The sequence below is a fragment of the Mus musculus genome, chromosome 6, assembly GCF_000001635.26.
Source record: "Mus musculus strain C57BL/6J chromosome 6, GRCm38.p6 C57BL/6J".
NCBI lineage: Eukaryota > Metazoa > Chordata > Mammalia > Rodentia > Muridae > Mus > Mus musculus.
Window position 1 is genome coordinate 14,525,239 of NC_000072.6, and position 144,179 is coordinate 14,669,417.

General features: G+C 38.0%; 1 long non-coding RNA gene across 1 annotated transcript; it reads left to right on the plus strand.

Annotated features, from left to right (window-relative positions):
• Positions 1-83,212: 83,212 nt before the first annotated feature.
• On the plus strand, positions 83,213-86,406 carry Gm38768. The gene is made up of 3 exons (XR_868804.1): positions 83,213-83,334; positions 84,215-84,311; positions 86,334-86,406. It is a non-coding gene; the product is annotated as a predicted gene, 38768 (long non-coding RNA).
• The last annotated feature ends 57,773 nt before the right edge of the window (positions 86,407-144,179 follow it).

A 144,179-nucleotide genomic window follows, 5' to 3' on the forward strand; every position in this document is an offset into this window, starting at 1 on the left:
CCATCTATAAATTTGAGTATGTGTGTTTCTATAACATAGATATATAACATATATATGCATATATATATTTCCAATGATATGCATTATATTTATTTATTATTTAAAATACTTTACATAGTTATTTAAAATACCTAATTTATGGCACTGAGTGATTTATTACATGCAGATTTGAGGGAATGGAGCCAAATCTCTTGGTTGCTGGCCTTTCTAATTTTTTCCATGATGTTATACTGTTAATGGCAGTGAGGCTACCTATGTACATATTTAAGTTTTAAGTGCTGAAGTTGTATTCAGGGTCCTGCTCTTGGAGGCTTTGACATTTCTCTGGTTCTAGAGTAATGGTCTCACTCTCGTTCACTTTCTGAGCACTGCCTTCTATGCTCTTATACTGCTCATTCACTCTAATGGATAATACTGATGATCAAGTTGAAAACCCACATAATCACCTAGGAAAAAAACCTACTCATGTCTGCAAGGAAATTTATAGATTGAGATTATTGAAGTTGGAAGACATAACCTAGATGTTGTCAACATTTTTTAATGGGTTTGTGTCCTTGGCTGCATAAATAGAAGAAAACCAGAGTGGTAGCATCTATCTCTGTCTGCTTTTGGCTTGTGCATTCATCGCCTCATGGTCTCATTGGCATGAGGTCCTTGTCATGATGACACATGTGTCATGACTTCACACAGTGAGTCAAATAGCCTTTAAAGTGCCTTTTGTCTGGTGCTTCATTAAATTAACAAGAAATCTATGTAGTAAGACCAGTATGTATGTATGTATGTGTATATATGTGTATGTGTGTGTGTGTGTGTGTATGTATATATAACACATTTGCATTACCTTCTTATAAAGGATTTTTATTTGATATTTGTTGTCTGGGTTCATAATTATACTATATTATATATAACTAAAATTATTTGAAAACACATATTATTCCATCACTTTTAATGAACGCAAACACACACACACACACACACACACACACACACACACACACACACGAAGAAAACATAGTACCAAAGCACACAATACTCACCCATCAAAATAAATACCCATTCTACTATAACGTGAGTGTCAAAGCAAATCTCTTTTATTCTGCCTTTACCAAGCAAATCACTTGTGAAAAGACTTCATTTAGGTTCTGAATGGGTATTTATAGAAAGTAATATTTCATCTTCTGACTTGGATAGTTGGTGACTGAAATATGTAAGTAGAGAAACCTGAATGTTTATGGAATTTCTAAGTCCTTGACATTTTAAATTTTAATTTTAAATTTGGCACAATAAAAAAAAAGTTTTCTTTTCTAAGTCCACAGAGAAAACCATCATCCATATATAGAAATGCCTGATCAGAGAAAAGAGTATGAAATGGTCACTAACCAGACACCAAGTGCAAACTTGGGGGACACTGCAGTCCAGGACGATTTTAGTGCTTGGGTCTGTTGTTGGATTCCAGGAAGTTTTCGAGTTTTTGAGCACTTGTGTAAGAAGCATTTCTTTAAAGTAGATTAACACTATTTTTATTTGATAATTTGATGGGACTCCTATTTTTAGGGTTTAAATAAAACTTTAATTCATTTTTCTCATATTCTTTAATATCCACATGTACTGCAATCCTCACTAAGTGGTATAAATTTAGCCATCAAACACTAGAGAGCCTAGAGTGTGCTCCATACTGGAACATTCATTGTTTAAGTCACCTGCCAGGCTCGCCTGCTTGCTCTCTCATTCATTTTCTCTCTCTCCCTCTGTCTCTCTCTGTCTCTCTCTCTCTCTCTCTCTCTCTCTCTCTCTCTCTCTCTCTCTCTCTCCCACCCTCTCTCTCTCTCCTTCTCCCCCCCCCTCTCTCTCCCTCTCTCTCTCTGTGTGTGTGTGTGTTGGTATGCTCACATATGTGCACTTCTGCATGTGTATATATACTAGTCTTGACCCCATGATTTTTATCGAATAGTTTTCCACAGCAGTAACTCTTTTACTATTTGGATATCCTTGTGGGATCATGAAAGGTACTCTGGTTCCCAATTGAGCAAAGGTTAGAAGCCCCGGAGACCCTGAAGGGACAGTAAGAACTTTGCCTGCTCCTGGGCACCAGGCCTCTGCCACTAGCCATAGGCCCCGTAGATTTGTGGCCATCAGTCACATAAGGGGACCTCCTCAAACCCCTCTGCATGTAAAGGATGTGACCACCTTATCTCAACAGGGAACCAGGCTATCTTTCACAGTCCCACACACCCCTTCTGAATAGTTGGTGTCATCACTAAATCAGTGATCAAATTACTTAGTAGTTGAATATTTCAATATACATGTGAGAGTGAGTAGACAAATGGGTTAACACTTGTTGCATAGATACAGGTGATATAGTTAATCTACATGTAGCTGCACATTAGTGGCTTCTGAGCAATAAGTACATTTTTAAAAATATTCAGACTTTGACATTAAAAATAAGCATGTATATAGACCCTGTTATATAGTCTCACTTGTAGAGAACTTGAATTATTTTATTTTATAAATTTATAGCCTAACTATTTTAATTTATCATAAGAAATAAGTATAACTTTAATCAAAAGCATAATCTAACTATTGCAAATTTAATGGTTGGTCAATTACAAATGGTCAGTAAATTTTTTTCTCTTTCTTTCTTTTATGTTTTTTTTTCCTCTTAGACTCATAAATAGTCATCTGGCATTAAATATTTGTGATCTAGGCCAGTAACCTTTTTCAATCTCACAGGACCCTTTTTAATTAAACTATATCTTTGTCCCATGTCTGTAATCCGCTCACTGACATTTTATATACAAGACACCTTGCTGAAAAAGGTCAAGCAGTACAGTTATAAATGGAAAAGAGATTAAAAGAATTCTCAAGCCATGGGGTGATCTAACAGTGAGTTAAATATGGAGCAGTTCTTAGTAGGGTAGGCATGCTCAATAGACCAGGCGGAATCCTCTGGGTAGATTTTAATGATTGGGGAAACAAAGCAAATGAAAATTATTTTAATGGCAAAAATGGAAAATACAGCACTTTCTTTTTAAAGAGGCCACAGCAATTATTATGAATGACCACCATGAGGCTGTCACAGACACAGAATGTGAAGGGAAATAATCTCAAAATGCATGGTGTTTGTCCAATTCTTGCCTACAAAGACACTTTTGTTGCTCCAGTAAACCTCGCAAATGTCAGGTGAAGGTTAATTAGCTATAAGTAAAAGGAAGGCATTGGAAGTTACGTGCATCAATGAAGAGTAAGAAGGGAATGTGAAACTGAATAAGAAAGAGTGAATACCAAATGACCACATTCCTGGAAATTCTATTTTAGCTCCTATACACTGAGCAGTCGTCCTACCACTTAGAGGGTAAATATCTTCACAGATGTGACTAGGATTATTTTCACCAGAACATTAAGCAGAAATTGAAAACGGATTTTCCCCCTTAATATTCTCCAGCTGGCATGTTATGACTAAAACTTGCTGAATCTGTGCCACACTGTGATGCATTTAATGGTGAACGTGGGTGCAACTAAACAACACATTACTTGTCACGTCTGAAATAACCCAACAATGCATGGTGTTCAAGTATTGAAGTACACTGTCTGATTCTCAGGGGTCATTTAGTTATACCCGAGAGGCCACCCATTTCTGAAAAGCCTTTACTGCTAATTTCTTCTTGTCGCTTTTATACGGCCAGTCATAAAAGGGTCCCTTTTCATCCCCAAGTCATCAGATTGCCATTGCTTAGATTTTAGGCAGGTGACAAAACAGTTGACTGGGTGTTTTAAACTTAGGATTGTTCACGGTTATTAGTGATTGTAAACAATGGGCTTGCTGTAGTCAGCTACTTCTTCAGATTTTTAAAAAACACAATAGTTAATACATTTAAATAAACCCGAACTAAATCTTGGACCTATGGGAAACCCTTTTTGATGTTTCCCAAGCTTTGGGTTTCAGGCAGTCTTTTTCAATGCTAAATAAAAAGGTTACTGTTTGAATCCTTTAGCTATTATAAGATTGCTGGCAGTGATGGAGCTGTCAACATCCAACAGGCCATTCCCTGCCCAGAGTAACCTGATGCTGCACTGGAGAAATGTGATAGTTGACAGGAGAATACTATGATGTTTCTGACCCAGCCACATCAAAAGCCTCAAACAAGCTAGCAATCCAGAGCCCGAGAACTGCTTCTACATTAAAAGAGAAATTGTTTGTTTGTTTGTTTGTTTGTTTGTGATTTTGCTTTGTGGGGAAATCCATTGGCTGAATTAGGTTGATTACATTTCCAAACCACAGGCAACTCAAATTCATCAAATTTATCTGGATATTTGACCATGTACTGTTTGAATTCAGTTTTTTTTCTTCTTAATATAGTTTGTTCTAGATACTATTGTCGACTTAGTAAATTGAAAAAGAAAAATCCGGTTAATAAGGTACAGGGACAGAAATGATTATTTTATCATTGATTATGCTAGAGTACTGAAATGCAAAAGTGTGATTATTTTTTTTGTCAGAAATCAGACAATATGAACGAAATCAGTCTCTACCAATTGGGTGTTTTTAAAATGTTATCTTCAGTTTATTCTTGAAATGTTTACATGTCAGAAGGAAAACAAATTGAGTGACAAATAGATTATGAAAAATTATTTATTAAATTATATTCTGAGCTAACATATCTGCTTAATGACCCTGGTGCTGTTGTTGTCATTGCTGACATGTTGATGCCCAGGAAACTAAGACTCAGGGACATTATATAATTTTCCTAGAGTTATAAATATAGTACATTGGTTTATCTCCAAACTCAAGTTTCTCTGCGTACAATGCTCTCTTCCATTTAATAAGCTGTCTGCCCTGCCATCAGAAATAGTGTTATAGAATAAGAAGTTGCCAGACATGGTGGCATGTGCCTGTAAACCTATCACTCAAGAGAATGCAGAAAGCATGCAAATTTGGTGTCAGCTTAAGCCACATAATAAAATTCTATCTGAAAATAAAAACTAATTAGACAGTAATTAAAAAGTTGGTTCATTAATTTCAAATTTTACCACAATGCCTACAAATAGGACACATGACTCTAAACTTTATCCATAAACCAGTAAAATGGAAGCAAATGGTAATATCAAATGCTAATACACAATTTTAAAATGCTTCTCAAGGAGTTTTGTTAAAAATAAAAAAACATGCATACTTTCTGTTAATGCATAGTGATATAAAAATAAGCTGTATTTAATAGTATGAATGTGCCATTATCTCTTATTAGTTATCTTCAAGAGTTTTTCCCTGCATTCTAAACTGTAATTTCCATGACTGAATAAATTTTGCAAAACCTATTAACTACCTGATACGGAAATAAACTATCTGTGATGTAAATACACTAGGCTTTTGCTAGATGGTGCTGCAACATACTTTTGAAAAGCTCTTTTGACTGTGTTTTTCTAATAGAAAATTTTCTTACATTTAGGAATATTCAGATCTGCCTTGACGTAAGAAGGAGATGTCTGATATATGTATTATTTTTAAAAAGTAATGTTATTGCAGGTCCTATGCCTTTATCTAGATTCCATCTAACTTCTTTGATTTGGCCTATATTATGAAATATAACTGCTTTCTTAAGAATTGCAGGCATTATAAGGCATTTCTCTAATGAAGATATTGACACTCTAGCTATCATGTGAAGAAAATGCCCAGCATCATTAATCATCAAAGAAATAGAAGTCAAAACTGTGCTGAGTTAACTGCTCCAGTTCAAAGGACTATCATCAAAAAATACCAAAAGCAAAAATGTGCCAGTGAGATATAGAAAACCAGAAATCACACACCAACTAAATTACTACACCCCATAGAAAATAGTACACAGTGCTTTTTAAAAATTAAGAACATTTCTCGTCACAGCTCCAAATTTTGTCTCTGTAACTCTTTCCATGGGTTTTTTGTTCCCATTTCTAAGAAGGGGCAAAGTGTCCACACTTTGGTGTTCGTTCTTCTTGAGTTTCATGCGTTTAGCAAATTGTATCTTATATCTTGGGTATCCTAAGTTTCTGAGCTAATATCCACTTATCAGTGAGTACATATTGTGTGAGTTCTTTTGTGATTGGGTTACCTCACTCAGGATGATGCCCTCCAGGTCCATCCATTTGCCTAGGAATTTCATAAATTCATTCTTTTTAATAGCTGAGTAGTACTCCATTGTGTAAATATACCACATTTTCTGTATCCATTCCTCTGTTGAACGGCATCTGGGTTCTTTCCAGCTTCTGGCTATTATAAATAAGGCTGCTATGAACAAAGTGGAGCATGTGTCCTTCTTACTGGTTGGAACATCTGGATATATATATGGATATATATCAGGAGAGGTATTGCGGGATCCTCCGGTAGTACTATGTCCAATTTTCTGAGGAACCACCAGACTGATTTCCAGAGTGGTTGTACAAGCTTGCAATCCCACCAACAATGGAGGAGTGTTCCTCTTTCTCCACATCCTCGCCAGCATCTGCTGTCACCTGAATTTTTGATCTTAGCCATTCTGATTGGAGTGAAGTGGAATCTCAGGGTTGTTTTGATTTGCATTTCCCTGATGAGTAAGGATGTTGAACATTTTTTCAGGTGCTTCTCTGCCATTCGGTATTCCTCAGGTGATTGCCATATCCAGGGATACATCCCATAATCAGCTTCCAGGACCCATAATCTAGCTGAAAGGACCCAGATATATCTGTCTCTTGTGAGACTATGCCGGGGCCTAGCAAACACAGAAGTGGATGATCACAGTCAGCTATTAGATGGGTCACATGGCCCCCAATGGAGGAGCTAGAGAAAGTACCCAATGAGCTAAAGGGAACTGCAACCCTATAGATGGAACAACAATATGAACTAACCAGTACCCCGGAGCTTTTGTCTCTAGCTGCATATGTATTAAAACAAGGCCTAGTCAGACATCACTGCAAAGAGAGGCCCATTGGACTTGCAAACTTTATATGCCCCAGTACATGGGGAATGCCAGGGTGAAAAAGGGGGAGTGGGTGTGTAGGGGGTTGTGGGGGTGAGTATGGGGGACTTTTGGGATAGCATTGGAAATGTAAACGAGGAAAATACCTATAATAAAATGTCTGGATGAATAGGGGGCTGACAAAGACACACTATAAGACTATCACCCATTTGTAAATTCACAAGCAGAAATTGATGTCATAGAAGTTACAATAGCAGTAGTTACCAAAGGCTAGTGGAGAGCAGGAATATAAAAGTGAAAAAACTTGATTGACAGGTATTGATTACAACTAGATATGAAAATTGAGATCTGGTCTTCTTATTCATTCTAGAGTAACTATGTACATTAACAATATGCTATGAGTTTTATTAAAGTAGAAGGAAGAATTTTACTGTTTCTACCACCAAGATTTAAGAAATGGAAATGGGAATATAAAAACCTATATTTCTTTTAGTTTTAATAAACATCAATATGACCTAAAGAAGAAATGATTTTTGGATGTGATATTTTTACTTACTTGCAAGTGTTATAATAAAATCTCTAAAATTAAAAATTAAAAAGAAAGATGACATTTGAAGATGATACATATGCATAATATCTTCAGTTGACCATTATCCAATACATTATGGATTAAGCCATCACATTGTACCAAAAATACATATAGATATTATAGCAAATAAAAGTTAATTCATGGAAATAAGATTGATTATTTATGATTCTGGAGAACCAGCACAAGGTTTACAAATATTAGGTAGCTCTCTCTCTCTCAATCAAAAATCCAAATCTATGATGACTGAATTTTTAACATGGTAATTCAGAGTCTGGTCTAACAACTTTGATAGTAACTTGAAAAGCAAAATTATTCATTATTTATCAGTTTTCTCCCTTTGCAAAACAAGTGTCTTATTATTGTTTTAAAAGCCCAAATTTGCTGGGAGTGGTGGCACACGCCTTTAATCCCAGCATTCGGGAGGCAGAGGCAGGCGGATTTCTGAGATCAAGGCCAGCCTGGTCTACAAAGTGAGTTTCAAGACAGCCAGGGCTATACAGAGAAACACTGTCTGGACAAACCAAAAAAAAAAAAAAGAAAGCCCAAATATTCAGAATAGCAATAACATGTGTGACACAGTAATTAGCTTTACTCATACATTTGTGATGCTTAGACTATGTCTTAGCCAAAGTTCTGCAAAATTGTATTTTCATAGAGAAAAAGATACCATATATAAGTAAAGAAATTAGTGATAGTATATATTTGTTAACCCAAATTAATGTAGATATAAAAATTATAACTTTTTAGAACTTCAAAACACTTGGGATCTATCTGACCTAAAAATAAGAAATTGTGAAGTAATGAATTCCTTCAGGCTGTTATATTCATCACTCAGAAAATCTTTCCAATCAGCATAACCTCTCATACTCTCTCTCAGTCTCGGGGCTTCATTTTCTATAAGGACAATTAGCTCAGTCCTTAAAATACTACGTGGATGCATGTGACTTCAGGGCTGACCACTTAATATTAAATAACCAACTGGGGAAGAGATCTCTTCTCTGGGAGAGACCCTTTTTCTTATTTTTAGCATTCCTTATCTCCCCGTATTCTTGGTCTAACACTGAGGCCTAATGAGCTTTGTCCCTTTCTTGGTAATGTGTCTATTGGTGTAATCTTTGTTCACTTCTTATTTAGACAAGTTATTGAAGCTGCCCTCCTGAAATTTCTAGGAATACAATCTGGAAGCAGGTTTTCTGATTCTCTAGGTCATGGAATCTTTTTGCCTCCTCTGCTGTTACGTTCCCTGAGACTTCAATGCATGTTTTGTGTGGTATAAATATACCAGCTAAGACTGAAATCCAACAATCACCTTTCCTCTACATTTTGATTGTTTGTAGTTTTTTGAACTAGTTTCCCTTTGTTCCAATGAGAGGAGTCTTCATGAGGTGTGAGAACTTTAATTCCTTGGAAGCTTACATGTCACCTTATTGTACCATGAAAGCTAGTCCTCAAGGAAGATGTTTTGAAGTCAAATGTTGCTTAATTCTTCTAAGTCCTGTGCCCTTTGTCAAAAAACTCAATCAGGAGAGTCTCATGCCTGATATAAGGGTTTTTGTTGGATACTCTATGACTCTTGTCTTGAGAAGATTATCAACAATGGATGGAAATTTTCATTTAAACTACACACACACACACACACACACACACACACAAACACATACACCCAGACACATGTACACAGGGTGGAGAGAGAGAGAGGGAGGGAGGGAGGGAGGGAGAGAGAGAGAGGGAGAGAGAGAGAGGGAGAGAGAGAGAGAGAGAGAGAGAGAGAGAGAGAGAGAGAGAGAGACTAATGTATTGTGTTTACTTTCAGATAAATAGCTAGTAAAAGTATTCCTTATCACCTCTTCAGCTTCCTTATTTAACCTTCTCTGCTTCTGTGAAACTGGCATTCTTTTAATGTTTGTGCTGGTCTAAAACTGTTGAAACTATGAATGTTTATTACATATTTGCAATATGCGAAATATTGGGACAAATAGCGATGCGGTGGTGAGAAATGGGTTATTGAGATCAAGGTTTTAATTTCTTGCCTATTCTGACAAGTGGAAACAATTTATACCAGAAACAAAATCTCAAGAGAATTCTCTAGAATAGCCACTTAAAGGAGACCAAAAATGAAGTAGGTTTGTGTTTTCTCCTACTATGATGCAATAAAAATTCTGATAGTTTCAAAGTATGAAATGAAAAAATAATTGGTTTAAAGCAACAGAAGTCAAATCCATAGTCATATGAAGACAAATTATAAAACCATCCTTACTAATTGAGAAAAATGACAAATACAACACCAAACATGATAAACCACAGATACTGATGAACCAGTAGAGATCAAAGAATATAGTTGCAGAATGCCTTAGAAAATGTAAGAATTACATGGAACTCTATTTCCCCTTCCCACAGAAGTCCATGCATCCCTCCTAACATCTTTGGGTCTACAGATTGTAGCATGGTTATCATTTACTTAATGGGTAATATCTACTTATATATGATTACATACCATATTTGTTCTGCGAGGTCTGAGTTACCTCCCTCAAGATACTGCTTTGCTTTGTTTTTTGCTGTTGCATCCATTTCCTTGCGTATTTCATGATGTCATTTTTTTTTAACAGTTGAGTAAGACTTCATTGTGTGTATATATACCACATTTTCTTTCTCCATTTTTCAGTTGTGGGACATCTAGGTTATTTCCACTTTCTATCTATTATGAATAAAGCTGCAATGAACATAGTTGAGCAAGTGTCCTTCTGGTAAGATATGGTGTCCTTTGGGTATATGCCTAAGAGTGGTATAGCTAAATCTTGAGGTAGGTTGATCCCCAGCTTTCTGAGGAATCATCATATTGAATAGAGGCTCTTCAAGTTTTCATTTCCACTAGATATGGAGCAGTATCGCCATTATTCCACATTCTCATCAGCATAAGCTGTCACTGTGTCATTGAGCTTAACCATTCTGACAGGTGTGAGGTGGACTGGCAGCAGGTGGGGAAAGGAGTGAGAAGAATGGGGAGAGGATAGTGGAAGAGCATTCAAGGATAGGCAGCTGGAATTGTTGAGCATTGTAGAGGTGTGTGGAACCCTAGTACAGTGGAAACCCCCTCGATCTTTACCAGTTACTCTAGTGAGGACTCCTTATAATGGAAGATGAGGAATCTTTGGTACCCAGGCAAGGATTTGGTGGTGGAAATGAGGTGCATTGCTTTGAGTTGTTGGTCAAGGGAGTCTCAGGAATCCCTAAAACATTAGACTAATGCTAGGACAGATGTTAGTCTCTTAAAACTGACAGTGTGAACTCCATTGTTGAGGACAACACCCACACCCCTCACTGAGGGGTGAGAGGTGGAACTGATGTGGGCATGGAACCTTGTCTCTATATTCTAATCTCTTTGGCACAGGAAGGTACTCTGAGATGACAGGAAAAGACACCCAAACATCAGCCTAGTCATAAAACTCTCCACAATTTGTCCTACATATAAGGTGTGCTGGAACAATGGTGGCTCAACATTTGTGGGAATGACCAACCATTGTTTGGCTTAACTTGAGACCTACACCACAAGAAATCTATGTCTTAGACTGCCTGGATGGCCAGGAACTAGAAATTTGAAAGCTGAAGAACTAGAGTAGAACAAAAAGTATCAGTGAAGTGATTACTATTGATATTCTGCTATACTCATAGATCAGTGAGTGCTTTCCCCAGTCATCAGCTGAGACCTAAAGCCAGACACTGTGCAGAGAGTCTCACTGAGTTCTCCACTAGGTGTCTCCCCTTGGAGACTAAGGAACTGCATGGAAAAAAGGCAGGAAAGAGAAGTCAGAGGCAATAGAGGAAACCAAGAGAACATGGCCTACCAAATGAACTAATTAGGGCCCATAATCTCTCAGAGACTGAAACAGCAAGCATGGATATGCATGGGTCTGTATCAGGTCCTTTGTGTATGTGATGGCTGTTAGCTTGGTGTTTTTGTGGGACTCCTAATAGTGGGAATGGATGTTTCTCTGACGCTTTTGCCTAATCTGAGAGTCTTTTCTTTCTCTTGGGTTGCCTTGCCCAGTCTCAGTAAGGGGTTTTTTACCCTGTCTTATTATATTTTGTTTTGTGCTGTTTGGCTTTGATCTCTTGAAGGCCCTCTCCTACGTGAGAAGGAAACTGAAGAGGCCATATCTAGGGAAAGAAATGTAGAGTGAGGCGGAAAGGAGTAGATGGAACGGAAACTCATCAATCAATCAAAACTAATTGAATGGTAAAAATTACCTTATTCTGAATATTAACTCTAACATACTAAGAACTAAATCACACAGTGAAATAAAATTGAATAATTAATAACCAAAACAATAAAAATAAAAAAGAAAGTAATCACTAGATAAAAAAAATATATTGGAAGATAGGAAATGCTTTACTGAATAATAACATAAACATAATACATTATATTTATGGGTTATTTTTAAAATGACAATTGGTAAATATTTATATTAATAAATGCAGCAGTTGCAAAGAAAGAACTTTTGAAGCATAAAATTTATGAAAACTAAGAGAAAAAAGATAGGAAATATAAACAGTTCAACACCAAATTTTAATTTTTTGAGGTTTTAATATCATTATATCAGTCCTCCCACTGCTTTCTCTATACCACCCTTACAATATATCCATTCTTGCTCTTTTTCAAATTGATCATTTCATTTTTTATTAATTTTTATTACATTGATACATATTATAATATACAAATGTTTAAATATAACCTGCTAAGTCTATATAATGTTATATGAATATTCTCAGGACTCAAAATTTGCCACTGGACAACTGATTGGTCCGTCCTTTCCTAGCAAAGACCACCCATCCTGTTTCCAGATTTTCTCAGTTGCTTATAATTCTTTCTGTGGGGTTGAGGCCTTGTGGGCTTTCCCCCACAAAGTCTGGTATATTCCTTCGTGTTGGCCTTGTTCAGCTCAGGTCCCTACTGTCACGATGGTGAGACTCTGACGTTAGAAGGAGACACAATCTGCCAGCAAACTTCCTGATCCTTTGGTTCATATCATACTCTTTCTTACACTAACTTCTAAAATGGTCTCTATGGCTTATTGTTGGCATGTTCTGTAGATCTATCCGTGGATGCCACTGCTCTGAATTTTTATTGGTTTTGTTGTTCTCTAGTGTTTTCTGTTCCAAAAAGAAGTTTGTTTTTGTTTTTGTTTTTCCCTGAGGGATGAAGACTATACTCAATTGTGGATCAAGATTAAATATTTAAATTTTTGTTAGGACTATGCTATACCCAACTTTTTAAAATGTGTGATTAAAAGTCTTTCTTAAAATATAACTTAATCACTGAACCATTTCTCCAGTCCCAGGTTATGATTTTCTGTCCTTTAGAATGTAACTACCTTTCTGTTGAGATAATTAAACTATTAGCAAAAAGTTGAAAGCTAATATAAAATATCTGTTGCTCTCCTATAAATGGATGAAGCTTAAGTTCATTTTAAAATTTTAGTGTTCATGGATAGGAAACTTTATGTTAATGGATAGGAAATGTAAATATTCTAAAAATGTCAGTTTTAACAATGTGATCTCAATATTTCACCTCATTAACATCAGCATTCTGTAGTCATTTTGTTGACATTTAAAATCTAATTCTGAAGTTTGTAACAACTTGGAAAAGAACTGGAAGTGAACCAACACAAACTCAGTCATAACTTTTTGGCACAATAGTGATGGCAATACAAGGTTGAAAATATTGTTCAAAGTAGTGCAAGAAGAAGTAGATATTGGTATTCCTCAAAAAAGAAAATAGAAATTAGAGCTATGTCTCTTCTGTGTATAGCCTTGTACAAACTCATATTAGTAAATGCAGACAAATGCAATTCCAGTACCTTTCTGTCTGTTTAATTTCTTGCAACCTTAAATGTAAGACTACATGTCTTTAGTCAGAGCTGATATTTCTGATGCAAGGTAAAGAGCTTCCATAACTCATTTAAAATATTAGCAGCCCATGCTATTTTCACTGTTCCAATTCCCACAGCAAATGTAAAGCCCCTTTAGAGGATTAGGTTGAAGCTGGTTGCCTTGTGCAGTGCACTAGGTTGGCACAGTGAGATGATGGCAGAAAGGGAGGGGCTGAGATTCATTTCAAAGTTCCCAAAGAAGTGAGAAATCCATGTTTCAGTTTGTAAACTCAGTCTTAAAGTAAAAACAGGCAACTGTGGACTTCTGGATCTCTTTTCCATGGTTTTCTGAAGCCAACTCCATGCTTCTTCCTGATCCCATATATATATATATATTCTGGTCCTATTCTTTACTCTCTTGTATATTATTACTGTCCCTCCCCCCACCTCCACTCACTATCTACCCAACTTCATTATTTCTCTTTCTTTATTCAAATAAAAATATGAAAAAGAAAGCACCCAAAATCAAACCAAACAACTCAGTAAGACAATAAAATGAAAAATGTGAAAATGAAACACACACACACAATGTAGTCTTCCTTGTATTGGTCAACTCCCCCTGGGAATAGGGCCAGCCTTGAAGGGTGGTTAGTATACCCAGTGTCAATCCACTGTGGGGGCAAAGTTTCCTTACTGAAACTTTGTCTGATTTGAACCTGTGCAAATCTTGCATGCTTACTTCATAAGTGCATCAGTCCTATTGTGTCTAGAAGAGGCTGTTTACTTGGAGACATCTGCTACCTTGGCTCTTGCCATCTTCTCACCCTTTTCTCTGCTCAGGTTCCTAAGTCTTGAGAGATGGGGTTTGGAGATGAGTACTCCAAAGCCTCTGACTGTACACTTTCCAGTAGGGTGTCTATCTTAGTTACTTACACTGCTATTGCTGTAAAGAAACACATGAGCAAGGCAACTTGTAAGGAAAGCATTTAATTGGTAGCTTGCTTATAGTTTCTGAGGGTGAGTCCACGAGGATCATGGCAGAGAGCAAAGCAGCAGGGAATCAGGGAGCTCCTGGAGCTGTAGGGGGTGCAAGAGCATTAATTGGGAGTGGTATGGGATTTTGGAACTCCAATGCCCAGAGCATTTTGAGGATACCCACGTCCATCATTGAATCCATATGTCCTAATCCTTCCCTAAACAGTTCTACCATCTGGGACCAACCAAAAATTCAAACATTTGAACCTGTTGAAACATTCTCTTTTAATCCACCACAGAATATCTGTGTTAATTACCATGTACCACAATAAGAACCTTTGTCTGGCTTGGTGGTAGGCATGTTGACCTACTGAGTCATCTTGCCAAACCAATAACATCAGGTTTTTAAATGTCATTCTTCAAAGGATTTAATTATCATAAAATTAAATTAGTAACTGGGAATCATAATTTCTGGTCTTATAGTTGAAAGTTCTCAGAGAGACTGGTTTGTGGTCACTAGAAAATAAGCACTGTGTACCATGTGTACTCATATTTTTACCACAGATGAGGAAACTGGAACGTCCTTATGTCATTGTATAATGCTGTAACTGTAAAGCTGAGAATCCTGCCTTACTGCTGCAATTCTTCAAGTGTTATATTGCTGTGAACAAGAATCATTCATTTCCCCCTTGTGTTGGCCAAGTGCACATTTCACTGTTCAGCTGAGCTGACAGAACAGGTGACGGCGAAAGAGGCAATACTCAGGAGCACAGTTACTGATAAATAATTACAACAAGGGCATTATAATTATTTAATTAAAGTCTGCGCATGGGGGGAGATTATGAGTCTTTCAAGTTGCTACCCCATTTAGATGATACTACTCATTAACCAGTTTAGCTGGAGTCAGCACTGAACTGTCCACACGCTCCATTTTATCTTTGAAACCTGTGCAGTCAGCAGCAAGGCTACATGCTCTGTGGCCCACTACAAGTGAACACAGGCACACTCGCTAATAGCTTTGGGAGACTTGTAAGTATCTTAACTACCTATAACCCTTTCATAAACCTTCCTTGACTGTGGAAGCTTTCCTGTGAAACATAATGTCCAGAGATTGCACTTGGATTTATTCTTATTAAGGCATGAAAAAGCCTGTTTAATTGACATACAGTAGTATACAATGCATATATGTCAAAACATCTCTTAGAAGCCCATGGATATATATAATGTTGTCATGTATATATTATTATTTAAAATAAATTTAAATTTAAAGTAACCTGAAATCTCAGCCAAAAAATATGAATCAGAAGAATTAGTTTTGTCTGAAAGTTTTCTTTTCTAATGCATTGAAACATATGCTTTTTCAGTTTGATATTTAGTTATGCCAGTTCTATGCCCACCAATGCCAAAGCAGACCACATAGCACAATTTCAGGATATCCCTATTTAATCGTAAATGTAAATTAAATTGTCATATCTTCAAATTTTTCTATTCAAACATATGCAAATATATGCATGAGTACACAGAGGAGGGGGAGGGGGGAGGGGGAGGGGGAGAGGGAGAGAGGGAGAATTAAGAGTCTTACCACTCATGCCTAAAGAGAAATTTGAAATTGACAGCCATTATTTTAATTTGTGACTTGGTCTCACTTTCCTTTTACTTTGGCGTTCTATTGATGAATCATTTTGTTTTATTCTGCTCTGGCCCAATTTTCTAATTTACCTAGTTTCTAAAAATATATGAAATTACTTTACTTCTAAAATCAGCTTGAAATAGGACATCAATAAATTCCCATTGGCACAGTACCTGTGAAAAATAAGACAATTAGAACCGTGGGCAAGCAGTATATTAATAACAATTTAATCATATTTCCTTGACTCTGGGACAGTTTTTCTTCATTTAAATTGTTTCCATTTTATTATATTCTGTTTTTAAATTTTATTTACTAGCACAGTTTGATTGCATAAGACAATGGATTTTCTTATGACATTTTTATACATACATGTGCACTTTGTCACCATTTAATAAATTTTCAGGCAGCTCAGGGATCTCATGTATCCCCTTTGGGAATAATATATGTGCCACATTGCCTCATTCCTATATTTCAATAATTTGGTTCTTTATTAGCTAATGTTAATTGTACTGGTTAAATTTTTTCAGAGTGATATTTCAAAAAATTCCTATACTTTGTAGTGAACAAATATACCCCACTCTCCCTGTTTCTATGACCTTCTCATCTCACCATTACCTTCTTTTAATAAACACATTTTTTCATCTGTTATTTATGTTAGAGTATGACATATCTCCCATAGACTGGGGATATGATTTGGGAAGCCTGTGAAAACTATAGGAAGTGAAACCTCACAAGAGAGGTGAACTTCTTAAGGAGAATCTTGGGGAATTTATAGCCTGCCCACACTTCATTCTCTGCTCCCTGGCTGCAGACAAAATATGATGAGAGAGCATCTAGTCTCCATTGTGTGCCTTCCTCTACCCTAGTATCCTAAGTCTTTTGCTCCTCTACTTCAATCTATTTGGGGTTCTATAGACTACTTGTATGTTTATGGCCATCTCTTTCTTTAGGTTCTGGAAATTTTCTTCCATATTTTTTTCTTTTCTTTATTTTTAAATTTTTTTAAAATTAGGTATTTTCTTTATTTACATTTCGAATATTATCCCCTTTCCTGGTTTCCACTCTGAAAATCCCCTATCTCCTCCCTGCTTCTCCTGCTCCCCAACCCTCCCACTCCCATTCCTGGTCCTGGCATTCCCCTATACTGGCGCATATGTCCTTCACAGGACCTAGGGCCTCTCCTTCCATTGATGACTGACTAGGCCATCCTCTGCTACATGTACAGCTAGACCCACAAGTTCCATCACGTGTTTTCCTTGATTGGTGGTTTAGTTCCAAGGAGCTCTGGGGGTACTGGTTAGTCCATATTGATGTTCCTCCTATGGGGTTTGAGACCCCTTCAGCTCCTTGGGTACTTTCTCTGGCTCCTTCACTGGGGACCCTGTGGTCTATTCAATGGATGATTGTAAGCATCCACTTCTGTATTTGCCAGGCAATGGCAGAGCCTCTCAGGAGACAGCTATATCAGTCTCCTGTCCGCAAGCTCTTGTTGACATCTGCCATAGTGTCTGGGTTTGGTGATTGTTATGGCATGGATCCCCAAGTGGGGCAGTCTCTGGATGGTCATTCCTTCAGTATCTGCTCTGAACTTTGTCTCTGTAACTCTTTCCATGGGTATTTTATTTCCTCTTCTAAGAAGGATTCTGAGTTTCTGGGCTAATAACCACTTACCAGTGAGTACATATTATGTGTGTTCTTTTGTGATTGGGTTACCTTCACTTAGGATGATATCCTCCAGATTCATTCATTTATCTAAGAATTTCATAAATTCATTATTTTTAATAGCTGTGTAATACTCCATTGTGTAAATACATGTTCTGTATCCATTTTTTCTGTTGAGGGACATCTGGGTTCTTTCCAGCTTCTGGATAATATAAATAAGGCTGCCATGAACATAATGGAGCATGTATCCTTATTACATGTTGGAGCATCTTCAGGGTATATGTCCAGAAGTGGTATTGCTGGATCTTCCAGTAGAACTATGTCCAATTTTCTGAGGAACCACTGTTGAAGATGTTTACTGGTCTTTTGAGTTAGGAATTTTGCTCTCTTCTATACCTATGATCCTTAGGTTTGGTCTTCTCATTCTGTCCTGGATTTTCTCAATGTTTTGGGTTAGGAGATTTTTGAATTTTGCATTTTCTTTGACTGTTGTGTCAATGTTTTTTATGGTAGTCTTTTGCACCTGAGAGTCTCTCTTCTATCTCTTGTATTCTGTTGGTGATGTTTGCATCTGTGACTCCTGACCTCTTTTGTAGGTTTTCTATCTTCAGTGTTCTCTCCCTTTGTGATTTCTTTATTGATGCTATTTGCATTTTTAGTTTCTGGATAGTTTTGTTCAATCCCTTCACCTGTTTGTGTTTTCCTGTATTCATTTAAGAAATGTACCTGTTTCCTCTGTAAGGACTTCTCCCTGTTTATTTGTGTTCTCCTGTACTTTTTAAAGGGAGTTATTTATATCCTTCTTAAAGTCCTCTATCATATCATGAGATGTGATTTTAAATCATAATTTTGCTTTTTTTGTATGTTGGTATATACAGGGCTTGCTGTGGTGGGACAACTGTGTTCTGATGAAGCCAAGTAGCCTTGGTTTCTGTTGCTTAGGTTCTTGCCCTTGCCTCTCACCATCGGGTTATCTCTGGTGTTAGCTGGTCTTGCTGTTTCTGACTGGAGCTTGTCCCTCTTGTGAGCCAATGAGTCTGTGACCTTAGTTGTGCCAGTACTCCTGGAGACAAGCTCTTTCTGGGTGGGATTTGGGTGCTGAGAACTGTGGCACAGGGTTAGCTCCCAGGTGCAGATGGAAACCGGAAGGGTTCTGTACTCAGCAGCTCCACAGTTCCTGCACTCCAGATATTAGAGCAATAGTGGTGGTCTCACCTGTGAACGTGGGTGTGACAGAACTCCTGGGAGACTAGCTCTCTCCAGGCAGGATTTGGGTATGGAGAGCTGTGGCACAGGGTTAGATCTGGGGCAGAGATGGAAACCAGAGCCATCCTTTGCTCTCCTCATCTTCCTTTACAAATACCATCCTGTTGGCTTCTACTTATTTTCATTACACACACACACACACACACACACACACACACACACTGAAGCTAATTGAAAGAAAAAAGGACAAATTTCTCTCTCTCTCTCTCTCTCTCTCTCTCTCTCTCTCTCTCTCTGGATGTGGGTGCATGTTCACACATGTATGTGGGGAGAGAGTGAGGGAGACACAGACAGAGCTACAGACAGACACACACACAGACATATATATATATATATATATATATATATATATATATATATATATATAGAGAGAGAGAGAGAGAGAGAGAGAGAGAGAGGGAGAGAGAGGGAGAGAGAGAGATGGATACTTTACATTTAAACACAGATTCTGCATACAAGAGAAAGTATATAGTGTTTGTTCTTCTGAATCTGACTTGTTTCCCTTAATATGACGTACTCAGCTCCATATATTTTCCTACAACCTCATAGTTTCCTTCTTCTTTATACCTGAATAAAGCCTTAAGTGTATATGAATCACAACTTCTGTATTCTTCTGTTCAAAGGCATCAAGTCTGTTTCGATAACTTGGCTATAATAAGTAGTGCAGCATAAGCATGGACTGAAGATATCTTTGTTCTATGTTGACTTAGAATCTCTCGAATACATGCCCACCAGGATTGTTATTCTTTTAGAAATCAGCATATTGATTTCCATTATTGCTATGTCAGTTCATGTTGCTCAAAACAGTGCACAAGCCTATCTTTTTTTAAAAAAAATTATTGATTATTTTATTTATTTACATTTCAAATATTCTTCCCCTTCCCAGTTTCCCCTCTGCCAATCCCCTATCCCCACTCCTGCCTCACTGCCCTAGCATCCCCCTATGGTGGAACATCAAGCCTTGACTGGATCAAGGACCTTGCCTCTCACTGATGCCAGATAAGGCCATCCTCTGCTACATATGCCGCTGTAGCCATGGGTCTCTCCATGTATGCTCTTTGGTTGGTGGTTTATATCATTGACAGAGTGTTTTCTTCATGATGGACTTTTTGACTGGAATAAGTTGGCATCTAAAAGCAGTTTCCATTTTTCATTTCTCTGTTGGCTAAGGATGCTTAAAATTTTTCTGCACATTCATCAGTCTTTTATATTACTTCTTTTTGATGATGCTTATTTGGTTCACCAATACTTTATAAATAGTTCTCAGTCAGGGATATTCATCCAATCTGTAAACTGGCTTTTCACTCTGTGGTATTCCCTTTACTATGCCAAAACTTCTTAACATCATGCATTTCTATCTATTATAACTTGTTTCCTAGCTATCAGTATCCTTTGCACAAAGTCCTTGTTATGTTCACCTACATATTTAAATGCTTGTTTCTGTGTTTTCCTGTAGAATTTTTAAATTGTTCTGTTTATATTAAGATGATTTTCTGCACTTTGAATGGAATGCTTCCTTGAAAGTGTACTATTGAACTGACATCTGGACTGGTGATTCATCTCTGAGAAATATGAGGGTGACTATAAATTGTTATATATTATGTAACTTGAATGATTTACAAAAATTAGGTTGGGCTCAGCAGTTAGGAGCACTTTCTGGGCTTGAAGAGGACCAAGATTGAATTCTTGGCTCTCATGTGGCAGCTTGTATCTGTCTATACCTCTGATTCCAGGACATCTGATACCTTCTTCTGGCATCCACAGGTTCTAGAAATACAAATGATGAAAAGACGTACATGCAGGCAAATTACCTTTACACATAAAAGATGGTAAAATAAAATTGAAATGGTTGAAATACATTTCTTAATTAGAAAAAAAATTAAGAATGGGATGTCTTTGTCACCTACTAGGGCCATTCTTCCTGAGAAGTATCCCACTTGTAAGTTGTAAATGCTCCAGTGGATACACCTACACCCATGCACATATTGGCAGTGTTAATTAGATTCAGTATTTTTGTTTGTTTTTGTAAGATAAAGAGGGCATGAAGTTGTCAGAGGGTCTGGAAAAAATTGAAGGGGGAAATGGGAGTGAATATGATTCTATTTCATCTATACATATAGGAAATTTCAAAGAACAGGATTTTCTAAAAAGAGATAGAACTCTGATCTTTCAATTCCTTTCTAAAACATCAGATTTTAGGAGTGCTGGGTGTTTCTGCCATGGTGGAAGACACAGAAATCCAAACATACTAATAGTATCTTAAGATATTTCTGCTGTTTAAAGCCAAACCATATTATAGAAGAGTACTACTTACTCCAGCCCAGGGCTTCCTGGCCAGCGGAGTTGCCTGACACCCGCAAGGGCCCACACAGGATTCCCCACGGGATCCTAAGACCTCTGGTGAGTGGAACACAGCGCTGGCCCCAATCCAATCACGCGGAACCTGAGACTGCGGTACATAGGGAAGCAGACTGTCCGGGCCTGACCCGGGACAAAAGCCCCTTCCTCTCCACTCGAGCCCCGGGCTTCCTGGCCAGCGGAGTTGCCTGACACCCGCAAGGGCCCACACAGGATTCCCCACGGGATCCTAAGACCTCTGGTGAGTGGAACACAGCGCCAGCCCCAATCCAATCGCGCGGAACCTGAGACTGCGGTACATAGGGAAGCAGACTGCCCGGGCCTGACCCGGGACAAAAGCCCCTTCTGCTCCACTCCAGCCCAGGTCTTCCTGGCCAGCGGAGTTGCCTGACACCCGCAAGGGCCCACACAGGATTCCCCACGGGATCCTAAGACCTCTAGTGAGTGGAACACAACTTCTGCCAGGAGTCCGGTTGGAACACCAGATATCTGGGTACCTTCCCTGCAAGAAGAGAGCTTTCCTGCAGAGAATACTCTACCCACTGAAACCAAGGAGAGTGCTACCCTCCCAGGTCTGCTTATAGAGGCTAACAGAGTCACCTGAAGTACAAGCTCTTAACAGAGACAACTATAACAGCTAGCTTCAGAGATTACCAGATGGCGAAAGGCAAACGTAAGAATCCTACTAACAGAAATCAAGACCACTCACCATCATCAGAACGCAGCACTCCCACCCCACCTAGTCCTGGGCACCCCAACACAACCGAAAATCTAGACCCAGATTTAAAAGCATTTTTCATGATGATGATAGAGGACATCAAGAAGGACTTTCATAAGTCACTTAAAGAATTACAGGAGAGCACTGCTAAAGAGTTACAAGCCCTTAAAGAAAAGCAGGAAAACACAGCCAAACAGGTAGAAGTCCTTAAAGAAAAACAGGAAAACACATCCAAACAGGTAATGGAAATGAACAAAACCATACTAGAACTAAAAAGGGAAGTAGACACAGTAAAGAAAACCCAAAGCGAGGCAACGCTGGAGATAGAAACCCTAGGAAAGAGATCTGGAACCATAGATGCGAGCATCAGCAACAGAATACAAGAAATGGAAGAGAGAATCTCAGGTGCAGAAGATTCCATAGAGAACATCGACACAACAGTCAAAGAAAATACAAAATGCAAAAGGATCCTAACTCAAAACATCCAGGAAATCCAGGACACAATGAGAAGACCAAACCTACGCATAATAGGAGTGGCTGAGAATGAAGATTTTCAACTCAAAGGACCAGCAAACATCTTCAACAAAATAATTGAAGAAAACTTCCCAAACATAAAGAAAGAGATGCCCATGAGCATACAAGAAGCCTACAGAACTCCAAATAGACTGGACCAGAAAAGAAATTCCTCCCGACACATAATAATCAGAACAACAAATGCACTAAATAAAGATAGAATATTAAAAGCAGTAAGGGAGAAAGGTCAAGTAACATATAAAGGAAGGCCTATCAGAATTACACCAGACTTTTCACCAGAGACTATGAAAGCCAGAAGAGCCTGGACAGATGTTATACAGACACTAAGAGAACACAAATGCCAGCCCAGACTACTATACACGGCCAAAGTCTCAATTACCATAGATGGAGAAACCAAAGTATTCCACGACAAAACCAAATTCACACAATATCTTTCCACGAATCCAGCCCTTCAAAGGATAATAACAGAAAAGAAGCAATACAAGGACGGAAATCACGCCCTAGAACAAACAAGAAAATAATCCCTCAACAAACCAAAAAGAAGACAGCCACAAGAACAGAATGCCAACTCTAACAACAAAAATAAAAGGAAGCAATAATTACTTTTCCTTAATATCTCTTAATATCAATGGACTCAATTCCTCAATAAAAAGACATAGACTAACAGACTGGCTACACAAACAGGACCCAACATTCTGCTGCTTACAGGAAACCCATCTCAGGGAAAAACACAGACACTACCTCAGAGTGAAAGGCTGGAAAACAATTTTCCAAGCAAATGGTCTGAAGAAACAAGCTGGAGTAGCCATTCTAATATCGGATAAAATCGACTTCCAACCAAAAGTTATCAAAAAAGACAAGGAGGGACACTTCATACTCATCAAAGGTAAAATCCTCCAAGAGGAACTCTCAATTCTGAATATCTACGCTCCAAATGCAAGGGCAGTCACATTCATTAAAGACATTTTAGTAAAGCTCAAAGCACACATTGCACCTCACACAATAATAGTAGGAGACTTCAACACACCACTTTCATCAAGGGACAGATCATGGAAACAGAAACTAAACAGGGACACAGTGAAACTAACAGAAGTTATGAAACAAATGGACCTAACAGATATCTACAAAACATTTTATCCTAAAACAAAAGGATATACCTTCTTCTCAGCACCTCACGGGACCTTCTCCAAAATTGACCATATAATTGGTCACAAAATAGGCCTCAACAGATACAAAAATATTGAAATTGTCCCATGTATCCTATCAGACCACCATGGCCTAAGACTGATCTTCAATAACAACATAAATAATGGAAAGCCAACATTCACGTGGAAACTGAACAACACTCTTCTCAATGATACCTTGGTCAAGGAAGGAATAAAGAAAGAAATTAAAGACTTTTTAGAGTTTAATGAAAATGAAGCCACAACGTACCCAAACCTTTGGGACACAATGAAAGCATTTCTAAGAGGGAAACTCATAGCTCTGAGTGCCTCCAAGAAGAAACGGGAGAGAGCACATACTAGCAGCTTGACAACACATCTAAAAGCTCTAGAAAAAAAGGAAGCAAATTCACCCAAGAGGAGTAGATGGCAGGAAATAATCAAACTCAGGGGTGAAATCAACCAAGTGGAAACAAGAAGAACTATTCAAAGAATTAACCAAACGAGGAGTTGGTTCTTTGAGAAAATCAACAAGATAGATAAACCCTTAGCTAGACTCACTAAAGGGCACAGGGACAAAATCCTAATTAACAAAATCAGAAATGAAAAGGGAGACATAACAACAGATCCTGAAGAAATCCAAAACACCATCAGATCCTTCTACAAAAGGTTATACTCAACAAAACTGGAAAACCTGGACGAAATGGACAAATTTCTGGACAGATACCAGGTACCAAAGTTGAGTCAGGATCAAGTTGACCATCTAAACAGTCCCATATCACCTAAAGAAATAGAAGCAGTTATTAATAGTCTCCCAGCCAAAAAAAAGCCCAGGACCAGACAGGTTTAGTGCAGAGTTCTATCAGACCTTCAAAGAAGATCTAATTCCAGTTCTGCACAAACTATTTCACAAAATAGAAGTAGAAGGTACTCTACCCAACTCATTTTATGAAGCCACTATTACTCTGATACCTAAACCACAGAAAGATTCAACAAAGATAGAGAACTTCAGACCAATTTCTCTTATGAATATCGATGCAAAAATCCTCAATAAAATTCTTGCTAACCGAATCCAAGAACATATTAAAGCAATCATCCATCCTGACAAAGTAGGTTTTATTCCAGGAATGCAGGGATGGTTTAGTATATGAAAATCCATCAATGTAATCCATTATATAAACAAACTCAAAGACAAAAACCACATGATCATCTCGTTAGATGCAGAAAAAGCATTTGACAAGATTCAACACCCATTCATGATAAAAGTTTTGGAAAGATCAGGAATTCAAGGCCCATACCTAAACATGATAAAAACAATCTACAGCAAACCAGTAGCCAACATCAAAGTAAATGGAGAGAAGCTGGAAGCAATCCCACTAAAATCAGGGACTAGAAAAGGCTGCCCACTTTCTCCCTACCTTTTCAACATAGTACTTGAAGTATTAGCCAGAGCAATTCGACAACAAAAGGAGATCAAGGGGATACAAATTGGAAAAGAGGAAGTCAAAATATCACTTTTTGCAGATGATATGATAGTATATATAAGTGACCCTAAAAATTCTACCAGAGAACTCCTAAACCTGATAAGCAGCTTCGGTGAAGTAGCTGGATATAAAATAAACTCAAACAAATCAATGGCCTTTCTCTATACAAAGAATAAACAGGCTGAGAAAGAAATTAGGGAAACAACACCCTTCTCAATAGTCACAAATAGTATAAAATATCTTGGCGTAACTCTAACTAAGGAGGTGAAAGATCTGTATGATAAAAACTTCAAATCTCTGAAGAAAGAAATTAAAGAAGATCTCAGAAGATGGAAAGATCTCCCATGCTCATGGATTGGCAGGATCAACATTGTAAAAATGGCTATCTTGCCAAAAGCAATCTACAGATTCAATGCAATCCCCATCAAAATTTCAACTCAATTCTTCAACGAATTAGAAGGAGCAATTTGCAAATTCATCTGGAATAAGAAAAAACCTAGGATAGCAAAAAGTCTTCTCAAGGATAAAAGAAACTCTGGTGGAATCACCATGCCTGACCTAAAGCTTTACTACAGAGCAATTGTGATAAAAACTGCATGGTACTGGTATAGAAACAGACAAGTAGACCAATGGAATAGAATTGAAGACCCAGAAATGAACCCACACACCTATGGTCACTTGATCTTCGACAAGGGAGCTAAAACCATCCAGTGGAAGAAAGACAGCATTTTCAACAAGTGGTGCTGGCACAACTGGTTGTTATCATGTAAGAATGCGAATCGATCCATACTTATCTCCTTGTACTAAGGTCAAATCTAAGTGGATCAAAGAACTTCACATAAAACCAGAGACACTGAAACTTATAGAGGAGAAAGTGGGGAAAAGCCTTGAAGATATGGGCACAGGGAAATAATTCCTGAACAGAACAGCAATGGCATGTGCTGTAAGATCGAGAATTGACAAATGGGACCTAATGAAACTCCAAAGTTTCTGCAAGGCAAAAGACACCGTCAACAAGACAAAAAGACCACCAACAGATTGGGAAAGGATCTTTACCTATCCTAAATCAGATAGGGGGCTAATATCCAACATATATAAAGAACTCAAGAAGGTGGACTTCAGAAAATCGAACAACCCCATTAAAAAATGGGGCTCAGAACTGAACAAAGAATTCTCACCTGAGGAATACCGAATGGCAGAGAAGCACCTGAAAAAAATGTTCAACATCCTTAATCATCAGGGAAATGCAAATCAAAACAACCCTGAGATTCCACCTCACACCAGTCAGAATGGCTAAGATCAAAAATTCAGGTGACAGCAGATGCTGGTGTGGATGTGGAGAAAGAGGAACACTCCTCCATTGTTGGTGGGATTGCAGGCTTGTACAACCACTCTGGAAATCAGTCTGGCGGTTCCTCAGAAAATTGGACATAGTACTACCGGAGGATCCAGCAATACCTCTCCTGGGCATTTATCCAGAAGATGCCCCAACTGGTAAGAAGGACACATGCTCCACTATGTTCATAGCCGCCTTATTTATAATAGCCAGAAGCTGGAAAGAACCCAGATGCCCCTCAACAGGGGAATGGATACAGAAAATGTGGTACATCTACACAATGGAGTACTACTCAGCTATTAAAAAGAATGAATTTATGAAATTCCTAGCCAAATGGATGGACCTGGAGGGCATCATCCTGAGTGAGGTATCACATTCACAAAGGAACTCACACAATATGTACTCACTGATAAGTGGATATTATCCCCAAACCTAGGATTCCCAAGATATAAGGTACAATTTGCTAAACACATGAAACTCAAGAAGAATGAAGACTGAAGTGTGGACACTATGCCCCTCCTTAGAATTGGGAACAAAACACCCATGGAAGGAGTTACAGAGACAAAGTTTGGAGCTGAGATGAAAGGATGGACCATGTAGAGACTGCCTTATCCAGGGATCCACCCCATAATCAGCATCCAAACGCTGACACCATTGCATACCCTAGCAAGATTTTATTGAAAGGACCCAGATGTAGCTATCTCTTGTGAGACTATGCTGGGGCCTAGCAAACACAGAAGTGGATGCTTACAGTCAGCTAATGGATGGATCACAGGGCTCCCAATGGAGGAGCTAGAGAAAGAACCCAAGGAGCTAAAGGGATCTGCAACCCTATAGGTGGAACAACATTATGAACTAACCAGTACCCCGGAACTCTTGACTCTAGCTGCATATGTAACAAAAGATGGCCTAATCGGCCATCACTGGAAAGAGAGGCCCATTGGACACGTAAACATTGTATGCCCCAGTACAGGGGAATGCCAGGGCCAAAAAGGGGGAGTGGGTGGGTAGGGGAGTGGGGGTGGGTGTGTATGGGGGACTTTTGGTATAGCATTGGAAATGTTAATGAGCTAAATACCTAATTAAAAATGGAAAAAAAAACATTAACTAAAAACTAATAAAAAAAAAAAGAAGAGTACTACTTAATTCACATGGAAGGAATTATATATGGGTTAAGTAGGAAATAAACATATTGATAATATGTCCTTATTTTGATAATTATCTTTTGGTATATAATGCCATTAGTCTTTTCCAATCAACTCATTCATATTAATATGAGTACCTCTTCCTCTGTGAATAAATTTATACAGCAACTCTCCTTCCTCCTGGGGCTTTGTACATTTTGAGGGGGTGATTTTGAACTTTTTCTTCTCTCACCTGACATTCTCTCTTTTTACAAATCTCTGTATACTCCATTCTTTACAATTCTAGCTCCATGTCTGTTATGATATCACAAAGAGGCTTTTTCTTATCCCATCTTAAAGTATCTGTTATTCTCTCTTGTTATACATTGTTTGTTACCTGCAGATTTCTGCTACTCACTGACTATTCTTGGGTTAACTACTTCCTTCTGTAGTATTTAAGCTCCAGGAACAGAGGAACTATTTCTGTCTTATCTACTACTACAGTCCCATCATCTGGAAAAGTGTGGGAACAAACAAGAGACTCAACCTGATGGGACATTTAAAAGGTTTCCCACATATAACTTGGCTCTCCCTAGTATTTTCTTTTTTTTTTTTTTTCTTCTTCTCAACAGCCTTTATTGCAGGAACACCTCGATGCTGCTGCTACAGGGATCCCGGGAGTTTGATAAACTACCGAGGGCGAAATAGTTAAGTTAACTGGGAGAGGTATTAAGTGTATGTAAAATCCTAAGAACTCAGTATTTTAATATGGCTTTATTATTTTGCTTATGATTTCATCATTCTTGAAGCACATATGAAATGGCAATTAATACACAACAACAGAAACTCTTCTGTAGCAAAATAGAAATGGTTCTTATTTGTGCATTTCTCTTAGACAGGGTTTCTATTCCTGCACAGACATCATGACCAAGAAGCAGTTGGGGAGGAAAGGGTTTATTCAGCTTACATTTCCACATTACTGTTCATCACTGAAAGAAGTCAGGACTGGAACTCAAGCAGGTCAGGGAGCAGTAGCTGATGCAGAGGCCATGGAGGGATGTTCTTTACTGGCTTGCTTAGCCTGCTCTTTTATACAACCAAGACTACCAGCCCAGAGGTGGTCCCACCCACAAAGGGCCTGAAACCCTTGATCACTAATTGAGAAAATGCCTTACAGTTGTATCTCACGGAGGCATTTCCTCAAATGAAGCTCCTTTCTCTGTGGTAACTCCAACTGTGTCAAGTTGACACAAAACTAGCCAGTACAGCATTATTTTGAATTGCTTATATAATTCTCTCTGGGCAGAGATACGAACAATTGTGTTTGCTTAAACATTTTATTTTGTACCTCTGAAAATGTATTAAATGAAAATCAACAAGCTCACTAGGAAATAGTAAAGCAAATAAAATATTAGAAGATCAAATAGTGAAATTTGGTTATAGGTACATCAACATTATCTTTGTGCCCTGCCTCTGAAAGTGGTGACTATTTTAAAATAAACAATTTTCTCACTTGTATTTACATCTTTGAGGTTATTCTACATGACCTTGGTGCTAATCACTTGATTAATAGTTTTTCAAAGTAATAGAACCAAAATTTCTTGCATTATGAATGAAGTACTATACAAAAATTATAATTAAACATATTGAAATATTTTTGGATTTTTAAAAATTAATATTTTTATGCTCCATATTTTAACCCTCTCCCCATCCACTCTCCAACTGTTCCCCAGCCCATACCTCTTCTCCATGCCCCTGTCTCAACATGGATATCTCTACTCCAATCCCCCACCCTACCTGACCTCTAAATTCCCTGGGCCTTCCAGTCTCTTGAGGGTTAGGTACATCATCTGTGATTAAACACAGACCTGAAAGTCCTCTACTCTATGTGTGTTCAGGGCCTCATATCAGCTGGTGTATGCTGTCTGTTTGGTGGTGCTGTGTTTGAGAAATCTTGGGGGGGGGGTCCAGGTTAATTGAAACTGCTTGTCTTCCTACAGGGTCATCCTCCTCCTCAGCTTCTTTCACCCTAATTCAACCACAAAGCTCAGCTGCGTCTGTCCATTGGTTGGGTGCAAATATCTGCATCTGACTATTTTAGCTGCTTGTTGGATCTTCCAGAGTGCAGTCATGCTAGGTCCCTATTTGTGAGTGCTCGATAGTCCCAGTAATAGTGTCAAGCCTTGGGACCTCCCCTTGAGCTGGATCCAACCTTATACAAATTAACATTTTTTAATATCAATCTCATTGAAGAACTTAGGAGTCTAAAATATGAAAAAATACATATATATGTAAAATTTGTTATAAAAACATCTATGGTTGTGTGCATAAAATCTGACCCAACTGCATAAAAAGAGAGGCTTTCCTCTCCAGACAACACTATCAGAACCTGACTTAAAGAGCACAAATGTGAAAATCTGTTAGAACTAATAAAATCTAAGGTATTAAATGAGCTAGAAAGAGCTCACAGTATTTTAAAACCACTTTAAGGCTAATAAACACTGTAAAAATTGTGGCTCATAGCAAAGGAAATTTCTTACATAAGGATCTGGAGTTGCAGCTTCTGAAATGTCTCTGCTTTGGGTTGACTCTTTATAAATGCACCCCAGAATGGCATTATTACATCATCTTCTACGTGCAGATATGCACACAGTTGTTAAAGACCTTTAAATCTGATGTTCACTGACCTCTTGCACATTTCCTCTTGTTGTCGGTTTCCAATTTCTTCTGTGTCAAGTGGTGACCTTAACATTCTATCTCAGGAATTCAACTATTAGAATAGAGCCAACATGATGAATGACTTCTTCTATAATCCTGGCCCATGGTTTGTATCTTTGAGATGCTCAGTTGATATTTTAGCCCTTTCAGTTTGCTTTTTTTTTTTTAATTCTCTTCATGAATGATCATTTCGTTTTTACTTTTGATTCCTCCATAGGAAAATAAGCATGCAAATAATTTAATGAGTACATGCAACTTCTGTGATTTGATTCCATCCTACTGACAACTTCTTTGGTAGCTTTCAAATTTAATTTAAGAAAAACACATGAGCTGGATCCTACTTTGGGCCTGTCGCTGGACCTTCTTCTCCCCAAGCTCCTCTCCATTTCCATCCCTGTAATTGTTTCAGACAGAAACAATTATGGGTCAGAGGTGTAACTGTGGGATGGCAACCCCACAAATATCCTGTCTTCCTGCTAGAGGTAGGCTCCACAAGTTCCCTCTCCTCACTGTCATGCACATCATCAAAGGTCCCTCCCTATGAGTCCTGGGAGTCTCTCAACTGGTGCATTCTGGGGAATCCCCACAACCCCCTATTTCTTGAGCTTGCCTGTTGGCCCCAGGGCCTGACACTATTACTGAGGCTATGGAATGCTCATAAAAAGGGATTTATCATGACTGTGCTCCAAGGGACCCAACAAGCAGCTGAAAGGGTCAGATGCAGTTATTTCCACCCAACCATTATACAGAAGCAGCTGACCCCTGTTGTTGCATTGGAGAAGGCTGAAAGAGGCTGAGGGGAAGGGTGATTCTGTAGGAAGACCAGCAGTTTGGGTTAATCTGAACCCCCAAGATCTTTCAAATACTGGACCACGAAACAGACAGCATACACCACCTGATATGAGGCCCCCAAACATACTTAGAGTAGAGGACTTCCAGGTCTATGTTCATTCAGAAATGATGCACCTAACCCTCAAGAGACTGGAGGCCCTAGGGAGTTTACAGGTCAGGTGGGGTGCGGGGTGGGGGCATCCACGTGGAGATGGGGTGGGGTGGGGAGGATGTGTGGGATGTGTAGCTGTCGGAACGTAGATGGTGTGGGGCGGGCAATGGAATATGGAGTGTAAAAAAGAATTTCAAATAAAATTAAATTAAAAAAAAGAAAGCACATGGTCTTCTTTCTCCTCTTATAATGTGAAATTTTCTCAACTTATACAATGAGATATTTATAGTTCAAACTTCAGAGGCAATTTTCAACTAGTCCTAATTGTTTAAAAAGTGATTTTATATTTAGGTGACTGAATCTCTCTCCTAACTTTAGCTATAGGTTGGCTTCCCAAGTTCATGGTTACTTTCCTAGCATCAGCTATTATGGATGAAACCAAGGGGTTTTCTTCCAGCATTGCTAACCTCAAACTGACCTTGACTATTAGCTATCACAGACCAAACTGGACAAACCTCGTATCATTAAAAATACTGAGGATCATGCTTATATTTTGTTTACATAAATTTTATACATGACTAAATGATCATTTTTATTTACTAAGATTTTAACAGTTTTAACATTTGCAATTTGTTCTTATACATCAAAAGGCTTTGTGAAGTTATATGTTTACCTAAAGAAATTTGATATGCAGCTGGAAGATACTCAAATAAGAATTTCTCATGTTAGTGAGAATGTATTTCATGGACACTAAACTTTGTTATTTATGTACTAAATGGCTAAGCACTATAGTCAAAATATAAGCTAGGCTTTCTCCTAGATTATTAATATGTATCTATTTAGGTGTCCTCTCTAGAATATTTGAGAAACAAAAACAACTGGGAATGTCACATATTCATTAAATTTTAATAAATTAAAGTGCTGTCTGTTTCTAATACTTATCTGAAAAGTAGTTTGTTCAATATAACAGTCATCTAAGCAATTTGGAAAATAATGGGAAAATTCTATTAAGCGATGTTTTCTCTTGTGAGGCGTGGTTAATAGAAATTCAGGGCAGGTGAGAATGAAGCAATTTAACAATTCCCTTGTGAGAACTTTGACCTACTATCTTGGAGGTCTTGCAACATCCTTGATAAAAGTAACAGTTTGTTAAGACTTCCAAAAAGGTTCTACATTACTCTAAGTGTATACCTTCATCTCTTTTCAGCTATTTATTTTTATAATATTCCTATCTCCCAGAAAAGGCAAAAAATAGAGACAGGTGGATAGATTGGTGTACATTTACATGAGTTTCTATTTTAAAAGATGTCACAGAAGCTCCCAGCTTAAGGTGAGACTGCTTTAGACGTTCTCTTGGGTAACCTAGTTTGACAGATCTTCATGTCTTGTAATGAAAGACTATATTGTCTTTGTTTTAAAGTGTCTATCCACGCTTTCATTCACCATTATGAGATAACTCACACAATTAAATCCATTCTGTTGTCTATTACCTGGATGATTACATGTACTCACATAAGTAAACTTTTTAACAAATCAATTAGCTATCTACTATAAGTAGATTCTGGATTCATTGCTGCTCTAGATTTACGTTTGTACATTTTCATGATTCCGAGCCAAAACTAAATAAGTACAGTCCAATAAACGTTGCTCCCAGTTAGAATCAGCCAACACAGTGGACAATTTTAGCTCTAGGACTCCCTAACTGGGAATTTGTATAATTCCTGGGATTTACTGGATTTCAATTTCCTTATCTGTGTAGTGACAGGTGACTTTATTAGACTAGGGTATTAAAGAATGTCTTCCCATCCTAGAAGCCCAATGATTGAAAACATTCTCACCTGGACTGAGAAAAATTATTTGACATCAGGAAATTTCCATTCCCAGTTTTACTCTTTCCTAGAATTTCAGGTGAATTCATGCTATCCAAGGCTAATAAGACACATAAATAATGAACACTATTCCTGACAAGGGTGACCTGCTGGGCACTGAGCTGGGGCAATGAGTGCTTTCACTTGAAATAATCATGATTGTCATTAAGTGCAACCTTAACATCATCTTCTGGCATCTATTCTTCCTTATTGTCCTCTTAGATATCCATCATTACTTTTAGTGTTATAGGTAAAGTAGTGGATATACGTGACCAACACTCTGAAGTCAGAGGCAGGAAGATTGTGAGTTGGAGGCCAGTCTAGACTACACAGGGAGACTTTCTGGAAGAACAGAGAGAAATCTGTAATTGTAATGATACAAATAAAAATTTACATTAAAAATGCTCATTTTATATTTTTCAATTAGATGTCACTCTATTACTACCCCTTTTAAGTGTTTACAAACAAAACTAGCCTATGTCTTCTCCATACAGATATAGGAGCAGAATGTTTAGAACACAGTTTAAAAAGCATCAGCTTCAGTACTTATGTTCATAATGTTTGGCAAAATGGTCATAACAATGCCTACCTTCTTTTTTTTATTAGGTATTTACTTCATTTACATTTCCAATGCTATCCCAAAAGTCCCCCACATGCTCCCCCACCCACCCACTCCTACTTCTTGGCCCTGGCATTCCCCTGTACTGAGGCATATAAAGTTTGCACTACCAATGGGCCTCTCTTTCCAGTGATGGCCCACTAGGCCATCTTCTGATACATATGCAGCTAGAGACATGAGCTCCGGGGGTTGGGGAGGTACTGGTTAGTTGATATTGATGTTCCACCTATAGGGTTGCAGATCCCTCCAGCTCCTTGGGTACTTTCTAGCTCCTCCATTGGGGGCCCTGTGATCCATCCAATAGCTGACTGTGAGCATCCACTTCTGTGTTTGCTAGGCCCCGGCATAGTCTCACAAGAGACAGCTCTATCTGGGTCCTTTCAGCAAAATCTTGCTAGTGTATGCAATGGTATCAGCATTTGGAAGCTGATTATGGGATGGATCTCGGGATATGGCAGTCTTAGATGGTCCATCCTTTGTCTCAGCTCCAAACTTTGTCTCTGTAACTCCTTCCATGGGTGTTTTGTTCCCAATTCTAAGAAGGGGCAAAGTGTCCACACTTTGGTCTTCATTCTTCTTGAGTTTTATGTGTTTAGCAAATTGTATCTTATATCTTGGGTATTCTAAGTTTCTGGGCTAATATCCACTTATCAGTGAGTACATATTGTGTGAGTTCTTTTGTGATTGTGTTAACTCACTCAGGATGGTGCCCTCCAGGTCCATCCATTTGCCTAGGAATTTCATAAATTCATTCTTTTTAATAGCTGAGCCTACTTTCATGACAAATGCATGACTACTTCAGATTTTTGCTGTGTCTACAAATGTTAGATGTTTAATTTCTAACAATCTTTGAGTGTGCAAATCTGCCATTTAAATATTTGCCTTCCTCTGAATAGTGGTAGCTGAGTGTATTTAAATAGCATCCACCTTTCCCAGTTCTTCCTTTGTAACATGCCTTTGTGACACGTCCCAATCTTAATCCTCTTGCTTGCATTTTTCTTAGTGATAACAGACATTCTTTAGCTACTAAGGATAGCAACTGTCTTTTTTTTTTTAAATAGTCTTTACTGTTTATTTCCTTAGAAGTTCATAAGAAAACAGATATAATCATATTATAACAGATTTGATATTTTAATTTACTTTATTAATTTCTTCAATACACAATATTTATATGTTTAGATAAATTGTAAGGTACAATATGACATTCAGTAAAGCACCTCCTACCACATGCATGATCTTTCTCTGAACCATATCTTCCTGTCTCTGGGTTCCCTTTACTGCTCTTTTTATGTGCCCTTTCATAGACTAATCTCATAAATTGTAAGTATAAGGGAAAAACCCATGTTTGTACTCCTCCCCATTCCCCAGTATTTTAAAAAGCTCTTTCAGCTTAAAATTTTGGCGAAATAATTCAATGAATACTCATATTCTTGTTGCTTAGACTTAGTTGCATTAACACATAGGCACATTTATTTGATTTCATTATCACTACTATATTAATCTACACATGCTCTTTTTCCTGACGTTTTACAGTGAGTTGCAGACATTATGTTACATCACTAGAAGGTACATCAGCACATAACTTTTGAAGAGGGGACTTTACCTTATATAACCTTAGTGCTACAATGGCAACCTTCTTCTTTTTTTTTTTTTTAATTAGGTATTTTCCTCGTTTACATTTTCAATGCTATCCCAAAAGTCCGCCATACCCACCCCCAACCCCCTACCCACCCACTTCCCCTTTTGGCCCTGGGGTTCCGCTGTACTGGGGCATATAAAGTTTGCAAGTCCAATGGGCCTCTCTTTGCAGTGATGGCCGACTAGGCCATCTTTTGATACATATGCAGCTAGAGTCAAGAGCTCCGGGGTACTGGTTAGTTCATATTGTTGTTCCACCTATAGGGTTGCAGTTCCCTTTAGCTCCTTGGGTAATTTCTCTAGCTCCTCCATTGGGGGCCGTGTGACCCATCCAATAGCTGACTGTGATCATCCACTTCTGTGTTTGCTAGGCCCCGGCATATTCTCACAAGAGACAGCTATATCTGGGTCCTTCTTGTGCTTTTACTCTGTTTTTTGTTAATACAACTATCTTCTTAATTTTAATGTTGTCCAATTACTTGTATTTCCTGTTGTAGTCTGCACTGTAGAGATGTTCTCAAGGAAACTGGCCCCTCTATTCTCTCTGAAATGGAAACAGTGCAGCATTAAAGTTTCAGATTGACTGAGTATGAATCATAGCTTTTGTGATCAGTGGTTCTGTGATCTGAGATGATGTGACTGATGTTTTAACCTTAGATACTCTGTCTGTAAGCTGGGGAATGTACTTAAAAGTCCATATTTCATGGGGTTCTTATGAACACTGAACTGGGTAGCATGCAGAAGTCTAACATGGTAATTTCCATATACTACACAAGTTATCTTTTGGGGCTGGAAGACAGAGATTGTTTAATCTGCTATGGCTCAAGGGTCATGAGCTATTTTTAATGGTTTGGAAACAAGAATGCTGAAAACCACCCTACCAGTGGAAGCCTGTGTCGTGAAATTTCAGAACAAATGTGGACTGTATGGGAACATAATTAGAGGTCATTTGTGTTGTTGCAAATATTCTCAATGTGTTCTACTCACGTACTTGAAAGTTTGACTACTGAGGCTGAAGTAAAAAGTCATAGACTAAGTTGTTTGATGGAGGAGATTTCAAGGCAGTGCATCATCCAGGCTGCAACGTGGCTGCTGATCACTGCTCTTTATTAACTTTATTGTGAGAGATAAGAGAAACATGCAAAAACATGCAGTATTGTGAGTAAAGAAATGTATACATACATATGTGTTTGTTCAGAGAAAGATGTCACCGTTTGTAAAGGGATCAGCTCCACTAAAGAGAAAACCGTGCTCTGCACAAGGACAATACGAAAGGTGACATGAAAGAATGATTAAACCCATTAAAAGCTCCCAGTTGTGAAATAATGAGATGGCTTCTGAAGAGGTTCTGTGCTGAAAAGCAACCATCCAGGATGCTATTTCCCTTGGTTCAGGTAAAGTATGCAGAAGCCACTAAAAATGTGGTAGAAGGGACACAGACCACATTTGTGGATGGCAGCAGGAGTTGACAACACTATCCACACAGAATGCAAAAATGGACTTTGGGGTTGTGAGGCTGTGGGTGCTTACACTGTGGATGCAGAAAGCTACCGAGGCCAACGAATGTATGACTGGATGAAATGCCTTGAAATAGCCTCTTGTTTGGTGGTTTAGCCCCTGGGAGCTCTGGGGGTACTGATTGGTTCATATTGTTGTTCCTCTTATGGGGCTGCCAAATCCCTGAGTTCCTTGGGTGCTTTTTCTAGCTCCTTCATTGGGGACCCTGCGCTTAGTCCAATGGTTGACTGAGAGCATCTATCTCTGTATTTGTCAGGCACTGGCAGAGCCCCTCAGGAAACAGCTATATCAGGCTCCTGTTAGAAAGCACTTGTTGGCATCCATAATAGTGTCTGGGTTTGGTGACTATATATGGGATGGTTCCCAAGGTGGAACAGTCTCTGGATGGCCTTTTTTTCAGTCTCTGTTCCACATTTTGTCTCTGGAACTCCTCCCATGGGTATTTTGTTCCCCCTTCTAAGGAGGACCGATTTATGCACACTTTGGAAGTCCTTCTTCATGAGTTTCATGTAGTCTGTAAGTTGTATCTTGAGTATTCAGAGCTTCTGGGATAATATCTACTTATCAGTGAGGACATAACATGTGTGTTTTTTTGTGATTGAGTTACCTCACTTAGTATGATATTTTCTAGTTCCATCCATTTGCCTAAGAATTTCATAAAGTCATTGTTTTTAATAGCTAAGTAGTACTCCATTGTGGAAATGTACCACATTTTCTGTATCCATTCCTCTGCTGAGCTACATCTGTGTTCTTTCCAGCTTCTGGATATTATAAATAAGGCTGCTATGAACATAGTGGAGTATGTGTATATGTTGGAGTATGTTCTGGGTATATGCCCAGGATTGCTGTGTCCATGGAGTACATATGGAGGAATCCATGATTCTAGCCACATATGTAGCAGAGGATGGCCTTGTCGGTCATCATTAGAAGGAGAGGCCCTTGGTCCTATGAAGGCTTTATGCCCCGATGTAGGAGAATGCCAGGGTCAGGAAACAGGAGTGGGTGGATTGGTGAGCAGGGTGGGGGGAGAAGGGGGGTTCGGAGGGGAAGCCAGGAAAGGGGATAACATTTAAAATGTAAATAAGGAAAATATCTAATAAAACAAAAATAAAAAATATAAAAAAGAAAGTATCCTCTTAAAGAGTATTACATGAAACTGAAAATGAAGCCTAGTTTTAAAAATAAAGTTAACTTACAGTTAAGTTACTAAGTTTTGTAGGATATATTGACTGTGTTCAATATTGACTTAAAATGTCTTTTAAAATGTCATTACATATAAGGCACTTCAAAAATAGATTTCAACTACTATTAGAATCACAGAATAAAAAGTGATCTTAACTAGTAAAAACATGTACACCATCAGAAATTCACTAGGATTTCATGGTGGGGGGGGAGCATTACCTACCTAGTGCCATGCTGCTTTGGGGCATTACGTATGCTTATTTCAGGCAATATGTAGTCATTGTCCTTACCGTTCAAGTACACGAAACTAGGTTGACACTAACAGAATTTTTCATAGTATCTAACTCATATAATTCCTGATCCATTAATACAATATGTGCCTTCAAGTGACAATGACTTTGAGCAAGAAGAGAAGCTTATTAAAATTAATTTTTCCCTTAGGAGTTATTCTGGGTTTTCACACACATTACACAAGCAAAATGGCTTTTTAAGACTCCTGTTCTTGTCACACTAATTGTATTACACATCTTGGCAACTTTTACACCCTGAATAATACAGAGGTTCATTAGGAGTCATGGGAAGAAAAAATATTTTTCTTAAGAGTGCATTAGAGCATTTGCAAATAACTCGATGCCATTTTCAAAAAAGCGAGATGTCAGTTGTGAGTAACCATGAAGCAAAAAGGGTCATTTAATGATAATGCAAGACTCTCTTGGCGACAGCATTCCAGAAATGAGCATTTGATGGGCTTGCAAATTGAACCATTATTCCCTTATAATAAATGTTTAATGTTATATTTTATTTTATTGACTTGAGCTGTTAAATGATCAGTAAATACTTTTATTTATTTGAAAGTATTAAAAATAAATATATAAAAATTATTAATGATGTCAGGTCAAATTGTAATGTTCTTAATTTATTCTTGCCAAATGGTCCTTATACAAGTAACACAGATCTGGCTGAAATGGGATTAATAGTGGAAAAAAGTGAGAGAAAATTTATGTGTATTTGGTTTTTAAGGAAGCAAATAACAGGCTTGCATTTCATTATTCCCATTGTATATGCCAGATGGAAGCATATCGCTCACAGTGTAGGTACATTACAAACCCTGAATTATCACCACTAGACCTCCTGAAAACAACAATGAAATCATGCACAGATTTTAAAATGCAAATGAAAATTATTCCATAATTTTTGTTTTCAGAACAGCCTATTTTAAAATCGTATACAGTTACACATATACTTAGTCATAAATTTTTCATTAGATAAAATCATACTTTGGCCACATATATAATATTTCCACTCTGAGCTACATACACATTGTAAGTTTACCACATGACTTTTCTAATCACAACATATAAAGCAACCAATACTTGAGTAAGATAAGAAATAAAAACTGTACACACTTTTTTCAGCCTGAATTAAAAAATTGTCTCCCAGAAAAAAAATTTGTACCTTATAAACTTTCAAAGAGAAATTAAATGAATTTTAATGTAGCCTAAGTTTTTAAAAAATGTCATAAATGTGACTCCCAAATGTGTGAACAGTGGGATCTCTTATTCTTGAGCCTACTCTTGTGACTCTTTTCCTTTATTTGGGTTGCCTTGTCCAGTTTGGATGTGTTAGTTTTTATTTTACCCTACTATATTTTATTTTTTCATATTTGGTCATTTTCTCTTGGAAGCCTTCTCTTTTCTAGTGAAAGGCAGAAAGGGAGAGGATCTGGAAGGGAGGGAGGTGGGGGAGAAACTGGGAAGAGTGGAGGGAGAGGCAAATGATATCAGGATATATTGTATAAAAAAGAATATTTTTGACAAAAGAGAAAAATAAAAGAGTAAACAAATAGTTTATTTTTAAAAAGAAAGAAAAATAAGGCCTCACTGCTAACTACTACAGAAACTCTAATCAATTCAAATTTACAAAAAAATACAAAGGGATTGTGTCAGAAAATTAGCAGAAAAATCTAAATATGTATCATAGGAAGGAGGCTGATGAGAAAAATCACCCAATAGTTTAGTTTTCAAAGTCAGTTTCAAGTCCAGTGTGAATTGGTTAATTAATAATCAATCATGTCTGTTAGCAAAAATTCCTATGTTCAATATCGACACAGCATCCATCAATTGTACCAACACAATTAGAACTCTTCATCTGACACATTACTAACCAAGAGCCACTGCCTTATTTCCAACTCACACAACCCTGAAGGCAGGATACCATTGTAGACTGAATAATTTGCAGCTGGGCTGGTGGTTATGTTTCTCCTTTGGTAGCATGAAGAGTTTCTCTGGACACCAAAGGCATGTGGAATGACGGCTCTATGTAGGCAGCAACTTCATTTCTCCATGCTCAATGAGTTGTGTAGGTGTTGTCTTTAGTAATGTGGACTTGCTGGCAGATTTTGGAAAAGAAACTATAGTCTTGGCATCAGCCTGGTGGTTTGGAGTTTTCATTGAACTCCAATGGTCAATAACACAATTATTTGTAACCAATGATGGACCAATGACTGTCAGCTTCCTTTTGTGATAAGAGATATCCAAATGAGAAACTGTCTTCCTGTTATTTGGCAATTTTATTTAGATTACCTTCAGGTCTGTATGTATTTTAGGAAGCTGCTATTGTAGTAGGTTTCTATACTTGCTCTCAAATTGCTCTTGATTTTAGTTGTCTCTTCTAATGCTCACTGTGATCATATGGATGATAGAGAATTATCTTATAACTGTAACAGGAATTCCATCATTCCCACCACTGTATGTGAGCTAAATTAACACAAATCATTTCAAGTCCTCATGGATATTATCAATCTCAATCATTCTTGTTTGGAGAGAAAGATATTAAGGATATATTTATATTACCTATATATGATCTATTCATTATTATTATGTTTTGCAGAAAACTATTTAGATTATAGGAATGTTGCCAAAATAGTATCATATAGCAGCCATTATGAGGAATAATTCCTTTGTGATATATAGACAACCTTCAATTGGGTTGCCTGCTGCTTCCTCATGAACTGACTCAGGTTACAGAACAGAGTATCAAAGAACCTATATTTTCTTCTCCTTGTATCTATCTAAAACAACAACAGCAATAAACAATGATTCATATATTTCCATATGTGTGTGTGTGCATATATATATATATATATATATATATATATATATATATATATGTAATTTCATTAAAACCATATATATATGTATATATATATATACACATACATACAAATTGAATATGTATACCATACATATTATATATATGTATGATATGCCATATCATATATAGAGAGTTATATCATGAACTCCTCTTTACATATATATTTTAATGTACTTTTTCATACATATTCTTTATATTTTTAAATGAACTTTTTTCATCTCAGCTAATAATGCTCACTTCAAGAACAAAAGTTTCAAAAAAAAATACCAGATATGATAATCCCCCTTTTTAGTTAGTTGTTGTCCAGGGCTGACTAAGAGACCCCCAATGTTGTTTTCTTTGGTTAGATCCCCAAGTTAGAAGGTCAGTCTCTTTTGCTGAAGACACTGAGCACTTCATAAACAGAGCCCACAGACCCCTGAGCTGTAACAGATATGAGTGCCCCCTCTCTGGAGACTAGAGTTCCTGGTACCAGGGGTAGTATGCTAGCTTCCAAAGCAGGGAGGCAATCAACAATCCTAACAAGCCATGACACCTATGAATCATATCAACTCCTAGCATAACATTATAGCCCTCAGGGTATAGTAGTGGAATGCATACCTTGGCAATAATCAATACCTTTCTTATTGGACTCATGAACTTCTCAAAAAGAGAAAAACCATGTGGTGCTAGAAACCTAGTAGTCATGGCTATTAGAAGAGAATCTACAACCCATAATTTTCTGTCCACAAAATTCCTAACAATAATCTGCCAACATTTGCCTTTATATCCACAAGCATCTATAGTCTGTACCTGTCAACTTTGCAACAGAGACTGTTACAGAAAATCACAGCCAATCAAAATACATAGTCGTGGAGGCCAGTCTTAATGGACACATCTATAAAACACTTCCACACCTAAGGTGTAGGGAACTTTGCAGTAGAAAGGGTTAGAAAACTACAAGATTCAGAGGAACAGGGATTATTTTGTAAGATGTGTCTCCTAGTAATATCAGAAGCAACCTATGAAGTCTCTCAAACATGACTGCCCAATGTGAGTTCAACAAGGATACCATTTCTGCACATAACAAATTGCATGTGAAAAACCCATGATGCTTCAACCTTGCACAAAGAGCTGTAGAAAACTGAAGAAAGCTGAGGCAAGAGAGATGGTCTTCCTTGCTGCCAAATGGTGAGTAACGAATACATACATACATACATACATACATACATACATACATACATACAATGTTACAAAAACTAAACAAGTTATATTTAGGGACACATATGTATATTTTATATATATATATATATATATATATATATATATATATATATATATATATATATATATATATGTAGGCAGCCTGCGCCTAAAAGATGGCGCCTGTCTCCGGTACACCTATAAACAACACCACTGCAGAGGTGCTAGCCCAAATCTGGCACCAACCCCTCCTGAGCAGGTGCATGCAAATCAAGGTGCCGGCAGACTGACCAATCCCAGGAGGAAACATAGCTCTCCCCAGTGCTGGGGTGTATATAAGCAGTCCCCCCTGAGTTCCCGGGGTTCCCGTAGCATGGAGGTATTCCTGCAATACAGCTGTTGAGAAGAATCCGACCATGTTGTGTTCTCCTTGCCAGGACAAGGTGGGCGCAACAAATTGGTGGCCAGCACAGGGACCCGAGGATCTCGTGGATTCAGAACTCTTTAGCTGAGGAACAGCAGTACTGGTAAGTCTCCCAAATTGATCCCCGGTTAAAAGGGGGGATATGTTTTTCTCGCCCGTAGACCCAGTGTGGGTAGCTCTTATCCTTGTTGTTTCGTTTTTTGTAATTTCTGGCCTCTGCTTTTGTTTGATAGAAGCAGTTAAAGCAGGTCAGAAAATTCTCATGGAACAACAAGAAAGTATGTCAGAGGAAGATAGGAAATGCATAAGCAAAAGAAAAAGGGGTAAAAAAGAGAGAGAAAAGGAGAAAGGAGAAAAGGCAAATTCAAAAGGAAAAGGAAATAATGAGAAAGAAAAGGAAATAGCAAAAATATATCTCTCATTAAAAGACTTAACAATAAGTTCAGCAAGTTCTGACTCCAGTGACTCAGAGCTTAATAAAGATGATGAAGCTGACCTAGAAGAAGAGGCAGCTCAATATGAGAGGGATAGGTATGATCCGGATTGGCCATATAGAGCCAACCCAATGAAAAAGAGAGTATCGGTCAACAAAAGGACAAAAAGAAAAAGAAAAAAAGAAAAGAAAAAAATTAGAAAAGAAACGATTATTTGTAGCACCTGACAAAGTTCAGATGGGAAATTTAGGAGAATTCTTGGGTGCTCAAATTACTCCACATTTTATTACACTTCAAAAGATAGAATTACGTAAAGATCATTTGAAAACATTGAATAATTTCCAGAAGTTGTTGGGAGATATAAATTGGATTCGTCCATATATGAGGCTATCAAATTTTGAATTAATCCCTCTTTTTGATATATTGGAGGGTGATCCACAGCTTTTGTCACCTCGTGCTCTCACCCCTGAGGCCTGAGTAGCATTAGGAAAGGTAGAAAGGTGTTTAGAAAAGGCCAAGCTGTATAGATGGAAAGAAGGAGAGGACATCCTCCTATGCGTTTTGAAGACATTCCGTCAACCAACAGGAGTGTTGTGGCAGTCAGGTCCTCTATTGAGGATTTATCCTCATGTGTCTCCCAATAAAACCCTTCAATATTATCCCATTGCTGTAGCTCAATTAGCGATTTTGGGCATTAAATCGTGTATTCAACATTTTGGAGCACCCCCTCAGAAAATCATTACACCTTATAATGCTAATCAAATACAGATCCTAAGTTCTTTGATAGATGATTGGGCCCTATTGCGCTGTAGTTTTGATGGGGAATTAGATAATCATTATCCCAAAGATCCTTTGCTAAAATTTTTTAGTGAACATCCAGTGATTTTCCCCAAAGTCACAGCATCTAAACCCATATCAGGTGCATTGGATATTTATACAGATGGTTCTAAAACAAGTGTTGGTGCCTATGTAGTTAATTCTCAAAACCTGTTCTTTTTCAATACAATCCTGGCACCCTGCAACTTACTGAATGTAAAATTGTGTTGGAAGTATTCAAAGCTTTTAAGGAATCTTTTAATCTAGTCTCTGATTCAGCTTATGTAGTAAATGCAGTGCGTGCATTAGAAATTGCAGGACCCATTAGACCCACCAGCCCTGTGTGCACCATCTTATTAGAGTTACAAAAATTGATTTGGAAAAGAACACATAAATTCTTTATTCAACATATTCGAGCTCACTCTACCTTGCCAGGCCCTATGGCTGAAAGAAATGGCTTAGTGGACGCTAGCACTCGCATGGAATTTATTTTTCACGTCACCCCACTGGAGCTTGCAAAAGATTTTCATCGATTGTATCATATTCCTGCTGCTACACTTCAGCAGAAATTTGATATCTCTCGAGCCTCAGCACGAGATGTGGTGTTACGATGCCCACAGTGTGTAAAATTTCACCACCCTCCTCATGTTGGTATTAGCCCTCATGGATTGCTTCCTCTAAAACTGTGGCAAATGGATATTACTCATGTCTCAGCATTTGGAAGATTAAAATATGTTCATGTTTCAATTGACACCTGTTCAGGTGTCATTTTTGCCTCCCACATGCCCGGTGAGAAATCCCGCAATGTGGTTGGCCATTGCCTAGAAGCCTGGGCAGCTTGGGCAAGGCCAGATAGTTTAAAAACTGATAATGGCCCAGCATATACATCAAAATCATTCCAAACCTTTTGCAGAATAATGCAGGTTAGTCACTCTATTGGCCTTCCCTACAATCCACAGGGCCAAGGCACTGTGGAAAGAGCACATCGAACCTTAAAAGAACTCTTACAAAAACAAAAAGGCGGAATCACCGATGGCCGGCCACCCAAAGAACAATTATCTTTAGCCCTCTTTACTTTAAATTTTTTTAATTCTGGATGAACATGGTCATTCGGCTGCAGATAGGCATGCCATGACCTCGCCTATCTTTAAACAGGATGTCAAGTGGAAAGATGTCCTAACTGGAAAATGGTATGGCCCAGATCCCATTATTTCGAGATCCAGGGGAGCTGTTTGTGTTTTTCACAGGGTCAAGAACACCTGATTTGGGTACCAGAGAGGCTGACGTGAAAATTGCTCCCCCCGACAGAGATATAGATTGTAATAGTTCCGGAAAGACATGTTTTTTAGCAGAGTGTTGGCAGGGTATACTGCTGTGGTTGTGAAACTTCCCACCTTTGTGCCTATAGTAGATTTTGAAATGTTTGCCACCTATGCCTATTGGTGCTACTCACTGAGTGGTCCAATTTGAACCCCTTTTCCTCAAATCTTTGCTTCTGTTTGAGAATGAGTTCATTCTCCAAGAAATTAGGATAGAGATGCTCAATATTGTCCACAACATAATTACACTTGGGACATCTATTATTGTCCTCCAAACTCTGATGAATACACTTGTAGCAAAAGCTGTGGCCACATTTTGTCATGTATGCCTCCTCAGTCATATGGGACTCTCTCTTACTTAATAGACTTAGTTCAAGAACAGGTTGAAGAATTGTATAAAGTTGTACAAGCTAATTTCTCTCAGTCTCTTGAACAGAGTCGCCTCTTATCTGAGTAGGAAATTGGTCAGCTAAAGCGAAGCAGTTGTCCAGAAAGCTGCTCCTCTAGATTGCCAAACTCAACAGCACTCGACTGGATCCCGTCACCTTGTGGGACTTCACCTCCTGGATCACCAATGCCTTCTCACTTTTTAAGGAATGGGTGGGAATATTGGCCTGGGGGGGGGGCAGTGGTCCTCCTGGGTTGTGTCATTTGTATCTGGCTATTGTGTCGACTCAAACGAGAGCATGCTCAGTATAAGGCAGTGGTGTACCAAGCATTGATGGCAATTAAAGATGGCGCATCTCCCAATGTTTAAAAAATTAAGAGTTCTAGGTCTCTTGAAAAAATTAAGAGTTCTCGCCCTAGGTTGTCTGGCAGTTGTAGTCACACAGATCCACGGTATCCAGTGACAGGCAACTTTCCTTATGCACAGACCAACCTAAGACACAGGGCCTGTAGGCGATACGGTAACCCTATGATGAGTAAGGCTGTGACATGAAAGGATCGACCTAAAACAGGAGCTGTGGCTGATGGACAGACTTGCCCAGACCTAGTCCAGCATTATATTATTAAACAAAAAAGGGGGAGATGTAGACAGCTGGTCTCTGGTACACCCATCGCTGTAAACACCACCACTGTGCAGGCGCTAGCCTGAATCTGGCACCAACCCCTCCCGAGCAGGTGCATGCAAATTACTGCCAGCATACTGACCAATCCCAGGAGGACACATAGCCCTCCCCAGTGCTGGAGTGTATATAAGCAGTCCTCCTTGGGTTCCTGGGTTCCTGTAGCATCGAGGCATTCCTGCAATAAAGCTGTTGAGAAGAATCCGACTGTGTTGCATTCTCCTTGCTGGGACGAGGTGGGCGCAACACATATGCAAAAGAGCCCATGAATTTGAGGAGGAGTTAGAGTAGTATTGGGAGAAATGTAATTAAATTACAATCTCAAAAAAACATTTAAGCAAAAAGGAGATGTGTTCTCAGAAATCTCTACCAAATTCCAGATAAAATCTTATTGTCTGTAATTGGGTCATAAGCTCATTTTTGGCTCATTGACCAATGGGGTTACTACTTGAAGTATTGTTCCAGATTTTTTCTGATAAAATTATCTCAGAGAAAAAGAAACTTCTGAATTCTGCTAAGAAGAAGGAAGATCAGTGATAGACATTAAAACGTGTTTTTTCGTTATGAGTTAGATATACATTGGCAAAGCATTCCTAACAGTGTTGAGTAGTGTCTTACACAAAATAAACACTTTTATTTAAGGGTTTTGTGTAAAGTTAGTAAGGTACTTCAAAATGATAGAGCATTTATTTGAATATCCAAATAATTCAAAATATTTATGCCTCAGTTTGGACCTTGATCGTCTTCCAAAGGCCTATGTGAGAAGAGGTTTCTCTGGGGTGGTGTTCTTTGAAAATTGTGGAACCTTTGAGAGGTCAGGTATACTGGGGCATATTCAGGACATTTGGGGTTTTCCCACAAATAAGAATGTGGCACTCAGGCAAGCCAGTATTTTCTTTATTTTCTCCTTTGCTTCTTAGCCATATGACTTAAGTTTTGATATGGCATATGCTGTCATCAGGCAAAAGCAACACAAAGAACCTACAATGGAATAAAGTGAGACAAAATCCAACATTCTCCCTCTCAAAATAGACTGTCTCAGGTATTGGCTATAAAAATTTAAGGCTGATATAAAGTAATTGGTCTGCCATGAGTTGTAAGCCCATTAATACATGCATCTGTATCTATTCTACATTGCATCATTGTCTAATTTTAGAGAATTCACACCTTTAGGTTATAAACAAAATTTCACAATGGTACAGTAGGGATGATAGGTGTCACTGCCAGGGTTCTGAGATATTCAAAACATCCAGGTTGGCCTGATAGCATTCTAAATGGAAAACTTTGTCATGGCCTGTACCACAAGTCAGGGGTAAATGCATTCATTCCACCATTCCAGCTGTCAGCTCCATCCTCCTCCTGCATAAAAATAAACATTCTCCCACAATAAAGACCTCTATGAAAGCATTGTACCAATTCAAGGAAGCATTGTTAACGTGAGCTAATCATACCCTTGGGGAATTAGAGACACTTAGCTACACCCAGTGTCTCCCAGCACCCGAGGGCTATGATTATTTCCTGATAACCTCCCAGGCTGTCAGGCCTTGAAGGTTAATTAGATAATATTCCACTTGGTAATAGTGTGTTTAGAGATTATTTTGGAAGTTTCATCCACAAACAAGGTATATGAAACATACACAGACACAAGCCCACACATGCCACCAGTACACATTTAATGATGAGCAGTTTCTCCAAATGAACTTGGGTTTTAATAACTGGAAAAAAAAAACATAGAGTCCAAGAATTAAAGCCTGAGGCATTACTTTAACAATGGGAAATTTTGATGAATTTGACCCTGGAAAACTTTGTGAGAAGTAGTAGGAATTATATAATATAACTTACGTGTACCCAACAACTAAATGCAACACATCAATCTTTTATATAACATTCCCATTATTTACAAAATAAGAGCATAATTATAAGCACATAAAAGTAAACAAGAAGGCCAAAAACCATACATTAGTTTGGAAAACTTTATCATAATAAAACTTGAAATTAGACAAAACTGGAAAATCATAGAAACACTTAAAACCTGAGGATTAATTGGCAGTTCAACATTTTGAATTATTTTAAATACTTAAAACAATAAAATAGTTTGTTCCTATTTATATTCCATATTCCAAATACAATTTATTCTAACAAGTAAATTTATCTACCAATAGATTGAATAGTTAGAATCCCATGAATAAGAATTATAGTAATACATGAATGAATCTTTTATAAAGTTTCTGGAAAACTGAAAATATTCATGACTATCATTTTCACAAATACCACAAAATTAAAAGAAGTGGATAGAATGGACTTCTTTGCTTTCTTATGGCAACAAATGTATACAAACTAGATGATAATGAATATTAGTAGGTATTAAAGTTTTAATGTTTAGTTTATAATATAATAATTTCAGCAGTATCCTAATTTGGCAGGGAGGCTATAAAGGAAGGATTAAGAATTTATACCAATAAGCCAAATGCAAGTAAAAGGAATAAGAATTTGAATTAATTTCTGAGAGAAGGTGTACAGAGATTTATTTTTGTTGGCGTCGTCAAAATGCCAACACAGCAGGGTTTATGGAGTAACCATTATATGCACAGATATGCACGTGCAGAGACGAAGTCTCATGCCCCAAGAGATTCTAATGCAGCAGAACTGTGCCGGGGATGGTTTTAAAGTCATTTTGTGTCACACATTAAAACATAGGAAATAAATATTTCTTTGGGAAATAGGATCAAAAATTAAAAAAAAAAGCCTTCTCAGCAAAGAAATCCCTGTGGAGGTAGGAAAGAAGGAAACCAAGATTGTTATTTAATTAGCACTAAATCTAAATATGATGTCCTCTTGGAACACTCATCAGAGTGTGAGAGACCAAAAGGTAATCCAGATTTCCCATTCTATTCACATACTCAAGGTGAACATGGTTCTTAAGAGAACTTGATGGTGGTAACACTTTTCACGCGAAGTTTATTATAACTTTGCCTAATAATTGGGGTCATAAAAGCTAAGGCAAACATATCTTTATGGCAGGAGGGAGTGTTGTACTTGGAGCAATGCACCCTCGGGTTAGATCCCCACCCTCCCACAGAGCCTGGGAAGGAGGATTGCTATGTCCCTTGATGTTTACTTATCAAGAGATGCTTCCCAAATCATGGGCATACATGTCTGGGTTGTAAAACTGGCAAGAGGCTTTTAAAATTATTTGAACAGAGCTCAAAGAGGTGGAGAGTGAATCACAAATCAAGCTTGCAAGAAAAAAAAAAGTTCTAAGAAGTGACAGAGAAAAATGTCTACCTTTACATTTCACAGTAAGAATATTCTTAGTTTAAAATTGTTTATTCTTGAAATAACATGATGTAAACCCATAGTATAGTATTGTCTGAAAAGGGCACAACCTGTAAGGTCCCTGCAATATTTGAATAACCTTGTAAATATATACTGTAAAATGCAAAGAAAAGGAAGGAAAAGAGAGACAGAGAGACAGAGACAGAGAGACAGACAGAGACTGAGTGAGAGGGAGGGAGGGAGAGAGGATGGAGAGAGGAATGCATGAAGGAGCAACTTGAAGGATGTACTTTCCACTTCTCTTCCATAAACTCTTAGGAGAGATTTCAGCCTTGGAGACAAGATAAAGTTGTCCCCAGGCTCCTTCTACCAGTGAGACTTTTGTAGTCCCACTGAGCGCTCTTTCAGTAGAAAATGTTGCTTGCCAGACAAAAACTATTCCAGTATTTAAGACAGTATACTACTGTAAGAGACTGCTATTGTTACAACATAAACCAGATTTCAAAATATGGACAACTTATTTACAGTCATTCAGTTCTCTCTTAACAGAAATGCAAAGCATTCATAAATGTAAATGGTAAATTAATGCTAGATTATTTCAAAATAGAGCCATACCTACTATGAGATTATTGAATAATGTAACACTCTCAGAAACAAAACTCCACAGTTGGTCTCTTTGAGTTTCAAGAGATAATGTCACATGCATTAAACATTTTTATATACTTCAGAGAAGGTACTAAATATCCTCTTAAAACATACGTCTAAGGTAAGTGTTATGAGCCTGTAATAAAGATTTAACATTTTTAATCCCAATCCTTTTTAGTATATTAACTTCAACCAAACTTAGTAATAAAACTCAACAATAATGTATAAGGTTTTTGTGAATAATACTTTAGAAGTTCATTATGGGACTGTATTAATTTTTATAAAACAAGGCTCTTTCTTGTTTGCATAAAGCATTTTTATGAATGAGAAATGCAATAAAAACATTCTTTTTTGTTGTTTTTTGTTTGTTTGTTTGTTTGTTTTTCAAGTCAGGGTTTCTCTGTGGAGCCCTGGTTGTCCCGGAACTCACTTTGTAGACCAGGCTGGCCTCAAACTCAGAAATCCGCCTGCCTCTGCCTCCCAAGTGCTGGGATTAAAGGTGTGCGCCACCACCGCCTAGCCAATAAAAACATTCTTATCAATCAAATTTATTCCCCAAGCAATGGTGCAACATACTCTAAAAATCTTTCTTAACAGCATCCTCATTTAGTAATATTAGATATTTGAAGTTATCTTTTGAGTGTGGTGAATGCAAGCACATGAGTATATATGGCGATTTGTGCTCAGGGAGTGGCATAGAACTGTGTATGTGCTTTCTCTCTGAATCTTCTCATTATTTCTCTATGTCTTTTTAATATTGTAATAACATATGTTAGCTGTATATAACTGGTGGTCTCATTATAATATCGTCATGCATAGAACCTATTTAATTTTAATCTTATTCACCCTTTATTCTCCCATGCCCCCCTTCCATGACTGCCTATTCTTTGCTTATTTTCAGCTAGCGCCATATACTTTCTTCCTCAGTGTGTGTGTGTGTGTGTGTGTGTGTGTGTGTGTGTGTGTGTGTGTATTTGCGTATTTGCTCACGTGCACATGTGTGCTCATTGAGTTCCATCAGGGTTTACAGGATCATGTTCGTTTGCTGGGGCAGGAGTACCTTCCATGTGTCTATGACACTGAAGAAAATGTCATTGCCTTCCCCATCACCCATCCATGCAGTGCATATAGAGTCTCAGCACTGGTAGCAGTTCTATAAGTCACTGTTGTTTATCAAAGCATTAATGGGCTCAGTCTTGTGCAGATGATATGAGGTAATCAGAGCTTCTGTGAGGGGTCCATACTGCAATCTACCAAAAACTACATGCTAAACTCTAATGCTGAGAACTCAAAAACCTTGGATGTAGAACATAGAGAATTTGTGATGGAAACTTCTTCTCTATGGCAAGACTTCTTAGTATTAGAGGGTGCAAATGGATGAAGGACAATTGCAACTAACTATCTTATTCAGCTATGGATCCTTTACATAACAGCATTGATCCATCAAGTATATTGAGCATGCTGATACAATAGTGGCAAGTTTGCACTGGAAGTAACCTGATGACTTGGGTTAGATTTGAGACTTGTTCCACAGGAGATCATTCATACATGGCACTGTAACCTGGTCTGAAGCTCCAGGTTAAGAACATCGTCAGTCCTAGAGGAGAACCTACTGTTATTTTCACAAATGGACATGATGTATTCATCAAATTGCCTTCTAAATAAGTGTATTTGTATCCAAGTAATAGTGCTGTAGTCTGCTTTGATAAGAGAAATTTATTTTTGCAGTGATCAGCAATGATTGTATAGACTCATAACTACTCAAAGTACTGAGAATAAATGGCTTTTGAATACTCAGTTATAAATGGAGTATTAAATCAATGCTGAGAAGACTAAATTAGGAGGAGCATGGTTTTAAGGCAAGCATAGGCATGTAGCTTCACTCTGTTTCAACAACAACACACTTATAGTGCTTTAATAGTGGTTCTGTCTTCTTGAAAGTATTTTATTGGGATGTCATACACAATATAATATTTATTAACTATGACCACATGCTATCTATTAACTCTTTAGATTTATCATGCAAAACTACAATACTATGGCCGGGCATGGTGGTGCATGGCTTTAATCCCAGCACTTGGGAGGCAGAGGAAGGCAGATTTTGAGTTCAAGGCCAGCCTGGTCTACAGAGTGATTTTCAGGACAGCCAGAGCTACACAGAGAAACCCTGTCTCGAAAAAACCAAAGGGGGAAAAAATAACCCTACAATATTATGCTCCTTCATCTGCATCTTGTTAATTTCCATCTAACTTCCTTCTAATAAACTTTATGTGTCTATATCTTTGAGTTTCATTATACTCTACAAATTATGCAGAATCTTTCTCTGGCTTCTTTTACTTATCATAGTACAAAGATCCTTTAATCTTAACATGGAGAATTGCATTTTTGAAGGCTAGATAATATTGGACTTTCCACATAAACAATTATTCATTTTTCATTCATTTTCAAGACATTGTCTATGCAGCCTGAAACTTTTAGAGATTCACTCCCTTCCAAATATTAATATTAAATGCATATGTCACCATATTTAGTTAAACTCATTGTTTTAATATTACATTTGTCTTCTACACTCATTCATTGATAAAACACGGGTTGATTCTGAATCCTGCTATTATTGTGTATAATATAATAAATCTGCAAGAAAATACTAGGTGTTTATTTTATTTCTTTTGCTGTAAACAGGGAAGAAATGTGTCTCATGGAAGCTCTTTTATCAATATTTTGAGCAAGTTTCCCCAACTTTATTTATCAAAGAAATTATCTTGTTTTGCTGAGATACCCTTTTCTTCATGCTCTTGTGAAAAATTATTTGATCACATGTGTCTGAGTTTACTTCTAGTCTCTCTGATCAGTTTCACTAGCATTTCACTAGTCTCTGTGTCCATTTTTTAAATGTCATCAGTAGAGTGTTTTAAACTAATTATGATAGATTTCTAAAGTGATTTGGATCAGAAAGTTGATGCCTCTAAATTTCCCTTTCTTAGGAAGATTAAACAAGACAGTTTCTTTTATGGTTCCACATGTATTTTAGAAATTTCCTCATTGCATTAGAAAAAATACTCCAAATGATAATTCTAATCCCTTGGTCACACATATGACTTTAGGTAAACTCTATGGAAAATAAACACACAAAAAAGTGTGAATATGAGAAAGATATGTAAAGAAGAAAAGAGCCTGGTCTGGGCAGGAGGGCAGTAACAGAGAATGGAGAAAAGGGTAACTTGAGTGGATCATATACATGTTTCAATTTCTTGCAAAGAAGAACCCAGTCCTACTATAACTGGATATGCCAAGACAGGTCAATATCCATGGGAGGTCTCTACTTCTCTGAGGAGAAAGGGATAGAGGCATAGGAGGAGGGCAGAGGAGACAAAGTGACTGTCCTGAGGTAGGAGAAAGTGCCAATCAGGATGTAAAGTTAATCAATCAATTAATTAATAAATAAAAATAAATTGACAAAGAACAAAATTTATCAAGAAATCAAAATAAAAACATGCCACTGAGATTTTAAGAGGTGTTTTAATAAATTATGAAATGGATATTTAAACAATATTAATTTTTTCCAATCCATGAGAATTGGATATTATGCCATTGAGTTATGCCTTCTTCAACTATTTCCAATAGTCTCTTGAGTTTATGAGGACAGATCTTCCACATCCTTAGTTAAATGCTTGCCTAAGAACTTTATTGCTTTTATGCTGTCATAAAAAGATGCTTTTAATTATTTTTTATTGTCTTTATTACATTAAAATAATATAGCAGAGCTTGATGCATGGATTTTGAATCTTCTACTTTTTCAGAATTCATCTATTAGTTCTTACTCTGTGTGTGTGTGTGTGTGCACGCGCGCATGTTTAGTTCTTAGTGTTTTCCACATATATAATCACATCATCTGCTTATAAGGAAAACTTAGCTCTGTCCTGTCCAACTTGGTACTTTGAGAAATATATTAAAAAGAATGGTGAGAGTAGGGTTTTTTGACTTTTCCTAGACATTGAAGACAATGTTTTGTCATGGTGTTGTCATAGCCTGTCTTTATCACACAGGGCATGTTTATCTGTGATAGTGAATTTGTTCACTCGTGTGTTTGGAGAAGGCTCATCCCCTGCCCTGTTGTGGTTTGAATAACAATGGCCTCTGTAGGCTCATTGGAAGGGACACTTTTAGGAAATGTAGCCTTGTTGGAGGAGGTGTGGCTTTGTTGGAGGATGTGTATCACTACAAGGTGGGCTTTGAGGTTTCAAATGCTCAAGCACAGTCACTTCCTGCATCCTGGGGATGCAGGTATAGAGCTGCCAGCTACCTCTCCAGCACCATGTCTGCCTGCATGCCCCCATTCTTCCAACCATGATGATAATGGACTAAACTAAGCCAGACCCAATTACATGTTCTTTTTTATATAAGTTGCTGTGTTCCTGGTACATCTTCTCAGCAATAAAGCCCTAACTAAGACAACTCCCAAGAAATCAGTGGTTAGTCCTCAGTGTGTTCATGTGAGAGTTTGTAAAACCTGTAGGACTTTGGGATACAGTAGTTTATCCATGAGTCCAGTACTAAATCCATATATCCACTAGAAAGGATTGAGGTGATTCTAAAGACATCTTAACTTAGTTCTCCTGTGAGAAAATTGTATATACACTTACACAGAACCCCTCTATTGTTCTTTGGTATCCTGTAGGCCAATGATATGGTCCTCTCAAATATTGTTTGTTCACCTTGAGATCTTCAGCAGAGAACTTGCACTGTGCTAAGCTCTAGAACTTGAAGAAATATGGGCTAAATATGCCTATTTAATTCAGTTACCAAGCTTCAGGAATTATGTTTTAGTAACATAAGGGGCTAATTCACAATTGAACTCCCAAGGTTATGTGGGGTTCACTAGTCAGCTGTCTTAAATCGCTACATACACCCCCATTTGATTACCTTTCCCTAATGTTTTCAGTGTGTTTGCTTAAATACATGTGTTTAAATTAAGTCTGTGTATCTTTGAAATGTTGAACTAAGCTGAAGGATACAGTTCCTTTGTCACAAATGATGTTTATTTGCTCATTTGCCTAATTATCTAGAGAAATTTTCATTCACTTTGGTGGGCAATGATATGTAACCACTAGAAAAATGGCAATGATTTTTCAGTAAAGCCTAAAAATAAAGCTTTAAACCCAATGCTTTCCTTTGCCAACTAATGTTAAATCTCTCATTCCGAAATCCCAGGACTGCTACTTTTTTTTTTTTCTTGAGTGTTATTTAGAGTAAAAGTAAATATGTGTGTATGTGTTTGTCCCCGAGGAACTATAGTTACTGGCCCTTGTGAGAAGTCTGATCAAAGTGCTGGGAACTGAAACAAAGTTCTCTGCAAGAGCGGTATGTGGGATGTGCTCCTAACCACTGAGGCATTTCTCCAGTCCTCTGTTGTCAGTGCATTCTTGTCTTGCAGGTATCTATATGTTGTAAGTTTAAAAAAAATAACATTTGCAAATGTATAAAATGTATAATTCTGATCCTGCCCATCAGAAATTATTTTTATTTTCTCATATTTGGCTGATACTTTGACTGTGTTCCAAAAAAAAAAAAAAGTTCCTAGAAATATGTAAGCATTGCCCTAATTTTTACTATTATTCCTAAAACAATTACCTACTTTTGGCTTCTGATTATCATTTTTTACCTCTTGTGTTTGTTACCTAAGAGACTTTTATTCAACAGAATATTATTATGCTTTTCTGAAATATTTTAAGATGTGTCCTGTTGTCTCATCTCATTCATTGGTTCAGGCATAGCTTAGCCCTTTGCACATAATGGATCACAGTGAGATTCCCAAGAAGAACAAAGAACCCAAGGATCCAATTGCATTGAGTGAGATCTCAGGTCCACCTCTTGCAACTGTTGGGACATCTACACACTATGCTTCTCATGGCCTCCTGAGGCAAATCCACAGTTTCTTTGCTTTCTCTCTCCTCTGTAGGTTTTATTATTATACTGAAGAGATTCCAGCCCATGTTACTCTTGTATTTACTTTTTTCCAGTCGTGTCAAAATATCTGGCAAAACAACTAAAGAAAGTGTTAGTAGTGGATTCATGTGTCCCATAACACTACTTCCCCTTTCTGTGGCTGAAACAAAGAATTGAGAAAGATACATGTTACTGGGGAATGAGTCTTCTTCATAAGTTCTTAGTCACATGGATAAACAAATTTAAAAATGGCTTTCATAAGAAAGCATGGGACTATTTTATTGCAGTTTAAGAGAAAAATCACAGAGCAGACAATCTTTACATCATAGCAAGTTTGGGGAGAAGGAGATGAAGAAGAGGAAAAGAAAAAGTCATTCCTTTTGTGCTAGGTCAACAGTAGTTGGCTCCAAGGGTCGACCCCAAGCACCTATTCAAGGTGAAATGGGATCTTCAAAGAAAATAGTGAGAATGTTAGGGAAAGCATGTTTAGAAATTTAGACAGTATCTGAAGAAGAACTAAAAGAGGGAGAAAGAAGGATTCCACTTTTGAGTTAAAACTGAGCAAAGCAGGCTTACTTAGCATAAAGATTTTCAATAACTGCCCAGACAGAGGACTTTCTGGGATCTATAAGCACATTCTCTAGCTAAGGAGCAAATATTCCTCCTATCTTCTTACCAGGTGAATCGACTTTTCTGAGGGGTAGTCTGACTAGGTAAGAGACAGGCCTAGTTGGGTTACTCTTTTAGAGAGTGTACAATAACAGTGTGCAATGTTCGAATACCTTGAACAGATCAGAATATCTCAGCTCTATAAGAGGTAGAGCTATCATTTTGACCAGAGCAGTTTCCTATTAACCTTTCTTAAAAACAAAACAAAACAAAACAAAAACAAAAACTAAAACAAAAACAAAAACAAAAACAAAACAAAAGAATAACCTCGCAGTGGCTTCTAAGCCTACCAATACCAATGTATCTTCTTGTGTTAGTTGGTGTTCTCTCTTGTGTTAGTTGGTCAGTTGGTGTTGGTGTTCTAGAGAAGCTTATATAGCCGATATTGTATATTTCTTTTATATGCTGTCATATACTTTTATCTTTCTAGTAGCTGTTTCTCTAATTAATTATATTTTTATATTAGGCAATCCCATGATATTTTTTCACTTCCAAGTTTATGCTTTCTGCTTCCTCTAAGTTTTTCTAGCAAGTTTACTGCTACATTGTAAATGTAATATCTACCTGTTAAGGTAGAGAACAGAAATGTACAGACCACACCCGAAAAAACATTCATAGCCTCATTTGTGCCTGACATTCTTTGCTTTAAATTTAAAATACTGAAGATAAATATGCAAAGGTAACATCTACTGTAACTAAAACCTATATTAGCATGTTTATTATTATTAATTGGGTGTAATCTAGAGTTCTAATTGCACAATCACACAAGTTTTGAAGAGAAGGACTTCTGATTCACTAGAGCATTATTTCCGCAATGAAATCATATGCTATTAGAAAGTCAATTGTGCTAAAAAATATAATGAGGGTTATGCAAATATAATTGAATTGTGTGGACATTTTATTGTCTAACTCCCACTCTGTAATAGTAATATAACTTTCTATTTATAGAGTGACATTCTGTAAAGAACTGCAAGTATAGTTAGAGTTTCAAGATGCATGCCACGTTTCACTTTTACAACAGGTAAGAAAAAAGTGTAATTTCAAAATCAAGTTTAGTAAAGAAAAGGAATTTAGCATCTTAGATAAATAAATGTTTTTAACAACAAAGTAGGAATTCTATAGACAACTTTAAATTATGTAAAGTGATATTCACATAAATAATCTTGTTTCAAATGACTGGCTACCAAATGGCTTGTGGCATCCTCAAAATGTTCTACTGAATCTAACAATCTATTTCTTCAAAACTTCCCACTCCTTTGTGTCTTCAAGTTTGGAAAAGAGCTGGGATGTTACCAAATTAAGCTTAAAACTATACTGCGTGTTCTGTATTATATTGTCTAAGATATACTGAATACTCACAAGGGCTAAGAACTCTGGTTATCAATTAGGTAGATTTATGTATCTTGCATGCTAATGTCCACCAAAATATGGACCCACCACTATTCTCTTAATGTTTGAGTGTTTACTATTTCAATATGCATTCTGTTGAGTTCTGGAAGCTGCTTTGTTCCATATTTTATCCATAATCCCTACTATTTGGCATGGCAAGGTTGCAGCCATTTATTTATTTATTTTTTGGATTAAGTGAATCCAGATATCTGACCTTGAATTATCTTAGGATGATCTTAGCAACAGAGTGCTGTGATACACACTTCCAGAGTTAAAGTTGTATTCTGTAACCAGAGAAGATCTGGACGTGAGTGATTTGGAGCAGGTGTGAGGGAGGCTTATGGCCATACCCTGGAAGAAAGCCAGTGTGGAGCATTTCCCCTCCAGCCCTATCCAGTGGCTCCCTGGGAAAGCAGCTTGCCAACTGACCACTTTCATCACATGCTCATCTGAGAGAAAAGATTTGTGTTCTTTCTCCAAAACCATGGTTTTCTAGCCTCACAATTATGAGGTTAACCTGAGAGGAAGGACAAATACCAAGTAACAAACAAGTGTTTCTTCTGTTCTCCAACTAAGCTTATAGTTTATAAGACAGAGCAAACAGGGTGTAAATATGATTTTAACAGCTCAGTGTCACTAGATAGCACTGTTCAAACTTTGTTAGGAGATCGGAGACTCATCAGTCACATAAGATTCAATGTAACCCTTGCAGGAAAAGTGATTGGTAAAGAAGAGTGAAATCTTTGTGTTACATTTTACTAAAGTTAAATGTTTCCAGACCTGGTTACACAAATTTCTTCCAACATTTGGATTTTGAGTCATTGGGCTATATTGATGGGTCAGTGCTCTCCTTAGGATTTGACTTTTGAAGTTTGCAGACAGATGTTAACTCTTGATGGCAGTGTGGGCTATGATACTACTTTACTAAACTAACAGGTACCTTTGGAGATGTCTACACAGCACTGCTTTCAACATTTTCAAATCAACAAGAAAATTATTAAGGGCTTCTTAATTGTTTATCTATTTTGTATGAAGTTACCCATTATTTACCCTCCCATAGGTTTATTTAATTGTATAGTTGAGGTTTATTTTAGACAATTTGCATTTATCAATCTATTAGTCCCTTATGAACTATTCCCAAAATACAATGTACTTAAAGATGTCAACATTGCATATATTATAACAAATATACCCCTGGCTTCATTTTTATAGTAGATGTCCAATAAATATCTGTTGACTGACAATGTGAGTTTTGGTCATGCTTATTACATAAGTCATTTCTGAAGGACAGTCCAAAGTGTTTCATTTGTTTATGCTCATGAATTCTGCTACAAACAAATGGTGGTCTTCTGGGATACATTAGAGAAGATATATGGAGATTTGACTTTACCATGGAATTGATGTACAAACGTCCAAATAGAATATGATTTCTCAAGAGAGAAGAATACTGAACTGTTGTTAAAGTAACAAGATTGCAGTAGATCTGGTACAAGAGTGAACATACATGCAATGCTTCTGATGAAGAGGATAATGTTAGTTTTCAACTATTTACTTATTTAGCAAGATACAGTGTCATTTCATTTGCTTTTCATAATATATTTTTGTTATTATTACAATATCAATATCAAACAATTCATCACAAAATTAGTAAGCTTATTTAAAATTTATCAGAAAACTATAACTTATTAATCTACACCCTTCAACAAGTTTTAGGGATTAGGGCTACTTACTGTAGGATTTGAATTTGGTAAGCATGTCAATAGCTCTAAATGTGTTCTGTTTAATAATTCCACAATGCTAAAGAATCTCAGGAAACTTTATCATCTATACAAATCCAAAGTTATATACGTTTTACACTTTAGTATCACTAACTATGACAGTTACTAACATCACTTAAACTCTTCTAGTCAATGCTTTCTTTTACAAGGACATTCTCAATAATCTGGAAAATTTAGATATAAATTTGAGCCTACTGAAAACCAATATATTTTTGCAAAACTTATTTTAATCAGAATGTACAGATGCATAAGCATTCCTTATTATAAAATCAAGTAAGAACATTGCATGGCCCAAATTCGAAATATCAACCTAATTAACATTTTAACCCAGCCAATAGTGGTCCTGAAGGATATATTTTACTAGCTTAAGTGTAAATTTAACTATTTGAAAAATACCAATAATCAGATTGTGTCAATCAGAATATAGCAATTACCACAATGCCAGCATATATCTGTATATTTGTGTATACATTTTTGTATACATGGACGAAATAAAGAACTTTTGAAATTGGCTAGATATTTGTCTTAACCATCAATGACCACTAGATGGCACCTAGTATTTGGCAAGCTTAACACTCCTGTATTTCTAGTGCTTAAAATAGCTACAGTATCAGGTCAGTTCTGACAGAGCAAAAATTAATCTTGCCACAGACAAGCACTCTTCCCTGTCAGAAATCTAAATTTAAAAGGCATGTGACTATTTGGTCAACAAGAAAATATTTTATTTTTCCTATTACATTTTAAAAATTAAATAAAAGAATTTATAATTTAAAAGTTTTTTTTAATTACATGAAATGCATCATTTTAAAATGTGGATTTGGAGTACTTTAAAGCGAGTGTGTCAATCATTGAAACATTGGTTTCATTCTGTGAGAGCTAAGTGAAAACAACCTTGATGCAGATTCTGGAATCTTAAGTGACCCAGCACTATTTCGAGTAGTGTAGTTTCTTATTTTCTAGATGAAATACTTTTTAATAATTGTTAGTAATGTATTTTGGCTTCTCTGTTCAGCTTTCTCTTCTGAGCCACAGATCAGAAGATGGGTATGTTTGCAGGGCTTGGGTACATAGTGTTCAGAGTAACTAAAAGTCACTGTGTCCCAAACTGAAACTTTCATCATTCCATTAAACCTGTTCACTCCTTTAAATACCCACCTATTCATCCTGGCCAGGAATTTGGACTTTTCTTAGTTCTTTTCACCCTTGACCTTGTGTCTTATAGCAATAATCTGTCAACCTCTTAAATATCCCTGGTCTGATCCCAGCTGTTTTCTTACCTATCCTCCCCTTCTGCTACCTCACTAGTAAAAAACCTTGTACTTGATAAATACAGTTCTTGTCGTTTTTATTCCTTTGCTTCTTTAAAATGATGTTCCCTTTCCCTACTTTGACTTCAATTCTATGTCTGGATATCTTGTGTTCTCTTCAACGTTTACACATTTGTGATGATGGCTATAATAGGTACAGCCAGCTGTACTATCAAATCAACACCTTGACACAGAGGGCATTTGTATTTTAGTATTGTCCTGATGCAATGAGAAAATACTCACTGCAATTATTGCATGTCTAAGAAAAATAAATACACCAAAATGTCTGTCTTAGTAAGGGTTTTTATTCCTGGACAAAACATCATGACCAAGAAGCAAGTTGGGGAGGAAAGGGTTTATTCAGCTTACTCTTCCACGTTGCTGTTCATCACCAAAGGAAGTCAGGACTGGAACTCAAACAGGTCAGGAAGCAGGAGCTGATACAGAGGCCATGGATGGATGTTCTTTACTGGCTTGCCTCCCCTGGCTTGCTCAGCCTGCTATCTTATAGATCCCAAGACTACCAGGTCAGAGATGGTACCACCCACAAGGGGCCTTTCCCCACTTGATTACTAATTGAGAAAATGCCTTACAGCTGGATCTCATGGAGGCATTTCCCCAACTGAAGCTCCTTTCTCTGTGATAACTCCAGCCTGTGTCAAGTTGACACACAAACCAACCAGTACATTGGCAAAACACATACTCTGCACATATCCTTCATTGTACGATATTATATATAGTTACTACTTATAAACTTTATATAATCACTATCATTACTTATTCTTATTAAATGCTCTAGGATTGTCAGGTATTAGCTGAGTTATAGAAGTGTGTAAAAGATATATGTATATATTATTTGAATGCCTGCCCTATTTGAAGATACTAGCATCTCAGATTAGACACTTCATCTTATTTTAACTTTGAACTACAATGCATGGTTTCATTTCTGATATGAAGTAAATCTTTAGTGATGAAAGAGAAGAGTGTTAGTGTGTTAATTTCCCTTAATCTTATTGTGTTTTTCATGCCCAATTAGAATGTCTGTCTCAGGATAGTATAGATTCTCTAATATGAATATATTGAAAAAGTGGAGAAAACATATATTGATATAAAGTTAAATATTTATTTCATGACAGAACAGATGCTAGATTTTATCAGCACATATTTCTATAGGTATATTGACTTGTTACACTGAATTTCGAAAGCATAGGCAATTATTACATTAATGAAAGTGGGACAACATATTTTTAAAAGTAAAGAATATTAAAAATGAAATAAAATCTTCACAGAACCTGAAAGAAAAATTTTCAGATTCATATGGAAACAGATAAAAACCCAAGATAGCCAAAACAATCATGAAAAATAAAAGAGCTGATATAGGTTTTGTTGTCCCCAAACGCAGATTGTACTGCAGAGCTATAGTAATAAAAATACCATGGGTTTGGCACAAAAAAATGGAACAAGCTATCAATTAAATCAAATTGAAGATCCAAACATAAATCCGCACACCTATTGACACCTGAGTTTTGATATGGAAGCCAAAAATAGACACTGGGGGGAAAAGAGAGGGTCTTCAACAAATGGTGATCATCAGAATAGATGGCTGCATGCTGAAGAATGCAAATAGATACATATTTATCATACTGCAAAAACTTAAGCCTATTTGCATCAAAGACTTCAACATAAAACCAAACACACTGGAGTTGAAAGGGGAAAAAGTGTGAAATAGTTTTGAACTCATTGGCAAATGAAAAGGCTTTCTGAACAGAACATTAAGATCAACAATTAATAAATGAGACCTCATGAAACTAAAAAGTTTCCATAAAGCAAAGACAGAATTGTTTGACAAATACACACACACACACACACACACACACACACACACATGCACACAAACACACACAAATAAATAATTATATATATTTTTGCAGTAAATCTCCAACCCAAATATGCCACAGCAATGAAAACACGACTAAGTTAATATGAATACATGCTGTGTGGCTAGATTGGGCAGACCTACCCTACACTACCGTCTTCCACATCTATGAGACCCCTTAGAACTTGCTGTTTCTCCAGGCCATGTGCTTCACCTCTGCTTTTCTTCTTCTTTCTCCTCCTTTGAGTCCTCTCTCTCTTCCATTTTCTCCTTCTTATCTTTCTTACCTTCCACTCCACCTTTCCTTTATCTGCCCAATTATCAGCTCTCCTTTATTTGACAAATTAAGGTGGTAAGCAGGTTTACAGGAAATCACCTGAGTGCTGACTCATTCCTTGTTCGCAGTGCCTCACTGGAGAACAGAATTAACATTAAATATAATTAGCCCAGAGCTATATCTAATATATATATATTTTTTTTATTAGATGTTTTCTTTATTTAAATTTCAAATGTTATCCCCTTTTCTAGTTTCCTCTCCAAATCCCCTCTCCCCTTGCTCATCAACCCACCCACCCCTGCTTCCCTGTCCTGGCATTCCTCTACACTGGGGTATTGAGCCTTCACAGGACCAAGGGCCTCAGAAAGGGTACAGACTGCCCAAATTGGATTCCATCTCAAGGGGAGGATCCAAGGCCTGACACTGTTACTGATACTATGGTGTGCTTACAGACAATAGTCTAGCATGGCTGCCCTCCAAGAGGCCCAACAAGCATACTATACCCAACTAATATACTGAAGTTGAGGACCACTGTGCTTGACTTAGGGAAAGACTGGAGGAAGTTGAGGTGGAGGATGACCCCATATGGAGACCAGCAGTCTCAATTAACCTGGACCCCTGAGATCTCTCAGACACTGAGCCACCAACCAGGCAGCCTTCGAGGCACCTGACACATATACAGCAGAGGACTGCCTGTTCTGGCTTCAGTGAGAGAAGAAGCACAGAACCCTCTAGCAACTTGAGGCCCCAGGGAGTGGGGAGGTCTGGCAGGGCAGGGTGGGGTTGGCTGGGCGGGGGCATCCTCTTGGAGATGGGATGAGAAGGAATGGGTTGTGTAACTGTCAGGAGGGTAGACTGGGAGGGGGTAACAACCGGACTGTAAAAAGTAATTAAAGATAATTTTAAAAGGTAGGGGGTACAGATCTAAACACAGAATTCTCAAAAGAGGAATTTCAACTGACTAAGAAACACATAGAGAATTGATCAACATCCTTATCCATCTGTGCAGTGCTATCAAAGATCCCATCTTACACCTGTCAGAATGGCTAAGATCCATAATATTCGTGGCAAGGAGAATACTCATGGTGGAAGTGGAAACTTGTAAAGCCCCTATGGAAATCAGTATGGTGGTTCTTCAGGAAGTTAGGAGTTGATCTACTTCAAGATCAAACTCTCTTACTCTTGTGCATATGCCCAAGGATACTCCATTCTACCTCACACTTACACAATCATGTTCATAGCTGGTCTATTAATTATAACCAGAAATTGAAAACTATCTAGATAGACATCTAGACAAATATCCAAATGAAGGAAATATAATATATTTGCAATATGGAATATTGTTCTCATTATTAAAAGTTCAAATCATGAGATTTGCAGGCAAATGGATGGAAATAGGAAAAGAAATCATGAATGAGGTAACCAAGACCCAGAAGACAAATATGGTATGTATGTGCTCATATGTGGAAGTTAGCTGTTAAAACAATGATAACCAAGCTATGTAGAGCCACAGAGCTTAGTTACGCAGTAAGTCACTAACTACAGACAGATAGATTTTCCTAGAAAAGGGAAATAGAATATAAATAGTTCTTCTTTTCTGAGGAAAGAAGGAATCATGAAGGAATATAGGGAGAGGCACTGGAAATGAGGACCAGATTAAAGAAAGTCAGGAAACCTAATAGAGTAGAAGCTTCCTATAGTTAATACATATATGAAAGTAATCTAAGTAAAATTGCCAATTAAGAATGAAACAGAGCCCCAACTGGATATCTCTTGTTACCAAATGAAGCTTCCAATATTGTATCTGGTTACAGTCAAAGCTGCTTGCGTGACCAAGAACCAGAGACAGATAACTTGGGGAACTAGGGTAAAACCAAATACTTCTGTTCCAAAAAAGGTAGCAATAATGTGACTCCTAATATAACTCTTCTATGGTCATAGTTCAGTGCTTTCTCAACTATCAAAAGGGAAGCTTCCTCCTTAAGCAGATGAGAATAAATACAAAAATTCCCAGCTAGATATTATGCAGAGAGAACTTGGAACACTCAGTCCTAACCAGGATTTAGGGTTCAGGAAACCCTGTGGGAACTGAAGCTCAATGAGTGTAAGAGCCAAAGGTGATGGAGGACACCAAGAAAGCATGGCTCTCTAAGCAAACAGGATGGACTCACAGATGCTGTGCATAGAAACAAGACAGTTCTAAAAGCAGATCTTAACTAATAATTTAAAAAATTGGAAAAAATTTAACTTATAGAAAGCATGGAATCTGATAACATTGACCAGAGAGCTATCATTAGCAGTAAAATGTCAATTTATTTTTTTAAAGAAGAAAAATAATATTAAACAATATCTTTAACTAAAAAGAGTGAAAACTCAGAAAAACAATTTTTTGATGTCATGTTAAATGACTACTTGATGGCATAACAATTTTTATGGCATCAAATCCATAGATTAGAAAAGAAGAGAAACCCCAATATCCTAATGTTCCATCTTAGGAAACTGCATAAGTTAAATCAAACCAAATTCAATTGAACCTAAAGTAAGCAAAAGAAACAAGATATTAAATATTATGAAAGAAATAAATGGACAATTGAATAGAAAATAGTATCGATGAAAAATCAATTCATTTTAATTTTCTATATTCAAATTCATATGTATAGCAGCAATAGCAATTACTTTAATTTTGCTTTGAAGAATTAAGCAAGACAATGTATACTCAATGTCCAGCCAAGTACGTATCATCTCTTAGGAGGGACATAAAGATTGAAGCCACCATGACAATAATTGCTTTTCTCATCTGTAGAGGAATCTTAGTCCAGACATGACTGCTCTGGCAAGGGATCACATCTAAAAACCTGGAATTACACACCTTTAATCCCTCTGACTGAAATACAGATAGACTTTTAATATATGCCTTTAACCCTGAACAATGATGGCTGACTGAGGGGCAGACAGAGTGAGGAGTCAGAGAAAGATTTAATAGAATCAGTCAAAGACAGTATTAACCCAACTATGATGATGACAGGAAAGAGAGGCTACTTAAAGAGTACTGCAGGGAGAGAGAGGCACTTCATCTTAGTTTGGAGCAGTTCAGTTTAATGCAGTTCAGTTGAGTGCAGTTGAGCTCAGATGAGTCCAGTTCAGTTTGGAGCAGTTCATTTCACTCAAGTGAGTTGAGTTTCATTTGAGTTCAGTTCAGGAGAGCTCAGTTGAGCTGAGTTCAGTTGAGTTCCTGGAGTTCAGTGACAATTTTTCTGAGCACAACAATTCGGTCAGAAGCAGACAAGCCAATCTGAATCAGTCAGGTTGGTAAGGAGGTTGAAGCAGAACAGCCCAGTTGACCCAGCCAGCCAGAGTTTGGAAAGAGTTAGTAAAGGGTGAGCTTATTCAGCTGTAAGGCTCCAAGATGACAATTACAGCTGGCAAATAAAAGTTATATTTGCACTCATCTCCAGGGTGGTCCCTTCAAGTATAAGACAATGGAACTTAGAGTTGTTTTCTTCTTCACAGCCATCACCAAGGTGTTGTATGAAGACTGCTCTTTTCTGTTCACTTCACTCTTAGGGACTCATCTATCATTTATTGCAGGCTCTTAATGACTTTGGAGCTCATGACTCTGTCACCCAGCACAAGCAAATCCAGCGTTACTCTCTGCCAGCTCTCACTGTTCTTTGCATGCTTCAATCAAGTCTCCTGCAGAGTTAGTCTTTCTCACTTGCTGTATTTTTATCATCATCATCATCATCATCATCATCAATTTAATAGCATAGTCTTTCTGGCAGAGTTCACCCTTTCTATCACAATGATCAATAACATCTATCTATACACATCACAGTCTAAGACCAGTGGTCATAGCAACTACAGGTGATAGAATAATAACACAGGGTTCATCTTGCTAAAAATCTACTTGCTATTTTTCCTCTTGCATGATACTTCTATACTTATCTTTCTAGTAATTTTGACACAACAGTAGAAACAAATGGCTTAGTTGTTTACCTATCTCAAATTTACTAACATCATTATCTTTCTCGTACCATTATTTTTTCTCTTGATGCTCTTTAGTCATATCATCTAGATTACTCCAAATAAAATGCCTAGCCTGTCTCCTTTGCTTGTTCAGAGTCCCTTTTATGGAGGCTTGTGTGCATTTGGAGAGGTTATTTACTCAGATAGCTGGAGAATTCCATCATCATACAGGTGCCATGGGTGTGCCAGAGGGGTCCAGTTCTTTCTCCTCTCAGGATGAGATCCCCTTCTGCTAATCCCGACCCAGTAATTTCAGAGGATGTGTGTCTTAACACATCCTTACCTCATATTCTGTGTTCACTGCAGCATTAAAAAGATTGGCCCTCTCTTTTCTGAAGAAAGTATCACAGGTAGCTTTCATACCAACTAACTTATCAAAAAACCCTGCTATGTCCATTAGTAATTCATGATTGGAAGCAATCCTCTCTAGTCTTATTTTCTACTGAAATGAGAAGCTTTGTTTCTCTATAAGCATCCTATCTAAAAAATGAATAAATAAAAATAAAAACAACTACAAGATATTCCTATGCCTATTTATTCTACTTCTCAATTTGTTGTCTGTTTGCTCAAATCTATTCTTCAATATTGGTTTTGCTGTTATTATTAATTGTTTTGTTATTTTGTTTGTTTGTTTGCTTGTAGGATACTAGTGTAACTCTAGCATTCCATTTTTCTTGATAGCATTATTGTCAGTGCCTAGAAAATAAAGGACAGTAGAATTGTTCCAAAAGGAAGACCAATGTGTTTGATCTCTCCTATCTTGCTTCTCTCCTTACTATTTCTCTTGTTGCCCTCATACCAGTGACATTTCATTGATGAGGTGATGATGGCTTCTTACAAGATAGCTAAATCTACCTTATAGATTTCAAACATTTACAACACTATGTTCATTACCACATATCATTCTGTCTTCTGCATCCCACTAGCATTAGGAAGGGTATACTCTATCAGTCTAGCACTCACCTTTCAGAAGTCTGGACCCACTCTTTCCTTTGTATTTGCTCCCTCTACTCCAAGAAACTTTTAGCCCTTAATAATTTCAGCCATTTCCCTTAGTCCCTTTTACAGAATCACCCTGGACTTGGTAACTCATTTCAAATAACTAGTGTGGTTTTTAATGCTTACCATTGTTAGGGTACCTTCTGTCTAGGTGAAAGGGCAGGTGTTTTGGAGTGTGGATGATTTATAGGTGCTGAAACAAAGACTACTGTGCCATTGAAAAGTTTCCCTCGCATGAGTTGCAGCTACTTCTAAAGAATCCGTGCTGCGCTTCATCTTCTACCCCTAAATGTTCTACCAGACCCCAGACGATGGGCAGCTGGAACTCTGAGTAGAGACCAACTGAGCCCTCACATGTGGGGTTGGTAAGCCTCTTCTCTCCAGTGTCCTATTCGAAGGTTTAACAGAGCTATCACTGCATTGTCCTGCTTACTACACTACCAGCACTGTTGGACAAAAATATGTGTGTTTCAGAGCAGTCAAGTATCATGTCACAACCAAAGGAAAGAGCTATCCTAAAACTACTTCTCCTCCCAGACTGACATTATTTTGTGCTAGAACCAAGATATGAAAAACAAATATGATTCTGTATTAGGTTTTGGCTTATTTCATTTAACAAGGTTTGTTTCATGTAACATGACAATATTCAGCTGTATCCATTTTCCTGCAAGTGACATGATTATATTTTTCTATATTACTGATTATTCCATTATACATATCTATTATATTATATTATATTACATGTGTATGTAAATGTAAATGTATGTACATCTTATGCAATACAGCCTTTTGTGAGAATGGTCCCCTTGAATCCACCAACAGCCAGTACAGTTGGCAAAAAAAGAATAACTATTAAATCTTTATAAAATTACATAATAAGCACCAGTGACAATATATAAATGAATTAAAGTAAACAGAAAAAAAAAAGTAAGCAAGGCTTTAGTGAAGCCGCCAACCTGGATCAGTCCATAGGTAGAAGAAAGGTTTACTGGGGATCAAAGTATCAAGGCTCTCTCAGGTTCTGAGGGAAAAAAGAGGTAAGATCGGAAACCAAGTAGAGTTTTGTATGACAGTCACCAGTGTGGGGCCTTTGAGCTGACACAGGCTGTTGGTATGCCTGGGAACTAGAAACCTTTGTTCAAAGTAGTTCACCTTTGAGAGCAAAATTAGAGAGGTCTTGGTAAACAGAAACTCATGAGATTTCTGAGGAAGATGAACTCAAGTTTATGTTTTCCCTCCCCCAAACCATTCAGCATCCTATTTAGGATATTGTCACCAGTACTGCCATTTTATGGGCCGACTTTGGACATAGCATAAAGGAGTTGAGAAACTGAGACAAATTTTGATAATGAGACTTCTCTGAACCTACCAGAACAATGGCAGTATCCTGAATAAACTTCAAAATCCCAGAGTGGGGAGTTGAGAAATTCTTAGGACTCAATGGGGTTACCTTAGCAAAAATGCACAATATTTTAGGGGAGATAACTCTAAGAGTCCACCTCTAGTAGATAAACAAGGACCCCAAGTGGAGGGAGGGGTTTACCAAGCTACAGTTAAGATTTTTGACCCAGAATTGTTCCTTTCTAAAAGAACTGCAGGGACAAATATGGAGAACAGATTGAAGGAATGGAGGTCCAGTGACTAGCCCAACTTGGGATCCATTTTATGGGCAGGCACCAAGGTCTGACACTATTACTGTTGCTATGATGTACTTGCAGAAATGAGCCTGCCATGACTGCCATCTGAGAGGCCCAACCAGCAGTTGACTGAGACTAAAGCAGATACTTATACCCAACCATTGCACAAAAGTTGGAAACCCCTGTTATTGAATTATGGAAAGGATTGAAGGAGATGAAGGGAAGGGAGACAATTAAAATCTCAAAGCCCACCTCTAGTGATTCACTAGTCCAGCAAGGTCATACCTCTTCCAACAAGGCCACACCTCCTAGTCTTTGTAGTCTTTTCGCATAATTTCATTCCTCAGTGATCAAACATTCAATTATATGCTCTTATAGGGATCAGCCTTATTCAAACCATCACAGTCCTTATGTTGTCATAGTATTTTATCTCAGCAATGAAAAAGGAAAGAAGAACAGAAGTATGTCCACTAATTTTGTTGCTCCCCCTCCATTAGTACTGGTATTGTTGGATTTACTGTGGTGGAAATGATAGATTCTGTGAAGCTGTCCTTTGTCCATCTAATCCTCTCACAAAATTTAGTATTTCCTATGTTCTATGATCAAGAATGTTTTTCTTCCTTTTGTGTTATCTGTCGCTGTGTGCTTGTGTGCGTGCATGCGTGTGTGCATGTGTGTGTGTTGTTGTTGTTGTTTTCTTCTGTATTTGTCTTTTTGTGAGGAATTGCCAGATATTTCAGTTGAAGCCAGAGATTATATTAGCATCATCACTGGAAGAATACAGTCTTTTTTAAAAAGTGATATGTAATGCCATCCAAATATTTGAAAGTATAGGGCTTGTAGACAAGACCAGTACCATGAATGACACGAAATAAACTAAACCTAAAGACACATGATATAAGTAAGTGTACTAGCAGTTAGAAAAGGAAAACACCCTGTGGGAGGAAAGCTGAGCATACCAGGGAAGTCCTTAAACAATGAAAGAGTGTATAAGAGAATTCTTTAAACATTTTCTTATGTTCCCTTTATGCTTCCTCATTTAAGTCACAGACATAATAACATAAAATCTATCCTACTACTGTTCACTCCAACCTACTGTGGATAATTATTTTCTCTATTCACCAGATGGAATGGATAGAAAAGCCCATGACTTTTTTCTTTTTAGTTGCTCATAGGTAATAATGATATAAATTTTACATGTGATCAGTCACAAGAAAAAAGTCTCACATCTAGAATTAAAAGGTTTGGCTCATGTAATTCTCAAATTTCCTACTTAAGACTGGCCCTTTGGCCTCCGTTGAACTGCTGTAGGTTGTTACCTATAAAGGGAAAGGGTAATTGTCCGTTCTTTCTCTATGCCCTATATATATATATATATATATATATATATATATATATATATATATATATATATATTCTACTAGGTGGTCTAACTCTAGGGCATGGGGTAGTTGGCAAATATTGTCTTGGGGCTTTAGCCAAAACAGAGTTAGAAATAGTTCAGCTTTAACATCCTGTTGCATATCCGTGGTAGCACAACTAAAACACACGATTTTCCTCTAGCTTTCAACTCCTTCTGTTGTAAGCTGAGATGAGGAATTCAAGGGCAGGAGCTAGAAAAACCAAGTGGGCACATTTGGGCTTTTTACAGGAAATACCTAACCACACAGGTCACAATCAGCTACAGTGCTTCCTAAACTTTCCCACTACCTTGGCCAGAGTCACTGAAACAGAAGGCAAAGCCCTATAGGATATGAGGTATTAGCCTAAGGAGACGCTTTCATTTATGATTTTCAATAGTCTTGTGTCTTATTAATTAAAACATACATACTTTGTATTTTAAACCATAATGCCTCTGTTTATTTTTGGCAGATAAATTATGAGTTTTCTCCAACTGTTTCCTTCGTACTCTTGCTCCTGAGGTTTGTACTCTTAACTCCTGCTAAACACATGCAAAATTCCCCGCATTTAGTCACCATAAATCTACAACAGTCCTGAAGCTCATGGAATTCTAAATAAAGTAGGCTTTAGGGCTTGTGTTTCCTTTTCTTTTCCTTGATAAGACACCATTTAAACTGTTTTTGTTTAGGAAAGAATTTTTAATTGTGACTCAAAGGAAAATAAATAATTATTTTCAGGAAAACGTATAGTATCTAAATAATTACCTGAAATTATACTCCACATTCCCCACGTTTTTTGTTTTGTTTTGTTGGTTTTTTTTGTTTTTGTTTTTGTTTTTTTTTAATCTGACTATACCGCCTTGAAGGCTTAATGTTTCATGGCTTAAAGTAGAAATCAGCAACACAGTTGGAAAGAGAAATACAACATCTTTACACATTTTGAAAAAATTGGTCCTGCAAGAGAGCCAAGCTAACAGTCGTGCTGAGTTGAGAGCTCACTTACAAATGTATTCCATGCTAGCTGCTCTTCTACACCTGTTGGGAATCCATTTACTTTAGAACCGATCTCTATTTCCTCTACCTATAACTCCTGCAGTAATGGGAATTGGGGCTCCTTGCACGACTCTATAAACTCAGTGCTGAGACTCTAGTGAGACAGGTACTCGAAGATAAGTGGAAGCTATTCAGTTCTATTTCAGTTCAAAAAGCTAGCTTCAACCATTCCAGGATAAATATCTCTGAAGAGTTATCAGTGAAGTTAATATCACTGTGCAATGAACGGTTGTAAGACTTAACTGTGAAAGTCGGCAGAGGAGGAACTGGAGAGTCACAGACGAAGTTTGTTAGCTAGTTTTAAGTTTTAAAAATAAAAATAGCAACCAAAAATAAAGCCTCAAAATCCATATTTAACCCTGGATCTAAGAAGATTAGTGAGAGTGAAAGTCATCTCATTGTCTGAATGTTTGCACATTCCTGACCCAAACATATTGTGCATCAGAGTCAAAGGTGAGCTTGCAGAAAATGCAAACTCATGTTAAAACCTAACCCTCTTGAATAAGTATTTGAAAGTTGAATATTGCCACATAGAAATACATTATTGATACTGAAGCTCTTAACAACTGGTTAAAAGTCACAGTAGGCCCATAATATAAGAAAGATATTATAAATCCTAGAGTACAATAATATGTTAGCAGTGCAAAAGATAGATTTTTACTACAGCTCTCTCACGACTGTAAAAGCCATAAGGCACCAATGCCAACAGCAGCATTGAAAATATTTTTAGTCATTTATTTAGAATAAATTCCAAATCTGATCAAAATGTTTAGGGAAAAATAAACTATATTTATATGAGAAAAGGTGCAACTACTGTCCATCCTTTTTCTGACCATGTTTGGGTCTCATTTGTAGTGCCTGTGTGATGACTCAAATTGATTATTCTGTGGTAAATGATAGACACACCATGGTTTGTATCCAAGACCATATTTCATTCAAGTGATTTGAGATAAGTAAATGATTACCAGAAATTATTTATTAAGGTTTTATTGACGATAAAACATGAAAGTAAGTAAACTGGAATCTACAGAGTATTTCAGGGAAACTTAGATCTGAGTAAAGTCGAGGAGTGAGTTAGGTGGGCGATAGTTCAGACCACAGTGAATATGATACACTTGTAATTGAGGGTCAAGAAGGGGGAGGGATTGGGCTGCCTGGGCTGCAAACTGCAGAGCATTTCTGCAAAGTCTCACCCAAGCCAAGGGAGAATTCCTGGACAAGATTTTCCACTAGTGGAGTCATGTATTAGATAGTAATGGCTGGTTCTACACTCCCTACTCAGTCAGTTGGCATACAAATGTATAAAAGTTATTCTGACAGCTCTGGAGAACAGGCTAAGCTCTGCAAATCCTGACTTACAATAGGGAGCAGAGCAGTTCAGAGGCCAAATAAGTCACTTTGGGATGAAGTGCTAAAGCAAAAGCCATCATAAACTTCTATTTTCCTAAATAACTTTCTTATAGTTAACTAATTTTTTTTTATTTTTTTTTTATTTTTTTATTTTTTATTTTTTTTTAGCCAGGATACATCCTATCTCTATCTTTCTTTCTACCTAACAAAGCATATACTTTAAGTTATAGAAAATATGATCACTGCAAATGAAATAAATGGTAAGAACATGGCTTAGTTAGGATAGCACATTGCATTTAGTCTTGGAAAATGAGATCAAAATTGTCTTGGTTGACAAGGGCAGAACTCCTGGCTCTAGTTTTCTTGTTCCATTGTCTTGAATGGAGTTTTGTCTTGAGGTGTATTTCTTTAAGGAAGACTGAGTTCAAAGACTCTACCTGGCTATCATAGGACAAGATAAAACACACAAATATAGAGTTCGTGAGCCATTTATAAATCCTACCAGCTTGGATACCTTTATAGCTTCAGAAATACCAGAGATTTTGTTTGTTTGTTTGTTTGCTTATTTGAGGGGGGTTGCTTGTTTTGTTTTGGTTGGTTCGTTGGTTTGTAACCAGATAATGAAGAATTTTCCAGGTAAATCTTGAAAGATACTGATAAAAAGCATTGCTTGATAAAACCAGGGAGATAAATTGAGACTCTGAGATCTCCATTATAAAGACAAAGATCTGGGGTGTTTTATTCAAGTCTTTTTTTGTAACAGAGACTAGTTTTAATTTATTCTGATTGTATAACCTTTAAAGTAATTTGGATCTCTCTCCTTTTTGGTTTATATCATTTATTATTCAAAATAGGATAAACCATGAAATCAGAGCTTTCAAAAACTTGTATATGAAACTTTACGACCCATCTTTTTCTGGTTTTCACAAGTTCTTTATAGGTTTCAGGTGGGAGACAAGGTAAAAACTGTTCACTAGTCGGTGCCCTTGCCTCAGAGTTCAATACGTTTTTCTCAGAGATTTTAGCATCGGCCTCATTACTTATTTATATTTTCTCTCTTTTTTTCCACTTTGCAGATAATTGCTACTTAATTGATACTGCTTCTATGCAAACCTAGTCACAAGACACACCGCTAAACAGGGGAATCATTAATCTATGTGGATGTTGTAGATTTCTTTAAAAGGGTAGCTGGGATAAGCGAAGTCATTAGCAGTTTATTTGCCACCGAGCACTTAGGGAAAGCTCCCGTGGAAAGCACATCAACAGCCGGGATGGAACTGGGCAATTAATGCAGGAGTCCTGTACTTTGGAGTGTTAGCATGGGACTAAACAGCAGCAGCTGCGAAGTGTTTGTGCTGTTGGCATGCATGGTCTGTTCTGACATATGCAAATACCACACATGCTTACAGAACTTGCAAGCCCTATTGTACCATGACCTCACTGACAAAGCCCTATGACAGAAGCGCTTCATTTGCACCGGGTGCTATTAATTATTAACAAGCCAAGACCACCTCTTTGTGCTATTAGAGCTTTACAGAAAGCCAGGTGAGAGCACACACAAACAAGTCAGTGAGTCTCTAGTTCTCAGTTTAACTTGACTACAGCTCTCTTGCCAGAGGACTCCCGGGAAACAGAGAACAATTAATGCCAGAGAAAGCAAAAGGCTGCATTGAAAGGGTGACAGATAGTATCACCTGTGCAATAGAGGCATGCGCGCGCGCACACGCACACACACAAGGGTAGGTTTTTGTCCTAAGCACTGAGTAAACCATGTGATAACTCAGGGTTTTCCTGTAAATAAAAGTGAATGCTGGTCTTGGGATATATTTGTACCTAAGAACTCCTTTCACAGCTATCCCTAATCCTCAACATAAACGTAGAAAATGGGTGCTTACTACAGGAACTGAAATTTGAAGTGAAATTTTCTGTCATTGTATCATTAAGACAGACCATAGATCCTACCATACATAGCCCTTATCTCTGGAAAATAGTAAGATTTCATGGTCTAAAGAAACAATTCCTTCAATTCCCCCATCAAGAAATGCTAAGATTTTTTTCACCATTAACAAGATGCCTTTAAAATACCTCAGACCATGTAGCTAAGGCTGGCATAGAACTCACTAGGTTGCCAAGGCTATCATAAAATTCATAGGGCCCCTCCCTCAGCCAACCTAGTTCTGGGATTGCAGGCCAGAACCACCATATTTGTATGTCTAGACATGAAAAAATGATAACACTTCATACAAGCAACTGCCAGAAAGCTCTGAAGAGCTCTCTCTCTCTCTCTCTCTCTCTCTCTCTCTCTCTCTCTCTCATATGTCATTTATTTATATTTTAAATGTTATCCCCTTTCCCAGTTTCCCCTCCAGAAAACTCCTATCCTATCCCCCTCCCTCTACTGCTATGAGGGTGCTCCCCAACTTACCCACCCACTACAACCTCCCAGTCCTGGCATTCCTTTACACTAGGGAATCCAGCCTTCCCAGGACCAAGGACTTATCCTTTTGATGCCAAGAAATGCCATCCTTTGCTACATAAGTGGCTGGAGCCACGGGTCCCTTCATGCGTATTCTTTGGTTGGTGGTTTAGTGTCTGGGAGCACTGGGGCTTCTGGTTGGTTGATATTGTTGTTCTTCCTATGGGGTTGCAAACTCCTTCAGCTCCTTTCTCTAACTGCTCTATTGGTGACCCCGTGCTCACTCCAATGGTTTGGTGCAAGCATTTGCCTCTGCATTTGTCAGGCTGCAGCAGAGCCTCTCAGGAGACAGCAGTGCGCTTTCTGAATACACAATTTACTTGTAGTTAAGTTGGCAAAAGGCAAGTGAGTAATAGATACTTGGGTTTTTTTGTTGTTGTTGTTGTTGATATTGTTTATTAATTATTTGAATTAAAGTAAAATATACTTTCAGGATGAGCAAAGAAAGTTGCTATATAAAATATTATTTACATAATATACAATAGTACATATTATTATATTTTATTTTATAGAGAATATATATTGTGAGCATGATTCCTGGGTTTTTAACTGTTAACCAACTTCTTATACTTTCCACTGTAGGCAGTGTTTCAGCCCACTGTAGCAAAATAAGTTAATATGAGCCGTTAGTTTATTTTTCTATGGAGATCCTTAAGTTTACTTTGACCTTTAATAGAACTCTGGTTTTCATGTATGAAGGAACTGAGTGAAACTTGTTAAGGTAAGGGGCTGAAAAATGCATCAGGGAGGGATTATGCTGAAATTCTCTCTCCTCTGCACTAACTGTAATCAACTGCACAGGATATGAAGGAGGTTTGTCATTCTTTGCTCCTTACATAATTAGGTAGAAAAAGCATGAAGGTAGAGGTGGCCAGTTCCTCCCTAGGGAGAGAATGATTTGCTTATTGTCTGACAGAAATAGTATCTCCCTTTAGGTTATAATTAGAGGTGCCAAGTATAAACGTTGGATTGCCAGTACCAGACTTTCCTTGTATACAACATATGGCACATGTGGTTATTTGTTTTGCCCTATTAAAGTTAACTTACACAGTCCCAGAAAAAATTATACCCTGTTTTTCATGCCATGGTTAGTGATGATCTCTGTGACAAAGGAGTTTCATATTTATGTATAGATTCATGAATCCATAATATGTTTCAAGTTAACTTGATAATTCCAAGAAAAAGTCTCAGGCAGATAATAATCCATGAAAATTTGATGATGAATACAGGATATCAACAAAGATACAATTTTTGAGATAAGAAAGATAAGAAACCCACATGGCAATCATCACCATTTGAGAAAAAATATGGCTATATTAAGTGATATTATATGGGAAAATATACTGTAAATATTAACTGTAAAGGTGCATAGCGATCAGAAATACTCATTAAGCATTTTCTATAGCTAACCTAGAGGTAAATGGTATTTTGTTTTATTATCTATTATTGGACTATTAAAAGTTTGTTATATGAGTCAGGGAAGATAGCTCAGCAGTTGAAAACTCTATCTACTCTTCCAAGAATAGAATTCTGTTCCCAGAACCTGTCAGGTGACTTACAACTCCAACACTTTGGCAATAAGATGGTTCTTGTCTCAACAGGCACCTGAACTCAGGTATACATACACATGTGCGTGCACACATACACACACAAACACACAAACCACACACAAACATGCAATTTCAAATTTTATTTTTTTAATTTTTTATTAGGTATTTTCCTCATTTACATTTCCAATGCTATCCCAAAAATCCCCCATACCCTCCCGTCCCCACTCCTCTACCCATCTACTCCCACTTCTTGGCCCTAGCGTTCCCCTGTACTGGGGCATATAAAGTTTGCATGTCCAATGGGCCTCTCCAGTGATGGCCGACTAGGCCATCTTTTGATACATATGCAGCTAGAGTCAAGAGCTCCGTGGTACTGGTTAGTTCATAATGTTGTTCCACCTATAGGGTTGCAGATCCCTTTAGCTCCTTGGGTACTTTCTCTAGCTCCTCCATTGGGGGCCCTGTGATCCATCCACTAGCTGACTATGAGCGTCCACTTGTGTGCTTGCTAGGTCCTGGCATAGTCTCACAAGAGACAGCTATATCTGGGTCCTTTTGCAAAATCTTGCTAGTGTATGCAATGGTGTCAGCGTTTGGAGGCTGATTATGGGATGGATCCCTGGATATGGCAGTCCCTAGATGGTCCATCCTTTTGTCTCAGCTCCAAACTTTGTCTCTGTAACTCCTTCTATGGGTGTTTTGTTCCCAATTCTAAGAAGGGGCAACAAGTCCACACTTTGGTCTTCGTTCTTCTTGAGTTTCATGTGTTTTGCAAATTGTAACTTATATCTTGGGTATTCTAAGTTTCTGGGCTAATATCCACTTATCAGTGAGTACATATCATTTGAGTTCTTTTGTGATTGGGTTACCTCACTCAGGATAATGCCCTCCAGGTCCAACCATTTGCCTAGGAATTTCATAAATTCATTCTTTTTAATAGCTGAGTAGTACTCCATTGTATAAATGTACCACATTCTTTGAATCCATTCCTCTGTTGAGGGGCATCTGGGTTCTTTCCAGCTTCTGGCTATTATAAATAAGGCTGCTATGAACATAGTGGAGCATGTGTCCTTCTTACGGGTTGGGACACCTTCCTGATATATGCCCAGGAGAGGTATTTTGGAATCCTCCGGTAGCACTATGTACAATTTTCTGAGGAACCGCCAGACTGATTTCCAGAGTGGTTGTACAAGCTTGCAATCCCACCAACAATGGAGGAGTGTTCCTCTTTCTCCACATCCTTGCCAGCATCTGCTGTCACCTGAATTTTTGGTTTTAGCCATTCTGACTGGTGTGAGATGGAATCTCAAGGTTGTTTTGATTTGCACTACCCTGATGATTAAGGATGCTGAACATTTTTTCAGCTGTTTCTCAGCCATTCGGTATTCCTCAGGTGAGAATTCATTGTATAGCTCTGAGCCCCATTTTTTAATGGGGTGATTTGATTTTCTGGAGTCCACCTTCTTGAGTTCTTTATATATATTAGATATTAGTCCCCTATCTGATTTAGGATAGGTAAAGATCCTTTCCCAATCTGGTGGTGGTCTTTTTGACTTATTGACAGTGTCTTTTGCCTTACAGAAGCTTTGCAGTTTCATGAGGTCCCATTTGTCAATTCCTGATCTTACAGCACAAGCCATTGCTGTTCTATTCAGGAATTTTTCCCCTGTACCCATATCTTCGAGGCTTTTCCCCACTTTGTCCTTTATAAGTTTCAGTGTCTCTGGTTTTATGTGGAGCTCCTTGATCCACTTAGATTTGACCTTGATACAAGGAGATAGGAATGGATCAATTCGCATTCTTCTACATGATAACCACCAGTTGTGCCAGCACCATTTTTTGAAAATGCTGTCTTTTTTCAACTGGATGGTTTTAGCTCTCTTGTCGAAGATCAAGTGACCATAGGTGTGTGGGTTCATTTCTGGGTCTTCAACTCTATTCCATTGGTCTACTTGTCTGTCAGTATACCAGTACCATGATTTTTATGACAATTGCTCTGTAGTAAAGCTTTAGGTCAGGCATTGTGATTCCACCAGAGATTCTTTTATCCTTTAGAAGAGTTTTTGCTATCCTAGGTTTTTGTTATTCCAGATGAATTTGTAGATTGCTCTTTCTAATTTGTTGAAGAATTGAGTTGGAGTTTTGATGGGGATTGCATTGAATCTGTAGATTGCTTTTGGCAAGATGGCCATTTTTACAATGTTGATCCTGCCAATCCATGAGCATGGGAGATCTTTCCATCTTCTGAGATCTTCTTTAATTTCTTTCTTCAGAGACTTGAAGTTCTCATCATACAGATCTTTCACTTCCTTAGTTAGAGTCATGCCAAGGTATTTTATATTATTTGTGACTATTGAGAAGGGTGTTGTTTCCCTAATTTCTTTCTCAGCCTGTTTATCCTTTGTGTGGAGAAAGGCCATTGACTTGTTTGAGTTAATTTTATATCCAGCTACTTCATTGAAGCTGTTTATCAGGCTTAGGAGTTCTCTGATGGAATTTTTAGGGTCACTTATATATACTATCATATCATCTACAAAAAGTGATATTTTGACTTCTTCTTTTCCAATTTGTATCCCCTTGATCTCCTTTTGTTGTCGAATTGCTCTGGCTAGGACTTCAAGTACAATGTTGAATAGGTAGGGATAAAGAGGGCAGCCTTGTCTAGTCAAATTTTAAATTCTTAAAAACAAATTTGATGTGAACAAATTACTGAAAAAATAGGACCAGGTGCATAACAGGTAACCTAGTTGCTCCTAATTATTCCCTTAAGGAGCCTTTACTACTGGGATCCACCATTATATCACACAGTTAACTGTACCATCATCAAAGGAGAGGACTCTATGTTTCTACCCCACTGATTCCAAATCTGTGACCACCAATACAGTACATCTCAGTTGTGTTCTGGCAGGGAAGATTATGTTTGAAACATTTTAGGATTTTTTTTTCCTACATTTAACTTTTGATTCACTACCAACTACCTTGTCAATCTTATCTATGGGTGCCTTCTTCTTATGATTCACAGTGCCTGACAGCTGTCCCTGACCTCCTGACCACTAAGAAGTGTTAGGTGTTTAGTTTAGTTTGACTTTGCATCACGGCTACAAGATGTTGGTAGTTAATGGTTTTTTGGTTGTTTGTTTGTTTTTGTTTTTTTGTAACTGTGGACTGAATGTGAAATTATTTCCCATATTCCGGGGTTGTCTGAAGATTTCTGCTCCAACTGGTAGTTCTCTTTATGGAGGCTGAAAAACCCTGGGGATATTGAACATCACCCACATAGAAACATAATGGTGAGACTAGACCAGTGATTCTCAACCCTCCTAATGCTTCGACCCTTTACTATAGTTCCTCATGTTGTGCTGACCCAACCATAAATTATTTCCATTGCTGTAATTTTCTGCTGTTGAATCATAATGTAAATATATGTGTTGTCATAAGGCATTGGGCAACCCTTATGAAAGGATGCTGAGCAGGATGAATCTTTTTGTTTGTTCATTTGGTTTGTTTGTTTGTTGTAAGGCAAGGGCTGCAAAGAGAAGACATCTGTAACTTCATTTATCACAATTCCCCTGCTATTTTCTTTTTGAAATGAAAAGGGCCTGCTGTGGTTTTCTGCAGCCATTGCAAACATCTTTAATTTAGTTTAATATTGGTGTGCCATGGAATGAAAGAAAAGTTTGGACAGAATTTGACTACTCTTCCCTGGGTCTTTCATGATAAGTCTATCTAAAGAAAAGAAAGTTGTTTAGTCCCTGGGAGCTCTGGGGCAACTGGTTGTTTGATATTGTTGTTCTTCCTATGGGGTTATAAATCCCTCAGCTTTTTCAGTCCTTTCCCTAACTTCTCCATTGGGGTCTCTGTGCTCAGTCCAATGGTTTGCTGCCAGAGCTTCCAGGGAGTAAACCACCAACCAAAGAGTACACACGAAGGGACCCATGGCTCCAGCCACATACATAGCAGAGCAAGGGCTTATCTGGCATCAGTGGGAGGAGAGGCCCTTTGCCCTGTGAAGTCTTTATGCCTCTGTGTAGGGAAATGCCAGGGCAGTGAGATAGATGTGGGTGGGTGGGTGGGTGGGGGAGCACCCTCACAGAAGCTGGGGGAAGGGGTATGAGATAAGAGATTTGCAAAGGGGAAAGAGTAAATAAACAAAAACAGCCAATAAAAAAGGAAAAAATTAAAAAGAAAGTTGTATTTCTTCCTCAAACTATGCACACTTCAATGACTCTCACCACTTTTTAAGCTCAAGGCTATTACTTGTGCTATGGACAGATAGTACTTTTCTGCTATTTTGGATAAACAATATGGATTGAAAGGATTATCTGAGACATGTATTCAGTGATTTAAATAGAACTAGGGTTCTAACAGCAATTACCCAAAAGGAAGTTCTATTTCATAGATTAATTGAAAAATTGTGATTCCAACTTATATTGGTGACTTTATTGGGGTATAACAATCATCATTATTACATTTTCCCAGAGATATTTTTATACCTCTAGTCTACTTAGTTGTGTAGAAACTACAATTACCTTATCTCTTTTCCCAAAGTATAGTAATTTTCTGCTAAGAAGTAGTCACACACAGATTCTAAATGTTAAAAGAAATTCTACTAGGACAGCATTTTTCCATAAGACAAATGTGGAATGTTTTCCAAAATGAGGGCACTTTAGACTTCTTGGGAGAAACTTCCCAAAATAAAATTGCCTCATAATTTATATTTAGGGTAATGTCTATCCTTTGATGGAAATTATCTAACTACAAAACAGCATGAAATTTAAACTGGATACCAACTGAAATGATTAATGCCTCTCCTGCACTGGATTGCCAAGGATGACAGAATCTGCCCTAGATTTTATCTATGTATCAAGATACATGGATTAATGCCTCAAGACTTGTAAAGAGGCCAGAACAAAGTCTTAAGGAGACAGACACAGAACAGAGCCTATGGTGGTTGGTTGGTTGTAGAACTGTGTTGAAAGGATTTGTCCCTAGGTATGCTTACTATCTGATATAACAAGGGTAAGTTGACTCTCCAGAGCCAAGGGGAAGCATGATTCTCCCTCTTTTTAAAAGAGTTGGCTTCAAAACTTTCCAACTTACCTTCTTTTAATAGAATCCTCTGCATGAGTACATGTTATCTGTCTTGGTTTTCATCTATGGATTTAAGGTAAATGTACAGATTTTTATGAATAATGATGTTCTTTGTAATATGGCTTAATATTATACACTTACAAAATTATATATTGTAAAACTATATAGAGGTTTGTAAATTTCATTGTGGTTCTTACACTTAGTGAACAATAAGTTGCTATTCATAAGAACTGTTTAAACATGTTTCATGTATGTATATATACCTAGTCAGTTAAGATAAGCAATGTGTAGGCAAAGAACAAACTGTATAGTCAAGGCCCCTAACTAAAGTGAACTTAAAAAGATGTATCAGAAATTTTCATTGAAAAGAATAGAATGATCTTATTTTCATTTTAGAATATAAAGTCTGTAAATATTTACAAATTGGAATTGAATGAAAAACAGTATTTGAAGTATAATTAACAAACCTTGACAAGTAATGTTAAACAAAAAAAAAAAAACAAAACAAAAAAAAAAACAACCAAAAACCTGTAATTGAAACCATCGATAGATGGAGAGGGTTGGGTAACTTTGAGAGACATATTTAATAGAATCATCAGGATTGGATGAATCAACAGTACACCTACATAGACTATAGATTGAATGGGAGACAGAAGGGAAGATACCATTTAAAACTATCAGTCAATTGAGGTATAGAGTGCAGAAACAGATTTGGATGGCATTACCTTGAAGTCTCTGTGTGCCACATATTTCAATCCTCTGTAATTCCCATAGTTATTTCTAGCTAAAAGACACCAGATAACTTTTCTATAGAAGAGAGAGAGATAGAGAGAGAGAGAGAGAGAGAGAGAGAGAGAGAGGTGCATGTTTATCTTTCAAAGAGAAGAGAAATCAAGGAAGGAAAACAGAGAGGAAGAGGACACAGACTATTAAAGATTTAAAACCTCTCTTCATAGATGGGACCCCTGCACCCTCATGTACCGTGGACAGTTTTGAAACATCTCTATGAACTTGTGTGCAGTTTTTACCTGCTCCAGATGCCAAAGCATTTTCGTAAGACATTTTTTTCATTACAAAAATATTACACCAATAAAATTGAAAAACCTAGAAAAGTGACCACTTTTATAAAAGATAGATTTACCAAAAGTTGTCATTGAAGTAATCAAAACAAACCTGGAAGACTGTCGTAGGTTTGAAACATACTATTTCAGAGACTGAGTGAGGTCTTTCAAATTGCGGAGGAAATGAATATTTAGAGCATCACAAAACTATGCACCAAGAAGTATTTGCAAGCTATCACCCTTTCACTCTCCCTTTTTCTGTCTACTACTCCCTTCTACATATTTGGAAATAGGGACACAGGGTGACATTTCACAAGCAGAGCATAGGATCTGACACAATTGGGAAGAGAAGCCCCGGGTACAATGGTTGTCTGTTATTTGGTGGCATGCTCACTAGATGATAGCAACTGAAAGTTATCACTCTCCTGGTAGATTTGATGGAACATAGCATATAATTCTTTTGAATTATTTCATAGTATATAAAGAAGTTTTACTCTCCCCTATGCCTTTCTGACAATTTGTGTAAGGTTCTTAGATAATCTTCTCATCAATTTGATTGTGCTTTTTTTTTTTTTGAAAGAGAGAAACCTAGTATCTTGTGCTTACTATTGCAGATTGCCTTAAAATGTATCTGACATGACAGTATAAATGAGGGACAAGGGAGGCACATCATGTACTCTATCCATTACTTGAAAGATTTAGAAAATAAAAGCCATTCATAGATCATTATTTAAACCCCCATCACATTCATCGCCTTCCCTCTCCCACTTCTCTATCCCACTTGGAATACTCTCTTTTTTGCAATTTCCTTCCTAATTAAATCTTCTTCTATTAATACTGAGTCCCATTGTATTATCTTTGCTTTCATTGAAGAGAAAGATTTTAAAATTCTCATTGTATTCCTCTTCATCTTCAGTTCTCTTGAATTAGTAGTTCATTTTTTTGTAGTTCACTACTATCCTTGGAAATCCCCTACATCTTTTATTAAATTAACTAATTACAGTTCTTCTTACTGTAATTTGGTCAATTACAATCTGTGTTTAGTTACCTGGAGTTCTCAGACTGACACAAATTGTGTCACTTCCAGCAGCTACAAATGCCATTGAAAATAAAAAATTTGGTGTCGTTCCAATCAGTCAGCTCTCCCTACTCCTTTTTAATTATTTATTTTATTTTTAAGGCTCAAACTTCTGTCATTATGAAGAGGGTAGTTCATTATTCCAAAACCTGCTAAGAACAGAATTGCTACCCAAGCAGAAGAAAATCTGTTTTAAGTGGTGAGACACTTGGGTTGACTGTAGAAGTAAAGGGTGTCTCGTACCTTCACTTTCCTGGTAGAAATGCTTTGTTTTATAATTCTTAGACCCGGCCCTTATTCACATTATTCCCAAAATAGAATGTAGTGACATTTATAAAAGAAAGAATGGCTTCTACTTTGTTTCTTTATAACCCAGGTGCTTTAAAATTTAAACATTTCATGGAAAAAAAAAAAGATTAAGAGAGTGTTTCTATTAACACCAAGGTACTTAATTTAGTGGATTCCAGTCTGTAGAATGTTAAAACAATAAGATGAAGTGTTGAAAGAGTCATTCTAAATATTTATTTAGCCCTTTCTACCTATATCACTGTAATTGATGTTTCTCTGAGATACAAAAAAATCAGGATTCAATTCAATTCAACAAATATTTATTAAATTACTGTTATTGCAGGACAATGTGCTGAGTATTGCGTGGAATACAAATAATTGAAAGAAATGTAGTTGTTTAAGTATTTGAATTTAGTTCAGATTTTATCCAGTAATATTTAATTAACTTTACTATGTTTATTTTTTTAAAAAAATCAATATATATTACAAATATATAACAAAGAATGTTCAGTATGATAGATTGGAATTTTGCAGAAGCCTTAAATTATGTGCAATATTGTGCACAGATAATATATAGGTGTGGGAATTATTTCTGAAAGAAAAAAAATGTATACTCAACAAGGTTCTTGAAATTTCCCTTACTGAAAGTGTGTTCCAGGAAGATGGCTCAGTGGATAAAGGAGGCTGTCTCCAGACCTGAGAACCTGAGAATCTGAGAACCTGAGTACCTGAGAACCTGAGTTCCTGAGAACCTGAGTAACTCTAAAATTCACACAGTAGGAAAAAAACTGATGGCTGAAAGTTATCCTCTGATCCCCATACACATGGCATGGCACACATATGTAAATGTATGTTCCCTTACATGCATACACATACAAATATATGTAGCTAAGAAAAAACAGAAACCCTCAAGTGTGTAATGCAGTCTACCCCATTGTCTCTTTCTATATGGCCTGTCAGCTAAAAAGACTGATTAAATTCCATTTGTAAATGATTAAACATAACTGAATGTCGTATTCATTTGCCAGGGCTGCTGTGGTATGTGCCACTGATATAGATAGATAGATAGATAGATAGATAGATAGATAGATAGATAGATAGATAGATAGAGATAGATTATAGAGATATAGAGATAATATATAGATGATAGATATATAGATAGATATACAGATATAGAGATAGATAGATAGATGATAGATAGATAGAGATAGATTATAGAGATATAGAGATGATATATAGATGATAGATATATAGATAGATATACAGATATAGAGATAGATAGATAGATGATAGATAGATAGATAAATAGATAGATAGATAGATAGATAGATAGATAGATAGATAGATAGATATAGAGATGAGATATAGAGATATAGAGATAGATATAGAGATAGATGTAGAGATAGAGATAGATATGGAGGTAGATATAGAGATAGAGATAGATATAAAGATATAAAGAGATAGAGATAGAGAGATAGAGAGAAATAGAGATAGAGATATAGATATAGAGATATAGAGATATAGAGATGATATAGAGATATAGAGATGATATAGAGATGTAGAGATAGATATAGAGATATAGAGATATAGAGATATAGAGATGATATAGAGATATAGAGATGACATAGAGATATAGAGATGATATAGAGATATAGAGATATAGAGATATAGAGATATAGTTATAGTATGTCAATACATACTTATTTTCCCACAGTTCTGGACACTGAGAGTTTGAACAATCCATAAAGTATTTGCAAGTCTAGTATCTTCTGATGCCTAGATGCTTTAGCTTGTGAATGGCAGCCTTCTCTGTCAGTCTTGACAGAGTTCTCCTCTTGTCTGTCCTGTTTCCTTGTGTTTGTGAATGAGGGCACACCTTAATAATCTCACTTAGATTTTATTAGAATTCAAACATTTCTGGAACCAAATGCAGTCCCATTTTGATGTAATAGAAATGAGAAATGCAAAATATAGATTTGGAGGTCAGGAAGTAATTCACCCCACAGCATGAGAATTATTTTGGAACTCAACCATGCTCATTTAGCATGCTCCTTCCCTGGTTGCAGTTGCAGAATTAAATTTGATAACTGAGACTATATATGCTGCAAAGGTGAAATTAGTCTAGGGCTCTTTATGAAGGAGATTTTCTTTCTTCTACTCTAAGGGATCAGAATGGATAATAGAAAAGAAATTTAAAAAATTCTATGAAAGCAAAGAATGGGAGGATTGCAAAATATATCTACAAAGAAGTAAGGAAAGAAATAAGAAAGATATTTTTAAGGGCATGAAGACTGAGCATTCAATGAATTGTATATGTTGCTCTCACAAAAGGGCAGTAGGTAATGAAGTGAAAATACTGACTAGAGAGACCTAAGGCGTCTGATGTCCTGAGAAACAGAATCTCCAGAGACTATGGGAGGATCAGTACAGTAAACATTTAAAAATGACTTTGGGCTGGGAAGATGGTTCAGAATCCATGTAAAAAGGCACCCGTGGAGGACAGTACAGGAGATGCAGAGACAGGACAATCCCTGGGGCTTAGCTTCTGGGTGAAGCGCTGCAGGCTTGGATCTGAAAGGGAACCTTGCACAAGCATAAAATAGAGGATGACCAGGATGAGTAAAGAAGATAGGGGATATTGATGTCTGAACTTCACAAGTGGATGTGCTTAAGTGCATACTCCCACACACATGAACTTCTATGAACATGTTTAAAGCTATCATTAAAATTTTTACTGTGTATTGCTGTTGTTTTAAGACAGGATTTCTCTGTGTAGTCCTGGTTGTCCTGGAACATGCTCTGTAGACTAGGCTGGCCTCAAACGCAGACATTCCCCTACCTCTGCCTTCTAAGTGCTGAGATTAAAGCCATGTGCCACCACAGACACATGCAGATCTCTGAGTTCAAGGCCAACCTGCACTGCAGAGTGATGTCCAGGAAACCAGGTCAACACAGAAAAACTGTCTCAGTAGAAACAAAAAAATGTATTGTTAGTTTATTTACTTTGATAGAAAACATAAACACATATTTATGCTTTTAAGTAAATGTATTTTGTCTTTCAAGTTTATCCATCATGTAACTTGCAAAATGTTCTCCTCCAAAAAACATCAAATATCTGCACTGTAAGTATTCATATTATGAAAATTATTCTTTTTCAAATTTGGACTATAGTAATATTTTATCTACCAAGTAAAATAAGGCAATAGGAGCAATTGTAAATGTATTTTAAAGATCTGGGTACACATTTAAAGAGTGAGATTTGCAGGTATTTCTGACTTCATATGTCAAATTTGACAGAAAAGAAGGCTGCCAGATTTGTTTAACTTCATTGAGAAAATCATTGTATTCTGTAATTTATCCCTTTAATGTTGCTATCAAATCCTTCACTATTCATTTCGAAAGCAAACCACTTTCATATAGAGTATATTCTACTAGATTTTATACTTTGTACTGTTTCACATTTTACACCTTGAAATAAATTATTCTAAAGAAATGTCATAAAATACTTTTATACTAAACATAGATATTTGAATGAGACTATGAGCCATAATCATCAATTGGTTCCAATATGATAATTAGTCAAAATAGAGCAATCTTTCCATGCATTAGGTATCGCACAGAAGACATATATATGTTAACATTCAAAAGAAAGCAACCAGACATTTCTCATTCAGAGAAAAGGAGGAAGACCATATGTATAGGGAGGAACTGTCATCATAGCTTAGTATAGTACCAGTGACCACAGCGTGAACACAGATAACTAATATTCTTCACTATAATTTCACTACTATTAAATTATTTTCTGCCTCTTACTTTTGATTATAAAATGTATTCTCTTAATAGTACAAATATAACCATTATCTGCTGTTTTTCATTCAGTGTTAATTTCACTATTCTTGGTTACCCTAAAATATGTATTTTAATTGTTTTTGATCATAAGTGCATTGTTTTTCAATTTCTTAGCCACTGTTGGTTATTTTCTAGTGTCTGCTTTTTAACTAAGGGAAACTATTTGAAAGCATTGATGGAATCTCTTCTGTATAAGATCAATCAGTAGTAAATGCTTACTTTAAGGAACAGTCTACTATTTATATTGGACTGCCCTTTTGAAACCTCTATACTTTCAGATGAGGTTGAACAGAGAGGTCTTCACAGAAGAAGATTTTTAAATTAATTAATTAACAAATTAATTAATTTGCTTTAGATCCCATCACTCCTTCCCCTTCCTTTTCTCCTCCCACTGTCTCCCTCTCATCTTCCCTTGCCCTTCCATCTCTCCTCCTTTTCTCCTCAGAAAAGGAACGACCTCTCATGGATATCCGTCATCGTGGGCATCAAGCTGCAGGAAGACTGTGAGCATCTTCTCCTAACGGGGCCTAGAGGCAAAGTGTCCCCAAAACAACAGAGTCAGAGACACTGGCTGCTTCCACGGTTAGGAGTCTTACATGAAGACCCAACTGCACATCTGTTACAGATGTTCAGAGAGCCTAGGTCCCTGGTTGGCAGTTCTGTCTCTATGAGCCCCTATGGGACCAGGTTAGTTGATAGGTTTTCTTGCAGTGTCCTTGGCCTCTCTGGCTCCTTCAATCTTTCCTTCCCATGTTCAGGAAGATTCCCCAGCTCTGCTTTGTTTAGCTGTGGGTCTGTACATCTTTTTCCATCAAAAGAAGCATATTTCTACTGGAAGAAACTCAACACTACTTAGAAATGCTGCCAGCAAATCAAGTTTTTAAATCAGTACTGAAAAATCAAGTTTTTAATTCAGTAACTCTATTTAAAAAATTCAAATGATAATATACTCACTGCTGGCAATTAATTTGAATAATTACAATGGTCTACATAATTTTCTACCACATTCTTCTTGTATTTATTAATTGTCTTTTTTATAGGAAAAAAAATCTAGTCTTCTTGAATGCTTTCAAATCAAGACAAATTTCCTATTTAATGTTTGAAAATAATTCAAACCCAGAACATAGATCTTATGGCAGTTTTTGAAAGTGTTCTCAGAGCAGACTGTTTCTTAAGAAGGGGATCATCATTTCCCTAAACCCAGATAATGTTTTTAATTGGACAACTTTCAGTTGTAATTTGCTCTTAGGAAAAAATAACCTCAGCTTATTTATGGGATCAACAAAGAAAAGAAAAATGGAAGTTGCAGAGGTAATGTAAAATTACATGTAATTAAATAATCCTATTTTTGTTCCTTAATTATGTAAATGTTATGACATAAAATATTCTGTTTTCTAGTGTTTCTAAGGTTGGAGTTTGGTTTGGTTTGGTTTGGTTTGGTTTGGTTTGGTTTGGTTTGGTTTGGTTTGCTTTGCTTTGCTTTGCTTTGCTTTGCTTTGCTTTGCTTTGCTTTGCTGCTTTGGGATTTGTTTGTTTCCAAGGCTAGACTCCAACTAGTAATGCCCACCTCTTTGCCTCCCAAATGCTGGGTTTCAGGAGTACATAACCAGCAATGCTAAATCCATACTTTTAAGACTCCCAAAAGGTAATCCAATATTTTGAGGATGAAGAGACTCTTCACATCACCAAATTTTACATACTGTGCTTAACTCACTAATGTGGAGTAAGCTAGTTGTTATAATTTTATATACATAGATAAAGGAGAAAGTAAAAATCCAATTCTTGTTCATTCAAAAGATGAACATGAACAATTACAATCTTCAGGATGTTTTCCAATTAATGAAAAGGAAAGTTGGTGGATACTTAAAAATGGATGAGTGACTTTATATTTTAATTGTGTCATGATTTGCCAGTGTTCCAAAAGTAAAATTTATTAGCTATCTGAATATGTTCTTTTCCTTTTTTTCGTGCTAGTTTCTTTGGCATAAATCATAAGCTGTGGTTTGTTTGGATCTTATTATGCATTTGTACCCCGTCTTTCAACACTCTTGATACACATAGTCCATTTAGACCGCTGAATAAGCAGGTTGTGAGAAAGAGAGAGAGAAAGAAAGCAATATAAAATTCTTTCCAGTCCAAGAAGCTTGTTTCCCAAGCAATATTTTCAGCTTCCTTAAAGATGTTTTCATTCATCACTTTTGATGAAAAACCCATATGTCCCCATGGCTCATATAGTAGAAGCTATAACCATGTACATCTGGGCAGCATGAAGAATGCTGAGTCTGAGCTGGCAGCCAAATTATGCTACCTTAATCTTCTATGCCTAGATCAGGGGGAAATGGTAAAACATAAAATAAATAATATGGTCTAAAGGCATTAATGGCCCCATTTCACAGAATTTTGGGTATCACTTTTGAATCATATTACAATTTTTGAGCTACTAATTAAGAAGCTAATATATGAAACATTTTTCTTCATTATAAGCCCCCCCTTTCCCCATGATTCGATTTTCACTTAAGTAGTGAAAGGGAGTAACATACATAGAACCTGTGTGAAACGTAAGTATGTTTTGAATTTCTTTTTCACAATTTGTGGCTCTACTGTTCTCACCTTTTCTGGCCCTACCCTTTGGCTTGTTCCCTAAGTCTAAATTTTTATGATAATGATTATTGATAACATATTCATCATAGTGTGTATTAGTTGTAGCTTTAAAAATACATTATTATAGATTACTTAAATAAAGCAGCCTATAAGCTAGGAAAACAGAAGTTATTCCTCTTTCTAAATAAATTCTGGCTATCAAATTCAACCATTAGAGTCAAGTTTCTCTCCTTATCTGTGGTTGGATCATGAATGAATTCATGATGTTGGTAAGGGAAAGGCTTGTGGTGGGTTGACACACAAAACTCATTGTAAGGCATCCTGGCCGACAGAGGAGTCCAAGGTCATTCATAGGTAGATGATGAAATCACAAACTTCAGTTTGATCCCTAGGGACAATGGGGAACAGAACCTGAATGAACAATGGAAGAATAGAATAAAAGTGATTTCAAATGAGTCCTAAGGGGCAGAGGCTAAAATGCCAAGGTGGCGTTTCTTGGGAATATTCCTATTGGTTGGGCTTAGAGCTATCTTACATATTTAATTAATCTTTCCCAAGTATGATATTCTTAATTGGTTATCTAATATCAAATGGTCAGCTTTAAAATCATAAACATACAAGCAATGCTAAATGGACTCAGCTGATTGTATTCATTTAATTAGGTATATACTATGGAGAGAGAGAGAGACAGAGAGAGAGACAGAGACAAAGACAGAGAGAGAGAGAGAGAGAGAGAGAGAGAGAGAGCGTGTTGTTCAACATTTCTCTTTAATTTCCCTTTGTTTTGTAACCATTCAACTATTATGTAAATGCTGTATCCAATGAACTAAAACAAAATAGATAATAGCATTGTCCTTGACCTCAGATAGTTGATATTTTCACATTATGTTTTCCTAGTGTGGTAGATGACATAACAGAGGCTTAGACATTACATTATGTAAATACTGAACACAAATCATTTTGCTTTTACATGCATAAAATAAGAATGAAATATACAAAAATATTAGGAACTGTGACTGTTTAATCATTGTTGTTTCATTGAGGGGTGTGTGTGTGTGTGTGTGTGTGTGTGTGTTCAGTTTTGTACCTATCACAAACCCAACTATTATACTTTTAGGAATAGGCAGACGTTGCATTCGTGCTTGGCTAATGTAAATACACAGTTTCAGGTTCTAACTCCAGAAAACTCCAATCCCTCAAACTAATTTACAAAGTAGCCATTTCTGTAATAATAAGAACTTTGTAAAATTAGGCAATAATAATGGACCTGATACACACACACACACACACACACACACACACACACACACACACGTGCGCGCATCTGCATCCAAACATTATGCTTCTATTATGCTTCTTCTAATTTTGTTGTGGATTTTCCTTTTCTCTGGTTTTTGTGAGGATAAGCCCATCAGTTTAAGGTGGAGTTTCACAGCTTCCATTTTGAATGTCAACTCTGTGTACAGGTTTAAGTTGTACAGTTTTGTTTCTGTTTAATTTGACTGTGTCCCATTATTTCTTTGCAAGTTTTATTATTATTTTAGAGTAAAACATGTAAATGGTAAAATAAACAAGCAAGATGTGAAAGTGTAAACCTTCAGGTTAACTTTGGACTAGAATTATAATAAAAACATTTGCAGAGAGACTACTAGAATTGAACAATCTGCTTTATGGAACTTCTTTTTCTCTTTTCTTCTTATCCCTCCTCCTCCTCCTCTCTTGCTTTGTCCCTGAAGTGTCCAATTGCTTGTGCTATCATTACTTTCGACCTTGATTTTGATTTCCCAAATTGAAAAACAGCAGAGTTCATGGAGAAAATATGAGTATTATCAGAAATCTTGCTGGGGAATATAGAGGGTACCTTCAAAGCTGACTTTGAAATTTTCTTCAAACATTTTTTTTTTGTGAACCTTGGACATTAAGTTTCACTTAATTTTAAAAGGATTCAAGGACATTCATAAATTCAGATCTTTTTTTTTGAAAAGTTAAAATGAATTGAATAATTTTAACAACATAGACAAAAGTGTTGAAAGTCTGGTCAGGTGTAAATAGTAAAACCTCATTATAATCTTTTTCACATAAAACGATGTATTATACTGAGCTGGCTGCCTTACAAAGTCACATGGGCTGAGCATGTTATGCAACAGAGACGGATCATCTCAATGCTTTAGAGGTCTTTTAGAAAGTTTGCACACACTAGCAAGATTTTGCTGAAAGGACCCAGATATAGCTGTCTGTTGTGAGAATATGCCGGGGCCTAGCAAACACAGAAGTGGATGCTCACAGTCAGCTATTGAATGGATCACAGGGCCCCCAATGGAGGAGCTAGAGAAAGTAACCAAGGAGCTAAAGGGATCTGCAACCCTATGGGTGGGACAACAATATGAACTACCCAGTACTCCCCAGAGCTCGTGTCTCTAGCTGCATATGAAGAAGAAGACGGCCTAGTCAGCCATCAGTGGAAAGAGAGGCTCATTGGTCGTGCAAACTTTATATGCCTCAGTTCAGGGGAACGCCAGGGCCAAGAAGTGGGAGTGGGTGGGTGGGGGAGTGGGTGAGGGAGCGTGTGGGAGACTTTTGGGATAGCATTGGAAATGTAAATGAAACAAATACCTAATAAAAAATAAAAATTAAAAAAAAATAGTAGTTTATAAGCTAGTATATGGTGCCTGGTTGGTGGCTCATTGGAGACGGGGAGGAGGAAAGGAATGAGTTAACTGTTGGAGGATAGGCTCAGAGTGGAATAATGACTGGACTGTAAAAATAGATTAAAGATATTTTTTTAAAAGTATATTACTTTAAAATGAAAATTTCTATTAATAAATTTAATGAAAAATGAAAAAAAGAGAAAGTATTTACAAAGTGAGTTTCTTCCAAGGGAAGGGCCCTTTCCAAGCCTTTCTCCTTAGTTTGTATATGACTGTTTTTATACCACAATGTTACATTTCCTATACACGGGTCTCAAAATTTCTTCTTCACATAAGAGCATGAGTCTTTACTGTAAAATACATTTATAAGACTATGTTAACCCAGTTATATTTGCAAAGACCTATCTCCAAATATGGTTATATTATTGCACGAAAATTTGGGACTTCAACACATAAATGGAAGCAGAATTCACCTGCTACGTCTTCTCAGTCCCTGTGGTAAGCCTGTCTCTCTAGTGGAACTGTGCAGAGGTGAGGAGAGGTGACAGGCTTCACTGGCTTCCACTCCCATTGGCAAGATGCTTACCTGTGAGATGACACTTTGAAACCACCTTTAAATGATTCTATTTCATATTTAATTCATTACACTCCTTTCTCCTCGCAAATGCGATTTTTCTGTTTATAATTGAATAGTCATGAAGTTTGACTATGTACAGAGAGTGTAGTAATCAATCCATAAGTATATCCAAACCCATATAATTGCCCTATTTCTAACAACAGATTAATACATTGGCAGTCTGGCACGTATCACTCAGACTTGTGCATTGGAATACATGGGGAGGGCTTAGGGGGCAATAGCAAAGATCAACCTGTGGTGCTGCCCCTTAGGAACTATCCGTCCTGTTTTTTAAAGACAGAGCTCCCTACTAACCTGAGGCTCATTAATTAGGCGAGGCTGCCTGCCCAACTCGCCCTAGGGAGCAGCCTGCTCTGGGATTACAAACACATGACACCACTTGAGCTTTCCTCTTCTTTTTTAAAATATGTACTCTGGGGATCAAATTCAGTTGCTCCAACTTTTGTGGTAACCACTTTACCGACTGAGTAGGCCCCTAGCCCTTTCATGTGTGCCAGCTCTCGGTATACTTTTATTGAGCCTGCCGAAGTGTACCATGATGACTTTCAAAGAAGTTGGGCAACGTAATCAGGTGTCTAGATGAATCTATGATCACCTTCTCTTTTCCTACTCACCTCTGCATTGAGTAACAAAGAAGCCCTTGCAGGGCATCCTTTTGAAGTTTCCCTTTCCTTATTTTTAAGCAGGAGAAGCAAACTGCAATAACCTAAAGTAGTCTGATGCCAAATATAAAGGAAAATCAGTATCTTGAAGAAATGCAAAGTCTGTTACTTTTAAGAACGTAAAGATCTTCTTGGGTGCACATGCATCTGTTCCACTATAGAATGAATATTGTACCTTAGAAGAAATAATAATTTGTATCCTAAAATTAATTTCATCCCCTTTTTTGTAGATATTTTCTTTATTTATATTTAAAATGTTTTCTTCTTTCCAGGTCTCTCCTTTGGAAACCGCCTATTATATCCCCACTCCCCTGCCTCTATGAGGGTGCTCCCCCACACACCCACCCTCTGCCATCTTCCCTCCCTGGCATTCCCCTACACTGGGCAATCAAACATCCTCAGGCTCAAGGACCTCAATAGAAGTATGCTTTAACATTTAACATTTTAGCATCCTAAGTGTGCGTTCTTGCTTTATCATTAATTTTTTATCAGGAAATGAAATTTTTGTGTGCCTTGGATTTACAATTACATATGTAAACAAAATTATTAAAGTTTCATACTAGGTCCTAGATCTTCTGTTCTCAACAATAAGTAACACTTCTTTTTTTCTTTTTTTTTTCTTTGTTTATGTATCTTGTATGTAATCACAGACCCATGTAGAAGCATTTGGTTAGAAATTATTTTTTTTTTAAGTTAGCCTTATAATAACATGCCAGAAACAAAGTGAGGGAGTCTGAAGGACAGTGGGGCCCTGAACTACCAGCTATCATGAGTGACCATCATGTGCATCAGGGTATCTCCGTAAAAGTTGCCACCTAGTCTGTTTATATAAAGTTAGATAAGGATAAGCTTAATGCTGAGAAAATCTATAAATAATTATACAGTTCACCAAGTGAGGTAACACTGTACCCTGAGGAGTCTGAATCAGATGGCTCAGAATGTGAAGGAAAATATTTGTGTTTAACTGGAATTTAATTTAGTTTTACATCCTTACTATAGGTTAATCCTCCCTAAAACTAGGTCACTAAATTGGTAGTGTTTTGAAGTGTTAATTTCTTTTGCCCTATCTGAGAAGCCTGTGGACCAACTTCTGTGGTTTATAGTGTAAATCTATACTGACCCAGACTACTGTGAGGAGCTAATACCCTGATGATCAGTGAAATGACTGAAATGAAGACCACTGTTGAACTGTGAAAAAGAGGATTTTAAGTAAAGTCCCTTCCAAATCCAGTTTAATAAGAATGGACTCAGCTGTAATTAGTGCCATCATTTTTAAGTAGGTGCTAATAACTATCACTAAACAAATAGCGACTAATGTTAAATATACATATCTCAACTCTTGATTTATCTAGTAAAAATATATTTTATTGCTATTTGACAAGAAATCTCCAGTTAGCCTTCTTTCTATTTTCATAACCCATGAGTGGTCCTGGACTATACAAAAATGAAGTGTGTTTATATTCTGTCTCCTTGTGTGCAGATATCATAACATACAATCAAAGAGAGTTCCAAAATACTTTTTTGGCAAAGTAACTTTTAATTATTTTTGTTACTTGTTAATTCTCCCATTTAACCTAGCCATGTGCCTGTGTAGAGACAAATACAAGCTATGCTGGTTAGAAGAGATGCTGTTAATTAAATAGATGTCTATAATCTGTAATATTTACTCTTTTAAATTAACCTGATAACTAATATTTTTTCTGTTTCTTTTTTATTGATTATTTTCTTTTTTAAATTAGGTATTTTCTTCATTTACATTTCAAATGCTATCCCAATAGTCCCCCATACCCTCCCCCCACCTCCCCTACCCACCCACTCCCACTTCTTGGCCCTGGCGTTCCCCCGTACTGAGACATATAAAGTTTGCAAGACCAAGGGACCTCTCTTCCCAATGATGGCTGACTAGGCCATCTTCTGATACATATGCAGCTAGAGACATGAGCTCCAGGGGTACTGATTAGTTCATATTGTTGCTCCACCTATAGGGTTGCAGACCCCTTTAGCTCCTTGGGTACTTTCTCTAGCTCCCCTACTGGGAACCCTCCTGTTCCATCCAATAGCTGACTGTGAGCATCCACTTCTGTGTTTACCAGGCACTGGCATAGCCTCACAGGAGACAGCTATATCAGGATCCTTTCAGCAAAATCTTGCTGGCATATGTAATGGTGTCAGCGTTTGGAGGCTGATTATGGAATGGATCCCTGGGTGTGGCAGTCTCTAGATGGTCCATCCTTTTGTCTCAGCTCCAAACTTTGTCTCTGTAACTCCTTCCATGGGTGTTTTGTTCCCAATTTTAAGAAGGGGCAAAATGTTTACACTTTGGTCTTCGTTCTTCTTGACTTTCATGTGTTTTGCAAATTGTATCTTATATCTTGGGTATTCTAAGTTTCTGGGCTAATATCCACTTATCAGTGAGTACATATCATGTGAGTTCTTTTGTGTTTGAGTTTATCCCCTTTCCAGGTCTCTGCTTTGGAAACCCCCATCCCATCCCCTTCCCTCTGCCTCTATAAGGATGCTCCCCTACCTACCCATTCCTTCCTCCCCAGTCTGGCATTCCTGTACACTGGGGCATTGAGCCTTCACAGGATCAAGGGCCTCTCCTCACATTGATGCCCAACAAGTCCATCCTCTGATACATATGAGGCTGGAACCATGGGTCCCTCCATGCATACTCTTTCCTTGGTGGTCCAGTCCCTGGAGGCTCCAGGGAGGTGGGCCAGGCCAGTTAACACTGTTGCTCCACCCATGAGGCTGCAAACAGCCTCAATTCCTTCAGTTCCTTCTCCAACTTCTCCATCAGGGACCTGTGCTCAGTCCAATGGTTGGCTGCAAGCATCTGCCACTATATTTGTCAGGCTCTGGCAGAGCGTCTTGGGAGATAGCCATATTAGGCTTCTATCAGTAAGCACTTCCCAGCATCCACAATAGCGTCTAGGTTTGGTGGCTGTATATGGGATGGATCCCCAGGTGGGGCAGTCTCTGGATGGCCTTTCCTTCAGTCTTTGCTCCAGACTTTGTCTCCATATTTCCTTCTGTGAGTATTTGGTTCCCCCTTCTAAGAAGCACCAAAACATCCACACTTTGGTTTTCCTTCTTCTTTAGCTTCATGTGGTCTGTGTATTGTATCTTGGGTATTCTGAACTTTTGGGCTAATATCCACTTATCAGTGAGTGCATACCATGTGTGTTCTTTTGTGACTGAGTTACATCACTCAGAATGATATTTTCAAGTTCCATCCATTTGCCCGTGGATTTCATGAATTCATTATTTTTAATAGCCGTGTAGTACTCCATTGTGTAAATGTACCTCATATTCTGTATCCATTCCTCTGTTGAGGAACATCTGGTTTGTTTCCAGCTTCTGGCTATTATAAATATGACTGCAATTCTTAATGGCCGATAAATATCCTAGTTCATGTTGGCCATCTAAGCAGGCATATTATAAACCAGAAATGGTGAAGAGATGCAATGCAGGATCCTAGAGCAGTGTTTGACAGACACTGACCCTACCACAGGGAAAGAACTTTTACTTAGAATATTAAAAAAGCAGACTAGTCATTCCATATGATTCATTCTGCATCATTAACAGATATATGTATGAAACAAAACTGATGGAAGGAAAAATTTGTGTTTGTTTAGCAGCTCTTTAGCAAAACCTCTCCACTAACTGTCTTCTTTAATGTCTGAGCAAGATTGCAGCAATCTGCCAACTTCTCTCATCAAATAAAGAAGCCAAATCAAATTTTCTCGAAGAGAAAAAATAGCCTAATTCTAGCAACAGATAAATGAGTCAGTTCTTTCTATTATTCCGTCTCTAGCATGGTGATGATCTACATCTAATTATAGTTGGAATCTTTCAAAAGATTCTCTTCAGGAATTTTGAGGTGGTTTTATTAGTTGACTAAGGAAATAGAGTCAGTTACATAGGGTGAGTTGAGATAACATTTGCTTCTTCATGTGTCAATTAGAACAAACCCTCTGCTAAGTTTTGCTTTGAAATAAATCAGTTAAATGAGAACCATCTCTACTAGCTAATACATGTACATGACAACTTGTTGAATATTAAATCCCATGCATTATTCAGAAAAGCTCACTTTTCAATGAAAATTTATTTACATTATGTAGTATCCTCTTCATCAGAAATGGTTACGTTTTGTTGTCTTATCTCTGCATCAACCTAGAAAAAATTCTATGTCATCTTCAGAATATTGCTAGTGTGTACACTAAAAATCATTCAGGCAGAACCAGTTTTTTTTAATCCATATATCTAGCACTCTAATTAAAGCCAAAAGAAAGTCAAAGTACTAGTCACGGGATTGACCAAGGACTAATTTCCCTTGATCTCCACCTAAGACTAGGCTAATTCAATTATCAGGTTACAGAGTGAATGCTCTTACTCTTGAGAAAATGACTTTTCCTTTTAAACTGCTTCTTCCTTCCTAACATATCAATATTACAGGCAAGTTAAGTTGTTTGTCTAGCAAATTATATCTCAAAAGTCATAAGAATAGTCTATGAAGAACACAGTATAGCACACCACACGTAACCTAGGTGTTCATTGCTTGAATAGCCTCAAACCTCCAGGTCTCTGAACATAATCTTCACTAAGTATGTACTTGGATTTAGAGACCCTTTCAAGTTTATTTGTGTTTGTTCTGCTGTACTGGAATACAACCTTAGGTCCTGTCCATGTTAGGCAAGTCTTCAACTACTAAGCAGCATCCTCAGTCGTCTTTGAAAGTAGATACCCTTAGTTTTAGCTATCTTTAGTTCACTATTTCTGTTCTACGTCCTACTTCATCATGTTTGTACTATTCTTATATTGTCAGGTAGCCAGAAAGTCCATTAAAGATAGATCCTTTCCTCCCAACTCCCTGATAACACTAGAAAGAAATAGTATCACCACCACCCATCCTTAGGCCTCTTGGTCAGAAGAATAGAATATCCTCCATTTTTCATGGAGACATGGCACTCTGGTTTGACTCAAAGACTAGAACAAAATGTGATATTTATTATTTACTCTCCTACCAGGATTCTCCCCAACATCCACTTCCTACTGAAAAGCAGATTCACCTGAAGACATGACAAAGAGATGTGAAAAATGATGCTCCTTTTGATGAATTTCATTGCTCTACTCATTGTATATTTTTCCACAGCAGTACTCATGCTCACTTTTCTTAGCTCTCACTTAAGCAAGTATAACTCTCTGTCTGTCTCTTTTATTTTGTAATATTGGTCCAAGCCTGGACTTGCTTTACTTGATGTTGTGGGCTTTCTCAAAATCTTTCCAAACCTTCTGTCTCCTTCTACTATGCAGCTATTACGAAACTCCATTGCTGAATGAACCAGCTTTCTCAGACCCTAACTCAAAACAATGGCTATTTCTTGTCCTCTTTTCCATCTCTCTCCTGCTACAGCTGCTAAGATTTACAGCTTCCCTACACCTGTCATTGTTCTCTCAAAGTCTAATAACATTAGTCCTCAAGTTCTGAATAAACACCTGTCTAACTTAGAAGTCAAAATATAGCCAAGCATGGCAGCACAGGACTCCTCTCAGCACTCCAGAGGCAGAATTAGGTTGATCTCTTGGGTTGGAAGTTAGCCAAGTTCTTTGCTAACAAACGGTCACATAGCAATACCCTATCTCAAAAACAAAACAAAACAAAACACAACACAACAAAACAAAACAAAACAAAACAAAACAAAACAACCACAAAATACAGTATCCAAATAGTGAATCCAGATATCTATGGTAAATATATCATTATAGTAATATATAGGTCAAGAAATGAATCTATGTGACTATCACCTATTTAAAAAGATTCTGTAAGGAAAAAGACACTGTCAATAAGATAAAAAGGCCACCAACAGATTGGGAAAGGATCTTTACCTATTCTAAATCAGATAGGGGACTAATATCCAATATATATAAAGAACTCAAGAAGGTGGACTCCAGAAAATCAAATAACCCAATTAAAAAATGGGGCTCAGAGCTACACAAAGAATTCTTACCTGAGGAATACCGAATGGCTGAGAAGCACCTGAAAAAAAAATGTTCAGAATCATTCATTAATCATCAGGGAAATGCAAATCAAAACAACCCTGAGATTCCATCTCACACCAGTCAGAATGGCTAAGATCAAAAATTCAGGTGACAGCAGATGCTGGTGAAGATGTGGAGAAAGAGGAACACTCATCCATTGTTGGTGGGATTGCAAGCTTGTACAACCACTCTGGAAATCAGTCTGGCAGTTCCTCAGAAAATTGGGCACAGTACTACCAGAGGATCCCGCAATACCTCTCCTGGGCATATATCCAAAAGATGTTCCAACTGGTAAGAAAGACACATGCTCCACTATGTTCATAGAAGCCTTATTTATAATAGCCAGAAGCTGGAAAGAACCCAGATGCCCCTCAACAGTGGAATGGATACAGAAAATGTGGTACATTTACACAATGGATTACTACTCAGCTATTAAAAAGAATAAATTTATGAAATTTCTAGGCAAATGAATGGACCTGGAGTGAGGTAACCCAATCACAAAAGAACTCATACAGTATGTACTCACTGATAAGTAGATATTAGCCCAGAAACGTAGAATACCCAAGATATAAGATACAATTTGCGAAACACATGAAACTCAACGAAGAACGAAGACCAAACTATGGACACTTTGCCCCTTCTTAGAACTGAGAACAAAACACCCATGGAAGGAGTTACAGAGACAGAGTTTGGAGCTGAGACAAAAGGATGGACCATCTAGAGACTGCCACATCCGGGGATCCATCCCATAATCAGCCTCCAAACGCTGACACCATTGCATACACTGGCAAGATTTTGCTGGAAGGACCCTAGTATAGCTGTCTCTTGTGAGACTATGCCAGGACCTAGCAAACACAGAAGTGGATGCTCACAGTGGATGCTATTGGATGGATCACAGGGCCCCCAATGGAGGAGCTAGGGAAAGTACTCAAGGAGCTGAAGGGATCTGCAATCCTATAGGTGGAACAACAATATGAACTAACCAATACCCCACCCTGGAACTCGTGTCTCTAGCTGCATATGAATCAGAAGATGTCCTAGTTGGCCATCAGTGGAAAGAGAAGCCCATTGGTCGTGCAAACTTTATATGCCTCAGTACAGGGGAACGCCAGGGCCAAGAAGTGGTAGTGGGTGGGTAGGGGAGTGGGGGAGAAGGTGTGGGGGACTTTTGGGATATCATTGGAAATGTAAATGAGGAAAATACCTAATAAAAAAATTAACAAATTGAAAAAAAAAACCCAAAAAACAAACAAAAAAAAGAAACTTGTTCAGATTACATTAGAGCAATCAGACATCATCCTGGGAAGAAAATTAGCAACTCTAGCTCTATATCCTATTTCTTAGATCAGAAATGCTCAAGATAAAAAAAAAAGATGATTAATGTAGTCTATAAGGACATAATTAAAATAATTAAAATTAAAAAAGTTTTCTATGTAGCATAGTGACATTTAAAATTGTATTATTGTCTACTAATGTTAAAAAATAAAGAACCTAAAAGAGTAGTTATCATACTGTATTTTTTAAAGTTTTTTGGAGAAAAGGCGAGGCTTTAGAGCAATGTCTAGAGTGAAATTGGGATTTCAAATCTTTATTCTTATTTCAATATGAGAAAGAGTTAAAATAGTTATGAAACAGAAAATTGTAAACATGAATATATGGTTATGCTTTAAAAAAATTCTATGTTACAATGAGACTGCTATGGGAAAATATAGTGTCTTTGAGTTCAACAGAGCCTTTTTCCTTTCTTGGGGAGTTTATCTGGATGGCAGGGGTAGGGGTTTTATGTTAGCATTTCAGAAAACTGAATAGCAACCAAAGCTCTCTGAGCTGTAGGTTTTCAGATTCTTTTCTCACAAATTTATGAAATAAAATATCCAGCCCACAGGGAGTGAGATTTAAAGGAAATGCCATCCTAGAATTCTTAGAAAAGCAGGAGAAGAAGCACAGGGAGATGAAAGTGGAGGAAGAAGTTTAGAGAGGAGTGGGAGGGAGAGGGAGAGACAGAGAGGGAGAGGGGGAGAGGGAGAGGGGGAGAAGAAGAGGGAGAGAGGGAGAGAGGGAGAGAGAGAGAGGGAAAGGAGGAGAGAGGGAAAGAGGGAGAGAGGGAGAAAAGAGAGAGAGGGAGAGGGAGGAGGGAGAGAGGAAGAGAGGAGAGAGGAAGAAGAAGAAGAGAAGAAGGGGAAAGGGAGAGAGAGAGAGAGAGAGAGAGAGAGAGAGAGAGAGAGAGAGAGAGAGACATGAACATATCTCCAGGGACAGAATACAATATTCTAGTATTGGTGAACTCTCTCTCTCTCTCTCTCTCTCTCTCTCTCTCTCTCTCTCTCTCTCTCTCTCTCTCTCTCTGTGTGTGTGTGTGTGTGTGTGTGTGTGTGTGTGTGTGTGTGTGTAAAGCAGATAAGTTGATGCATGTGGAGGGGCAAATGTAGTCAATAGAGTTAGCCTAACTATAGATAGGTAGCTGCTTCTCTCAATTCTAGTCACATCTTTGCCCATAGCTTCCAGGATAATAGAGGTCAAGAAACTAGAAACCAGAACTCCTTTTTGGCATCCCTAGACTCCAGCAAGCGTGTGCCCAGAACTTCAGAACTTTTTTCTCTGCCTATCAGGTTCTATACCCTGTTCTTATCAGCTTTTCTCTTCCTTCCTTCTTTTATATATATATATATGTATATATATATATATGAAATATTATAAAATTGGAGAACTATACCCTCAGCCCCATCTTTACTTCAAATATCTACAATTAACATGCAGAAAACTCATCAACTATTTGTTTATTGTTGCTTAATTTATATGACCTTATTAATTATTTTAGTATACATTTTTGTATGCTGCTAGGAGTTTCCATAATAAGGAAATTTTTAGTTGTTTTATCAGAAGTTATTAAAAATACATTGTCATATTAATAGAATGTGTCCAAGTATATTTAATTGCAACAATAAAGGTGATGTCTGAACAAGAGCCTGACAGTCTAATGATAACTACAGACTCTTTGATTGATGCAGGACAAGCAACATCCTGACTCAAGTTCATCCTTGCTCTTCCATCCTTACTAGCCATTTCCCTCTGTAGACAGGCTGCTCATGTCCTCGCCTCACATCCTACCTCACTCCATTTACTCCTGCAATCCTTCTCTAAGATCCCATCCTAGGAAGCAGCATGTCTCTCATAAAATATTCAATAATTAAGTTTTATCTCTTTAACTCTTGACAATCAGAGGACCAACTCAGGAACACAAAACAGCCTTGAAATTGTTAATTTTGGGGCAAATTTCTCCTTTGAAAACTTAAACCAACCCTCTATACCATATGACTCTTGCCCATACAAACACACACATTATATATATATGATATATATGCATGTGTGTGTGTATGTGTGTTCTTGTGTTCTTGAACATTTGGGGCTTTTAGTGTGTTTATTAATATATAATTCATAAAACCAAGTCATATTGTTTTAACTTAAATTCTTTCAATTTTCAAGGACTCATTATCTTGCCTAAAGGATAAACATATTGGAAGTTATATAGAGGTATTAAATGATGAAAAGTTAAAAAGAATTTTAAATGTTTTAATGCTCACAAAGTGTCTATGTAGAGTATTAGTATGCAGGTTTTTTCTATGTATATCTAAATATAAATGTGTTCAACTTAAGTATGTACAGTAATTGATTGAAAAATAAAAGCAAGATTATAAAGAATAAAATAAAATTGTTTGCCTGAGTTATACAAATGGCATGAGTTGACCCTAAACTACCAAAAGAGTGTCTGGAAGAAAATAATTAAAAAAAAAAAAAGAAGTCATAAGCAAATATCAAACATAAAAGAAAATAGTTTTTAAAAACAAATATTTTTCATGCTTCTGAAAACTCTCACAAAAAACACAAGAAAGCAAATCCGTCCTGTGCTTTAATTTAAGTCATTTTCAGCTGCATTCGTTATCTTATTTCTTCAATCTACTCCAAAAATTTGTATTTTGACCTTCAGTCAACATAAAGTTCAGTCTGTTAGAAAACATTATTTGGACTTTAGCGGTAGCTTTTAAGATCAGTGGCAATTTTCACGTTATTCAAAGTTATTCTCAATTGGCATTTAAAATCCTCCCCTATGAATCTGCCAAACATTGCTTGAGTTCCAAACAAATTTTCTGTCACTGACAAAACAGGAGCATCACTGCTCTCTCTGTGTACCCCTGAGGATCTGGTAGAAACACTCTCTCTCTCCCCAAAGACACAGCCAGAAGTCAGTTTTCACAGATGAGATTAAGAAACGTATATTGACCCTTTCCTATGGTTGTGTCATTTGTCAGACTGTCCACTTCCGGAATATCTCAGAGAAGCGTTTCATTTATGTCTGGAGGAGGAGAGTGGAGGGTATTCATTTGTTAGAAATGTAGGCAAGAGTTTGCAATGTGCCCTTTTAAGAATAAAATATGTCCTTAAAAGAATGTCTGAACTCCAGTATAGAGTCACACACTAAATTATTGCTTGTTTAAAGTGCAGGAGTGTGAAATATGTGGCAAAGCTAAACATAGACAGAATTGCCATTTTTGGAAGGAGCTAGCAAAAGCCTCCTAAGTTTCAGAAACAGTCAGCAATGAGCTGGCTTCAGGGATGTCCTGTGTCCAGTAAAAAAAAGTCACTTGGTAAGTCTTGGAATTCAGTTTTGTTAAGGTCCAAGGATGTTTTTCTACTCTCTGCACTTTAGTTGATTCATTATTAAGTTCCATGCTGTAATTGAATGGGAAATAGGAAAATAAGTCTAATTCCCTTTTCCTAGAAGCAAGTACGTTTTACAGAAATAATAAACCATTTTGCTGGTGGGTTCGGAAAATGACTCAGTAACTTTTAATCTGAGCCCTCCCTGACACAATAGCCACATTGTTCCCAATTTGCCTTCTTTCCTTCTCCCTCTAATTCTGAAATTTCTGATTTAATGCCAAAGCTCATGTCACACATTTTAGTCCTAGGGGAAATTATTATGACCTGTTTTCTTTCTGTCTGTTATTTCTTCTCCCACCCCCCCACCCACCCCCCCTTTTATTTTTTTTGAGTCCTTCTTAACTTTCTCTGGGAAGTTTATTTTTCTGTGCTTCCCGCTTCTCTGAATGCCAGCTATTTCTTACCAGCTTCACACCTCTAAATCCTCATGCTGGCAGGAGCTGCCAGCTGTCTACTAAGGATGCATCTAATCTTGACCCCTGTCTGTGATTTGGCCTTTTAAAAACAGTCCCAATTTAAAGTGTTGTGTAATAAAATTAAATGGCTTTGCCTCTGTGAGAGTTATGATGCACCCTCATTAAAAACCCTCTGCCTTAAAGGACACCGATTTTACTTTTCTCTCAGGGGAAGAGAAATGTTACCACTTGCACTTTCCAGTGGAGCTAGGGCCTAAAGAGTCCTGCATTTTAATAAACCTACATTTATGGGCCATGGACTAAATTTGTGGATCAAGAAAATGTGTCCAAACTGCATGGAAAGGGAAGATTTTTTTTTTTTTTTTGCCTCCTAGTCTCTCCTAGTATAGTGGAGTTTGGTGTCAAATGTCTAGACTTCACGAATCTTTCTAGAGTTGACATCTCAGGACATCATTCATCTGTTCACTCCTGGTCTTTATATCCCAGGGCAGAGCAGCGTATACATTAGCATTCCTTGTGGTTTCCTAAAGTCAAGGTCTACCCAGGCCAGGCACGCAACCCCAGCAACCACACCCCCACCCTGCCCACACAACTGTGGCTACAACACAACTACACAACTGTGGCTACACAACTGTGGCTTCAACATAAATTCCTACTTGCTAGGTACATCTCTGGATTTGAAGGTATACATTTTTTTGCTGTAAAGAATGTACGCTTTAAACTTTCATTTATTAAGCCATAATCTACTATGTACTAGCTTGGATTATAGCTATCTTTACTGGACTGCTGGAGATCTTTTTAAAGTAATTTATTTTGTAAAAATGAATACAATAGAGTCACTTTCTTGTGAGAAGAGAGTTTCTGTTGTCCTATGTTGTTTCTATAATATATATTTTTTCTAATAGGCTTTCAAATGTGTTATATAGATATAATTATAAATTGTGTGTAATTATATTAGTCAACATTAAGCAACAACTGCCTTTATGTGCATTAAAGTTAAAATTACATAAGACACAATATAGAACTTTTATTTTTAAAGGATTTGGTTTTTAATAGGCCTTAAGCAAACAGTAGTAGAAAATTTTCCCATTATTCTAGTAAATGTCTCTACTATGTTAAAATCTGAATCCATCGATTGATATTATATGTAGGGTTATTGGGTCCAGCGTCTGCTCTGCCACAGGACTTGGCCACTTCGGAGGCAAGAAGCAGGAAGTTGACTGTGTTCACCCTACTTGGTGGGTGTTGGGTCATAGGGCAGCCCCAGGACACCGCTCCAGGGTTGGGAAGCACAGTCTAAGGTGGGGGACAGCTGGAGCAAGCTCTGGGGTCCTGGAGCCTGCAAACAGGCCAGGGCTGCCTAGTTCTCAGGTTCTTGGGCACTCAGGGGCTGCTGGTTTTCTCAGAAGAGCTGAGAACGGAGTGCAGGCCCATGGGCTGGATCTAGCCCAGGGCAAGGGGGGGAAAGAGCTCCAGCTGATTCCATGGTGAGAGTCTTTGGCTTGGCAGTGGTGGCGGGGCTTGAGCTTGGCTTGGGTTTGGTGGTCCCTGTGGCTGGGAGTGCAGAGAGGGTTTCTACAAGAGATTAGACAGCAGATCCCGATGCAAAGAGGCAGTCCATGGTTTTATGACATCTATTGTCATGGCAGAAAGTGAATGAGTACCATACCCTACTTCTCAGGGTGGTCCTGAGGTTAAATACATTTTGCAGGGAAGAATGTCTAGGAATGAAGGCTTATTGGCTAAGTCTCCAAGCCTGTAGGTGCCTCATTAAAATGGAAATCTGTCTTGAGCCTAAGTGACCTGTGGTCACATCCTCTATATGTGGAGGGGCTTGGGGCATTGCCCTTACATGAATGATGGCCATAATTCTATGGAGGGCTACGACCTCATGCCTGGGAACAGGCGAAATGCCTACCGTGTCCCTTCTGAATCACCGGGGTTTCTAGCTCAACCAGGAACAAGGTTACCTTTCATCTATAGTTGCATATCATTTGTTTAAGCAGTTTGCAATAATCCCAGGCTGCCAGTCACTAACAGTCAGGCCATTTGTTACATACAGGGCTATCTAAAAGAAAGGGAGAGGCAAACTGGCATTTTGTATCAGGTGGGCAATTGCATGGGCAAACAGGTGCCAAATTAGAACATTTTAAACATGTACACTGAAGAATAGATAAAATAAATAAATAAATAGGATTCTAAATCCTACCCTCACACATTAAAGGTCAGGGTTCTGTAACAGAAAGTCCCCTGTGGGTCTGGCTGCTCTGTCCATTCTCTCAGAAGCATAGTTCTTTTAAAAGAGAAAGTTAAATTTCAAAATGAGCTGTTACCACATATTTTGCATAATAATAACCATCTCACCAGGAAGAGAATTAATTGAACTTTAGAAAAGCACCCTCAATGTTGTTTCTGGGGGGTGTCCTTGGATAATTAAAAAGGGCCACAGCTTGTATTTCCAGGGTCAAGATGGCCACAGATATATCTCAAATGTGTTTCTTAATGATAATGTTTTCGAGCTTTATAGCTGTAGAACAGATTTTCAATGATGTTACCACATGTTAGTAGGTCTGGAAAATGTTTTTCTTTTCCTCTCTCCAAAAAAAGTGTACTTCACATTCTAGTTTGATAAAAGTTTCAGTGCAAGAATTTAACCAACATGGCCTCCACAGCTTGCAGAGAACAAAGATGCTGGACAAAAAAAAACAACAACAACAAAAGCTTACTCCGGACACATCACTAAACAAGAAGGAAAACTTGATATCTAAGACTATTGTGATGGAGGTCTGGGGTATAGCAAGACATGTAGCATGAACTCTGTCACCAAAGCAGGAAAGAAAGCTGGTAGAAGAAAGCTTGGTGAAGGAGGCAGTGTTGTGTTGCTAAGATGGTAACTTTGTAGAGAGATTGAGGAACAGAGCACTGTCTTTCTTGGTTATTGTACTTTGAAGTGACAGTTTCCAGGTCCACGAGAAAAATACTCATAGCCAGTAAAACTAGAAGAAGCTGAGAGGGCTATAAGAGTTCTCAAGTAACTGGCTTCAGGGTTTAAGGTGAAGGAAATTAGGATTCTTTAGGTTACTATTCAGTAGAGAAAAGAAATTGGCAACTTCTCAGAAGGAAAAGGCAAGATGTGGAGTAGTTAAGATGGTTAATATCAACTAGTCCCTTGTGAATGTGTTACCTCACTCAGGATGATGCCCTCCAGGTCCATCCATTTGGCTAGGAGGAACTCACAAAATATGTACTCACTGATAAGTGGATATTAGCCCAAAACCTAGGATACCCAAGATATAAGATACAATTTCCTAAACACATGAAAATCAAGAAAAATGAAGACTGAAGTGTGGACACTATACCCCTCCTTAGAAGTGGGAACAAAACACCCTTGGAAGGAGTTACAGAGACAAAGTTTGGAGCTGAGATGAAAGGATGGACCATGTAGAGACTGCCTTATCCAGGGATCAACCCCATAATCAGCATCCAAACGCTGACACCATTGCATACACTAGCAAGATTTTATCGAAAGGACCCAGATGTAGCTGTCTCTTGTGAGACTATGCCGGGGCCTAGCAAACACAGAAGTGGATGGCCACAGTCAGCTAATGGATGGATCACAGGGATCCCAATGGAGGAGCTAGAGAAAGTAGCCAAGGAGCTAAAGGGATCTGCAACCCTATAGGTAGATCAACATTATGAACTAACCAGTACCCCGGAGCTCTTGACTCTAGCTGCATATGTATCAAAGGATGGCCTAGTCGGCCATCACTGGAAAGAGAGGCCCATTGGACACACAAACTTTATAAGCCCCAGAACAGGGGAACGCCAGGGCCAAAAAGGGGGAGTGGGCGGGTAGGGGAGTGGGGGTGGGTGGGTATGGGGGACTTTTGGTATAGCATTGGAAATGTAAATGAGCTAAATACCTAATAAAAAATGGAAAGAAAAAAAAAAGGAAAAAAAAATATCAACTAGTCCCAAAACAATTTGACCTAGATTTACTAGGAGGACACGCAAAAATATGTCTGAAACAAGGGGGAAAACATTGAATAAATGAGTGTATTATTAAATAGATTAAAGATAGTCTAAAAGCAGATGACGTCATTTTGAACTTGTATCCTGGAAAGTTCCCAGCCATTTTCTTTTCTCTTTCCATTAAGTAAACCCTGGGCTAATGGAGAAGATATTCATTCTTTAGCTGAGGGAGAAAGAAAAAGAAAGAAAGAATGGAAGAGAGAAAGAAAGAAAGAAAGAAAGAGAGAGAGAGAGAGAGAGGAGGGAGGAAGGGAGGGAGGGAGGGAGGGAGGGAGAGAGAGAGAGAGAAAGAAAGAGGGAGGGAGAGGGGAGGAGGAAGGGAGGAAGAGAGAGAGAGAAAGAGAGAGAAAGCAGCAAAGTCTCAAAGACACAAAGAGAGAAGGAGACAATTACTTTTCTATCTATCTTTGGATGCCTGAACTTCCTTAAGCCTTGTGGTGTTGGGGGTTTGCAGGGAGTAAGTGGTTGGTTACTAACGTGGAGACTCACAACAGGACAATGGGAGACTTTGCTGCACTCATTCCTAAATAGGATCCCTTCATCATACTCTTCCCGCAAAGCTCAATTCAGAAGAGGAGGCAGAAAGACTGTAAGAGCCAGAGGAGATGTGTGACACCATTAAACAGATTTCCAGGACTGATGCACACATGAACTCATGGAGTCTGTGGCAACATACACAATACATCCACAGGTTCAAGCCAGACAGAATACACAAACTGAGAAGGACAAGTAGACACAGGCCCCCACTCCAGTCAAGAAACTATCTGTATCTGATACATATTGGCAAAGGAAACAATAGTTTTATTCAGTGAAGTCTCACAGGGTATGTTAGCTACACACTTCAGGGTAACCACCATAGTTAGGAGTAGTTGGCCAACACAAAATGAACTCAATAGTATTTTCCTGTGTGTGTGTGTGTGTGTGTGTGTGTGTGTGTGTGTGTGTGTGTGTTATTTTACTTCATCTGGGTTTTTCTGTTTGTTTGTTGTATTGTTATTTTGTTTTTATATTTCGGTTTCTGCTTGAGTATGTCTGTAGCTTTCTTGTTTTTCTGTAGTATGTGGTTTCTACCACCCTGATTTAAGCTCCAGGCAGACCTTGCTACCAGCCATCATCCTGGTTCCCTTGGATCCTCAGAGGAAGGGCACACACACATTAGCTCATTTTTAACCTGCTTTACATCTCAGTGGCTGGGCTCTTCTAAGCCTCCCCCTGATAATGTGCCCCTTCCCTTTACTATTTGCTCAATACTCTAAATCTGCCCTCAGGTTCCTTGTATTTCTAATTTCTCACCTCTCTCTCTCTCTCTCTCTCTCTCTCTCTCTCTCTCTCTCTCTCTCTCTCTCTCTCTGTAAACTGGCCCAGAATCAAAGGCATTTTGATATAAATACTTCTTAATCAATCTCTGCTCTCTAGCAAGGACACAACTATCCAAAGAGACACAAATGCTGATAGAGCTGAGGAAAAACTGCTTGCTCCCTAGGAGACAGAAACAGATGTTAAATCAGTTTCTATTCCCAGTTTCACTAGCTGTGAAACTAAAAACAAACTCTAAGCCAACATGTAGTTCAGTACCTTGCACAATGGCAAAGACTCAAAAACCTTTTCTCGTCATAGATGCTAAGCATAGACTAGTGCCAATGTATCCTAAGCATTAGATTGATGGATAAGACATGGCATCTGTCCTTTACAACAAAGTGTATAGCAGAAGATATTGGAATTTAAGTAAATACAGAGAGAGAGAGAGAGAGAGAGAGAGAGAGAGAGAGAGAGAGAGAGAGAGAGAGAGAGAGAGAGAGAGAGAGAGAGAGACTGGGGTGACTGAAGACAGCAAAGTGTATTCACATATATAAAATAAATAAATCTTAAAAAATAAATAAACAGAGTGCCATGAATGCTGCTTAAGGAAGCATGAAAGAATTTACACCCTTTTGATTTCTATCCCCATAGCTGATGTCAAACACTGGGCAACTGTTAAGAGAGTTTACTTGTTAGTATGTAGCACTGAAACCCCATTGGTAGAAAATTGGGACCTTAAGCCAAAAACAATAAAAATTCACCTCTGGTAGGAGACTTGGCATTTTCTCCTCCCCCTAGAGTTAATCCATTTTAACAAGCCAACCCACTTGGTCTGGGGATCATCCACCAGGGATACAGGTTTATCTTAAGCCAGCCTAAAGAAATAGGAGAACTAATTAGTTTCTTAATGAAATAATATACTTTTCCTTCCCAGAAATTCCACTCTCAAATGAAGTCAGAAAGATGTTGCCTTTTCTCTTTATTCTTCTCTGCTTTTTCTCCATTCAATGCTGGCCAGAACCAAGTATGCTTTCTCTGGCATTTTGGATTTCCTTACTTTCTCTAAGCAACCTTCCTGCTATGGGCCTGCATGTCTATTATATGGCTGACATCCATGTTACAGGCATGGTCTTTTCTTTCTCTGTTATATCTTCCTCCTCTAGAAAGCCTACAAGATTTAAAATCTTTCTCCCCTGAAGTGTTCTTTAAACTCCAATAAATTGTCCTTGAGTTTCCATTTGAGTCGACTCTTAAATTCTTTTATGAATGAGACTAAGATTCCCAAAAGCAAAACCTGACTTCTCTAGTACCATTACTAATAATTCATTCAAACCACAGTTTTGAACATTTATTATGTGTCAGAGAGTTTACTTGTTAGTACGTTTTCAGTAGTTAACAAGAGAGAAAGAAGATTTTTACATTGTAGAGTTTACATTGTGGTGACAAGAATGAGCAATTAAAAAATCACATAAGCAAAGTTCTGTTAAGGAATATCTAGCTTGAGAAAGACAGAGAAGCGTCAAGGAAAGCGTGGCTCCTAAAGACTTTAAGAAAGCATTTTCGCCACATAACAATGGGGTAATGAAGCCATCCAAGTAGGTGAAGCAAATTGTTTAAGCTGAGATATCAGCACATTCTAGCTGACAACAAGAAAGCTAAGGTGACTAGAGAAGAGAGAGCAGGAAGGGCATATTATAGTTAGTGGAAGCAGCAATTGCCACATTTCGTGAAATATTGTGAAAAGCAAAGATAGAGAAGGCTCTTGGTTTTACTGTAATATAAATGAAATAAACATATTTTGAACAAAGACTCATTATTAAAAGTGCTTATGAAATTTGCTTAGGATACAATAGAGCTGATGAGTTTAGAGTAGAATGTTTACTAGAGATCTAAAAGCTCTGGGCTCCATCCAAAAAGCTACAAATCCAGGTTAGGGGGTCCACCTGAGTTTCATGGAATATTGGGCAGAGACCATGTCATGGCAGACAGAAGAACAGGGTGCTTTATTTTATAGGTGATGAAAGCTACAAGTAGAATGCCCAAAGTTCAAAAGCATTCAAATTTTGACAAAAATGGTTTTGAAGTTTAAAATTGCCTCTCTCTCTCTCTCTCTCTCTCTCTCTCTCTCTCTCTCTCTCCCTCTCTCTCTCTCTCTCTCTCTCTCTCTCTCTCTCTGTCTCTCTGTCTCTGTCTCTCTGTCTCTCTGTCTCTCTGTCTCTCTGTCTCTCTGTCTCTCTGTCTCTCTCTCTCTCTCTCTCTCTCTCTCTCTCTTGTTGTTGTGAAAGACTGAAGGTTTAATCCCAACTGAACAGTAACAGATTGTCATAAAATATAGGTGTACATGGAATGTTGATTCCACAAAAGTTGGACCCAGTCCTTGTTTAATAGGATATTTCAGTAGTTAAACTAGAATCCTATCTTTAGTAACCACCTAGGAAATACTGAATAAATGAATTTCATTAAAATCTATATAATATGGCATTATTTCTATTTCAACTGGTCAACTACTATATTTAGTGCATTCAATTTTTTATTTTATTTTCTGTGTCTGAGTGTTTATCGTACTATGTTTGTGCATCATTCATGGGCTCAATGCCCCTGTAAGTTAGAAGAAGGCATTAGATATGCTGAAACTCCAGTTACAAATGATAGCTAGTTACTATAGGGGTGCTAGGAATAGACAGACACCAGTGGAAGAACATCCAGTGCTTCTAAGCACCGAGCAATCTCCCTGCTCTGTACTGCTACCTGAGACACTGTGCTGAGGTGCCCCCATGTCTTTCCTGCTCTGGGAGAGCTGGCCCTGCCCCTTGCTGGCCACTACACTAAAGAGAGCTGGCCCAGATCCTTTCCTGAACAGCACAGGAGATCTGGCCCTGGTGGCCAGGGAGCAGGTGGGCCTCCACAAGGGCAAGCTGGAACCATTCTTCACCTTCTGCAGTGTGGTATGAGAGAGGGAGAGAGAGAGAGAGAGAGAGAGAGAGAGAGAGAGAGAGAGAGAGACAGAGACAGAGAGAGAGAGAGAGACAGAGAGAGAGACAGAGAGAGAGACAGAAAGAGACAGAAAGAGACAGAGAGAGACAGAGAGAGACAGGGAGACAGAGACAGAGAGAGACAGAGAGAGAGACAGAGAGAGACAGAGAGAGAGAGAGACAGAGAGAGAGAGAGACAGAGAGGGAGAGAGAGACAGAGAGAGAGAGACAGAGAGACAGAGAGAGACCCTTCACCTCCCCCTTGCCACTTCCAACCTTCATCAGGAAGGAGGGATGGTTCTAAAAGGTCCTAAGAGTGGGAAAACTAACCCTAGTCCACCAGAGCCTGCAGCATTCTGGAGAGCAGGCCCTGAACCTGGCCTGAGCAGCATAATAGATCTGACTCTGATAGAATTGGGATTCAATAAGCTGGTCCCCAAGTTGTGAAAGCAGAAGAGCTGTCCCTGCCTGTTGCTATCTGTGCTAGAGAGCTTGCCCTGATGGTGTAGGCACAGGAGAGTTTGTGGGCTACGCAACTCAGCTACCACCCAGGCCTAGATCCAGGGCTTTGAATTGGCCCACCCTAATATCTACCCCATCTATGAACTGCTGGAGTTCATGAAGAATCCAGTTCTACTGACCCAAACCCACATGATCTCCATGACACAGGAAAATAACAGGATATCCAAGTTCCAAGGAGGATCTAGTATTGCCAGGGTAGCAGAAGCCAGCGGCCTCAAAACAAACTAATGACTTACTGCAATAATGATTTTACAACTAAAGAAGTATGGACAAGGCTAGAGAGATGGTTCAGTCGTTAAGAGCAGTGGGTGCTCTTTCAGAGGTCCTGAGTTCAATTCCCAGCATCCACATGGTGGCTGACAACCATCTATAACTGTAACCCCATGGGATCCAGTGCCCTCTTCTGGTGTGCAAAAGTACATGTAGATATATACATTAAATATATCTTTAAAAAAGAAGTGTGGACAAAGGGTATTAACCAGCTTTCAGGACAAGATTTTATTTTATTTTATTTTATTTTATTTTATTTTATATTTTTGTTGGGGGAAGGGACTATGAGAGTTTAACAGAAGGAAGGCTGTGGAAGATCTTGCTTTAACTTGAAAAAGATGAGAGCTATTACACAGTATCAGACATTAAGTCAGATCACATATTGTTACATGAAAGACATTCTGATTTCTTCTGACAATGATTCTTACTGGGACAATGATTCTTACTGGTAGTTTGTATAAACATTATGATGTTTGTTACAACAAAAGGATAAAATGAAGGTGGGATGGTCTATAAAGCCATGAACATAGGGAGAAATCAGACAAGACTTGTTTTTCCAGGGGATTATTTTTTAGAGGGTATGTGTATGTGTGCAGATACATGCATGCCTGTGGACGCATGTGCCTTTACTATGTATGCACTTACGTAAACATGCTGGCGCATGCACAGGTATATATTGGTCAAAGAAAGACAGACAGTGGATATCTGCTTCTATAACCTTCTACCTGCCTTGTTTGTTTGTTTATACAGTGCCTCTAAATGAATCTGGATCTCTTGCCTAAGCTGGCTGCCTGCTACACTCTCAGGATCTGCTTGTCTCTATACCGCCAGTGCTGGAGTTACAGACATGTTTGGACGTGCTTGGTTTAGCATTAATGTAGTACAGCAAGGCTCTTACCAATTGAGTCATCTCCATTCATGATGCAAGTCCTTTAAGAACATAACATAAATAAGAATTGGTACCCATTAGTAATTGATATTTAATAAAATTAATATGAATTACAAATAGAGATAATGAAGCCAAATTAATAACTCAGACTTACAGTTGTATCACTTCATATGTTGCTGTCTTCATGTGGTAGCATCATCCAGGAGGATAGCATAGGGTAATGAAGACAATGATTGCTAAATTGATTCAAAATGTGAAATTTATAGCCTGGTTCTAAGAATTACTGTCAATTAGGTTTTGAACAAATTGCTTAAGTATAATTTCTCATATTTATGAAATAAATATAAATGTTATTTACTTGGTCTAATTCAGGAACTAACTTACAAACAAATATAAGTATAGTCTAATTTTAACAGTATTTTACATTTATGCTTATTAAATAAACTTTGAAGAATAATTTCATAACTGATAGATATCAATATCATGAATTTTATGCTCAACAATTTCATAATGTGAATATTTGCTATAATATTTTATTTTAAGCCTTATTAAATTGACAACTGGTTTATTTATTTATTTAAAAAAATGTTCTATAGAATGTTTGTATTATAGTCATAGAAAATCCATTTGTAACAGCAAAACCATAAAAATAAAACTAGGAGTGCAGTGAGATTCTGACAGCAAAGTTTGGGCGGTAAATACACTTGACATCAGTTTTGGCAATGTGTGATTTATCTCAGGACTCACATAGTGGAAAAATAAAAGAAACTCTTGCAAGTTGCCCTCTGACATCTATATAAGCAGAGTGGAACTGCACATCCAAGTGTAAGAATAAACTTGCATAGTGGCAGGGTTTTTTCGAGACAGGGTTTCTCTGTGTAGCCCTGGCTGTCCTGAAACTCACTCTGTAGACCAGGCTGACCTCGAACTCAGAAATCTGCCTGCCTCTGCCTCCCAAGTGCTGGGATTAAAGGTGTGTGCCACCATGCCCAGCTCCAAAATGATTTATCATTTATTAAAAATACTCTAACCCATGAGCTTGTGCTTGGTTCCCCAACTACCTTGGGACTTAACCCATTTATTCTAGTCTAGGTCCTGTCACATGGTTAGTTACCTCTCCTCGTGTTAATGTGACCTTCTCCATCAGTGTTTGGGGCAAATCTCCTCTGGTGCCTAACTAACTCAGAATCCTCTTTGCCTGCCAGAGCTCTAACCTCCTATTTCCTTCCAAAGCTGAAAAGCCAAAAGATTTCTTATTAGCACTCTATTCCATAAACTACACAAGATATTTTTCTCTACATTTCCCCCTTTTAGTACAATGAAAAGCTTTCTCTTATAATAATAAAATATCTACAATAACAACAATTGTGACAACTATCAGGTAATATTACAGTCACAATAATCAGTCCATATTAATGTGTTAGAATGGTGGGTCTCATCTGAACAGTGCACTAGACCAAAACAGATCCATGTGGAAGAGGTTTTATTGGGAGAGAGAGAGAAAAGGTAGCTGCAGAAAGAGAAGAGAAGAGAAGAGAAAAGAGAGAGAGAAAGAGAGAGAGAGAGAGAGAGAGAGAGAGAGAGAGAGAGAGAGAGAGAGAGAGGTTCTCCTTATTTATATGAAAAATGGCATAACACAGGTAAAGATGGGAGGTGAACTAACTGGGTGCTGGGAATATGCTGCAGGTTGCACTGTCGCCTAAGTGATGCCATAGGTTTGGGAGGTCTTGATGCCAACACATATGCATTTGGCAACCTTGGAGAATATACTCTCTCTACTGTCTACCCTATTTTGATGAGTTCAGGGTTCTGTACCTAAGTCAATTTCTTTTTTTTAATTGGGTATTTATTTCAATTACATTTCCAATGCTATCCCAAAAGTATCCCACACGCTTCCCCACCCACTCCCCTACCCACCCACTTCCACTTCTTGGCCCTGGTATTCCCCTGTACGGAGGCATATAAAGTTTGCACGACCAATGGGCCTCTCTTTCCACTGATGGCCAACTAGGACATCTTCTGATTCATATGCAGCTAGAGACACGAACTCCAGGGGGGGGGGGGGTATTGGTTAGTTCATATTGTTGTTCCACCTATAGGATTGCAGATCCCTTCAGCTCCTTGAGTACTTTCCCTAGCTCCTCCATTGGGGGCCCTGTGATCCATCCAATAGCATCCACTGTGAGCATCCACTTCTGTGTTTGCCAGGCCCTGGCATAGTCTCACAAGAGATAGACATATCTGGGTTCTTTTAGCAAAATCTTGCTAGTGTGTGCAATTTCTATCACAACTTGTATTACCAACCAAAAACATCTTCGTGGACTTAAAATCATTTTCCTATATCCTAAACAACCTAATTTATATGTGAGAATATAGTTATTTAGCTTTCAACCTCATCAGAGTGCTCAGAAAGAATAACCATTACCTTAGTATGAAGGAAGTGAAGGCAAGCAGCTTCCAAAAACTACAGAAATAATAGAGAAAGCTGATTGCCTGAATAATTCCTCCAAATTTCTCTGTGTTGTTGGAGCATCATTTCCAACCTTCCTGGCACATAATATCTTAAAGATTTTTCTGCAAAGCAAGAGTTATAAATGACTTCCCTACCTTGTGCCTGCATAGCTCAGCAGTAGACTACCCTGTGTTTCATTTGTACAGTTAGAATAGTATTTTGTCTTCAGTGAGGCATGGTCAGTTTCTTGCCCAGTGCCACTTGTGAAGCAAACTCCATAAGGAGATTCTTTGATGCCCATCACCTTCTTTGGATTGGAATGAAAGTGCTACCAGGAGCAGACCTGTCTCATTTTCAAAAATAAGATCCTTTATTTTAGAAACATCTTTAAATTCCATATTCTATAGATTTCTGAAGATTTTGAAGACTATCTTTAGTATGTCTTAATCTTTTGTTCTTACTATTTACTATGTTTTCAACCTAGGAATTACATTTTATTGTAATTAACTAGACAAGAATCTAACATGACCATGAGTTTGATTATTTTTTAACTTGCATTTCTTAATTATCCTAATAGATTGTAATGGCAACTTTCTAAAAGACTAGACCTTAGTGCTGTGTTTTTAATAATTACATAGATAAAAAGTGTTGATACATAGTGTCTTAGTTAGGGTTTTATTGCTGTGAACAGACACCATGATCAAGGCAACTCTTATAAGGACAGCATCTTAAATAGGGCTTGCTTACAAGTTCAGAGGTTCAATCCATTACCTTCAAGGCAGGAACGTGGTGGCATCCAGACAGGACAGGCATGGTGCAGGAGAAGCTAAGGGTTCTACATCTTTATCTGAAGGCTGCTAGCAGAATACTGGTTTCCAGGAAGCTAGGATGAGGGTCTTAAAGCCCACACCCACAGTGCCACACTCACTCTAACATGGTCAACTACTTCAACATCGTCACACCTTCTAATAGTGCCAATTCCTGGGTTGACCATATACAAACCACCACACATAGTATGTTGTTACCAAATGTAACCTTAATTTTGTATCAATAGCAAGTATTTGCACAAATGTAACCAAACATAACCTTAATTTTGTATCAATATACCAAGATCTATATCAATGTAACCAAATATAACTTTAATTTTTATCACTATGCAATGATCTGTACCAATGTAAGATTTTTGGCAAGTAGTAGGTAGGTAGTTTAAGAATAGATTGAGGAATCTACTCTTTATTCTTATTATCCCTTCATTATATTCCTGCTTTTTTCTTTTCAACCCTTCTACCCATTTTCACTTAGCATATGAAAAAGAAAGATAGAGGAAAGAAAACAGAAAAGAGAAATCCCTGAGTCTAACCTCCTATATTTTGTTTCCTCCATGACTAAGACAGTTAACGGCTTGTAAACATCCCCTTTCACAATGATCATCACCCAAAGAATGACCAAAACCCACACATCCCACCTTTTGGGAATGGAGACATTGCTATCATAAAATTGCTTCCTGATGACTGGGAGTGTCAGTTTTCCTCCTTTGGGGGCCCAAGAAAATTGAAATATTGGTCAATCAAGAAAGTTAGATATAGTATTTGCTGTCCAAACTGCATGCTGAGAAATTCAGAGCTTAACTGAAGTTCTGACTGGAACAGTCTGTGGTACTGGATGATATAGCTAGCTATTTTGAAATTGTACCAGATGAAGATTCTGCATTGAGGTCGTCTGAGGTAGGATAAAGCAAGATGCTGGAATAAATATGTCTCAGTGTCTCAGCATCCCTGAGAGTGAACCTTGTCAGGGCTATCTTAACTTCATTAATGTCTGTAAACAATAAACTGTCATGGGTGATACACATTTCTGCAATACCATTCCATTGTGTGGAATGCACACAATTCAATTAAAAATGAGCATGTAAGGAATCTTTCTTTATAAGTTAGTTTGGATTGTATAATCAAACTATAACATACATTTTCAACTATGCCTTTTGAAAGACATAACATGTTAAGTCTTGAGGATTCTGTAGCCAACAAGATTTATTGGATAGACATAGCTGAAGTTCTGGATAGAAACATTTTAATTTCTCAGCCAGTCTCAGAGCTATCCCCATGTAGGAGGACCAGCAATGTAAGTTACCTGCTTTGTTGGACTTCTTGATTTCTTTCATGTCTGTGGAAAGGATCTTCAGGGAGTCTCCCCTTATTAAATCTGATTTTATCAATTTGTTAGAAATTCACAGCTTTTCTTTTCCTGTGGAACATATTCAAAGCCTCATCCCCAGTGTAACATATTTCTCTTCCTCCATTTTGAAGTTAGGCCACCCTTAATATAAACAGGCTGATTTAGTTCAGCAGTTTTTTTGTTTTTTGTTTTTTGTTTTTTTTACATAATTTAATGTCTTGCAACAGTTCTTGGGTTTTCTGTTTGTTTTTTTTTTTTTTTTGTTCTTCATCATTCAAAAATTTAATGTTAAGTAATTTAAAATAAAATTTAAAATAAATCAATGTAATTTCTGGGTAATTTGTTACCCCTTTTTGTTTGTTAAGTATATTCTTTAAAATATAATTAGATCTCTATACAACTTCTTTTTCCTGTAGGGTTGTATGGTGCATGTGTTATATGCTTTACATTATAATATGCCAATATTGTTTACTTTTTTAGGGAAATAAGCTAAAACTTCGTCATTTTTTTTTTTTTCGAGACAGGGTTTTTCTGTATAGTCCTGGCTGTCCTGGACCTCACTTTGTAGACCAGGCTGGCCTTGAACTCAGAAATCCGCCTGCCTCTGCCTCCTGAGTGCTAGGATTAAAGGTATGTGCCACCACGCCCCCTAACTTTGTCATTCTTAATTTGTACAGGCATTTCCATAATTGTCAGAATTTTTAATAAGTGTATAATTAAAGAACCAGCCTTTACAGAATCTAAAGCAGTTCACCCTTAAAATCCTGAACAAGTGTCTATGACGTGGTGTTAACATTTTAATTTTCCAAAATATGAAAATGAAACACATCCATTTGTCAAATTTCATTTCTTTGTTTCCATGCAGGTAATGTAGTTTGGTTATAGAAAGAATTGTTACAACATTTCCTTATAATTTCCTTGGCCAAATGTCAGTGATAGTAAAATCTTTTTTTAAACTTTCGTTAACATGATGGCACTTTTTAAAAGTGAAATTCTGATGCTTTTAGCATATTTCCTATTACTACCTGATTAATATCATTACCTTGTGTTATAGGGCCTAGTAGACCCATATGGGTTCTGATTTGTGTTATAGACAACGAATGATTTCTATTTCTGATCATTTCTTGTAGATGGATAAACAGTGAAGTTTTTTTAAAAGCATCCTGAATAAATTCAGAAATTTCTTTTTTTTTTTTTATTATTATATATTTTTTTTCCATTTTTTATTAGGTATTTAACTCATTTACATTTCCAATGCTATACCAAAAGTCCCCCATATCCACCCACCCCCACTCCCCTGCCCACCCACTCCCCCTTTTTGGCCCTGGTATTCCCCTGTACTGGGGCATATAAAGTTTGCAAGTCCAATGGGCCTCTCTTTCCAGTGGTGGCCGACTAGGCCATCTTTTGATATATATGCAGCTAGAGTCAAGAGCTCCGGGGTACTGGTTAGCTCATAATGTTGTTCCACCTATAGGGTTGCAGATCCCTTTAGCTCCTTGGCTACTTTTTCTAGCTCCTCCATTGGGAGCCCTATGATCCATCCATTAGCTGACTGTGAGCATCCACTTCTGTGTTTGCTGGGCCCCGGCATAGTCTCACAAGAGACAGCTACATCTGCGTCCTTTCAATAAAATCTTGCTAGTGTATGCAATGGTGTCAGCGTTTGGATGCTGATTATGGGGTGGATCCCTGGCTATGGCAGTCTCTACATGGTCCATCCTTTCATCTCAGCTCCAAACTCCGTCTCTGTAACTCCTTCCATGGGTGTTTTGTTCCCAAATCTAAGGAGGGGCATAGTGTCCACACTTCAGTCTTCATTCTCCTTGAGTTTCATGTGTTTAGCAAATTATATCTTATATCTTGGGTATCCTAGGTTTGGGGCTAATATCCACTTATCAGTGAATACATATTGTGTGAGTTTCTTTGTGAATGTGTTACCTCACTCAGGATGATGCCCTCCAGGTCCATCCATTTGGCTAGGAATTTCATAAATTCATTCTTTTTAATAGCTGAGTAGTACTCCATTGTGTAGATGTACCACATTTTCTGTATCCATTCCTCTGTTGAGGGGCATCTAGGTTCTTTCCAGCTTCTGGCTATTATAAATAAGGCTGCTATGAACATAGTGGAGCATGTGTCCTTCTTACCTGTTGGGGCATCTTCTGGATATATGCCCAGGAGAGGTATTGCTGGATCCTCCGGTAGTACTATGTCCAGTTTTCTGAGGAACCGCCAGACTGATTTCCAGAGTGGTTGTACAAGCCTGCACTCCCACCAACAATGGAGGAGTGTTCCTCTTTCTCCACATCCTCGCCAGCATCTGCTGTCACCTGAATTTTTGATCTTAGCCATTCTGACTGGTGTGAGGTGGAATCTCAGGGTTGTTTTGATTTGCATTTCCCTGATGATTAAGGATGTTGAACATTTTTTCAAGTGCTTCTCTGCCATTCGGTATTCCTCAGGTGAGAATTCTTTGTTCAGTTCTGAGCCCCATTTTTTAATGGGGTTATTTGATTTTCTGAAGTCCACCTTCTTGAGTTCTTTGTATATGTTGGATATTAGTCCCCTATCTGATTTAGGATAGGTAAAGATCCTTTCCCAATCTGTTGGTGGTCTTTTTGTCTTATAGACGGTGTCTTTTGCCTTGCAGAAACTTTGGAGTTTCATTAGGTCCCATTTGTCGATTCTCGATCTTACAGCACAAGCCATTGCTGTTCTGTTCAGGAATTTTTCCCCTGTGCCCATATCTTCAAGGCTTTTCCCCACTTTCTCCTCTATAAGTTTCAGTGTCTCTGGTTTTATGTGAAGTTCCTTGATCCACTTAGATTTGACCTTAGTACAAGGAGATAAGTATGGATCGATTCGCATTCTTCTACACGATAACAACCAGTTGTGCCAGCACCAATTGTTGAAAATGCTGTCTTTCTTCCACTGGATGGTTTTAGCTCCCTTGTCGAAGATCAAGTGACCATAGGTGTGTGGGTTCATTTCTGGATCTTCAATTCTATTCCATTGGTCTACTTGTCTGTCTCTATACCAGTACCATGCAGTTTTTATCACAGTTGCTCTGTAGTAAAGCTTTAGGTCTGGCATGGTGATTCCGCCAGAAGTTCTTTTATCCTTGAGAAGACTTTTTGCTATCCTAGGTTTTTTGTTATTCCAGACAAATTTGCAAATTGCTCCTTCCAATTCGTTGAAGAATTGAGTTGGAATTTTGATGGGGATTGCATTGAATCTGTAGATTGCTTTTGGCAAGATAGCCATTTTTACAATGTTCATCCTGCCAATCCATGAGCATGGGAGATCTTTCCATCTTCTGAGATCTTCTTTAATTTCTTTCTTCAGAGATTTGAAGTTTTTATCATACAGATCTTTCACCTCCTTAGTTAGAGTCACGCCAAGATATTTTATATTATTTGTGACTATTGAGAAGGGTGTTGTTTCCCTAATTTCTTTCTCAGCCTGTTTATTCTTTGTATAGAGAAAGGCCATTGACTTGTTTGAGTTTATTTTATATCCAGCTACTTCACCGAAGCTGTTTATCAGGTTTAGGAGTTCTCTGGTAGAATTTTTAGGGTCACTTATATATACTATCATATCATCTGCAAAAAGTGATATTTTGACTTCCTCTTTTCCAATTTGTATCCCCTTGATCTCCTTTTGTTGTCGAATTGCTCTGGCTAATACTTCAAGTACTATGTTGAAAAGGTAGGGAGAAAGTGGGCAGCCTTGTCTAGTCCCTGATTTTAGTGGGATTGCTTCCAGCTTCTCTCCATTTACTTTGATGTTGGCTACTGGTTTGCTGTAGATTGCTTTTATCATGTTTAGGTATGGGCCTTGAATTCCTGATCTTTCCAAAACTTTTATCATGAATGGGTGTTGGATCTTGTCAAATGCTTTTTCTGCATCTAACGAGATGATCATGTGGTTTTTGTCTTTGAGTTTGTTTATATAATGGATTACATTGATGGATTTTCGTATATTAAACCATCCCTGCATCCCTGGAATAAAACCTACTTGGTCAGGATGGATGATTGCTTTAATGTGTTCTTGGATTCGGTTAGCGAGAATTTTATTGAGGATTTTTGCATCGATATTCATAAGAGAAATTGGTCTGAAGTTCTCTATCTTTGTTGGATCTTTCTGTGGTATAGGTATCAGAGTAATAGTGGCTTCATAAAATGAGTTGGGTAGAGTACCTTCTACTTCTATTTTGTGAAATAGTTTGTGCAGAATTGGAATTAGATCTTCTTTGAAGGTCTGATAGAACTCTGCACTAAACCCATCTGGTCCTGGGCTTTTTTTGGTTGGGAGACTATTAATAACTGCTTCTATTTCTTTAGGTGATATGGGACTGTTTAGATGGTCAACTTGATCCTGATTCAACTTTGGTACCTGGTATCTGTCCAGAAATTTGTCCATTTCGTCCAGGTTTTCCAGTTTTGTTGAGTATAGCCTTTTGTAGAAGGATCTGATGGTGTTTTGGATTTCTTCAGGATCTGTTGTTATGTCTCCCTTTTCATTTCTGATTTTGTTAATTAGGATTTTGTCCCTGTGCCCTTTAGTGAGTCTAGCTAAGGGTTTATCTATCTTGTTGATTTTCTCAAAGAACCAACTCCTCGTTTGGTTAATTCTTTGAATAGTTCTTCTTGTTTCCACTTGGTTGATTTCACCCCTGAGTTTGATTATTTCCTGCCGTCTACTCCTCTTGGGTGAATTTGCTTCCTTTTTTTCTAGGGCTTTTAGATGTGTTGTCAAGCTGCTAGTATGTGCTGTCTCCCGATTCTTCTTGGAGGCACTCAGCGCTATGAGTTTCCCTCTTAGAAATGCTTTCATTGTGTCCCATAGGTTTGGGTACGTTGTGGCTTCATTTTCATTAAACTCTAAAAAGTCTTTAATTTCTTTCTTTATTCCTTCCTTGACCAAGGTATCATTGAGAAGAGTGTTATTCAGTTTCCACGTGAATGTTGGCTTTCCATTATTTATGTTGTTATTGAAGATCAGTCTTAGGCCATGGTGGTCTGATAGGATACATGGGACAATTTCAATATTTTTGTATCTATTGAGGCCTGTTTTGTGACCAATTATATGGTCAATTTTGGAGAAGGTCCCGTGAGGTGCTGAGAAGAAGGTATATCCTTTTGTTTTAGGATAAAATGTTCTGTAGATATCTGTCAGGTCCATTTGTTTCATAACTTCTGTTAGTTTCACTGTGTCCCTGTTTAGTTTCTGTTTCCACGATCTGTCCTTTGAAGAAAGTGGTGTGTTGAAGTCTCCCACTATTATTGTGTGAGGTGCAATGTATGCTTTGAGCTTTACTAAAGTGTCTCTAATGAATGTGGCTGCCCTTGCATTTGGTGCGTAGATATTCAGAATTGAGAGTTCCTCTTGGAGGATTTTACCTTTGATGAGTATGAAGTGTCCCTCCTTGTCTTTTTTGATAACTTTGGGTTGGAAGTCGATTTTATCCGATATTAAAATGGCTACTCCAGCTTGTTTCTTCAGTCCATTTGCTTGGAAAATTGTTTTCCAGCCTTTCACTCTGAGGTAGTGTCTGTCTTTTTCCCTGAGATGGGTTTCCTGTAAGCAGCAGAATGTTGGGTCCTGTTTGTGTAGCCAGTCTGTTAGTCTATGTCTTTTTATTGGGGAATTGAGTCCATTGATATTAAGAGATATTAAGGAAAAGTAATTGTTGCTCCCTTTTATTTTTGTTGTTAGAGTTGGCATTCTGTTCTTGTGGCTGTCTTCTTTTTGGTTTGTTGAATGATTACTTTCTTGGTTGTTCTAGGGCGTGATTTCCGTCCTTGTATTGTTTCTTTTCTGTTATTATCCTTTGAAGGGCTGGATTCGTGGAAAGATATTGTGTGAACTTGGTTTTGTCGTGGAATACTTTGGTTTCTCCATCTATGGTAATTGAGAGTTTGGCCGGGTATAGTAGCCTGGGCTGGCATTTGTGTTCTCTTAGTGTCTGTATAACATCTGTCCAGGCTCTTCTGGCTTTCATAGTCTCTGGTGAAAAGTCTGGTGTAATTCTGATAGGCCTTCCTTTATATGTTACTTGACCTTTCTCCCTTACTGCTTTTAATATTCTATCTTTATTTAGTGCATTTGTTGTTCTGATTATTATGTGTCGGGAGGAATTTCTTTTCTGGTCCAGTCTATTTGGAGTTCTGTATGCTTCTTGTATGATCATGGGCATCTCTTTTTTTATGTTTGGGAAGTTTTCTTCTATTATTTTGTTGAAGATATTAGCTGGCCCTTTAATTTGAAAATCTTCATTCTCATCAATTCCTATTATCCGTAGGTTCGGTCTTCTCATTGTGTCCTGGATTACCTGGATGTTTTGAGTTAGGATCCTTTTGCATTTTGTATTTTCTTTGACTGTTGTGTCGATGTTCTCTATGGAATCTTCTGCACCTGAGATTCTCTCTTCCATTTCTTGTATTCTGTTGCTGATGCTCGCATCTATGGTTCCAGATCTCTTTCCTAGGGTTTCTATCTCCAGCGTTGCCTCGCTTTGGGTTTTCTTTATTGTGTCTACTTCCCCTTTTAGTTCTAGTATGGTTTTGTTCATTTCCATCACCTGTTTGGCTGTGTTTTCCTGCTTTTCTTTAAGAGCCTGTAACTCTTTAGCAGTGCTCTCCTGTAAATCTTTAAGTGACTTATGAAAGTCCTTCTTGATGTCCTCTATCATCATCATGAGAAATGTTTTTAAATCTGGGTCTAGATTTTCGGTTGTGTTGGGGTGCCCAGGACTAGGTGGGGTGGGAGTGCTGCGTTCTGATGATGGTGAGTGGTCTTGATTTCTGTTAGTAGGATTCTTACGTTTGCCTTTCGCCATCTGGTAATCTCTGAAGCTAGCTGTTTTAGTTGTCACTGTTAAGAGCTTGTTCTTCAGGTGACTCTGTTAGCCTCTATGAGCAGACCTGGAGGGTAGCACTCTCCTTAGTTTCAGTAGGCAGAGTATACTCTGCAGGCAAGCTCTCTTCTTGCAAGGCAGGTACCCAGATATCTGGTGTTCGAACCAGACTCCTGGCAGAAGTTGTGTTCCACTCACTAGAGGTCTTAGGATCACGTGTGGAATCCTGTGTGGGCCCTTGCGGGTGTCAGGCGACTCAGCTGGCAAGGTAGCCGGGGCTCGAGTGGAGTGGAAGGGGTTTGTGCCCCAGATCAAGCCCGGGTAGCCTGCTTCCCTATGTACCGCAGTCTCAAGTTCCGCGCGATTGGATTGGGGCAGGCACTGTGATCCACTCACCAGAGGTCTTAGGATCCCGTGGGGAGTCCCGTGTGGACCCTTGCGGGTGTTGGGCAAGACTCTGCTGGCAAGGTAGCCCGGGGCTCGAGTCTCGAGTCGAGCGGAAGGGACTTGTGCCCCAGATCAGGCCCGGGTAGCCTGCTTCCCTTTGTACCGCAGTCTCAAGTTCCGCGCGATTGGATTGGGGCAGGCACTGTGATCCACTCACCAGAGGTCTTAGGGTCCCGTGGGGAGTCCCGTGTGGACCCTTGCGGGTGTTGGGCAAGACTCTGCTGGCAAGGTAGCCCGGGGCTCGAGTCTCAAGTCGAGCGGAAGGGACTTGTGCCCCAGATCAGGCCTGGGTAGCCTGCTTCCCTATGTACCGCAGTCTCGAGTTCCGAGCAATTGGATTGGGGCAGGCACTGTGATCCACTCACCAGAGGTCTTAGGGTCCCGTGGGGAGTCCCGTGTGGACCCTTGCGGGTGTTGGGCAAGACTCTGCTGGCAAGGTAGCCCGGGGCTCGAGTCTCGATTCCTCAGAAATTTCTATATGCAAAATAACTCTGTTTGTGCACTGAGAGCCTATAACTATATTATGAGATTCTGGAAAACCTAGTAATACCGTAAGAATGGCTTAGACCTCTGATTTTCCACTGAATTATAAGGGCTCTGAGACACCATATTTATTTTTACTGACTTATAACCTGCCGTTCCTGAACTATTTATATCATTAAAGAATGTACAGGCTCCAGAAAATGGTGTCCCTTTTACAATATAATGGAGAATTCAATTAGTTTTATAGGCTGAAGTCTCTTGTTTTGGGGGTATTTGTTTTTAATTTCTCCCATAAACATACTGCAAGCCCTTTGCTAATGTTTGTTTTGTGCCCCTAATAAGGCAATTTCTACATTAGTAAAAGGTAGTACAATTTCTAATGGTTCTTTTCCTAATTATTGTCTCATTTTGCCTTTCAGAATCAATTCAGAAATATTTTCTATATGGGTATTTAATTCTTTTTACTCTGTGTGATGAAGCTATCCATTCTAAGACATTATCTTCTCTCTGCATAAGAATTTCTGTGGGAGAATTAGAAGGTAAAATAACTAAAATACAAGGTATCTTTGGATTCAAATGATCTATATGTACTCACTGTAATTTCTTTTCTACCAGGGCCAATATTTTTCCACCTCAGCTGATAATTTATCACTTTGTAGGGTTTGAAGTAAATTATTTAGCACTTGAGTAGCTAATCTAGTTATGGACCTTAGCCAATTAATGTCTCTTATCAATTTTCAAAAATCACTAAGAGTTCTCAATTGGTCTCTCCTCATTTGTACCTTCTGTGAACTAAACTTTTGAAGATCTATCTCATATCCTAGATAATTAATATAATCTCCTCTTTGTATTTTTTTTCCAGTAGCAATTTGTAATCCCCAGAAACGCAAAATTTTATTAACTTCATCAAACATTTTTCTAAAGTATTTGTATCTGAATCAGTCAATAATGGTAATTCTTATAATGGTAAATTATACAGTGAGAAAACAGCTTACAAGTTATTTCTAATGGTTGTTGTATAAGATATTGGAATAAGATATGACCATTCAACATTCCTTGTAACATGACTCTCCAATGATGTCTCCTTATTTGACAAACTTCTATTGAAATTAGGTAGGAAGAAAGCAAATGACTTCCTATCATGCACATGTAAAGGGATTGTAAAAATTCGGTCTTTTAAATGAGTTACCATAATAGGACACGCCTTGGGTATTGAGAAAGGAAATGGAATTCCAGGTTGTAAAGAACCCATTGACTGAATGACATTATCAATTACTCTCAGATCTGTCAACATGTTCAATTTTCTTGATTTCCTTTTAATGAGAAATACAGGAGAATTCCACGGGCTGGTGGACACTTCTATACATTGAGCCTCCAGCTATTCTTGGACTTGCTGTTCTAGTGTCTGTAACTTTTCTTTTATCATAGATCATTTTTCTATCCAAAAAGGGTTGTCAGTTTGCAATTTTAATGGTAAGACAGCTGGTGATCTACCAGCAGTAGCTCCCCAATATAAAGTTGAAGAGTCAGCCTCTGCTGTACCCTACTTATGGACAGTGTGGACAGTCTATAACTGTCATTAGTCACATTTTATAATTTCCTTTTTTAGGAGCATCTTTTCTTTTACAGCCTGTCTCTGAAGTTGTAGGAATACTAATCTGTATTTTCCACTGTTGTAATAGATTATTGCTCCATAGGTTGTCACAGATTATGGCTATACTAGCCACATGTGGCCTTAACTTTCCAAGTTAACTTACAATTGCTATGCATTTAATACATTTTAGAATTTCTTTTACCTGAAACAATGTTCCAATTCTTAGGAGGCATGTATACTTCAAAGGGTATCCTTTGAAGTTGCCAAGTTGGATTATAGGAATCCTGGGATGTTATATTTACATCTGCTACAATATCAACTAACATTCAATCTCAATTATATCTAATTTGTTTCAAATAAGACATCTGATCATTCATAGTAGTCTGCCAGAGTTTTCCAAAGTTTTTCCTATCAGGCTTTTTTTTTTATTTCTAATATTTTTTAGGTATTTTCTTCATTTACATTTCCAATGCTAGCCCAAAAGTCCCCAATACCCTCGCCCCTACTCCCCTACACACCCACTCCCAATTCTTGACCCTGGAGTTCCCCTGTACTGAGGCATATAAAAGACCAAGGGGTCTCTCTTCCCAATGATGGCCAACTAGGCCATCTTCTGCTATATATGCAGCTAGAGGCATGAGCTCTGGGGTATTGGTTAGTTCATATTGTTGTTCCAATTATAGGGTTACAGACCCCTTTAGCTCCTTGGGGACCTTCTCTAGCTCCTCCATTGAGGGCCCTGTGATCCATCCAATAGTTGACTGTGAGCATCTACTTCTGTGTTTGCTAGGCCCTGGCTTAGCCTCACAAGAGACAGCCATATCTGTATCCTTAAAGGAAAATCTTGCTAGTGTATGCAATAGTGTCAGCGTTTGGAGGCTGATTATGGAATACATCCCCGGGTATGACAGTCTCTAGATGGTCCATCCTTTCATCTCAGCTCCAAACATTAGCTCTGTAACTCCTTCCATGGGTGTTTTGTTCTCAATTCTAAGAAGGGGCAAAGTGTCCACACTTTGATCTTCGTTCTTCTTGAGTTCCATGTATTTTGCAAATTGTATCTTGTATCTTGGGTATTCTAAGATTCTGGGATAATATCCACTTATCAGTGAGTACATATCATGTGAGTTCTTTTGTGATTGGGTTATCTCACTCAGGACGATGCCCTCCAAGTCCATCCATTTGCCTAGGAATTTCATAAATTCTTTCTTTTTAATAGCTGAGTAGTACTCCATTGTGTAAATGTACCACATTTTCTGCATCCATTCCTCTGTTGAGGGACATCTGAGTTCTTTCCAGCTTTTGGCTATTATAAATAAGGCTGCTATGAACATAGTGGAGCATGTGTCCTTATTACCAGTTGGAACATTTTCTGGATGTATGCCCAGGAGAGGTATTGCAGGATCCTCCAGTAGTACTATGTCCAATTTTCTGAGGACCTGACAGACTGATTTCCAGAGTGGTTATACAAGCTTGCAATACCACCAACAATGGAGGAATGTTCCTATTTCTCCACTTCTTCGACAGCATCTGCTGTCACCTGAATTTTTGATCTTAGCCGTTCTGACTGGTGTGAGGTGGAATCTCAGGGTTGTTTTGATTTGCATTATCCTGATGATTAAGGATGCTGAACATTTTTTCAGGTGCTTCTCAGCCATTTGGTATTCCTCAGGTGAAAATTCTTTGTTTAGATCTGAGCCCCGTTTTTAAATGGGGTTATTTGATTTTCTGAAGTCTACCTTCTTGAGTTCTTTTTATATATTGGATATTAGTCCCCTATCTGATTTAGGATAGGTAAAGATCCTTTCCCAATCTGTTGGTGGCCTTTTTGTCTTATTGAAGGTGTCTTTTGCCTTACAGATGCTTTGGAATTTTTTGAGGTCCCATTTGTTGATTCTCTATCTTACAGCACAAGCCTGTTCTATTCAAGAATTTTTCCCCTGTACCCATATCTTCGAGGCTTTTTCCCACTTTCTCCTCTTTAAGTTTCACTGTCTCTGGTTTTTTGGAGTTCCTTGATCCACTTAGATTTGACCTTAGTACAAGGAGATAGGAATGGATCAATTCGCATTCTTCTACATGATAATCTCCAGTTGTGCCAGCATCATTTGTTGAAAATGCTGTTTTTCCCCCCACTGGATAGTTTTAGCTCCCTTGTCAAAGATCAAGTGACCATAGGTGTGTGGGTTCATCTCTGGGTCTTCAATTCTATTCCATTGGTCTACCTGTCTTTTGCTATACCAATGCCATGCAGTTTTTATCACAATTGCTCTGTAGTACAGCTTTATATCAGGCATGGTGGTTCCACCAGAGGTTCTTTTATCCTTGAGAAGAGTTTTTGCTATCCTAGGTTTTTTTGTTATTCCAATTGAATTTGCAAATTGCTCTTTCTAATCAGTTGAAGAATTGAGTTGGAATTTTGATGGGGATTGCATTGAATCTGTAGATTGCTTTTGGCCAGATAGCCATTTTTACTATATTGATCCTGCCAATCCATGAGCATGGGAGATCTTTCCATCTTCTGAGATCTTCTTTAATTTCTTTCTTCAGAGACTTGAAGTTCTTATCATACAGATCTTTCACTTCTTTAGTTAGAGTCACACCAAGGTATTTTACTGTATTTGTGACTATTGTAAAGGGTGTTGCTTCCCTAATTTCTTTCTCAGCCTGTTTATCCTTTGTGTGGAGAAAGGCATTTGACTTGTTTGAGTTAATTTTATATCTAGCTACTTAACTGAAGCTGTTTATCAGGTTTAGGAGTTCTCTGGTGGAATTTTTAGGGTCACTTATATATACTATCATATCATCTGCAAAAACTGATATTTTGACTTCTTCCTTTCCAATTTGTATCCCCTTGATCTCTTTTTCTTGTCGAATTGCTCTGGCTAGGATTTCAAATACTATGTTGAATAGGTAAGGAGAAAGTGGGCAGCCTTGACTAGTCCCTAATTTTAGTGGGATTGCTTCCATCTTCTCACTATTTACTTTGATGTTGGCTACTGGTTTGCTATAGATTGCTTTTATTATGTTTAGGTATGGGCCTCGAATTACTGATCTTTTCAAGACTTTTATCATGAATGGGTGTTGGATTTTGTTAAATGCTTTCTCCATATCTAAAGAAATGATCATGTGGTTTATGTCTTTGAGTTTGTTTATATAGTTGATTACATTGATGGATTTCCATATATTAAACCATCCCTGCATCCCTGGAATAAAACCTACTTGGTCAGGATGGATGATTGCTTTAATGTGTTCTTGGATTCGGTTAGCGAGAATTTTATTGAGGATTTTTGCATCGATATTCATAAGAGAAATTGGTCTGAAGTCCTCTATCTTTGTTGGGTCTTTTTGTGGTTTGGGTATCAGAGTAATTGTGGCTTCATAGAATGAATTGGGTAGAGTACCTTCTGCTTCTATTTTGTGGAATAGTTTGTGAAGAACTGGAATTAGATCTTCTTTGAAGGTCTGATAGAACTCTGGAGTAAACCCATCTGATCCTGGGCTTTTTTTGGTTGGAGGACTATTAATGACTGCTTCTATTTCATTAGGGGATATAGGACTGTTTAGATCATTAACCTGATCATGATTTAACTTTGGTACCTGGTATCTGTCTAGAAATTTGTCCATTTCATCCAGGTTTTCCAGTTTTGTTGAGTATAGTCTTTTGTAGAAGGATCTGATGGTGTTTTGGATTTCTTCAGGATCTGTTGTTATGTCTCCCTTTTCAATTCTGATTTTATTAATTAGGATGTTGTCCCTGTGCCCTCTAGTGAGTCTGGATAGGGGTTTATCTATCTTGTTGATTTTCTCAGAGAACCAGCTCCTTGTTTGGTTGATTCTTCGAATAGTTCTTCTTGTTTACACTTGGCTGATTTCACCCCTGAGTTTTATTATTTCCTGCTGTCTACTCCTCTTGGGAGAAATTTCTCCGTTTTCTTCTAGAGCTTTTAGGTGTGTTGTCAAGCTGCTAGTGTGTGCTCTCTCTAGTTTTCTTTTGAGGCACTCAGAGCGATTAGTTTTCCTCTTAGAAATGCTTTCATTGTGTCCCATAAGTTTGGGTATGTTGTGGCTTCATTTTCATTAAACTCTAAAAAGTCATTAATTTCTTTCTTTATTCCTTCCTTGACCAAGGTATCATTGAGAAGAGTGTAGTTTATTTTCCATGTGAATGTTGGTTTTCTATTATTTATGTTGTTATTGAAGATCAGCCTTAGTCCATGGTTATCTGATAAATGCATGGGACAATTTTAATATTTTTGTATCTGTTGATGCCTGTTTTGTGACCAATTTTATGGTCAGTTTTGGATAAGGTACTATGAGGTACTGAGAAGAAGGTATATCCTTTTGTTTTAGGATAAAATGTTCTGTAGATATCTGCTAAATCCATTTGTTTCATAATTTCTGTTAGTTTCACTGTATCCCTTTTAATTTCTGTTTCTGTGATCTGACCATTGATTAAAGTGTTGTGTTGAAGTCTCCTACTATTATTGTGTGAGGTGCAATGTGTGCTTTGAGCTTTACTACAGTTTCTTTAATGAATGTGGCTGTCCTTGTATTTGGGGCATAGATATTCAGAATTGAGAGTTCCTCTTGGAAGATTTTACCTTTGATGAGTATGAAGTGTCCCTCCTTGTCTTTTTTGATAAATTTGGGTTGGAAGTCGATTTTATTAGATATTAGAATGGCTACTCCAGCTTGTTTCTTCAGACCATTTGCTTGGAGAATTGTTTCCAGACTTTCATTCTGAGGTAGTGTCTGTCTTTTTCCCTGAAATGGGTTTCCTGTAAGCAGCAAAATGCTGGGTCCTGTTTGTGTAACCGGTCTGTTAGTCTATGTCTTTTTATTGGGGAATTGAGTCCATTGGTATTAAGAGATATTAAGGAAATGTAATAGTTGCTTCCTGTTATTTTTGTTGTTAAAGTTGGCATTCTGTTCTTGTGGCTGTCTTCTTTTAGGTTTGTTGAAGGATTACTTTTTTTGCTTTCTCTAGGGCATGGTTTCCGTCCTTGTATTGTTTTTGTTTTTTGGGTTTTGTTTTGTTTGTTTGTTTTGTTTTGTTTTTTTCTGTTATTATCCTTTGAAGGGCTGGATTCGTGGAAAGATAATGTGTGAATTTGGTTTTGTTGTGGAATACTTTGGTTTCTCCATCTATGGTAATTGAATGTTTGGTGGTATAGTAGCCTGGGCTGGCATTTGTGTTCTCTTAGTGTCCGTATAATATCTGTTCAGGATCTTCTGGCTTTCATAGTCTCTGGTGAAAAGTCTGGTGTAATTCTAATAGGCCTGCCTTTATATGTTACTTGACCTTTTTCCTTTACTGCTTTTAATATTCTATCTTTATTTAGTATATTTGTTGTTCTGATTATTATATGTCATGAGGAATTTCTATTCTGGTCTAGTCTATTTGGAGTTCTGTAGGCTTCTTGTATGTTCATGGGAATCCTCTTTCTTTAGGTCTGGGCAGTATTCGTCTATAATTTTTTTGAAGATATTTGCTGGCCTTTAAGTTGAAAATCTTCATTCTCATCTACTCCTATTATCTGTAGGTTTGGTCTTCTCATTGTGTCCTGGATTTCCTGGATGTTTTGAGCTAGGATCTTTTTGCATTTTGCATTTTCTTTGATTGTTGTGTTGATATTCTCTATGGATTCTTCTGCACCTGAGATTCTCTCTTCCATCTATTGTATTCTGTTGCTGATACTCACATCTATATTTCCACATTTCTTTCCTAGGGTTTCTATCTCCAGTGTTGCCTCACTTTGGGTTTTCTTTATTGTGTCTACTTCCCTTTTTAGGTCTAGTTTGGTTTTGTTCATTTCCATCACCTGTTTGGATGTTTTTTCCTGTTTTTCTTTAAGGACTTCTATCTGTTTGGTTGTGTTTTCCTGTTTTTCTTTAAGGACTTGTACCTCTTTAGCAGTTTTTTCCTGTATTTCTTTAAGTGAGTTATTAAAGTCTTTCTTGATGTCCTCTACCATCATCATGAGATATGCTTTTAAATCTGGGTCTAGGTTTTCGGGTGTGTTGGGTTGTCCAGGACTGGGTGAGGTGGAAGTGCTGCGTTCTGATGATGCTGAGTGGTCTTGGTTTTTGTTAGTAAGATTCTTAAGTTTTCCTTTCACCATCTGGTAATCTCTGGAGTTAGTTGTTGTAGTTGTCTCTGGTTAGAGCTTGTTCCTCTCGTGATTCTTTTAGCCTCTATCAGCAGACCTGGGAGACTAGATTTCTCCTGAATTTCAGTGGTCAGAGTTCTCTCTTCAGGCAAGTTCTCCTCTTGCAGGGAAGGAGCACAGATATCTGGCATTCAGACCTGCCTCCTGGCAGAAGATGAAGGCTTGAAACAGGGCCTGTCCCAGAAGCTATTATCTTCTGTAGTCCACACTCTCACCTGTGCAGACTAATCTTGGAGGGATCTGGGAACCAAGATGGCTCCCCCAGGTGCTCCAGCAAAACCCTCCAGTGCGGGGTGGGCACCTCTCCTCTGGTAGGGAAGGTGCCTGGATGTCTGGAGCCTGAAACGGGGTCTGCCTCAGAAGCTGTGTGGCTTCTGCCTGTCCCAGAATCTGTTAGCTTCTGTAGTCCACACTCTCACCTGTGCAGACTAGTCTTGGAGGGATCCAGGAACCAAGATGTCTCCCCCAGGTGCTCTGGCAAAGCCCTCCTGGGTGGGTCAGACTCCTCTCCTCTGGCAGGGAAGGTACCCAGATGTCTGGAGCCCAAAACGGCGTCTGCCTCAGAAGCTGTCCTCTAGGGACCTTGGGGGTGTCTGTTGACTCTGCGCCCAAGGTGACCCAGTGCTGGTGCCGAATGGAAGGGATTTGTGACCCTGGTCAGGCCGGGTTTTCTGCTTCCCTAATGCTGTCTCAGGTCCCATGTGATCGGATTGGAACAGAAGTTGTGTTCTACTCAGCAGTGGTCCTAAGATCACTTGAAGAGTCCTCTAGGGACCTTGGGGGTGTCCTCCTACTCCAAGCCCAGGTGACCCAGTGCTGGCACTGACCGGAAGGGTGGCTTTTATTTTCCCAGTTTTTTTTTCCAGAGTAGTCTTTCCTTGGTGGATAGGAAATGAGAGGTTCATTTTGGTTTTGTTGGGCTTTTGTGAGGTACCATCTTTAGTTTTTTTGTTTTTGTTTTTATATTAAGGAACTGACTCTAATATCTTTGCATGGTCTACATTCATGAGCCTTATGTCTGTTCCTTCCACATGTTTTACATTTCACAAGGAACTTATTATTTATTGAAGAATGTATCCTTAGGCATTGTTTGTCTACAATTCTTCAACAAATAACCGCATCTTTCACACATAACACAATAACAATTTGTGTTTTTATATCTCCTGCAAATGTTTGTCCAACCACAAGTGAATTAAGAGCATTAGATTCTATAGCTGTAGTAGTTTTAATCCATTCATAAGGAGGGGTGGATCTGGCTTTTAAATGTCTAATAGCCTTTTGCATTCAGCATTAGCATTCGGCTAAAATTTCTCTAGGAGTTAGATCTGATATTTCTCTATTCAGAGTTGTAATCTTTTACTAACAGTTCATCTTTATTTTTAAAAAGTCAGTGAAAGATTCATTTGAACCACATGTTATCTTTGTAAATGATTCAGCTCATCCTGGTTGTTTAACCTCGTCATCCCAAGCATTTAAAGCTATGGTATGGCATTGTTCTAGGGCAGCATCGTCAGGAGTACTTAATTTGGAATATGAACCTTCACCTAGAAACTGATCCTTGACAATATCAATAACTCTGGTCCTATTTTGATGCTCAATTATATAAACCTCATCTTTCTTCCATTTAGACATTGTACTTGAGGACCAGGCTCTAAGTTTGTTGTAATCAAATCTATCCAATCTTTGGAATTATAAAATTTTGTATTACACAATTATTAAGTATTTCTTTGACGTATGTACTGGCTGGTTTTGTGTGTCAACTTGACACAAGCTGGGGTTATTATAGAGAAAGGAGCCTCCCTTGAGGTAATGCCTCAATGATATCCAGCTATAAGGCATTTTCTCAATTAGTGATCAAGGGGGGAGGGTTTAGCCCATTGTGGGTGGTGGATCCCTCGACTAGTAGTCCTGGGTTTTATAAGACAGCAATGTGAGCAAGCTAGGGGAAGCAAGCCAGTAAGAAGCACCCTCTTTGGCCTCTGCATGAGCTCTGACCCCCAAGTACCTGCCCTGGGAAAGCTCCTGTCCTGACTTCCTTTGGTGATGAATAGCAATGTGGACATGTAAACTCTTTCTTCCCCAACTTATTTCTTGGTCACAATGTTTTATGCAGGAATATGAATCCGTACTAAGACAACATACGATGACTATAAGCCATAGGTGGTTACTGCTTTCTTAAATCATTTTAAACCTGTATCTCTATAGATTGCAACCTGAATTCTTTCTAACCCAATGGATTTCTTTAATCTCCTTCTCATTCCCCTAACAAGACTGGGGAAATCATTTTAGGTTTTAAAAAATTCTTTACTAATCACTTTTTGTTTACATTTCAAATGATATCCCCTTCCTGGTTATCACTGCAAACGACCCCCCCCATCCCATCCCCCCTCTCCCCCCACGCTTTTTCCTCTATGAGTGTGCTCCTCCACTCCCTCTCCCATTCTCCCATTTCCTCACTGCTCTAGCATCCCACTATGATAGGACATCAAACCTCCACAGGACCAAGTGCCTCCCCTCCCATTGATGTCAGATAAGGCCATTCTCTGCGACATATGTACCTGGGGCCATGGATCCCTTCATGCATACTCTTTGGTTGGCATTTTACACCCTGGGAGATCTGGGTGGTCCAGTTAGGTGATATTGTTCTTCCTATGAGGTTGCAATCTCCTCAGCTCCTTCAGTCCATCGCCCAGCTCCTCCATTTGGGGTCCCAGGGCTCAGAGCAATGGTTGGCTGTGAGTATTCACATCTGCATTGGTCAGGAGCTGGTAGAGCCTCTCAGGGAACAGCCATATCAGGCTCCTGACAGCAAGCATTTGCTTCTTGGCATCAACAATAGTGTGGGGATTTGGTGTCTGCAGATGGAATGTATCCCTAGGTGTGGCAGTCTCTAGATGGCCACTTCCCTTAGTCTCTGCTCCACTCTCTGTCCTTGTCTTTCCTTTGGACAGGAACAGCCCTGGGCCAAAAATTTTGAGATGCTTGGGTGTCAACATTCCACCACTGGGGGCAGTGCCTATTCTCCTGAGGTGGTCTCCACAGTCTGCCTCCCCCTCCTCCTTGCCTGGCACCTCCTCCAAAGTCATGGACTTTGGGTCCTAGAAGGTCTCCCCTCCCTGGAGTCTGAGACTCTCCAGTGGGTAACCCCAGTTCCCCATGCCCCACTGCTATGTCTCCTTTCGATTTCCTGACTTTCTGTACTTCGCTGATGTCCCTTCCAATATCTGTTCCTGTCCCAGAGAAAGACTAAATAATGGTTTGTTATTTCTAAATTTTCATAATATTGATGAAAAAGAAAGAATAGCAGCTGAGAGAAACTTGGTTATTGACAAAACTGAGCAACCAAGCCAACCAATACACTATAAGGATGTGCTGACATAAGAATGGAAACCTGTAATAGCTTTAAGATGGGGGCATGGTTATGTGTATGTATCTACAGGAAACAAAAAATATCATTACCAAAAAGACATAAAAATTAAGTCTGACTAGGGAAAACCTTGAGATTGAATGTTTTCACAAAGGGAATAGTCCAAGTGATTCACTCTCACACATTGTCTCAGTTACTGATTTCTCCAAAATATGCCTGCAAATCAATTTCAAAAGAGCTAGCCCAACACAAAGACTGGACAAGACATAGAGTGGACAGACAACACAGAGACTGAATAAACACAGAGCTAGGACAACAAAGAAAATGATTAGATGTAGCAACTAATTTTAATCTACAACTAGATTTTAAAAATTAATCTTTTTTCCCTGGGCCCCAAACAAGAATTCTTTGCACAGATCTGCAGCAAGTAGTAAAAAGAAGACCACTGTCCTCGTCCTTTAAGTAGGGGTAGATGGTTTTGGTCATTTGATGTGTTATGGTTGTTATTATCTAGCCTCATAAGTTGTTTTGTTTAATTATTGTATATTGATAGAAATTTAAGGTTGTTTTGTTTGAATTACTATAAATTGATGGAAATTTAAGGTTGTTTTGTTAAACTATTGTTTGACTATATTGTACATAAGCCATTTATTTAAAATGTGATGCAAGTTTCTAGTTTTATGGTTCTTATAATCATTTCTATTGTGTAGCTTATTAACATTAGAGAAAAAGACAATGTTTTAAACAAAAAGGAGTTGCGAGGTGGGAATTTCTGTTTTCTTTGGAGACTCAGTTTTTTCACATGGTGTTTTTCTAGGAACTGATTTATGAGAGGTTGGTTTGCTGAGAACAAATGTGTGGTATTTTTCTGGAAGCTACCTAGTGAAAGGGCATGTGATGTTTTGCTGGATTGAACACTTGAGAGGCCACGTAATGTGATGTTTGGATAGAGTATGAGTATAACTCAAAAGACAATGGATGACTTTCTTGAATTGGTTTACTTTGCTTTCTTTGCCGATATTTTCTTTTCATGACTTCATAGAAAAAAACATACCAAAGGTGGTATTCTGGCTGCTTCTTGCTGCTTCCACAGACATGTGTTGATCAGTAGAGCCTCAGGAATTCTTCTGAATCAAAATGCTATTGCTAAATCATGCTTGGTGTTCACCTAGTGAATTGGACTACCACTGCTGATTCATATTTTGTGTTTTGCTATTGTAGTGGGCTGCTCACAGCATGGACTGGAATCTCCACAAAGAACTATTTCTTTCTTTTTTTTTCCTTTTTTCCTTTTTCTTTTTTTTTAATTTTAGATATTTTCTTTATTTACATTTCAAATGTTATCCCCTTTCCTAGTTTCTCCTTTGAAAATCCCCTACCCCCACCCCCCTGCTCCCCAACCCACCAACTCCTATTCCTGGTACTGGGGCATAGAGCCTTCACAGGACCAAGGGCCTCTCCTCCCATTGATGATTGACTAGGCCATCCTCTGATATATATATATATATATATATATATATATATATATATATATATATATATATATATATATATATCTAGAGCCACAAGTTCCACCATGTATTTTCTTTGATTGGTGGTATAGCTCCAAAGAGCTCTGAGCGTACTGGATAGTTCATATTGATGTTCCTCCTATGGGGCTTCAGACCCCTTCAGCTCCCAGGGTACTTACTCTGGCTCCTTCATTGGAGACCTTCTGCTCTGTCCAATGGATGACTGTGAGCATCCACTTCTGTATTTGCCAGGCACTGGCAGAACCAAACAGGAGACAGCTATATCAGGCTCCTGTCAGCAGGCTCTTTTTGGCATCTGCCTAGTGTCTGGGTTTGGTGGTTGTTTATGGAATAGATCCCCAAGTGGGGCATTCTCTGGACGATCATTCCTTCAGGCTCTGCTCCAAACTTTGTCTCTGTAACCCTTTCCATGGGTATTTTGTTCCCCATTCTAAAAAGGAATGAAGTACAAAGAACTATTTCTAAACAGCTCCACAACCCCCCTTTCCTATTAATTTTTCTTTTCCCCTACCTTTGCTGGGTAGTGGACTAGAAGGGAGGTTGAAGTGATAAGGAACCTTAAGTAAAGTAAGTTTTGGAAAATCTAAGCCTAGAACCCTATTTCAAACAATTCACTTTTTTTCTTTTTTTTTATTTTTTTCTAATTATTTATTAGGTATTTTCTTCATTTACATTTCTAATGCTATTCCAAAAGTCCCCTATATCCTACCCCCACCCTGCTCCCCTACATACCCACTCCCACTTCTTGGCACTGGTGTTCCCCTGTACTGGGGCATATAAACTTTGCAATACAAAGGGGTCTCTCTTCCCAGTGATAGCTGACTAGGCCATTTTCTGCTATATGAGCTCTGGGGTACTGGTTAGTTCATATTGTTGTTCCACCTATAGGGTTGCAGACCCCTTCAGCTCCTTGGGTACCTTCTCTAGCTCCTCCACTGGGGGGGGGGCCTGTGTGCCATCCAATAGATGACTGTGAGCATCCACTTCTGTATTTGCCAGGCACTGGCATAGCCTCACAGGAAACAGATACATCAGGGTCTTTTCAGTAAAATCTTGCTGGCATATGCAATAGGGTCTGCCTTTGGTGCCTGATTATGGGATGGATCCTCAGGTGGGTCAGTCTGTGGATGTTCCATCCTTCCATCTCAGCTCCAAAATTTGTCTCTTTAACTCCTTCCATGGGTCTTTTGTTCACACTTTTTTGAAGGGGCGAAGTATCTACACTGGTCTTTGTTCTTCTAGAGATTCATGTGTTTTGCAAGTTGTATCTTGGGTATTCTAAGTTTCTGTGCTAATATCCATTTATGAGTGAGTGCATATAATGTGTGTTCTTTTGTGATTGGGTTATCTCACTCAGGATGATATTTTCTAGTTCCATCCATTTGCCTAAGCATTTCATGAATTCATTGTGTCTAATAGCTGAGTAGTAATCCATTGTGTAAATGTACTACATTTTCTGTATCCATTCCTCTGTTGAGGGACATCTGGGTTCATTCCAGCTTTTTGCTATTATAAATAAGGCTGCTATGAACATAGTGGAGCATGTGTTCGTATTACCAGTTGGAACACCTTCTGGATATATGCCCGGGAAAGGTAATTTTGGATCCTCTGGTAGTACTAGCTCCAATTTTCTGAGGAACTGCCAGACTGATTTCCATAGTGGTTGTACAAGCTTGCAATCCCACCAACAATGAAGGAGTGCCTCTTTCTCCACATCCTTGCCAGCATCTGCTGTCACCTGAATTTTTGATCTTAGCCATTCTAACTGGTGTGAGATGGAATCTCAGAGTAGTTTTGATTTGCATTTCCCTGATGATTAAGGATATTGCACAACTTTTTCAGGTGCTT